The 139039-nt window shown below is 57.0% G+C and overlaps 5 protein-coding genes and 1 long non-coding RNA gene across 7 annotated transcripts; 2 read left to right on the forward strand and 4 right to left on the reverse strand.

Annotated features, from left to right (window-relative positions):
• Positions 1-5844: 5844 nt before the first annotated feature.
• On the reverse strand, positions 5845-8930 carry FOXJ1 (forkhead box J1; the record flags this gene model as incomplete). The annotated part of the gene is made up of 2 exons (XM_081108907.1): positions 5845-6750; positions 8433-8930. The coding sequence occupies 2 exons, from the start codon at positions 8928-8930 to the stop codon at positions 5983-5985; spliced, it is 1266 nt and encodes a 421-aa protein (XP_080965033.1). The 3' UTR covers positions 5845-5982.
• Positions 8931-10889: 1959 nt separating this feature from the next.
• Positions 10890-74982, reverse strand: RNF157 (ring finger protein 157). 2 transcript variants are annotated; one of them, XM_081110328.1, is made up of 19 exons: positions 74825-74982; positions 59811-59929; positions 36607-36695; positions 35412-35558; positions 34417-34534; positions 33589-33655; positions 33293-33336; positions 32861-32908; positions 29918-29989; positions 29111-29270; positions 28895-29007; positions 26230-26468; positions 25031-25139; positions 22695-22806; positions 21842-22041; positions 21251-21313; positions 20050-20098; positions 18184-18294; positions 10890-13529 (listed from the first exon to the last, which is right to left on the reverse strand). In XM_081110328.1, the coding sequence occupies exons 1-19, from the start codon at positions 74910-74912 to the stop codon at positions 13408-13410; spliced, it is 2070 nt and encodes a 689-aa protein (XP_080966454.1). In that variant the 5' UTR covers positions 74913-74982; the 3' UTR covers positions 10890-13407. The 2 variants fall into 2 exon arrangements, with proteins under 2 accessions (XP_080966454.1, XP_080966453.1); XM_081110327.1 differs by lacking the exons at positions 10890-13529; positions 18184-18294 and having other exon boundaries at positions 18896-20098.
• Positions 74983-80077: 5095 nt separating this feature from the next.
• LOC308532677 lies at positions 80078-81527 on the forward strand. The gene is made up of 3 exons (XR_013996989.1): positions 80078-80546; positions 80684-80779; positions 81291-81527. It is a non-coding gene; the product is annotated as an uncharacterized lncRNA (long non-coding RNA).
• A 7214-nt stretch (positions 81528-88741) lies between these two features.
• On the forward strand, positions 88742-93285 carry UBALD2 (UBA like domain containing 2). Its single transcript, XM_081110511.1, has 3 exons — positions 88742-89095; positions 89384-89446; positions 92714-93285. The coding sequence occupies exons 1-3, from the start codon at positions 88976-88978 to the stop codon at positions 93029-93031; spliced, it is 501 nt and encodes a 166-aa protein (XP_080966637.1). The 5' UTR covers positions 88742-88975; the 3' UTR covers positions 93032-93285.
• Positions 93286-95726: 2441 nt separating this feature from the next.
• On the reverse strand, positions 95727-117647 carry QRICH2 (glutamine rich 2; the record flags this gene model as incomplete). The annotated part of the gene is made up of 25 exons (XM_081108990.1): positions 95727-95926; positions 97247-97375; positions 97654-97741; positions 98360-98504; positions 99129-99332; positions 99917-100018; positions 100218-100283; positions 100763-100884; positions 101002-101166; positions 101340-101414; positions 101522-101644; positions 102566-102820; positions 102984-103098; positions 103552-103649; positions 104968-105053; positions 106065-106421; positions 106592-106764; positions 107137-107300; positions 107391-107510; positions 108033-108229; positions 108357-108483; positions 113479-113586; positions 113919-113978; positions 116006-116098; positions 116220-117647. 25 exons carry the CDS (start codon positions 117645-117647, stop codon positions 95757-95759), a joined length of 4770 nt encoding a protein of 1589 aa, XP_080965116.1. The 3' UTR covers positions 95727-95756.
• Positions 117648-120518: 2871 nt separating this feature from the next.
• On the reverse strand, positions 120519-136438 carry PRPSAP1 (phosphoribosyl pyrophosphate synthetase associated protein 1). The gene is made up of 10 exons (XM_081110329.1): positions 136017-136438; positions 132625-132677; positions 131603-131669; positions 131016-131188; positions 129023-129138; positions 128547-128602; positions 127202-127347; positions 123217-123287; positions 122106-122252; positions 120519-121684 (listed from the first exon to the last, which is right to left on the reverse strand). Exons 1-10 carry the CDS (start codon positions 136184-136186, stop codon positions 121526-121528), a joined length of 1158 nt encoding a protein of 385 aa, XP_080966455.1. The 5' UTR covers positions 136187-136438; the 3' UTR covers positions 120519-121525.
• Between the last annotated feature and the right edge of the window lie 2601 nt (positions 136439-139039).

Here is a 139039-nt window from a genome sequence, read left to right on the forward strand (position 1 = left end):
CCTAGGCCACCCCCTAGGCCACCCCCCCAGGCCACCCCACCAGGCCACCCCACCAGGCCAAGGTTAATCTTCAGCCAATCCCAGACACTGGAGGTTCTGCTCTCAGGCCTCACAGACGTCCTGGCCTCAGCTAGAGGCTGGGCAGCAGGTCCACCAGGGCCCGTCCTGGTGCACAGTGGGGTGGGACCAGGTAGGGACAGCTGAGCTGGACACAGCTCTGTCTTGGTGACCTTGTAGCTGGGGTGCAAATAGGTGAAAGGCCCGCTTGCTGACCCTGTGGTTTTTTGGGGGGAGGGGTCCTTGAATGCCGGTTTCTCCACACCAGCCCTGCCTCTTGGCTCCCCATGATCCTCACTCCCAGGACAGAGGCCCCAGGGCAATGGGGGGCCAGAGGAGCAGATGAGAATGAGGCAGGCCTCTTCCACCTCCCTCCACCCCTTCCTCCTTGCCCATGTCCCTTCTCCCTCCCTCCCAACCTGGCTCCCACCAGCCACAGGTCCACTCAAGGCCCCCGCGGTCCCTTTTATTGCCCCACCCACACCCACAGGGCCAGCAAAAGGGCTGCTGACTTGTCCAGAGCAGGGCAGCGTGGGGCATTCCACCCAGACCCTGCTCACCTGATCGCTCTTTCCCCAACCTCTGCAGCCCGGGGCCCCCAGAAACCCCCAGCCCCAGCCCCAGCCCCACTGGCTGGGAACCCCTTCGTGTTTCCTGTCTGCAGTTGAAACCTGCCAAGGCTCCTTGGCTGTTTCTCTACCTTTTATCCATCCGCCCAGCCAGCACACTCATTCATTCATTCATTCATTCATTCATTCCTTAGGAAATCGGGTCGTGTGCTTGATGCTGCAAATGTAGAAAGCAGCAAGACAGGCAGGTTCTGTGCCCGCGGGAGTCTGCAGACCCCAGAGCTTCTGAGATGGGCAACTCTGAGGCAGGGTCTGTATGTCACTCCTCCTGCCGCTGGGACGACCCACCCACCCTGGCCCAGCACAGCAACTTTAAGCAAGTTGGCGAAACGGGAATATCATGTGGGGATAGGGACCGGGCTTGGTGCCCAGATGAGGCAGGAAGAGGGCAGGGTGGTCTGGGGCGGGGCAGGGCCCCTGACAGAGCCCGTGGGTGGCTCTGCGTACACACAGCAGCCTCTGCTCAGCTTCGCTGCCTGGGCAAACAGCCTGGAGGGCTGTGGGCAGTCGCTGTGGCTTCAAAGGGCCCTGGGGGCCTGGGGGCCATGGGCGGGGGTGCTGTGTGCAGGCGGCCCAGTTGGTCCCCCCAGTTACTGGAGTCTTGCTGTCCCGGGAGCTCAGGGAGCTGCTTCCTTCCAGGGGAAAGAGTGTCTGAGCCCCTCGTGCCCTCCGAGCAAGCGAGCTAGCGTGGGGCAGGGCGAGGGGCTGTGCGGAGCTGGGGGCAGGGCATGGAGACCTTGGTCCTGCCACCCCCGGTGAGTGTGCACCAGCCTCTCCCTGCACCGCACCCCCCAGGCAGGTTGGCTTCTGGGGGACAGTGCCCTCCAGCTGATCCCTGCCCGCTGCTGACCACACAGGAAAGTTCAGGCCCCAGCATGCCCGCTGGGTGACTCTGACCTGTCCCTGTCCCACCTGGAGCCCCTGAGTGGGACAGACACAGGTGCCCCAGGAGGCTGGTGGCCCCCAGGGCCCCCATGTGCCTCCTGGCTCACACAGTCAGTGCAGCCCCAGCCTGGGTGGCCTCACAGAGCCCCCCAGGGTGCCTCCCCTCCCTTGTCACCTGCTTTTCTCCTCATCGTTACACAAGAATGTGTCAGCAGGACCTGGGCCACTCTCCACCCCATTGTTAATGCAGCCCCCCCCCCCCCAACTCCACCCCAGACAGGCTCAGGCCTGCCCGCTGCCCCCTGCTGCGAGGCCAAATACACCTGTTTACCTTTGGGCCTGGCCCAGGGTGGAAGGGCGCCTGGCTCCTGCCCACCTCCTCCCCACCTGCCCTCACACCCCCTCTTCCCGCCCCCCAGCTCTCTCTCTTCCTTCTGAAAGTCTGTGCCTGTGGGTGGGGGGTGGAGAGCGGTCCCATCCTCAGCTCAGCTCTGCAGGCACCTGGCCTTCTGCTGCGGGACAGCCCGGAGCCCGAGGCTGAGGGGATCCCAGGCGGCTGGAGCCTGTGGGGACCTGGCCAGGGGAGCAGGATGTGCTCTGGGCAGGGAGGGCAAGGGCCTCAGCTCCAAGCTCCTGCCCTCTCCCGGCATCACACGGGAGCTGGGGCAAAGGGGGCCACTTAGGAGGCAGAAAAGCAGCTTCTTCTTTGCGAAGGGCTGCCCCAGCACCTAAGAGTGAAATAGTTTAGGGGCTTCTCACCTCAGAGGTGGGGATTAAAGGAGATGAGGAACCTGCTCAAAGCCACACAGCTTAAAGGAGACAGGACTGCCCGGCCGGTGTGGCTCAGTGATTTTGAGCATCAACCCATGAACCAAGAGGTCACCGGTTGGATTCCCGGTCAGATCAGATGCCAGGGTTGCGGCTCGATCCCCAGTAGGGAGCGTGCAGGAGCCGATTGATGTTTCTCTCTCATGGATGTTTCTGTCTCTCTATCCTTATCCCTTCCCCTCTCTCTAAAATCAATAAAACATATATATATTAAAGAGAGAGAAGAAGAAAGAGAGAGAGAAAGAGAGAGAGAGAGAACCCCCCCAGTGCAACTCATGACCCTGGATTGGGGTGCTGGGCCGGAGAGGGGCGTCAGTGGGGCCATCTGCAAACTTTGAATGGGTCGGTGGTGAGATGGGGTTACCAGGTCAATGTCCATGTCCCGATGGTGACGGTGGCAGGAGGGTTTGCAGGACTGTCCTTGCTCTAAGGACATAAACACTCCAGTAGTTTGTGCTAATGGGCGTTGTGTCTGCAGCTCACTGCCACATGCTGCGGTTATTCTGACTGGGGTCACGTCGAATCCATCTGTAACTATGAGGTAAATGAACAGCTTCTTAAAAAGCCACCAGGGCATGCCCGGCCGGCGTGGCTCAGCGGTTGAGCATCGACCTATGAACCAGGACGTCAGTTTGATTCCCGGTCAGGGCACATGCCTGGGTTGCCGGCTCAATTCCCAGCACGGGGCGTGCAGGAGGCAGCTGGTCAATGATTCTCTCTCATTATTGATTTTCTCTCTCTCTCTCCCTCTCTCTCTCCCTTCCTCTCTGAAATCAATACCATATATATATATATATACATATATATATACTTTCTACGTTCAAAGGCTGTTAAATCGCGTTGTTTACCCATATCTTCAGAAAAAAAAATCACTCTGCTGTCTTGGTAAACAGCCTGCTTCCCTATGTATAATGGTCTGGCCCTCTAGCAATTTCAGCGAGGAATTATAGCTAATTTGCCTACAAACGTCAGGTGGTCATAATAATCTGACCACTCAGTGTATAAACAAATAAAAAATAAAACTAAAAGCAGGGGCAGGACAAGCAGGAGGGACGGGCTCTGAAACTCACACTTTCCCTCTGCAGATGCTGCCTGCTCAGCGAGTGGGAAGCCCAGTGCGCCAGCCTCTCGGCTTTGGTAGCGTCTGGGGACCCTGAATCAGTGTTGGTGCCTGGGCCCCAGCACAGGGATTTTCAGGGGCGCCTGGTCATCCCCCTACAGCCAGGGCTGAGCCCCACCTCTGCGCACTCCTCGGCCTTTCCTCACCGCCTTGGGCAGCTCTGCCTGCCCGACCTTGCCCCTCTCCCCCCAGCACAGCGGAGGCAGAGGGTGAGGTGGGGGAGAGGGCGGCACGCCCACCGGTCAATCAGAGATGTAACCCCTTTGGCCAGGGCTGGAGGCTGATCTTGGGGGCCAGTGAAGAAGGCCAGAGGCCCCCCCCCCCCGCACTACTTCCCCACTGCTGGGGGCCAGTAGAGAGTTGGGCTGGTGGGTGGTGGGGGTTGAAAGGAGTCGTGGAGTGAGGCGGCCTCAGTCTGCTGTGGGAAGGGGCTGGGCTGGCTTCTGGGCTCAGCAAGGCCCCAACCCCACTGGCCCTGCAGTGTGCGCCCTTCTGAAATATTTGGAATCATTAGCAAGTGAAAGCAGCAAGTTAGCAAGGGGAATGCAGGCTGGCCTAGCGCCAAGCCCCAGTGAAGGGAAAGAAAGGGCTTGGGTGAGAAAGGGAGAAAGGGGTCCTGGAGGCTGGGCAGGACTGTGCAGGAGATGCCCATTTGTGCCAGGGCGTGTGTGTGTGTGTGTGTGTGTGTGTGTGCCCGCGCGCTGGGGGAGGAGCTGTGCACCCCCAAGGTGTTCTTGTGGGGCTGAGTGGAGAGGTGGGTTCCAGACAAAGCTGGGGGGCGGGGACTGAGAGATGCCACACTGTCACTCAAACACACGTTCTGTGCCTCAGTTTCCCCATCAGAACCCTGGTAGGCTGGGTTCCTCACAGAGCAGACCGGCCAGTGTGAGAGAGGGGGGAGGGTCTGGGCATACAAGCTTCCCTGGTGGCCGCCTCCTGCTCCAGCCTGCACTGGGCCTGGGAGGGAAGGCACGGGCTGGGTGGGAGTGGGGCCTTGGGACGGGGCCCTCTGACCTCACACCCTGTCCCCTCCAGGAGGGTACGAGGGAGGGAGGTGCTGGAGACTGGCCCAGGCCAGGGAGGGTACATTCAGGCAGGCAAGCCCAGGCAGGCCCTCACGGCGGGACGCTCAGCGGAGCCCTGGGCAGGCGTGGCCTTTGTGAGTCCCCAGGGCGGGAGGGGGCGGTGCCTCCTTTTCACACACTCCTGGGGGCTGTGGGTGTGCTTATCCCCATTGTGCAGATGGGGGCACTGAGGCCCGGGCTGCAGGGGAGCCCTCAGGCTGCCTCTCCCCTTTCTCCCTGGGACAGTCATCAGGGGGCATGTTTCAGTGACCCCCAAACTCCCTCCCAGCCCTTCCCCTGCAGCACTGACGAGAAACCCCCCTCCACACGGTGCCCTTGCCTTTTCCCAAAGAAAGTTGCAAAAAGGTCCATTTGCAGATTTAAAAAATTTTTATTTTCAAAAAAAAAAATTTATTGTAAATAACTTTCCATGAAAAAGGTTAAATTGCCCCGTGGGGCAGGAGGATGGATTTGGGATGCAGCCTGGGGCGCTGGCAGGGGTGGGGGGTGGGGGTGGGGCGGCGAGACACTCCCTCCCACAAGTGCAGGGGGGGCACGGGCGACCCCCACCCCTTCCTGGCCCCAGTGGTTCTAGCAAGCTGGGCATCCCTCCCGGTTAAACCTCAGCTATAGTGACACTCACTACATTAGTCTGTCTTCCCCTCCCCCCTGAAGCTTGGCTACCCCTGCCCCCAACTCCCCAGAACCCCAACTCCTCACTACTGTCAGCCTCCAGTCGGGCTCAAAAATTAGGGGTTTCCCACCTCACCCCTGCCCCCTGTGGAGATGGGCCAGGAGAAGACTCCCTGCCCCTTGGGCGCCCAGACCTCACCTCTCCTCTCTGCCCTTCCCAGCTCCGCTGCCTACTGCCCGCTGGCCCTGGGAGGCTTTGCCTGGAGAGGCCTCTGGGGGTTAATTTGCAGTCACCTAATTAGCATTTGCTGTACCTGGGAATTTTTTCTGGATAGAGACCTGGGAGGGGGGGGGGGGTGGAGAGGGGGAGGATGGAGGAAGGAGAACCTTTTGAAGCCAAAGTGCCCAGGTGGGCCCTGTCCTCTGGCTCCCCGGCCCCAGCCCGCCAGGGCCCCTCAGGCCGCAGCGCTCACGGCGCAGGGCTATTGCTGGTCCCTGGGGCAGGGCAGCTGAGGGTCAATGAAACACTGTGTGTATGGGGGCCGGGAGGGGAGGCAGCGAGTCACTGGTCCTGAGCCCCAGTTCTCAGCCTCCGGGGCTGGAATCCGAGGGCAGCCCAGGCTGGGGGATGTGTGGCCCCGTGGTGCCAGCTCGGGAGGCGTGGCCCAGCCCCTGTCTGGGCAGTGGGGTTCCATGGGCCTGTGTTGGGGGGCAGTCTGGGCCCTGACTTGGGTGCTGTCCGCAGGTGGGGGCGGGGCCCGGCCTCTTACAAGAAGGCGCCCACACTGGCCCAGTCTTGCAGGTCGGCAGCGAGGGTGGCGTCCCCGGCCTCGAAGAGGGGCTCGGGGGGCAGGCAGCCGCTGCCGCTCTCGTCCCACGGGTGCTGCAGGAAGGACGTGGCCAGGAAGGTCTCGTCGAAGTCCAGGCTGTCGGCAGCCTGCTCCACCGAGGGCCCCCACGTCGTGGGGCAGTCGATGTGGTGGCCGTGGACAGTGAGGTCCACGTCCCCGTGCGAGGCGGGGCTCAGCGGGGGGCTCAGCTCCAGGGCCTCCAGCGCGCCCAGCTCCCCCCCCAGGGCGCCGGAGTGGAAGACCGCCTCCCAGTCAAAGTTGCCTTTGAGGGGCTCCAGCTCGCCCTGCTCCTCCGGGGTCAGCAGCAGGGTGCTGGGGGGCCGGGGCGCCTTGGCCACCCGCTTGGGCAGCGGCTGTTTGCGCTTGTGCCCGAGCCTGCCCTCGCCCGCACCCCAGCCCACCTCCCCGGTGGCCTCCTCGAACTCCCGCAGCAGCTGCTGGGCGTCGGTGTTGACGGCCAGGGGCCCGGCCCAGGGCGCGGCGCTGGGCTTCTGCTCGGCCTGGCGGGCGAAGGCCGGGTGGATGTGGACCGGGGGCAGCCGCCGCTTCTTGAAGGCCCCGCTCAGCAGGCGCTCGGCGTACTGGGGGTCGATGCGCCAGAAGCCGCCCTTGCCCGGCTCGTCCTTCTCCCGCGGCACTTTGATGAAGCACTTGTTCAGGGACAGGTTGTGGCGGATGGAATTCTGGGCACAGGACAGAGGAGGGAGGAGGACGCTGAGCGGGGAGGAAGGGTGCGTGGCTGTCGGCGCTCCCTCCCGCCTGTCTCCTCCCCTCTTCTCTCGGCGGGGGAGGGGGAGGCGGCTCTGGGACACCAGCCACAGGGCCCCCGGAGCCAGGAGGGCTGTCGGGGGCTTTTATTCCCTGTTGCCGGGATATCTGCCGGCTCAGTCATCCGAGCCCCAAGCTACAGGGTGGTTTCAGTGCCACCCTGTCCTGCCCGCCCCCCCCTCACCCCACCACTTGCAGCCTCTGGCCAAACGCCTCAGCTCCCCCAGGGCCTGGCCTGGCTGGCCCTCTCTGTTTGTGGAGTGAGAGGGTTGGGGTGGGCGGCACGGGGTGACCTGAGGTGTGAGGGGGTGTGTCCACACGCCTGCGTGCACACGAGTGTGTATAGGGATGAGGTGTGGTAGGAGCCGATAGCTTTCCTTTGTTGAGCCAGCGGCTGGCCAGGGCCTTGCCCCCCACGCCCCTCCTCCCACCAGGCTGTTTGGCCTCAGTTGATTATTACCCAGCAAAGAGCATAGCGCTCATTCCTGGGCCCACTTCCCGAAGTCGGGGCTTCGCAGGCTTGGGGGGGTGGTGGAGCGGGGGTCTCTGCCTTCTCGCCACGGCTGCCGAGGGCCTCGCCCCAGCCAGGGCCCAAGCAAGTGAAGAGTAGCAGGGACTGTGATGTGTGGCCTGCTGCTGCGGGTGCCCCAGGGGAGAGTCTGGGTGTCCTCGGGGCCTCTATCCCCAACCAGGCCCTGATCCCGGACTCTCAGGGCAATGCCTGCCCGCCGCAAATCACCATCCTGCCGCATTCGTTCCTAGTTGCGTCGTCTTATCCAAACCAGGATGGGGTCAGGGGTCGGGGCCTGGACAGCGGGGCGGACGGGTGGGTAGTGCCCCTTGGCAAGGCTGGGTGTTTACATGGCGGCCTGGCCCTGGGCTGCTCTGCGCCAGGTTCCGGAGACTTGGAGCCTGAAGCCCGAGCTGGAGGCAGAGCCCCTGTGGGAAGCACCTGGCTCAGGTAATTGTCTCCCCAGGGAGCTTGACTGAGAGGAGCGGGAGGAGCGGAGACAGGAAACTGGGGAGCGGCTGGAGTGGGGGCTGGGGCAGCAGCTGTAGGAAGGCCCCATACCCGCTCTCAGACACAGCTGCCTTCACACCCCACAGCACTCGACCCCCTGCCCCCCAAGCCAACTGCAGCCAGGCAGAAGGCAGAGCGTGGGCCGATGCTCCAGCTTCCACTTCTGAGCCAGGTCCTGCAAACTGTCCCTGGGCAGGGCAGTGTCTAGGAATTCTAGGACTTGGGACAAAAATGTGTCCCTCGTCCATCACCACCTTCCCCCAGGGGGCTGTGTCCATGGCAAAGTCTGGCCCTGGTCTTTGGGCTGAGCCTCTTGGATGGGTGACAAGTGTTTGCCCTTTGAACTCAGCATCCTCACCCCTAAAGCCCTCTGAACAGCCTCCTTCTCTTCAGTCAAATGAGAGGCATTTCCAAGCACTGGGCTCCCCCAGGGCCTCCCTCCAGGGCCTTCCTCCCGTGGGGCCCTGGCTACTTGACCCGGATCTGAGTGAAGAGAGTGAGTCCCTGCAAGAATGGAGGAGGAGGGGGCACGGGAGGAGGCTGGGAAGGAGCCGCCGCAACCCACACCTCCCCTACCTGCCAGGTGGGATCAGCGTGGCGGAAGTAGCAGAAGTTGTCTGTGATCCACTTGTAGATGGCCGACAGGGTGATCTTGGTGGCCTTGCTGGCCTGCATGGCCATGCAGATGAGCGTGGCGTACGAGTAGGGCGGCTTCACGCTCGGGTTGGTGGTGTAGTCCACGTCGTCGGGGGGCGGAGCCTGTAGCCCCGAGGGCGAGCTCCCGGACGTGCACGAGGATGTGGGCTTGCCCGGCGTGTGCGGCTGCCCCAGGCAGGCGGGGTCCGCCGCCAGGGGAGACCCCGGCGCCGCCGAGCCCGGCACCTGATGGTAGCCGTGGGGGTCGGTGCCCCCCGGGGGCAGGGTGGGCGCCTTGGCGTTGAGAATGGAGAACTCCTGCAGCCACTGCAGGCTGGTCAGGCTGTCATCCAGGGCGTCCGGCTCCTCCAGGCCGCCCTCCGGCCCCGCCTCCTCCGCCGCCCCTGCGCCCGAGAGGCGCAGCCAGCTCTCCGCCATGTCTGCGGGGACTCTCCGAAGGGGCGGTCAGCACCCACGGCTGAGCCCCGGTGGCCCGCCGCGCTCTCCGGCCCGCTGACTCCCGCGGCTCCAGTTACACCGCCTCCCGGACGCGCGCTTCCATCCCGCGACCTGGGGGCCGCCTCCTCCGAATGCGAACGTGGGGCCTGCGGGGACCGCGGCGGGAGCTGAGCCTTTTCCCACCCCCGGGGGCGGGGGCGTGGGGGGGGGGATTCCTCTCAAGTCGTCCCGCAGCTGCGAGGGTGTTAGGGCTGAGGTCTGGGAAACAGGACCGACCCCCGCAGGGACCGCCTCGCTTCATTTCCTCTTCGAGGTGGAAGAGGTTATTAGCCAAGTGAAGGGAGAGGGTAGGAGCATTCCAGTCGGTCCCGTTCTCCGCAAGAGCGGGAAGTCAGACACCCCCACCCCAACACAGGGGAAGGGGCGAGGGAGCCCGCGAGGGCAGGACGACAGGGCGGGGGCCCGGGAAGGTGGTCTGATCTTTGAAAAGGGATATTCGGATGGGAGATCAGGGGAAGGAAGGGATCGGGGCGGAAAGCCAGGTACCCCAACGCCGCAGAGGCCAGTTTCCAGGCCCACCACTTGCTGCGGGACGCACGGAAGAGCGCGCTGCCGCCCACCTTCCGCGGCCCGCAGACCTCTCAGTCCCTTACCTGGCTCAGAGCGCAGCCCGGGCTAAAGGAAGGTTCTGGAAGAAGTTACCACCACCCCCGCGGCTCTCTGCCCTCAGCTTGAGGGCCCCGCCAGCACCCCTCGTCGTCCCCCCAGCCTGAAGGCGCCTCTCTGAGCGCCCGCGGCCCGGGACCCGCATTAAGTAGCCGCTCCAAAGGCTTCTCCTGCTGCCATGGCGACGCCCCGCCCCCATAAACAGCTTTCGCTGCTGCCATTGGTCAGCACGTCTCCAAGGTGACCGCGGGCTCTTGCCACTCTCTCCGGCGGTAACTCTCTTGGAACTCCCTCCTTTTGCCTCCCTCTCCCGCGCCACCCAGGCCCCTACCCGCCCGCGGCCCGCGCCTCGCATTCCCGCCCGAGGGGCGCGCGCAAGTTTCGGAGAAGCGCGCGGCTCGGCGCTCCTGCCGACTCGGGCACCCAGGGGAGCCGTTCCCCCCAGGACCCGCACTCCCGCCCTGCCCCCTCCTGTCCCGGCCGCACCGAGGCGTCTACGGCTCCGGGGACGCAGCCCGGGGCGCGGGGCAATGCCCAGAGCGGGCTCCGACTCGGGAACCGTGGGCTGGGGTCCCAGGGCCTCTCCTCCGGGCTGCGAGTGGCACTTCCTCGCGTTCCGCGGCCTGTCCCTCTCTGCCGATCCCGTGTCGGCTCTGGTGCCCGCGGCAGGTGTGACTCTCCGATGCCACCTGCCGCCCAGGTCCGCAGCCATGGCCCGCCCGGATCGCAGACGCACCAAGGCGGGTAGGGTCATCCCTCCCGTTCCCGGTAAGCGGCTGCCTCCCCACCCCTGACATTCCAGAGGCTTCTGCGGAAGTCCTCCCTCCTTCCCAGACACCTGAGGAAGCAGACCCAGCGGGTACAACTCAGAGAAGCCGCGGACTTCCCAACTTCTCCCAGCCAGACCATTTAACCCAACAATTCCACCCCCTTTAAGTGACAGGGCCTGTGGCCCTCCCGCCCCGCCCCCCGCCTCCCTCGTGTCACCAGCTTCCCTGCTCTTCAATTATGGAGGAGCTGCAGTGTTGGGAGTTCTCGGGTTTAAGGACAAGGGTGGGGCTGAGGGCTCCTGGCTCGGGCCTCTGCCCAGGCGCTGGAGGGCTGCGGAGGGAAGCCAGTGCCCAGGGGATGGCACATCTACTCCCTCCCAGGGGCATGGCCTCCCCTGCCCCTTGCCCTCGCCTCCCCCCCACACTCTCCCGTGTTAGAGGTAAAGGGGGCGGGAGAGTCGGACAGGAACTCTCACCAATAACCAACGGCGGCAGCAGCGCTCTCCTTCCTTGTAAACAGTTTTATTCCGTTTTAAGAATCATGCAGCAGCCCATGAACACCGCATCCCGACGTCCCCACTGTCGCGTACCCATGAGCGTAACTCCAGGGATGAGGGGTACACGGATGGCACAACCGTACAGACACCCCTGCACACAGCCGGGGTGCCGATCCTAAAGCAAGGTGAGCAGCGAGGGGGCCAGGGTCAGGTGGACAGGACCCTAGCTCTCTCCGGGTGAGATGGCTTCAAGTGTGTGGGTCTGTGCCCAAGAGGTGCCCGGCGTGGGTGTGAACTCCAGTGGGATAGAAAAAGGCTCTGCCAGGAGGCCTGGATCACACCACCTGGAGGCTGTGGGGAGCTCAGCCCCCTGTGGTAGGAAGGAGCGACCGGCCTCCAGTTAGCCTATGCCCGTCCATTCTCTCGGGGGCAGCGGCCTTGTCCCCTCTCAGGCTGAGGACTAGCCTCTGGGGGCGATATCTCTGCTTGCCAACATCTGAATGAGAACAAGGGGGGGGGCAGAGGACAGGAAGTGATGGAAAAACAAGGACTGAGGGGCCATCCTGTAGCCCAGAGGTCTTGGGTAGGGAACCAGGGCTTAGAAGAACCTTTCTGAGCCTCTCTCCCCCTGGGAGAGGACACAGACCCCCAGAAAGGGTGACGGTGATGGCTTCCTCTTAGCGTTCCTGGCCCCTGTGGCTGCTGTTGACCTGCGGCTCCTACATCTCAGGTAACACTACACCGTGAAGGCAGTGCCGGGAGCACAGGTGGGTCTGTGCGCCTCTACCCGAGGCTGAGGGAAGCCCCCTTCCCTGGCGTTTCTGGGGCTCAAACTTGGAGGAACTCAGGGAGTGGGGTTATTGCTCAGATCTCAATAGGAAAGGGGCTGGGACTGGAAGAATGCCGGGGGCGGGGAAGGACATGGAGTGGGGCCTGAACCAGTGGAGTCCACGGCAGGATTCCAGAGACGGCGGACGTGGGAACTCAATCCAGAAGCTTCCATTCCGGCTTGGCTCACGTGGCACCTGTCAGAACAGCAGGCTCCCCGACCAGGCAGAGCGTGAGCCACAGCCACTGGACGGCGGGGGGGGGGGGGGGTCCTGCTCACCCGGCCGTGCAAAAGGCCGCCGGAAGGGTGCCGAGCGAGGGCTTGGGGCTCCCTGGGAGGCTTGGCAAGGGCCCCGAGAAGCTCTTCCGGGTGACAGTTCCAAATCCTAAGACAAGCCATCGGACGGGCATAGCCTGGGCTCCACGCCTCAGCCTCACACATTGCTGTTTACAGCTCTGCCTCCCAAGCCCGCGCTCGACCACCTTTTCCAAAGGCCAACAGACAAAGCGTCTGTCCAAGAGCCGAGGACTCAGCAGAGCCAGCGCCGAGAGGGGGGACCCAGCACTCACGGTCCCGGGCAGCCTTGCTCTCGCCAGCTTTTGGGCTGAGGGGGGGTGGGCACGTGACTGGAACACTCTCTCTAAGTCTCTAATGAGCCTGTGGAAGGCAGTCCCTCCCCTTGCCCCTCTCAGGCTCAGGAGGACTAGAAGGCAGGGGGGCGGAGGGGGGGAGGACATGGGGGGAGAGACTCCCAGGGGTGAAGGCCCTGCCTCCTGCCACCAGCGCCCAGCCCACTGCCGGCCCCCAGCTCAGCGCTCTGCACAGCTTCTTTGGGGAGTCCTGGGTACCAGCTGGAGGGTCCCTGGTCCACCCCCCTCTCAGCCTGTCTCTTCAACTACGAACAAACAGGGGTGGAGACGGGGAAACGGGTAAGAATACCACTGGACAGGGCCAGAGTGATGACAGCTCCACGCACAGGACAGAGGTGGTCACAAATGTGTTTTGAAATGTCACCTTAGGGTGGTGTCCCAGGCCTTCCCGGATGCACCTGATCTAAGACCCTCCCGAGGGCGGTCCTGTAACTGGGAGGGGAGGGGGCGCGTGTCTCAGGTCCAAGGCCTCCTCTCTAAGCAAGACACTCACATGAGGCTTAGACTAGCTCGCCTGCTGGAAGCAAGAACTGTCTTTTCAACCAACCGTCTGGTGGGCTGGTACCATTTCTCTTGTCCTTGAAGGAAACTCCGCATACAGTGCAACATGGCTTTGCCTTCTCACGTGTCTCCCTCAAATCCACCCTGAACTGGAGGTTTCAAATTGGAGTTGCTGTCCCTGACACACGAAAACACCTGCAATGCAGCCGCTAAGACTCCGAGCCTTCTGGTCTACCCGCCACGGAGAAGAGAGATGCTCGAGACGCCAGCCTGTGGGCTGTGGCTCCCCTGAAGATCAAGATACAGTGGGAACGTTCCAGAGGGTCTCTGAGGAGGAAGGAGGCCTCCAGCCCCTTCGGAGAGGGCCGGGGTCCTGGTGATGGAAGGCTGGGGGCTGGGAGGAGCAGGCTGGCCTCCACGCCCAGCTCCCACATGGGTGTAAAAGTCTCCACGTGTCCCGCTGAGGATGCCCAGGAGGCCATGGTCCAGTGAGTCCAGGATGGGATGCGGGGACCGGAGGAGGCTCTGGCCTGGGGCGGGCTCTCAGACGGCCAGAGGCCCCCACACGCAGCGCCCGCTCTCGGCATCCTCCAGGCTGCTGGACGACCGGCGCCGACGCCGCGGGTGCCGACGACTGAGCGCGTTGTCATCGGCCTGCCAGGTGCCTGAGGAGAGAGAGGAAGGTCACAGGTCCCTGGGTCTCCAGCAGGGCAGCCGGGAGCTTGGCATGGAGGCTGGCAGGATGCGTGTCACCTGAAACTCTGCGTGTGCGGCCACAGCGCGGGAGAGGGAACGGGAAGTGGGCGGCCCTGCCCCACGGGGCCTCTGAGCCCCATGACAGAGGGACACGCAGGCTGTTTCGCGCTTCGTGGACTTGCCCTGGGACCCCCTTTAGTGCCTTTTTTTGAAGTCAGCCCACGTGCTATGCTGGACGAGAAAGAAACTGGGCCCAGCTGAGCTTTCCTCCGATGGGAAGAAGTGTTTGCACCCTGAGTGTCTGCTGGGGGGGGCAGGGCGGGGCAGGAAGTGACTGGCTGCCCAGCAGGGTGCTAGAGGCATGGGGGGGGCAGTGCCATGGCTTCAGCACCCCGTCCCCACACCTGCCGCTCTTCATCTTTTTGATCTGAGCAGCCGCCGAGGCTTGCTATCCGCCGGTGCCATCCACCTCAGGAGGCACTAGCCGAGAAACTGAGGGTCCCATAGGTGTCACCCCTAAACTCCTCACCCTCCCCTCAGGTCCCTGCGGCTCTTCTCTCTCCAGCTCTTCTCTCTCCTTCCTCCAGCTCTTCTCTCTCCTTCGCACTCTGCATCCCACCCACCACTGCCCCTCCCTTCACTCCCCAGGCTGCCTAGCCTGCCGCCAGGATGGCTGGGCTCCACTCCCGGCTCCTGCCTTCCGGCCCGCACGAGCTTGCGGACTGGGTGAGGTCATGGGGAGAGCGCTGAGCGGGCGCCCACTAGCAGAAGGTGCACAACAGCTAGCACCCAGGCTCTGTCCCCGCACGCTCACCTCCGCGCATCTCCCCCTGCCCGCCCTCCCTGTCCACGGCCCGGCTCCACCCGTGCAGGGAGACGCTCGTGGACAGGCAGGGCCAGGCTGCCCACAGCGCAGGAGGAAGACCTAACTCGGGACTCCGAGCAGCGGAGCCCCCACCCGCTCCACAGGCCCGGCCAGATGAGGCCCAGGGGGTCGGAGGGCTCCCCTGCAGCCCGCATGGACGCCCCACTTCTCACGCTGTGCCTGGACCACCTCCTGAGCAGGGCCGACCAACTCTGCAGGGCGGGGCCGAGGTTGGCTGTGCTCATGTTTGAGGGGGGACACTCACAAATGTGGGGGGCCGGCCGCAGGCTAGGCCAGCCAACCACACCCTCTGGCGGCAGAGGCTCTGGGATTAAGCGGCATCAACTGCTTATTTCCAAGAAACGTGCTGGGCGATAATGCTTTCAGGGCTCTGATAGTCGGGGAGGTGGGCCCCGGGGAAGAGGGGTGAGCAGAAGGGAAACCCTCAGGTGTCTCACACCCAGCCGGAATTGGGGGGCCGCCGGTCCCTGGGGTACCGGCGTCGGGGATGGGGGTCAGCAGCTCCTTCCCTGCGAGGGCGGCACTCTGCGTGCGCAGGGCCAAGAAGGGAAGGCGAGGCCGCCCGTGAGGTGGAGCCCCGAGGCGGCACGAGCTGTGTCTTGTACACAGTGGGGTGGGTCGCATACCTAGTCCTCAGGGTCTAGGGGGCAGGACTCCGGAGCTGCGCTGTGCGGTGGGAAAGACCAGAAGCAGATGGTGAACAGGAGCGAAGACACACACGCATGCACAGAACAAAACGGCGCCGCCCGCCCGAGACCGCGGGCCCGGCTCCTGCTGAGCTCACACGAGCCCTCGCCACAGACACGGCCATTCCAGAACCCTCCCGGGCCGACACCGCTGCCTTGGGGCGGCCTCCAGACTCTCCGGCTGGCGGCGCTCTCCTGGGGCTACCCATGCGCCTGGGCTGCCCTTTCCCTACAGGGGACGCTGCCTCCGCTGACCCGGGCCAGGGGCCGAGCCCGGCCACAGAAAGGAACCGGGATGCTGGGGAGACTCCGGCCAGAAAACGGGGCTCAGAGGTTTAAACTCTCAGGGGGAGACAGGTAAAGGCGCTTCCCTTCAATTCCTGTTTGGGGGACCCAGAAATGGGTGAGTGGAGAGACCTCTAGAGGCGGATTTGGGGAGCACGTTCAGGGCACCCCTTTCCTGAGGCATCTGGGGTGTGCGTGTGTGAACTGGCTGTTTCCTCAGTATCTACCGAGTGCCGCCTTCCCCAGGAGCCTCCTGGTCTGGGTCACCCACTCGCCTCCACAGGCATTTTCAGTTTCGTTAGCTACGCCCACGCTGCCCGATGCGGCCGTTCAAAACTGCAGTGATTCCAGGACTGAACCCGTCATCTTCGCTCGTTCCATCATCAACCTCCCAGAGGCTTTCGCTGAACGACCGCTGGTCGCCGACCGCTGCCACCCGTGTGACAGCCTGTCCGGTCCCCTGGACCCGCCACTCCTTCGCTGGCCTGAGAGTTCCCAGCTGCTCACCCCGCCCCGTCTGCTTCGCTGCCCGCCCTTGGTGAGCAGAGCCTCTCCAACAACCTGGGGGCACCCTCCGCCCCTGGGCGTCCGGCCCGAGAACCCCGGAGGCTGCTTAGGGGACGAGAGGCTCAGAGACACAGGTGCCCTGTTGGCGTCACTCTGACGGGGACCTGTGTGGGCCTCGCCACCAGCTGGCTGCGCCTCCGGCTGAGCACCGTGAGCATGGAGGGTGATGGGGACAAGAAGAGTGGGGTGCCCCCAGCTCTGCTTCTCATGGGCCCTTCTCGAGGGGAGCACCCTCTGCTTGGAGAGGGAAACAGACCAAGGGAAGCCTCCTGGAGCCCACAGGCCCGAGGAGCCCGGCCAGCCGGTGGGGAGGGACCTGGGGATCTCCATCGTGGGATGAAGTTTGACCTTAAGGCCGAGGCCCCTCCATCCCAGGGGACCTACCAAAGCGGGTACGCCTGCCACGAACCCCGCGGACGCTTCCGGGGGATTCCCCAGCACTGCTCCCCGCATGGTGCTCCCGGCCGGACCAGACTCCTGAGAGCCCCGGACCTCTGGCGAGGGGACAACGGACAGACATCTCAAGCGCTCACACCGAGTCCCTCTCCCGACAGACATCACAGCGCTTGGTTTGGTTCGTGTGTCTGGTCTCAGCCGTGACCCCACTTTAATCTCAGGTCCCCACAAGGAACCCCAGGGGTCCTTCCTTCCTTCCTTGTCTCACTTCCCTCCCTGACCCCGAGAGCGGACTGAATGTTAACCAGCAGGCTGGCCGCAGGGTGAGGAAGAGGCGGAAGCAGAGGGAATACGCTCGCATTTCCAGCAGCTTGGTTGGCTCCAACAACTCCCAGCAGCTCCCTCTGCCAACAAGTGGGGGAGAGGGGGGCCCTCAAGGGGAGCAGGAACCTAGACTCTCTCGCACGCACGCACACCCAGTGAGCCGACACACAGCGGAGCGAGGGCAGAGATGCCATCTGCGGCCGGACCAACCCGCCCCAGGACCCTTGCACAGAAGCACCCCCTTTTTCTGGAACAGGAATGGTTATATCCTCCCAAATAGTTATTTTTTCTTGGAAAAATCCTAGTCTATGGAACACGGGCCCTTGCCGGTTAGGGATGGAACCGAAGCGGGAGGCACTGGGATGTGCGCAGGCCCAGCAAGCGCAGGGGCGGGCGGCGTAGCCGGAGGACAGTGTTGGCACAGAGCGGACGTGAGCCTCCACACACAGCCTACAGGACACCAGAGAACCGAAAAAGACGCGGAAAACAAACGGACAGACAGAAGCGAGGTGGGGATGGGAGGCAGGAAGTGACGTCCAGCCCGGCCTGGGTCAGCCCTCGACCCAGGAGCCCGGGAAAGGCCGGAGGGCGCGCCTCCGAGGCCCCGCTGCCTGCGGCCCAAGCGTGCGGACCGTGTCCTTCCCAGGCCGATGGAGCGTGGCAACCACAGGCGGCCGTGTGGCCCCAAAGCCGTGGCCACTTGGCGGAACGCGTAAAGCACTGGACCACGATGCCAGGGGGCTGCTCTGAGGCTGAAATGTCTCCATTTCAGGGGCCGGCGGAGCGATGACGGAGCACACGTGTGAGGGACAGCGTCTGCCGTAAAACCCAGAGGGCAAGTCTGACCGAGTCCACGTGGGCAGGCCCGGGCTTTGGAGAAGCGGCTCGGGGAGCCCCCACGTGGGCACAGCGGGGGGAAGAGGGCAGCGCGCGCCGGTTGGTACCGCGGCTCCTCTGCAGGAAGTCGGCCTGGGTTCCCGGTAGTGTCGTGAGGAAGAGGAAGGGGCCCTGACAGCCCTGATGAAATGGAAGGTTAGGGCTCCAGGGGGCACGGCCACCCTCCAGCCCTGACCTCTCCTCTGGGATCCAGAGCTGACAAGTACAAGGCGCCTGGTCCCCCAAGCTCACGGTCACGGAGCCCCTCGCTCATGGAGAACACGCTGGCTTCACCTTCCTGCAGAGGAGCCACGGATGCCGGCTGCCTTCCACACCGCCTGTGGGGGACACAGGCCAGGCCGCCCACCATGGGATCTGCGAGATCGCGATGGAGGGCCCGTCAGGAAGACGGGGAAGATGGGAAGGAGAGGGAGAGCTGCTCCCTCCTCCCGGCCTGACCTTCGCCCTCGGGGCACACACTTCCTTTCAGCAGCAACTTCTGCAGGAGCGGCAGGGCAGGAGGTGGGCGCCCCGGGGTGAGAGCAGGGGTGTGAGCAGGGGAGCGACTCCCACCAAGTTCACGTTCAGCAGACTGCCACTCACCGGGTAAGCAGACCTCAGAGCACAGCTTATTGTCCAGTGCTTTCACGCTTGCGATGTCAAAGTCATTGTTATTGTCACACTCCATGCCTAGAAACGCGCACGTCCTCTGGCCTGTAAGGGAGTTCACGCAGTTAGACGGGCGCGCTGGATGCGTCTCTGCTCTGCTGTCCTGAACATAAACATCTTAAGGATGGAGACAAACAAACCGAATCATGTGTTTAAAAAAAAAAAAAAAAGACAGTAATTAAGTGGGTAAAGAGTGGACAATAAGGAATGTAACTGTGTGTGCATGTTCGCGTTCTCGACCTAGCCTGCCCTTTCCCTCACTGGCCCCTTTCCAGCCATTGTTCCGCAGGAGCCGGAGCCTGGGGGAGGGGAGCTCTGCCAGGGGCGGGAGGAGCTGGGGACCCGCCGCAGAGCTGCCCTACTCCTGCCTGTGTCTGTGGGTGCTGTCGGGTGTGCTTGTGACCACAGGGCTACCAGAACAATCGCAGGTCTCGCAGGTTCCCTAAGTTTGCATGTCAAGTCAGAACCGCCACATGCACCAAGTTAGGATCCATCTTCTTATGGGACTTTATGAAATTTGTTATCTTGAGGACGTTTTAAGGGGACTGGCCAGAAACCTACGGACATGCGAGCGGGGAGGTTAGAGTTTTAGCAGTTATTTTTTTCAAGCTCCCTCTTTCTTTTTTTTATATTTTATTGATTTTTTACAGAGAGGAGGGGAGAGGGATAGAGAGAAACATCCAGAGAAACATCGATCAGCTGCCTCCTGCACGCCCCCTACTGGGGATGTGCCCGCAACCAAGGTGCATGCCCTTGACGGGAATCAAACCTGGGACTCTTGAGTCCGCAGGCCAATGCTCTATCCACTGACCCACACCGGTCAGGGCTAGCTCCTTCTTTCTATTGTATTTTATTTCCTGCGGAAAGGGAAAGGAAGACACATAGACCCATCATGGGGGCTACACGACGTCAGGGGAGAAGCACCTGCGGCCTGAGCTTGTCGGAAGCAGATACTCGGGGGGTTGGGGACCGTCCCAAAGGGAGCCGTGACCACTGAGGTCGTCGGAGGCCCTGCCTGGCGGCCATCCCCTCCTTCAGGGCGACTTGGCCAGGCAGAGTGGCCAAGTCCGCATGCGCACCCTGAACTCCCCAAGCAACGGCCAGCGCTGAAGCAGAAGCGATGAGGGTGGCGTCTGCACCCCGCGGGTCGGGTCTGCTTTGGAGGTGTCCTTCTGCGGAGGCGCCTCAGAGCAGAGGGGAGAGCTGGGTTCCATCCCCTGGGGGGCCAGGCCCAGCGCCACCCCCTCTCCTCACCCCCTTCTCTGCAGGCCACCCCTCCTCTGGTCCGCACTAGAAACCACAGTGCTCCATGCTCCACCGGAGGGCGTCCTGGAGGCCTGAGAAAACCATTCCGGCGGCTACGACCCGCCCGCCCTGCGCTGCTGGCTCCTGGGATCCCTGTCCCGGCCACCCAGCCGCCTCCTTCGCTGCGGCAAAACCAAACCTGCGGCCTGAGTCCTTTCTCCCACGCGGAGGAGACAGCATCGCCGCTGCTGCCCTCGGGGCACTGAGAGTTCGGGGGACCCGGCTGGGGGCCGGAGCGGGAAGGCAGGCGTGGGAGCCGCCCGAGAAGCTTCGGGCGTGTTCCACGTAAAGGGGGAGCCGTCCTCTGCTGCACCCCCCTCCCGAGCGAGCCGGGCGGGCACTGCGGTCCTCGGACAGCCCATCCCACCAGGAAGGTGACCTTCCCCGGGGCGCACGCTGAGGAGTGCCACCCGCTCACGCCAGGGCCCCCTCTGCGCCCGTGAAAGAACACCCGGGGAAGGACGGCTGAGAGGGAGCCGAGAGCAGGTCGATTACCGTCTTCCTGTGTGGGGGACCCATCGTCTTCCTCCATGACGTCATTGCCCTACAACAGAGGAAGGCGCTTGAGGCTACGGAGCATAGCGGGAGCGCAGTGGGCCTGGAACAGCGCGGGTCGGGGTGCCGGCCAAGTCTCCGCCGGCCTCTGCCCACAGGGCTCCCCAATGCGGACCCGAAAGACAGCCGATTCCAGGACAAGGCAGCCCGAACTGTGCTGAGTAAGGGCCAACTGCACACTCACGGGCTGAAGCCCGAACTAGTGACCCTCACGGGTTTAACTCCAGGGCCGGCGGCGCCAGCGTAGGAGTCGGAGGTGCCCGGGAGGCCGGGCAGGGGCCAGCGGCTTGGGGAGGGACTGGTCTGGGGCGTGTTCGGATGCAGCTGGACAAGCCGGCAATAGCCTTGGTGCTGGTTAGCTTGTCTGCTTTCTAAGGTGGAAAGAGATGTCTGAGGAAACAGCGCTGAGAACCCCAGCCTCACAGAAACCCCTTCCGATCGCAAACCCTATCCAGACTCTCCTCTGAGAATATATGGCTCAAGAAGACGTTCTGGAGCAGTGGTTCTCAACCTTCTGGCCCTTTAAATGCAGTTCCTCATGCTGTGACCCAACCATAAAATTATTTTCATTGCTACTTCATAACTGTAATGTTGCTACTGTAACATGTAAATATCTCATCTGCAGGATGGTCTTAGGCGACCCCTGTGAAAGGGTCGTTCGACCGCCAAAGGGGTCGCGACCCACAGGTTGAGAACCGCTGATCTAGAGGAAAAAAGGGAAGTTCTAGAGCCGCCCTGTGACACCTTGGTCAAGGCACTTTTCACACTGGATTGTCGCCCGTCTCCCTGCCTGGGGGTACAGAAGGTGGGGGGCAGGCAGAAGCCAGGCCACTCAGGCCTTCATGGCCCCCGGGCCGGCCAGCACCCGCGACCCAGTCACCTGTGTAATAGTCACTAAGTGAATGGGGGACAAACAGGTGCTCAAAGCCCACTCCGTGCCTGTAACCCGAGGCCAGTGCCCTCTGCTAACTGGACACCCTCCGCCCCCTAGTGCAGCTGCTGTCCCTCCCCAGCACGCCTGACCCGAACGCCACCTGGGAGGATTGTTCCGGAACAGCGCCCCTCCCGTCTGCGTCCCCAGCCAGCACCAGGGCCCTCTGACCTCTGGCCGGGAGGGGCACCACGTCCCCGTGGGGGTTACCTCTGCGTCCTGCTCGTCAGCGAGGCCCATGAAGTTGCTGTCTGGAGACGCCGCCGGCATCGCCTGCAAGAGTAACAGGAATGGAGGTGCCGACACGCCGGCTCTGGGGGCAGCCAGCTCACCCGCCTCGCAGCAAACCTCAACCACGTCCTCGCGACAGAAGTGGTGCCAAGCAGCCCTGGCTGGTTTGGCTCAGTGGATAGAGCGTCGGCCTGTGGACCAAAGGGTCCCGGGTTCGATTCCGGTCAAGGGCACGTACTTCGGTTGCAGGCTCCTCCCCAGCCCCGGCCCTGGTCAGGGCGTGTGCAGGAGGCAACCAATCGACGTGTTTCTCTCGCATCGATGTTTCTCCCTGTCTTTCCCTCTCTCTCCCACTCTCTAAAAATCAATGGAAAAATATCCTTGGGTGAGGATTAACAGAACAAAAAAAGTGGTGCCGCGCAGAGTCAGGCCTGAGCGGGGAGCCCTGGGTTCTATTCCACCATTTCCCTGGCTCCCCTTCCCAGCACGGATGGGGCTCCCAGATGCCCCGGGCGCACCGCGGGAGCTGCTCGGCTATGTCGCACGGAGAGGCCCGTGCCCTGCCCTTACCTCTCCTTCCTCGGAAGCGGCCCTGCTGGCGGCCAGCGGGGAGGGGAGCGCCTCTCCCTCGTCCTCCGTGCCCGTGCCCGTGCCGGGGGCGATGTAGGAGCCGGACATGGAGGAGACCGTGTCGGTGCTGAGCTGGGAGTGCTGGCTCTGGGAGGACACCATGGACATGACCGACTGGGCCAGGCTGCTGCTGGCAGGGTCTGTGGAGACGGGAGGTGGTGGAGGAGACGGGTCAGCATGGGCTCTGGGGCTGAGAAGGAGCCGAGCTCTGCCCCTGCCCTGCTCAGCGAGGCCACAGTGGCCTGGCCTCCCCCTCACCGAAGGGGTTTTAGATGGAAGGTTTTCTTTTTTATCCTTTTTTAGAAATATGTTTTTATTGGTTTCAGGGAGGAAGGGAGGGAGGGAGACAAAGAGAAAGAGAGAGAGAGAGAGAGAGAGAGAGAGAGAGACATCAATGATGAGAGAGAATCACTGACCAGCTGCTTCCTGCACACCCCCTACTGGGCTTGAGCCCACAACCCGGGCCTGTGCCCTGACGGGGAATGGAGCCATGACCTCCTGGTTCATAGGCCCACGCTCACCACTGAGCCACGCGGCCGGGCCGGACTGAAGGTTTTCCAGGGCTCTGCTCCTTCGCATTCAGAGCTCAGAACTCACTCGGGGACCAGGGACTTGCAGGACTGGGGGTAAGACAGTGCTTGTCCCCCAGCTCGCCCCGGGGACAGCCAGTCCCTTCCCCCTCCAGTGGGGCCTGCTGGTCACCAGCTTAGGTGTTAACTCGCTGCCCAGGGTCTGTCTGCTCCGGAGGAAACACAGGGCTGAGGACTGCCGCCCTCCCCGCTCCCTCGCGTACCTTCTGGGGAGGAAATTGTGGAAGAGAGAGGCGTCCCCGTGCAAGACGACTGGTCAATGGCCCCTGATGACGACAGGGTGAGATTCTCGCTGTCTGGAGTGACGCCACATTCCTGGGCAACAACGGAGGGAGCGCAAGTCAAACACGGCGAGGGCAGGAGGAAGGGCGAGGGGACACGGGGAGGGGCCGAGGTCCCCACGCCACGGCCAGGACATCAGGACTTGCAGGGCCATCTCTCTCTTGTCACCACCGTCTCCAGCCCTGGCCCGGATGCTGCTCCCAGGGGAGGTGCAGGCCTCAGTCAGCTCATCCTCCCGCAGCACAGCATCTGCCGGGCCCACAAAGACGGGGCTCAGGTGACAGAGGCCGCCGGCAGCTGTGACACGGGGACGCCCAGGTTCCCGGGATGAGAAGCAGCTTTCCTTCCGAAGGGAAGGGACGCAGAGCAGCAGAGGCCGCCCGCCCACCCGCCCACCCCCGGGCCCCCCGCTCGGATGTCGGGTTAGTTCCAGCTCAGTCGTCTCACACAGCAGCCCCTTCCCCGGCCCGCCCTGCCCTGACACCCCACCGTCCGCCAGCTGGGCCAGCGCCCCCAGTGCCCCCTGCAGGTGCCAAGTCCTAGGGGTTCTAGCTCCACAGCCCATTCTCTTTTCTCCAGGCCGGCGTGCTTTTTTTTTTTTTTTTTTTCAAATGATAAGAGGAAGCTTATTTAGAAAGTTACAGAGGTAGTTCAGGTGAGCCAGCGGGGCTTCGTAGGCTCAGGACACGGTGACGGAAGCAGAGGAGGGCCCTTGGACGGGAAGGGGAAAGGCCACGGTGAGGTACCAGGGGAAGAAGAGGGGATGGGAAAGGCGCAGGCATGCCCCCCCCAGAGGGAGCAGGAGGGAGAATGTCTCTTTTTTTAAAAAATATATTTTTATTGATTTTAGGGAGGGAGAGATAGAAACATCAATGATGAGGATCACTGATCGGCTGCCTCCTGCACGCCCCCTACTGGGGATCGAGCCCACAACCCAGGCACGTGTCCTGACCAGGAATCAAACTGTGACCTCCTGGTTCGTAGGTCGATGCTCAGCCAGTGAGCCACACCGGCCGGGCCCAGCGTGCTTTTGTGATCCCAGCTCTGGGCTCCCTCCCACCCAGGCTCAGTCTGTCTCCCCCTAATCCATCAACTCTGCCCCAGCAGGTGGGCCTTCAGGACACAAAGCTCTCACGGAACCACTGACCTGCTCAGAGCCTGGACGTCCCCCCATCCCCAGCGTCTCTCTCCCTTTTCTCTCCATTTCTAAGAATCCCCACGTCTAGCTCCACGCCCGCCCTCTCTCACACTCATGGTTTTCTTCACGCGCCATCTCTCCCACCTCTGGCCCAGCGCTGACGGTCCCTGCCTTGGGCACACTTGTCTCCTATCGTTAAATTAATTGATTCATGCATTCATTCAAACCACACTTAACTGAGCAATGACTCTGTGCCAGCCACTGCACATGTCCTGTCCCCACTAGTCCTCAAGCTCCTGAGGGCGGACCCCGCTGTCATCTCCGCCTGCTCCCGGGCCCAGCTCACTGCCTTGCCGAGAGGGGGTGCAATGCGCCTGTGTTACCTAGAGCCTGTGAGGGAGGCACAGGCAGGAAACCCCACCTCCTTCCCTCCACCACACGTCCTCCCAGCATGTCCTGTGCCCGTACCCTTTCCCCGGATGCCTGCATCGCTGGCTCTTGTGCCTCCCTCGGTCTGTGTTCATGGGCCACTCCGTAAAGACAGCAACCCCACCTCTGGCCTCCTCTGCCACAGCGAACACAGCGCCCTCTGACACACGTTTTTCACTTACTGCCTTTCGGGCCACCCCCACCCCACCATCAAGAACATAAGCGCCACCAGGCAGGGCTTGACGGTCTCCTCTCTGCTGCTGTCCTCGGCAGACGGAACAGCGACAGGTAAGTAACAGGCTCATGAATAAATGAATTCAACGAAACCTCTGCCGCTGTCTCAGAGAGGGTTCAAAAGGTGTTTGGAGGCCTGGCCAGTGTGGCTCAGTGGTTGAGGGTCGACCTATGAACCAGGGGGTCACAGTTCGATTCCCGGTCAGGTCACGTGCCTGGGTTGCGGGCTCGATCCCCAGTGTGGAGTGTGCAGGAGGCAGCCGGTCCATGATTCTCTCTCATCACTGATGTTTCCATCTCCTCTCCTCTCCTCCTTTCCTCTCTGACATCAATAAAAACGTATTTATAAAAATTAAAAAAAGGTGTTGACGAATGAATGACAGCAGGTGGACCTGACCGGGAATCCGACACGCACTGGAGTCCGACCCCCACGAAGGGGAGGGCGGTGCAGGCTACCTCTCCCGGCTGCTGCGGGGCCGGCCGCGGAGAGAGGCGCGTCTCCGAGTCGCTGCAGGAACGCTCGTCCTCCTCCTCGGGCAGCACGGAGGAATTCTGGGAGATGGACCTGTCGGAGGGAACGGCAGCTGGGCCGCTGGTCGCATGAAGAACCGCACGTTCCCACCAGACCCCGCAGGAAGGGCGGACCGCGCGGAGCACCCCAAGCCCTAAGGCGCGGGGAGGTGGGCAGAGCACCGGGAGGGACGGAGCCCGCTCGTGGGCATCAGAACACCTGAGTTTTCTCGTCAGCTTCTTCCATAACTTGTGTGTAAACTTGGGGAAAATCACTGACATTCCTGCTGTCTTAATATTTTCATCTATAACAGGGGTGGGGAATGTCCGGCCCGCGGGCCGTGCCCTTGAAGATCTGCGGAATCATTTGGTCTGGCCCCGCCAAGGCAGTAGGAGTGAGTTAATTAAATGTTTGACCAGATACAGCAGCTGATTTTTAATTTTGCATGGCCCAAGAATGATGCTATAAACATCCAATGGCCCCTGGCAGGGAAAAGGTTCCCCACCCCTGGTGTATAAGCCGCCTTCCTCGATGCTACGGCAGGAAGCTTATCAGTCTGGGCCTCGTTGGGTTTAAATGCCTAAAAGATACAAATCCCAAGGTTGCTTTAGTCTTCAGACTAAATCAGTGATGGCGAACCTATGACACGCGTGTCAGAGGTGACACGCGAACTCATTTTTTTGGTTGATTTTTCTTTGTTAAATGGCATTTAAATATATAAAATAAATATCAAAAATATGTCTGTGTTTCACTATGGTTGCAAATATAAAAAAATTTCTCTATGTGACACGGCACCAGAGTTAAGTTAGGGTTTTTCAAAACGCTGACACGCCGAGCTCAAAAGGTTCGCCATCACTGGTCTAAATGATGCCTTAGACCCCATCGCCCCCCCAACAGAACGCCGAGTAGATTTGTCTATCTGGTCCCCCTACGTCTGCGCCTGCCATCTTACCTTCCTCTCCTAAGGGCCGGGGTAAGCTCCCCCAGGGATCAGCCCAGGTCTTCCGGGAGAGGAGACGCTCTGGAAACAGCCCAGCGGGCCCCCCCTGCCCAGGCACCCAGGTGGGGAGCGGCGCTGAGGAGGTGGGGGATGGCTGGGAGCACCCCACCAAGGACCCCGGGCCCACACGGGCGGGCGACTCACTTGGAGAGACTCCTTTTGAGCTTGAGTCCTTGGCTGCTGCCCTCGGGCAGGCGGTCGAGCGGGGAGAGCGTCCTGACAGGGGGCAGGTGGCCGTCGCTGCCGTAGGCGGGCAGCATTCCTGAGAGGTGGCCGTCGCCCAGCACGTGGAGTGGAGGGACCGCGGGGGACGGGGTGAGGGGCCCGTTGAGGGCCTCCAGAAGGGACACCACTTCATAGCCCGGCGGGATGTTCTCGGAGGACTAGGGGGATCAGACGGGTGGGAGAGTTCATTAGCCAGACCGCGTGGCTCAGACCAGAGGTCCCGGTCCGATTCCCGGCCAGGGCACACGCCGGGGCTGCAGGTTCAAGCCCCGGTTGGGGTGTGTTGGTTGGGATGTGTTGCGGGAGGCGACCAATCGATGTTCTCTCTCACAGCGATGTCTGTCCCTTTCTCTCTCTCTAAAATCAATAAACATATCCTCGGGTCAGGATTAAAAAAAAAAAAAGTAGAAAGGAGGGGGGCAAACCATCAATAATCAAGCCACCCAAAGGAATAATTTTATTAGCATTCTGTGTATTTTCTTCCCATTTCCCCTGTCCTGTTGGCACAGCTACAACCTATCTGTGAATAACAACTTCATATCCCGCGTACGCCACCTGACACAGATGTTTTCCGTCACACGCGTCCCCTTCTCACCGACACCGCCAGCTCTGGTCCCGCCGGGGCTGGCTGCTCAGCCGTGTCGACATTTCCGACTGTGAACGGTCTGAGGAATGTCCTAGTGCGTGAATCTTTTTTCAGGTGATTTTCTTGGTATTAAATTCTTAGGCCCTAGATTACCTCGTATGATTGTGTGTAAGGCTCTTGACATACACAGCCTTTAAAAAAAATTTTTTTTCAACGATTTTTCTAGTTTCACTCCTCAAAGCAGAACAGAAAACCTACTTAGTTCTGCCAGCCTGGAGTGTCTTTAAAGAGGTTTTTTTAACTTGAAAGGTGAAAACGGTGTCTCCCATTAATTCGGGTATTGCTGGTTTTTAATGTGGCCGACGCCGAAAGCAATGGCTGCTAACCTGCGGTGCTTCCTCTTCTGAGAACTGTGTTTTGAAACCCTTTGAACATTTTTATCTGTTTTATTCACAGGAGCTACCGCCGAGACACGGGCTTTCCTCCGGTGTAAATGTCGTGAAGACATTTTTTTTTTCTTTAAATGGGTGGTTGTTTGCCTTTCAATTCTGGTCATGTGTTAATCATGTGAAATTCAAAAAAATTTTTTTAAAGCTCCTATGTTCTGTTTTTATTGTTTTTGTTTTTAGAGAAAGAGGCAGGGAGAAGGAGAGAGAAACACTGATGGGCTGCCTCCTGCACGCCCCCCATTGGGGGCTGAGCCCACAACCTAGGCATGAGCCCCGACCAGGAATTGAATTGGTGACCTTTCGGTGTCTGGGTCGAGGCGCAACCACGGAGCCGCATCAGCCGGGCTGAAGTTTAAATTTGTTACGTGGTAAGACGTGCACCGTCTTTGTCTGTCCTGCTCCCCTTTAAGCTGAGCGAGGCCCCTCCCGTCCAAGGGCCACCGGAGAGTCGCCGGTAATACGTTCCAGCCCTTTAACGTTCCGCTTGGGTTGCTGTGTTTGCAGCACAGCTCACTGTGACGCCAGGTGCCGTCTGTGCTCTGCAAGGAGTGAAGCTACACTGGTTTTCCTCCCCGACAGCGAAGCCGTTATCGCCGTGCCGCTCACTGGATGGGACGGCGAGCGTGGGAATCTAAAGGAAGTCGGTACCTGCTGCGAGGCTTCACCCCGACACCGTGCCTCGCACCCCCGAAACGGAGGAGGTTACCTTCATACGCTCGGCTTCCAGCCCCGGACCCCACCAAAAGGGATAAAGGAAACCAGTGACCGCCCGGCCAGTGTGGCTCAGTGGTTGAGCACTGACTTATGAATCAGGAGGTTACGGTTTGATTCCCGGTCAGGGAACTCGATCCCCAGTGTGAGGTGTGCAGGAGGCAACCGATCAATGAGTCTCTCTCATCATTGATGTTTCTATCTCTCTCCCTCTCCCTTCCTCTCTGAAATCAATAAAAAATACATTTTATTTTATATTTTTATTTAAATATATTTTATTGATTTTTTTATAGAGAGGAAGGGAGAGGGATAGAGAGTCAGAAGCATTGATGAGAGAGAAACATCGATCAGCTGCCTCCTGCACACCCCCCACTGGGGATGTGCCTGCAACCAAGGTACATGCCCTTGACCGGAATCGAACCCGGGACCCTTCAGTCCGAAGGCCAACACTCTATCCACTGAGCCAAACCGGTCAGGGCAATAAAAAATATATTTAAAAAAACCCAGAAAAATAAAAAACCAGTTACCTCCTGCGAGGTCTCAGATAATGACAGTAAACTGTATCCCAACCTAAGACGACCACCCCCTTGCTTCTGCTTGGGGGAGTCCCGGAGAAAGGGGGGCTCACAGGGGGGAATGGGGGAGGCTCTAGGTATGGCCACCATCAGGACACCAAATCCCCAACCTTACACTACAGGCTGGTCTCAGGCAACAGGGGCTCACCCAGCTTACTGCCCCCGCCCCCGCAAAGGCATGGAAATGAGGGGCCCAGGGCGAGAGGAGGCAGCGAGGAGACCTCACTGTTGGCTTCACGGGCGCGGTTCTGAGCCCAACTCACCGAGGGCTCCTCCGAGTCGGAGGTCTGGGAGGAGATGATGGGGTTGAAGCTGGTCGGGGACAAGGGGCCCAGCTTCTTCCTCATGGCTCGGATCTGCAGCAGCGCCCGGAAGGCTGCGGAGGAGGAGAGGGGCCGTTAGGCCTCGTGGGTGCGGGGGTGGGACAGACACCGCCACCCCTGCCCCGCGGCCGCCCAGCCCGGACCCGCGGGGCTTACGCAGGCGGCAGATGGGGCAGTTGCTGGCCTGGTAGCGCAGGGTGTCGGCGCAGGTGTTGCACAGGCAGAGGTGGCGGCAGGGCAGGATCAGGGTGTCCCGCACGTCCGAGAGGCACACCACGCACTCGGCGCTGTTGTCACTCACCTCGTCCTCAGCCACCTGCCGGGGAGCGGACACTGAGCCAAGGACAGACGCACAAGGGATGGGAACAGTCCGGCCGGCGCAGCTCAGGGGCTGAGCATCGACCCATGAACCAGGAGGTCAGGGCACAGGCCCGGGTTGCGGGCTCGATCCCCAGTGGGGGGCGTGCAGGAGGCAGCCGGTCCATGATTCTCTCTCAACATTGATGTTCCTCCCTCCCTCTCCCTTCCTCTCTGAAATAAACAAAAATATATATTTTTTAAAAAAGGAACAGGAACAGAAGCTTACACTTACACCGCACTTCACAGTTTACCCAGTGCGTCCACACACTTGGTGTCACTGACTCCGGGAGCTTCTCTCCAGCTCACACTGCGAGGCTGACCTGCCTCTGACCGGCTGGGCCGTGGGGCCGAGCAGACCCCACGGGGAAAAAGATGGGTTTAATGATCAGTGTCCGGAAAGCCCAGCCGGCTAAGGGGGGGTGGGGGTGGGGGTCTCAGAGACTAACCCAGAGCGATTTAAGGACAGGCATCTGAAACGAGGGGCGGGAAACACCCTCTGGGCCCGAACTGGCTGCGAGCGCGGTGCCCGGCCTCCCGGTCCCGGTTGCCCGGGGCTCCTCGCTGCCCCTCGGGAGGACAGGCAGCGCGCCGGGCGGCACTCGCCTTGGCATCCTGCGTGTTGTACTTGTTCTCGATCCCGTAGATCTCCTGGAGCAGGTAGCTGACCCCGTCCACCTGCACAGCAAACAGAGAGTTCCAGGGCAGGCTGACCCTCGCACAGAGAGGCGCGGCCACACACGCCCCGCCTCGGCGACAGGCTGAGGGCCGCGGGTTCACGGCGGGGACGACCGAAGGCCGGGACAAGCAGAGGATGCTTTTCTCCACGGCGGCTCTTGTTGAGAAGCAAAACCAGCTGTTTGATTCCCCCCCCCTACCCCACCCGAACAGGGACACACACGCTCAGACTGGCATGCTCCTGCCCTCCCCGCACCATCGCCCGCGGCGAAGAAAGGGGAGACCAGAACGGGGCGGGAGAAGATGCAGCACAAGTGACCTCAGCTACAAAATAAACGTGAGGTCCACACGTCGCAGGGAGAAAGGAGTGGGAGAGAAAGACAGAGGAGAAGAAGTGGGTAAGGGAAAGGGGGAGGGGAAGACGCAGAAGGGAGGCATTGGAGGGGAGGCCGACTGAGCCCCTCCCTCGCCACGGAGCTGCCGTCTCCAACAAGCAGCAAAATCACCCTCTAGCCAGCGATGGCGAACCTTCTGAGCGCGGCGTGTCAGCATTTTGAAAATCCCTCACTTAACTCTGGTGCCGTGTCACATATAGAAATGTTTTGATCTTTGCTACCATAGTAAAACAAAGATTTGTATTTTTAAAAAATATATATTTTATTAATTTTTTTACAGAGAGGAAGGGAGAGGGATGGAGAGTTAGAAACATCGATGAGAGAGAGACATCGACCAGCTGCCTCCTGCACACTCCCTACTGGGGATGTGCCCGCAACCCAGGTACATGCCCTTGACCAGAATCGAACCTGGGACCTTTCCGTCCTCAGGCTGACGCTCTATCCACTGAGCCAAACCGGTTATGGCAAGATTTGTATTTTTTATGTTTATTTTATATATTTAAATGCCATTTAATAAAGAAAAATCAACCAAAAAAAATGAGTGTCATAGGTTCGCCATCACTGCTCTAGTCCTTGTTTCTTTTCTTTTTTTAAAATGTATTTTTTATTGATTTCAGAGAGGAAGGGAGAGGGAGAGATAGAAACATCAATGATGAGAGAGAATCATGGATCAGCTGCCTCCTGCACGCCCCCTACTGGGGATTGAGCTCACAACCCGGGCATGTGCCCTTGACCAGAATCGAACCTGAGCCCCTTCAGTCTGCAGGCCGACACTCTATCCACTGAGCCAAACCGGCCAGGGCAGCCCCCGTTTCTTAAAACTCCAACTCCAACACCCAGGCTCACTCCCACGAGTCTGGGCCCCAGCAGTGCTGAGGCTGGCCCGTCCCTGGCTTCCCTAATCCAGGCCCCGCCCCTTGGCCTGGACTCTGAATTCATCCCGAGACCTGGCCTGTCACCGATGTCATATCCCACCCGCCAGTCTGACAAAGTCTGTCACTAATGCAACTGTAGCTACAGAAAAGCCGTTTTCGTTGAGCTTCCCCAGCCAGCCAGCCAATCCAGGCAGTACCTCCTCCACCTCTCCTACAGCCTCTCTTAAACCCGGCGTGGCTCAGTGGCTGAGCACTGACCTATGAACCAGGAGGTCACGGTTCGATTCCCGGTCAGGGCACGTGCCCGGGTGGACCAATGATTCTCTCTCATCACTGACCTTTCTCTCTCCCCCTCTCCCTTCCTCTCTGAAATCAATAAAAAAAATATTAAAAACCTGTTCCAACTCAGTGATTATGTTAGAAAGGACGTATCAACTACTTTACACCACGGTATTATGATTAGTGACCTCACTAAGAGGGGAGAGCACTTAACCCCCCAAAATGAATAATGCGGCATTTCAGATACCATCCCCCGTGGGCGGGGCTGCCGGTGTCCCGGGCACCACTCCGCGCTCCTCACCCTCCATGGCTCTCCTCCTACTTCTGCAGGAGGGACCGGGTGGCACTCCGCTGGGGCCAGGACGTCTAGCGGACACGTGCGTAACGGCCGGTCATTCTGGAAGGGGGCAGCTGGCTAGCGAGCTTGGGGTTTTAGAAAAGCACTGGTGGGGCCCCAGCCGGTGTGGCTCAGTGGACAGAGCATCGGCCTGCGGACGGAAGGGTCCCAGGTTCGATTCTGGTCAAGGGCACATGCCCGGGCTGTGGGCTCGATCCCCTTTGGGGGTCAGGAGACACCGGGTCAATGATTCTCTCTCATCATGGATGTGTGTGTCTCTCTCCCTCTCCCTTCCTCTCTGAAACCAATAACAATATATCTAAAAAAGCAAAGCGCTGGTGGGATCCGTGGAGGCGAGCGCTCTGACTGGCCCTGGACGGGACCACAGCACTAAATCCTTCAGCCGACGCGCGTCAGGCCTGGCATTTCGGATGAAAGGACTCCTCCCTGAACCTAATGTCGAGAGACAAATCTCGTCCTTTCACTCCTCACGCCCTTCGCTCAGATCCCGGCTGCGCAGCGCCAACAATTCCGGGGCAGTAACGACAGCAGAGCCCAGGTCCTTTCAGGCCACCCACGTAGCTTCCAACCCACAGGAGCACACCCTCCTTTTCCCCTTTGATTTAAAAAGGGGGGGAGGAAAGAAGAGTGCTTAGCAAAAGAGCAAAAAAGAGGGGAGGGGGGAAGAGCTGGCGTGACTCAGTGGCTGAGCGTCAACCTATGAACCAGGAGGTCATAGTCCAATTCCTTGTTAGGACACCTGCTCGGGCTGTGGGCTTGATCCCCAGTGTGGGGGGGCCTGCAGGAGGCAGCCAGTCAATGATTCCCTCTCATCACTGATGTTTCTATCTCTCTCCCCCTCTCCCTTCCCCTCTGAAATCAATAAAATTATATTTAAGAGAGAGAGAGAGAGAGAGAGAGAGAGAGAGAGAGAGAGGAGAGAAGAGAGGAGAGGGGACGCCAGCAGCCCGCCCTCAGGACTCACCACTTGCTTCTGCTTCAGGGGCTTGACACAGAAGGTCCCGTCCGTGTGCTGCAAGGAGAACAGGGCAGTGGTGACCAGGGCGCAGACCAGGCAGCCCCGTGTTCACTGCGACTTCTCTCCGCTGCACGTGGCCTGGGGGCCCCGCCGCGGGGACTGCAGGCTCCCAGGGCGGGCAGGGCCTTTCCAGGTCTGGTCTGACCCTTCCCTTTGGAGGAGAGGAAAGGAGGCCTCGGGGGGGAAGGTCAGGCACAAGTTGGTGGCAGAGCTGGAGCTCGGCCCTGTGCAGCCCCCAGTGTGGTGATCTCCCCACCTCCCCAGCCCCACCTGCTGGGCCAGCGCCACCTGCTGAGCTCAGGCAGCGGGGACCAGGCTGCCCGTCCTCCCGGGAGAGCTGAACCTGTGAGGTGAGGCCCTGGAAAGCCACTCACTCACCTTCTCGAAAGTGCCCAGCAGCACGTGGCAGTGGCCGAAATACTCTGGAAGGAACGAAGGCACAGGATGGAGAAGGAAACCAAGCGACGCCCCCGCCCCCGCCGCCGGTCGGCCCTCCCCGACTCCCCGCGGCTCGTGCCGTCATGACGGGCGAGTGATGGCACCCGGTGCTCCTGTCAGCCGAGGGCCTCGGGAACAGGAGTGGGGAGGGGGTGCAGACACTGCCTGACACCCACGGAGGCCTTGGGCCACCCACGGGCAGTGTGTCGGCAAAAGAAGACACAGGGCGTCCGTACCGTCTCCTTCGTCCACCACCGCATGGACCACCAGCGGGTAGACCTCTCGGTCCAGATCGAAGCCGAGCTGGCGGGAAAGCAGAGGGAGGAAGAACAAAGGAAGCTCATGTTGCCATGGCGCAGGGCCCGGCGGAAAGGCGGGCGTGGCCAAGGACCGCATCTCTGCGGGCGGCGGGGCTCAGGGTGAGCACCGACCTAGGAACCAGCAGGTCACAGCTCGATTCCAGGTCGGAGCACCCGCCCAGGTTGTGGGCTGGATCCCCAGTGGGGGGCGTACAGGAGGCAGCTGATCAATGATTCTCTCTCATCATTGATGTTTCTATCTCTCTCTCCCTCTCTGAAATCAGTCAATCTATCTATCTATCTATCTATCTATCTATCTATCTATCTATCATCTATCAATCATATAGGCTCCCAGGGTGGGTAGGGCCTTTTTAGATTCTATATGAATCTAAATATAGATTCTATATGAATACACACACACACACACATTTTAAATGAACCTCATCTCTGCTCCTCCACAACCTCGTCACTACCCATGTCCCGCTTTAAAATCTCCTGGAGGCACAGGGTTGTAGCCTCCCGGTTCTTTTCTCTGAGCTCGGATTTCTTGAAATGCCCCGGGCTAACGGGCTAGTTTGGAAGAGGAAAGTTTCGAGGTTGGGCGCATCCTTTCGGGTGTGAAGGCGTTACAAGGCGAAGGTGAGCATGGCCTCTGAGCGCCTGGCAGGCAGTCCCTTTGTGGCTGGCCGTGGTCCTAATGAGCTCCCGGGCCCATCCGGCCCTGTGGGGAACCTGCCACGCGTCCTCTCCCCCCGGGCGGCTCACCTCCTCGTCGGCCCACGCGGAGGGGTCCACGGTGTGGGAGGGCAGGCAGAACTGCTGGCACACCCCGCGCTTGTAGTGCACCGTCTCCGACTGCAGGCTGTTGTCTTTGGGGATGTAGCTATCGACCCAAGTCGGGAGCAAAGCAAGAGTCAGTGTGAGGCCCAGGGGCCCTGCCGTTTCCTCCCTCACGCCTGCGCTCAGCCGCCCACAGGCGCCGGGAATGACACCTACGGGCCAGCCTCCTGTCACCTACGTCCTCGGCTCGGCTGGGGAATGCGATTAAGCTCGTCTATGCAGCCCCCGGCCACCAGGGTCGCTTCACAGGGTTCCAACAGCATCTTAACGACCCGGAGGCCCCACTGCCACCTGCCACGGCAGCCACATGGCACAACTTAAAGGGAAACGGGCAGAAGTGGGGTCTCTGTGCCCGGCCAGCGTGGCCCAGTGGGTGAGCATCAGTCTATGGACCAGGAGGTCACGGTCCGATTCCCAGTCAGGCAGGGCACACGTCCCGGTTGCACTTCGATCCCCAATAGTGGACAAGCAGGAGGCAGCTGACCAATGGTTCTCTCTCATCAGTGATGTTTCTATCTCTCTCTCCCTTTCCTTCCTCTCCAAAAAATATTTTTTTTAAAAAAAGAAGTAGAGCCCAGCCGGTTTGGCTCAGTGGATAAGAGCATCGGCCTACAGACTGAAGGGTCCCAGGTTTGATTCCGACCAAGGGCACATGCCTAGGTTGCGGGCTCGATCCCCAGTAGGGGGTGTGCAGGAGGCAGCTGATCAATGATTCTCTCTCATCATTGAAGTTTCTATCTCTCTATCCCTCTCCCTTCCTCTCTAAAAATCAATTAAAAAAATATATATTTTTTTAAAAAAAGAAGAAGTAGGGTCTGCAGAAGAAAGTCCACGTTCAAGAGCCAGATGGCGCCTGTGAGCGCATGAGGCATGGGCCCTGAGCTGGCCGGGGCAGAGGCGGCTCCCCAGTCCATCCGTACCTGGCGATGCCGTTCTGGAACTCCTCGGTGGCCTGGTAGTAGATGGTGATGGCCACGCGGGCGTCGGTGTCGAAGGTGAACTCCACGTTGTAGTGGACTTGAGCTCTGCCGGCCTCGGCCCCAGGGGTCTTCACCTCCTCGGCGCACCTACAAGCACCCGGCCTCAGCGTTTGGCGGGAAGCAAACCAGCATTTAAACGGTATCCCTTTTTCAAAAGACTAACAAACTGTGGGCTGCTCTCCGGTCCTCAGCCCCGCCCCTGCCCTCCTGGGGGATGACGGCGGAGGACCTCACTGCTGCCGGGTGGGCGGGCGGGCGGTGTGGCTGATACTTCACGGCGCCACAGCCAGCGTCCTTGCGCCTTTGCCCGACTGCATTTACGTTTACTTCTCATTGGAATCGAAGGTTCTAGTCACACAGTTGACACAGTTTCCACTCCCCCTTCTGCCTCTTCAAACCTCTTTCCCCCAGGGAGCCCGAGCCTTAGCAGAGGCAGCATCTGCTTAAAACCGACGCTGAAGCCCTTGCCGGTGTGGCTCAGTGGATAGAGCGCCAGCCTGTGGACTGAAGGGTCGGATTCCGGTCAAGGGCACAGGCCCAGGTTGTGGGCTGGATCCCCAGTGGGGGACGTGCAGGAGGCAGCCGATCCACGATTCTCTCTCATCACTGATGTTTCTCTCTCTCTCTCCCTCTCCCTTCCGCTCTGAAATCAATAAAAATATATTTTAAAAAACCCCACAAAATGACTGACACTGTCTCAGGGACAGTACAGAGAAGGCATTTCAGGGACAATTGATAACGATGGGCCGGAAGCAGCCGACCCCGGGCACTCTGAGTGTCTGGGCGTGTGAGGCTAAGGATAAATTTAGAAGTAAATATAATCCATGAATAAGGACTTCCTATTCCAAGTCCAGATAGCTCCTCTTTTCACAGGCTTGTGGAGGCCTCTGCAAGATCCACGTTCTCTCCCAGCAATTCTCCTTTTAAAAGAAATTCAGCCCCATGGCCGCTGCCAGGGAAGGGGCAGTGCTCGGCCTCCCGGACGACGAGGGGAAGCCCAACAGTCTCCAGGCAGGGCCCGCCCTCAGCCGGCGCGGGTCAGGCTCTGGGGCCGGCACCCCGCTCTGCGCGGCTCTGCGGGGCGGGCTGCCGCGGGGGCCCCGGCCGCATGGGGCGCTGGGACCTGCGGACTTACTTGACCAGCCGCAGTGTGTCCTTGCGGATGTTGACCAGGCTTCTCAGCGTCTTCACTGGCTCCTGGGGAGGCGGGGCGGCGTAAGGAAACTGCCGGGCACAGCGGGAGAAGACAGCGGTGAGTGAAGACCCGCGGCCGCCCTCCCTGGCACGGGCCTCCCCGCCTGGCCAGGTGAGGGGGCAGGCCCAGGCCCGAACTCCGGGAGGACACGGAGAGCCGCCACGGCGCGTGGACTTGCTCCCGGTCACAGCCGGTAGAACCGGGATTCGAATTGGCGCCAAAAGAGTGAGATTCGCCCAGCTGGGGTGGCTCAGTGGTTGAGTATCGACTTAGAACCAGGAGGCTGAGGTTCGATTCCCGGGGAGGGCACAGGCCCGGGTTGCGGGCTCAGTCCCCAGTAGGGGGCGTGCAGGAGGCAGCGGATCCATGATTCTCATCATTTATGTTTCTATCTCTCTCTCCCTCTCCCTTCCTCTCTGAAATCAATAATAAAACAGTATTTTTTTTTAAAAAAGAGAGATTTACCTGCTTTTCCCATTCCATGAAGCTTATCTGAGTCAGCGTTCACAATGCGGATCGCTAACAAGAACGCCTACAAGTACCAAGCGCAGTTGCAACCACCAAAGGACACACACACACACACACACACACGCACACACACGCACACACACGCGCGCGCGTGCACACACACACACAGTGGCTACATTCATCCCAAAGGCTTTTCCCTCTGACCTTGGACAACAGGGCACCAGGCCCGCAGGTGCTCCGCTCAGAGAGGCCACGGGCGCCTGGGGGCCGTGGGAACTGCGAGCAGGGGAGAAGCCGGCCGCCTGCGCAGGGCTCGGTCCCCCGTTCCCGGCCCATCAGAGGCAGCACAGGCCTCTGGAACGAGCGCCAGGGGCTCTCCGGGGGCCATCACGGCCCCTGGCTGCCCGGCGTTTACCTCACACTCTCCCTCCAGGGGCAGATGAGAGGAGACACAGTAACACACTGAACTGGGGAGCTGCCTTCAGAAGATGGATTCTCCAAGGCACCCCGTACTGTGCCGATGCTTTGCGGACAATGAACGATTTTTGCATCTGATTCACAGGAAACCTACTAGGCCAGCGGTTCTCAACCTGTGGGTCACGGCCCCCATGGCGGTCGAAAGACCCTTTCACAGGGGTCGCCTAAGACCATCCTGCATATCAGATATTTACATGATGATTCGTAACAGTAGCAACATGACAGCTATGAAGTAGCAACGAAAATCATTTTATGGTTGGGTCACAACACGAGGAACTGTATTGAAAGGGCCAGAAGGTGGAGAACCACTGTCATAGACAGTGTAGCCCTGCCCCAGCGTGGCGCTCCTGAGACAGCCTCGCTCCGTCCACTCCGCCGGGGCCTCCACGGGGTTCTGCCGACGATGGTTCTGTCACTCAGAAAACACAGCCGACAGCACCTAGTTTTATGGATTCGATCTGATTGCTAATAATTCACATGCGTGCCCATGGCCCTTGAGAAAACACATTCCATCTGAGCTGTCACATGTGTCTCCAATTACCCTCTGTGGGAACCGAGTAGCAACATTTTACTTTCTTCGTTGATATGATAAACACGCATCCTTTAAAAATACATGACAGTGGGTTTTTCTACTTACAAAGCAACACATGTAGGGTGCCCCCCAAAACGTATATGCGCTTTGAATAATTATTCATTCCAATGGGCTAAATCTGAAAAGAAACATCAACTGAGCTATCAGAAGTAAAAAGGGTGTCTACATTTTTGGGGGGTCACCCCGTATTCAAGCAGAAAAGTTGAAAAACACACAAAAAAGTACAAAACTAGCCGTCATTTCACCACTCCGCGATTTAGACCGAAGCTAACACGGCGGGGTCTTCCCCGTGAGGCGTCCATTCACACCCGGCCCGCCTACCTGCCTCGGTTTCTCCGCGCTGTCTCAAGCCAAACACATGGCTTTATCGCCTCTTCTCCACGTAGAACACGTGGTGGGCACTGGTAAAGCCGTGATCGGACGTGACCTCGCACGGCAGCGATAGAGGCACCGAATATGCTGGAATCAACCCCATATTCCCGCCTGGTTTCACCTCGTGTGTGTTTGTGTTTTATTTTTCTGATATAAACGTGGTGAGTGCCTGGGTCCTGCACGTCTGCGTGTTCGTTTGATTCCTTCCTGAGGACAAATTCCTAGGCCTGGAATTTCTGGATCAAAGAGTAAGCATGTTTTTTAAGAGTTTTAAGAATATGTTTGCCAAACTGTTCTCCAGAAAGCGGGTTCTGGTTTTCTCTCCAGAGACTTTTATTCGGGGAAGCTGGAAACCCCGTCAGCCCCGGCGATGGCCCATTTCTCTCCACCGCCTCCCGCTTCCACCAAAGGAATTTAAAACAATTTCCAAATACGCTTAAGCAAAAAGGGATTAGGGCAGCAAAATCCGACACAAATGCTAGTCTATAGTAAAGCCAAAATAAATGACTTTGGGATTAAAATAGTTTTCTGGAGCAGCACGTTAGTCATATACATTTGCACAGGCACGGGGAGTGAGCCATAACTCTTCTCGAGTTTAAAAAAAATAAAGACCAGTCCTTCCTGCACTCTTTGCCCTTTCTCCTCCACACCCTCCAAAAAAATAAAAACAATAGAAAAGGGGGGAAAATCCAACAAAGGCCTCGTGATCTTTGTCGTCCATTTAGAATGTTACCTGAGCCTTAATTCTCTGTCACAAGGTGCAGATGCATGTCATTCTGTGTCCGCCAGTCTTTACCTGGAGCCTGCCTTCTTTATAAAATGAGGTGGCCCCGGCTGGCGTGGCTCAGGGGTTGAGCACTGACCTACGAACCAGGAGGTCATGGTTAGATTCCCGGTCAGGGCACACGCCCGGCTTTTCGTCTCGGTCCCCAGTAGGGGGCGTGCAGGAGGCAGTCGATTGATGATTCTCTTTCATTTTGATGTTTCTCTCCTCCTCTCCCTTCCTCTCTCTGTAATCAATACAAAAATTGTTTTTAAAAAAGAAGGAAGTGAGACTCCAAAGATTGGTGTAGTTATGGAAGGCCCCAGGGCTAATGAGCAGCAGAACCAGGATTTAGGCCCAGAAGCCACACTCGTTCTGCTGCAGCTGCCCCGGCTGCCGCAGGGCCGCCCACAGGTGGTTCTGATGCCGGGATGTTCTAGGAACCTGAGCGGAGTGTGGAGAGTCTGACCGTTCAACAGTCACCAGCTCAGGTGCTGGGAGCGAGTCCGAACCCCCCGGAGGTCACCCTATGCGTCAGCAGCAGCGCATAAAAAAGGTACCTAAGGCTACCCTCCTTCTACATTTAAAAAAAAAATATTTTTTGATTTCAGAGAAGAAGGGAGAGGGAGAGATAGAAACGTCAATGATGAGAGAGAATCATGGATAGGCTGCCTCCTGCGCGCCCCCCACTGGGGATCGAGCCTGCAACCCGGGCATGTGCCCTTGACCGGAATCAGACCTGGGACACTTCAGTCTGCAGACCAATGCCCTATCCACTGAGCCACACCGGCCAGGGCTCCTCCTACATTTTAACAGGAGTGTCTACAGCAGTGGTTCCCAATGTGGGGCACACACCTCTCAGGGGGGCAATTTGATGTTTAAGGGGGGCAATTCGAGAATGAGTTATTAACAGTGAATTTTTTGCATTTCTTATGGTTCTAGAGGCCTCATATACTGTATATAAATACATATTGTGACGTATTTATGCATTTCAGGTCTCCATTATGTGTTTTGTTTTGTTTTTTAGGCTTATGATTTTATTTTTTATTTATTTTTATTTTTTTCCCCCTTTATTGAATAAGATATTACAAATGTGTCCTTATCCCCCAATGTCCCCTCACCCCCCCAATCCTGCCCTCACCCTCACCCCGTTGTCCACATCTGTCACTTATGCCGATATGCATGCATACAAGTCCTTTGGTTGCTCTTTCCCCCTCACCCTCTATTATGTTTTGAAACTTTATTTGCTATTTTTCCCTGTCACTTCATATTATTATTATTAACAATTTCTCAGTGACTTCCTCCTCAAGACTTCAACTGTCCTTCCGTTCTTTTGTTTTCCTCTTTCGTGGATGCCATGTTCTTGGGAAGCTTGTTTAGACCGAGTGAATGGCCTTTCGGGCTTCCTCCCCGTGACGAGGAGTCACTGTTTGAATAATAAGAATTCTATGGGGGGGGGGGCATCAGGATGTTAGAGATGCTCGGGTGGGCGTGGCCAAGAAAGGGGGGCCGCTGGTCTAAGGTCTTCTCAGAGCCCAGCTTTCTCGGAGCACACACAGCGTGACAGTCCTTGTCGGTGACGCTCACGGCACCTGCAGAGGACACACACGTGGCCCTGCAGGGGGCGCCGATGGCAGGGAGCTCTGCGCAGCCGCGGCCGCTGCTCACCTTGCGCCCAGGAGGCTGGACCGCGCGTTACTGACGGGCGCGGCGGCTGCTCCTCTGAATTAATTTCCAAGGATCAAGACATCTGCCCATTCACTCCACACTCCCCTCTGCCTGCGCGCTGAGCCTGGGGCTCAGGGGTGGGCCCGGCGCCCTCTGAGTGCCGTCTGGAAGGCTTACACCTGCTGCCCTGCGTGGGAGGACAGCACCCTCCCGACGGGCCTGCAGCGTCTGCTGAAATGAGGCCAAATCTGAGGAATTTGAATCCCACAGGCCTCAGGCCCAGGAGGGGAGTATATACAGCGTGGGTTCAGCCAGGTGAGCGCATTCAAAGGGGCCCCCCCGGGGTTGCCAATCAAGACTCAGTCATTCTGAACCGGCTTCCCTTTGACCTTTAACCCTGGTGTTCATCAGTTTCCTTTCTTTCCCGTTGGCCTCACGTCGGCAAAGTGCCCCCTGGTGACCAAATGTGGAACTGCTACTGTGTGTGTGTGTGTGTGTGTGTGTGTGTGTACACATTCAATATGGATGTGCACTAGCATATCAACCATATCTCCCAGATATTTTTTAAGCCGTTTTAATTTCAACTACCCCTACAAATGCATTCACATTTTTGCTGTAGAAAATGTGGGTAAAATGCATGTGAAATGGAAGGATACCTGGTTTCAGTGGTAAATTACTGGGCAATTCCCAAGAGCCTCTAAAAAGGACAAAGCCCATTCATAAAAATAAATGGCTTCGGTAAAAAGCCTTTTAGAAAGTACATGATTTGCTAGCACTGCTCTTCGTCTCAGGCCCGATCGCGTGCAGCGCACGCCCGATGTGGCTCTGGGAGCCCTTCGAGCCGGTGCCCATCCTGTGGCCTCCCCCATCTTCTTATTTTTCTTTTTTGTTGTTGTTAATCCTCATTGAGGATATTTTCCCACTGATTTTAGAGAAGGTGGAAGGGAGGGAGGGAGGGAGAGGGAGAGACAGAGAGAGGAACTTCGATGTGAGAGAGACACAAGTACTGGCTGCTTCCCGCATGTGTCCTGGCCGGAGCCAGGGATCGAGCCTGCAACCCAGGTGTCTGCCCTTGATGCGGGAGCAAACCCTAGGCCAGCGGTTCTCAACCTGTGGGTCGTGACCCTTTTGGGGGTGGGACAACCCTTTCACAGGGGTCGCCTAAAACCATTGGAAAACACATATATAATTACGTATTGTTTTTTTTTTAATATATTTTATTGATTTTTTTACAGAGAGGAAGGGAGAGAGATAGAGAGTTAGAAACATCGATCAGCCGCCTCCTGCACATCTCCCACTGGGGATGTGCCCGCAACCCAGGTACATGCCCTTGACCGGAATCGAACCTGGGACCTTTCAGTCCGCAAGCTGACGCTCTATCCACTGAGCCAAACCGGTTTCGGCACGTATTGTTTTTGTGATTAATCACTATGCTTTAATTATGTTCAATTTGTAACAATGAAAATACATCCTGCCGAAACCGGTTTGGCTCAGTGGATAGAGTGTCGGCCTGCGGACTGAAGGGTCCCAGGTTCGATTCCGGTCAAGGGCATGTACCTGGGTTGCGGGCACATCCCCAGTGGGAGATGTGCAGGAGGCGGCTGATCGATGTTTCTCTCTCATCGATGTTTCTAACTCTCTATCTCTCTCCCTTCCTCTCTGTAAAAAATCAATAAAATATATTTTAAAAAAAAGAAAATACATCCTGCATATCAGATATTTACACAACAATTCATAACACTAGCAAAATTACAGTTATGAAGTAGCAACGAAAATAATTTTATGGTTGGGGGTCACCACAACATGAGGAACTGTATTAAAGGGTCACGGCATTAGGAAGGTTGAGAACCACTGCCCTAGACCCTTCGGTGTGCAGGCCGGTGCTCCAACCACTGAGCCACACCAGCCAGGGCTGCACAAATACAGTCTTTACTTAGAAAACAGGAAGCCCCACATGCCAAAAATCTGATTCCAAAGAAAAAACAATTATTGTAGGCAATTTATAATTAAAGCAGAAAAGTGCTCATTTGGTAGGTTAGCAGGCGTGTACTATTTGTGGCAAAGAATCAAATGATAGTTACTATGGCGACCAACATCTGGAGTCATGTGAACAACTCATTGACAGCCCTACATACACCCTTTCGTTGGCAGGTTCTAGGGCTTTTATATTTAAATTTCAGTTCCTTCTATTTGATGCCTGGCTGTTTTCTCCGCTTTCTCTACTTCCTCTCTTCTCAGAAGTGCAGTGTGTCCAAGACTCAGCAGTGGGTATTTTTAGACTCGCGCTGCCGTAGAGCGTTTTCTTAGATCAGCGTCAGGGGAGAGCAGTGTTGTCTCTGCTTGGATGCCGCAAAATGAATGCAAATTTGCCTGTTTCACCAGCTGCTGCCGGAGGCGGCAGCGTTGCGCCCGCGGCGGACCAGCACGTCAAAGGGCTCTATTTACAGCAGAAAAACCCCCTTTTCGCTAAGTTTCCATCCAGTCCTCCCGGGAGCTCACCGCCAGGGCAGGAAGGTGATCACAAAGCTGACAAGACACCCCATTCCCCAACCAGAGGCGGGAGGGGGACCCCAAGAGGGTGTTACAGGGTGGCCTCAACACGGAGATGCTCTGGGCCCGGGTCTGGTTACCAGAGATCCGAGACGGCGGCCCCTTTGGAGCCCGTGACGCCTCCGCTGGGTGTCCTGGCAGGACACAGGGCCCCTGTCATGGCTGTGACCTCACAGCGAAGGCTGACCTTCACAAAACATCTCTCCATCTATGTATTTATTTACTTATTGAAAGACTTTTCTGTTTCTTATTCTTTTTTTAAAAAATTGATTTCAGAGAAGAATGGAGAAGGAGAGAGAGAAACATCAACGATGCGAGAGAATCATCAATCGGCTGCCTCCTGGACACCTCACCCTAGGGATCGAGCCCCCAACTGGGCATGTGCCCTGACGGGAATCGAACTGTGACCTCCTGGTTCCTAGGTCGATGCTCAAACACCGAGCCAGGCTCCAAAATACTTAACCCCCAGCACGAGCAGGCCCCATGCCTCAATTCTCTCTGCTCACCTTCACGAGGGATAAGGGAAGAGTGAACACCCATCGGAGGGCCACGCGCCGTCATAAAACCGCCCCGATCCCTGGCAACGGCCGTAGAAGACCCTCGGTCTCCCCGTTCTTATGGGTCGGGTCTTGGCTCCCACTGGGGCACCGTGACCTGCAGGCAGCCCGTGCGGCGCCACTCTGACGTCAAATGCACCCACTAGGCCAGCGGTTCTCAACCTGTGGGTCGCGACCCCTTTGGCGGTGGAACGACCCTTCACAGGGGTCGCCTAAGATCATCCTGCATATCAGATGTTTACATGACGATTCATAAATTCATCACAGTAGCAACATGACAGTGATGAAGTAGCAACGAAAATAATGTTATGGTTGGGCCACAACATGAGGAACTGTATTTAAAGGGCCAGAAGGTGGAGAACCGCTGCCCTAGACTCTGGGTACTGTTTTGATGACAAATGAAACGTAGGCGACTTCCGGTTTCCTCACGGACAGGAAGCCCTCGCCAAGATGGGGACCCCTCCCAGCGGGACAACAACACCCCCCCCCCCCCCCCCCGTACAACAAAGGCCCTCCCCCGAGCGCTGTGTTCAGATACAAAGGATGTTGCCCAACACCCGCTCACTTCGAGCAGCGCCCAGAGGGACAGCGCGCTCTCCGCGCGGCAGACCAGTCATCCTTTCCGCCCGGCGAGTTGGTAAATAATGACTAACGGCCAGAGGCGCCACCCCTTTCAGACAAGCACCCCATTCTAGACGCCCGGCTTCTGGGCTGCATCTGGCCAGGAGACGCATCACCCAGCTCCCACACAGGAGTCCGCTTGTGAGAGATTGTCAGACGCCTGACGCTGTGTGTAAAGAAATATGAGAAATATGCCCAGAGAGGCAAGCCCCGTATCAGTCAAAATATGCATTTAAAAATAGACTGTGTACATTTTCCCCCCAAAGAAGCATAGTAGGGCTACTGTATTCTAGACGGTGAATCTCAGGGACAGAACACAAATACCCACAGTCTGTCATGGTCAGCGTCCGGCTCCAAGGCTGAGTTATGTCACTGGGGTGCTCTCGTCCCGTGTCCCACCCCTGTCCCTTCCCTGCCTCCCACCTGAGCTCTCCGCCCCCCTCCACGCCTGTCGCCGACCGCCTCTCGGCCCATCCCTGAGCCTCGTCCTCCAGTCCCCTCCCCACCTCCCCACCCCCGTTCCCTGCAGCGGCCTCGGAACGGCTCTTCCTCCCGTTACTAATCGCCTGCCAGCTACCGAGAACCTGGGCTTCAGGTCATCTTGTTTTATTGATTTTTTTTTTTTTGAGAAAGAGAGAGAGAAGAAGGGAAAGGGAAAGAGAAAGAGAGAAGGAGAGAGAAACACTGATGAGAGAGAAACATCGATCGGCTGCCTCCTACACACCCCTTACTAGGGATCAAGCCCACAATCTAGGCATGTGCCCTGACCGGGAATCACACCGGGAATCACTCTTGGTGCATGGGGTAATGCTCAACCCACTGAGCTACCCTGGCCAAGCTCAGGCCATCTTCCAGGGCTTGTCAGAGGTGACCCCAGCTCATCCAGAACGAACAGGGTGTCTGAGCGTTAACCATCTGCTTTCCGAGACTCAAAATCGCCAAGTGCCAAGTCTGAACACAGCAGGAGGCAAAGACGGTGCAGTGGGTAGGGATCCCAAAGATCCTAGTTAATCATCTGCCGAGAAGGCACAGCCCCGCAAGTCAGGCGCGAGGCCCAAGTTCCGCAAGAGGATTGATTCAGTGCCTGGCTCAGTCTAACGAATAAATTATGGGAAAGGAGAGGCCTGCAGGGGCAAGCCTGACCGACACCGCCGCCCACGTGCCCAAGGTCGCCATCGCCATCCCCAGGAAGACGTCACGAGCGATGCCGTACCTTAGCCAGGTCGTTTGCCTCTGGTTTCTTCCCCCAAATCCATCACCTGCTCTGACGACAAGGGAACGCCCGAAACCCCAACGGCGGGCGGGTTCCACAGACGAGCTCACGGCAAGCGCAGCCCAGGTGGTCAAGGTCGTGAAGAGTCACAAAAACCTGGGAAACGGTCACAGACTGGAGGAGCCATGACAAGCGAAGGCCCTGCGGGGTCCTGGGGGGGGGGGGAGCCTGGACCTCGAGGGGTGCAGCCCTAAGAACACCGCACCTGTGCGAGCGTTCAGGGCAGACCCAGGACCGTGCCATGCAAGGTGCCCGGGTGAGCGAGCGGTCCACGGGCAGTCTCTACTCCGCAGCCTCCGGAAGCAGACAATGACGTTTGAAAAAATAAGCTCTGCCCAGCTCCGTGGCTGAGCATCGACCTATGCACCAGGAGGTCACGGTTCGATTCCGGGGCAGGGCACAGGCCCAGGTTGTGGGCTCCATCCCCAGTGTGGGGCGTGCAGGAGGCAGCTGATCCATGATTCTCTCTCATCATTGATGTTTCTCTCTCTCTCCCTCTCCCTTCCTCTCTGGGGGAAAAGAAAAAAGTCCGGCAAGAGCCACGCGGAGAGGAACCGGAACGCAGAGGAGCAGAGGAGCTGGAGGCGGAGGTGTGGGTCTCCGCTCTGGGTGCCTTCAGGCTAAATCACTGCACGCGGGCAAGTCTCCATTCCTCACCCGTCCAACAGGCCTAGTACCAGCGACCTCACCGCTTGTGAGAGGAAAGGCTGCCCGAATCGGGGTCCGGCCGGGAACGCGGAAACCACACCAGTGGTTTTCAGGGAGAGGATTTCATAGAAGGAGCCCGTTAAACAGGCGTCGAAGGACAAAAACACCGACGGGGGCACGGAGCTGACAGAGCGACCAGGGGAAACAGCCAGCCCCCCTCGTTCTCGGATCCTACAGGCCCGACGCTGGCACTCGCCTCCCGCCGCAGCCCTTTCGCGCCCCCTGTGGGCAGAGCCTGGGGAGCCCCAGGGTCCAGGGTGCCTTGTGGGGCTGGGAGGCAGCGTAAATGTCAGCTGTGAAGGGCTCTGCAGGCTGTAAATGCCACCCACGGGTGCTGGCTTTTATCATGGCATCTAGTAAGATCCCAGGCTAACCGCACGCTCTCCCACCCCTTCCTTTAAAAGACACGGTACACAGGGTGGATTAGTCGAAGAGATTCACCTCTGGGGCCTACAGCGTTTAAAGCTGTTGTTTTTTAAATATATATTTTTATTGATTTCAGAGAGGAAGGGAGAGGGAGAGAGAGATGGAAACATCAATGAGAGAGAATCACTGATTGGCTGCCTCCTGCACGCCCCCCACTGGGGATGGAGCCTGCAACCCGGACATGTGCCCTGACCGGGAATCGAACCCTGACCTCCTGGTTCCTAGGTCGACGCTCAACCACTGAGCCGCGCTGGCCGAAAACGTTTGAAGTCGTAATAAATGGAAACCGTGGCTGGGGACCGCATTCTGTTCTGTAACTGCAGCGCGTTTCCTGCGAAGCGCACCTCTCAGGGCTCCTTCTGACGCCGGGGCCTCCGTCTGATTAAGTTCTGTAACAATCGGGGGTACGCTCTGAGTCAACGGGCCGGGCAGGACGGTTTTAGAGAACGAAGCCTGCGCTGCCTGCGGATGTCACTCGCATGTGCCCAGCTGTCAGCCACCGGGCCCGGGACTCTGCTTGTAGGGACGTGTGCGGGACAGTTTCACAGCGTGGAGGCCGCTCTGCCTTATCTCTTTAAAAGCTCAACCCGCGAACCAGGCTTTTCTCTGAAACGCGGCACCAGGAAGTACAGTTTCCCGTAAGCCGGGCGAACCACAGGAAACAGAGGTGAGAGTGTGTACCCAGGTCTCAGGGCGTTTCAGAGAAATTTCTAGGAAATTCCTGCAACATGTGCTTCAGTCTCACTGCCGAGCGCCAGAGCTGCCTGTGCTCCGGGGCGTGAAGACACAGGGCGCCCAACAGGCCGGAAGGTCCCGCGTGGAGCGGCCTTCTCCGAGTCAGCGGCACCGAGGCCACGAAGGCCCTCTCCTCTCTCCTCCCTGCGTGGGGGGGTCTGGTCTTCCCTCGAGACCGAGTATGAGGGCGAATCCACACGAGAGCGTGTTCGTATGCCCCAGAGCGATGAGACGGGCACCGCAGGGGACAGAGCGGGCCTGTGCTGCAGGAACGGGTGGGCACGGCCCTCGGAGGAGGACAGCAGGTGCCTGTGGCGACTCCTCGAATTATGAACATTTGTCCCTCAGGCTAAATGACCGGCTGCCACAATCCATGCTCACAAAATAACTGAAAAACAAAACAGATTGCCCTGAGCTTTTTTTTTTTTTTTAAGGATAGAGCAATCTTTTCTTTTTTCAAATATGTTTTTATTAATTTCAGAGAGGAAGGAAGAGGGAGACAGAGATAGTAACATCAATGATGAGAGAGAATCATTGATTGGCTGCCTCCTGCACGCCCCCCACTGGGGATCGAGCCCACAACCTGGGCATGTGCCCTTGACCGGAATCGAACCTGGGACCCTTGAGTCCACAGGTCGACGCTCTATCCACTGAGCCAGACCAGCTAGGGTACCCTGAGCTTTTTAAAAAATATATATTTTTTTACTGATTTCAGAGAAAAGGGAGGGGAAGACAGACATCAAGGATGATTGGCTGCCTCCTGCACGTCCCACACTGCGGATGGAGCCCACAACCCGGGCTTGTGCCCTGACCGGGAATCGAACCGTGACCTCCTGGTTCATAGGTCGACACTCACCCACTGAGCCACACCAGCCGGGCTGCCGTGGGCTGTTTAATGAAGGGGTTTATGGAGCAATCTTGATGACGTTTAGGAGCTAAGACCCGCTGGTCCTGCCAGAGAACCGTGTGCAAGACGGGAGAATGAAAATGACGCGACTTAGCAAAACGAGCCGAGGCCACGGGCGCGGGGAGACCCGAGTCTCACCTGAGACCTCACACTTGCTGACACGAGACCCGGGCGTCAGTCTCCTTATCTGTGCAACGGAACTGGCCGCCCTGTCTACCTCATGATTCAGATCAAATAAAAAGTATTTTCACCATCACACAGGGCTATACAAATACAGGCTATCGGCTGTGATATGATCATCATCCGTGACGACAGTATCTTCTTTAAAGAATTCTACCCACCACGCAGCTCCTAACGCGTGGGAGAAAGAATGTGCCGTGAAACACCAGCAGGTCGATGGTCTCATCCAGGAACCTGAGCGCTTGCAGGACACGCCGTGGACGTGCCTCTTTGCTGTGGCCCTGGTTTCCCTCGAGCCCCGCATGCACTCTAGTGGAATGCACCCTCTGCAGCCCCGCAGGCCCCACGGAGACACAAGTGCCCTCACTGGGACAGGAAGGCTCTTCGGGGTCTCAGTTCAGGGAAGACACTGGCGGAGTGAAATGGGAGCAGAGCAGGCCGCCTCCGTCTGTCCCGACCGCCTGGTCCAACACGCACACGTGACCTTCAGCGGAGAAAACGCGCAGGCCCGAGAGAGACCGCGTCCGCCCCGGGGGCAAGGGGGGTGGGGAGCACTCCTGGGAGCTGTGGTCACTGCTCTCCTCTCCCACGGCCGCGCGCACGGCTCACACCGGCTGAAGTGCTCCAACAACAAGGCGGCGCTGTGCTCATCGGGGGGACGAGCTGGTGTGTTCCTCCGGGGAGCACCTCCCAGATGAGAATGAGCACACGGTCGCGGCCGCAACGAGGTGCCTCACAGACACCGGGAGCCGCGGGGCCAGATGGACGGGCACAGGCTCACGGTCCCACTCACAGCAAGTTCAAGCCAGAAGACAAGCCAGGCTCGTGGCTACCTGGCGTCCAGGACCTGGATGCTGGACCCCGAGGCGTGCTCACCTGTCAGCATCACCTGCGCAGGCACGAGGGGCGGCCCTTCGGTGCGTGTCACACTCCAATCGGCATGTTTAAAGGGACAGCCAGCCCTACACAAGTGGATCTAGAATGATCCCCGCGATACACTGTTCGGTTAACAAGCAGGGGCAGGAGTGTGAACGGGGTGTGCGGTGATGTGTGGGCGCCCCACCCCCTCCCCGCCCGGTCGGTGCTCCCATCCCCCGGCCGCAGACAGGGTTGGCCACACGCGGCCCGGCCGTCCTGCTCCTTCCCGGGAATGAGGAACCAGAGCCACCTGTTCCTCCACCGCCCGCCGCAGGCCGCGACGGCCGGTGACTCCCTGAGGGGCGCACCGCAGGCCGCCTGGACTCGGGTACACGCTGTACCCCGAGGCTTCCCGAGGACCAGGCTGAAGCCACTGCGCCCAAATCAGGTGCTCATTCTCACTGGGCATGTGCCCCACGCGGAAATATAGCACAGCATGTCCCCCCACAGCGCTCTCCACCCAAGGGCTTCGCAAAGACCCCGGCTCAGGTTTGCTTCCGACCTCACCCAGCTGGTCCCAGAGGTGCCCAAGGAGGCGGACTCGGCGGGGGTGGGGGGATTCTAGGGCATCTCCTCCTCCTCCTCCTCCTCCTCCTCCCCCGTCCTCCTCCTCTTCCTTCTCTCCCAGGGCAGTTTTACAGTCCGAATTGGTGTGGAAATTCTCATACAGGGAAGGAACCCACTAGGTTAGCAGCTGCTGAGAACTGCTCATTCGTCTCCAGCCAGGCTTCCTCCAGAGACTTCTTCCTTTCTCATAATTTCAGGTTACGTTGCACCCCCTTTCTATCACTTTCATCCATAAAATTACACCCTGAAGTCTACACGCCAGACAGATACCGCCACACTCCCTGTCTCCCATCTCAGAGCAAAGCGGAGGATCCGACACCCACACCCCACTCGCAGATCTCAGCCCACGCGCATCTGCAGCGGAAGAAAAGGAGCGAACTCAGTTGATGCTTTTTTTACATTAAAAAGAGAGAGAGAGAGAGAGAGAGAGAGAGAGAGAGAGAGAGCCCGGCTGGTGTGGCTCAGTGGTTGAGCATCCAACTATGAACCAGGAGGTCACGGTTCGATTCCCGGTCAAGGGCACATGCCCTGGTTTAAAGCACGATCCCCAGTGCAGGAGGCAACCGATCAATGATTCTCTCATCATTGATATTTCTAACTCTCCCTCCCTCTCCGAAATCAGTAACAATATATAAAAAAGAGAGAGAAACATTGATCGGTTGCCTCCTGCACGTGCCTCAACTAGGAATCGAACCACAGCCTGGGTACGTGTGCCAACCAGGAATCGAACCTGACACCTTGTGTTGTACGGGAGAACGCTCCAACCAAGCGAGCCACACCAGCCAGGGCTTTCCTTCTCTTCATTTTTATATTTACTCATTGATCTCAGGGGGGGGGGGTGGGGGTGGGGAGAGATCCATTTTTGTTGTTCCACTCATTTATGCATTCGTTGGTTGACTCTTATGTGTGCCCTGACCAGGGATCAAACCTACAACGTTGGCGTATCAGGATGACACTCTAACCCAGCCGTGGGCAAACTATAGCCCATTTGAAATGAATAAAACTAAAAAAAAAAAAGACCGTACCCTTTTATGTAATGATGTTTACTTTGAATTTATATTAGTTCACACAAACACTCCATCCATGCTTTTGTTCCGGCCCTCCAGTCCAGTTTAAGAACCCCTTGTGGCCCTCGAGTCAAAAAGTTTGCCCACCCCTGCAGTCTAACCAAACGAGCCACCCGGCCAGGGCCCAACTAGCTTTTCAAAGTTGTCTTTTTATGCTATAACTTGTAATTAACTTTACAGTTACTGTGAGGTCTCACGTTTTATGATCTTAGCTACTGAACAGAAAACCCTGTCCTACTCTCCATACGCAAATGACCAGCTTGTCCGCGTTATCTCAGGAATCAAGAAACAGCTGAAACTAACTCTTGAGCAAAACCTACAGTTTGGTGATTTGGAAATGTGACTATGATGCTATCTCTAAACCGCACAGCCGCCTGTTTACATAGTCAGTATTTATTCACTCAGTGGCCCAAAGCAACTTTCTCTAGAGAAGGCCTCTGAGATGATTTCTTCATCTTTATTAATGGAAAGTTTCAACGTTGAAGAACTAAAATAATTTCATTCATATAATTTTCTAAAACCGAATAATCCTTCCTCCTTAGCCCAATACTGGTGTGCCCGTGCGCCTTAAAAACCGAACGGAACACCCATGTTCATAGCAGCGCTAGTCCCAACAGCCAAGAGGGGGACGCCACCCAAGGGCTTGTCGGGGGACGAACGGGTAAACGAGATGTGTTGCCTACACACAACAGAATATCACCCAGCCTTAAAAGGGGAGGAAATTCACCCTGGCCGGGTGGCTCAGTGGGTTAGAGCGTTGTCCTGACAGGGCAAGGTTTTGGGTGTGATCCCTGGTCAGGGCACATACAACCAACCAATGAATGCATACATAAGTGGAACAACAAACTGATGTTTCTCTCTCTCTCTCTCTCTCTCTCTCTCTCTCTCTCTCTCTCTCCCTCCCTCCCTCTCTAAAAATCAACAAAGTAATTAAAAAAAAAAAAAAAAAAAGGAAGGAAATTCTGACTCACGCTACAACATCAATGAGCCTTGATGGCATTTTGCTCAGTGAAACAGCCACACACAGAAGGACAAAGACGGCAGGATTCCACTCACGCGAGAGGCCTGGAACTCTGACATTCAGAGAGACGGGAAGCAGAAGGGCAGCTGCCGGGTTGGGGGGGGGAGGGGGGAATTCACGGGGAATTAGCCTTCGATGGGGGCAGAGTTTCAGTTTTACAAGATGAAGAGTTCTAGAAGTTGCTTGCACTACCCTGTGAATGTCCTTAACACTACTGAACCGTACACTTAAAATGGTGAAGATGTTACACTTCCTGTGACGTGTATTTTGTCATAAATTAAAAAAAACAACAAAAAAACCTGAAGGTCAAAACAAAGGTTGAGGAGACTCCTTATTGCGCTGAGCAGGGGGTCACCTCTGGGAGCGCCTAGAGGCGGGGAGCCGTGTATAATAAAAAGGCCACTTTAAAAATCCGTAATCGGCCCGGGTGGCGAGGCTCAGTGGGTGAGCGTCGACCTATGAACCAGGAGGTCACGGTTCGATTCCCGGTCAGGGCACAGGCCCGGGTTGTGGGCTCGATCCCCCGTGTGGGGCGTGCAGGAGGCAGCGGATCAATGATTCTCTCTCATCACGGATGTTTTTCTCTCTTCTTCTCCCTTCCTCTCTGAAATCAGTAAAAATATATATTTTTTAAAAATCCTTAAGCAGAACTGTCTGTAAAGCCTGACACCACACAGCAGTTCTCAACCTGTGGGTCGCGACCATCGGAAAACAAATACAACATATCAGATATTTACATGACGATTCGTAACAGGAGCAACATTACAGTGATGAAGTAGCAACGAAAATAATGTTATGGTTGGGGGTCCCCACAACATGAGGAGCTGTATGAAAGGGCCGCGGCGTGAGGAAGGTTGAGAACTACTGAAAAGCGTGACTTCCTTTCCTGTTCAGCTCTCACAGCGTCCGCGAGGCTGGGGCCACCTTGCCCGTCCTTAGGGCTTATTCCGACTCCTCGTCCTTCTCTACAAGCCTCCCCGCCCCCCCCCCCCCCCCCGCTGCCCCGTTCACCCCCCCAGCGGGCCCCACCCTTCCTGCAGCTAAGAAAACCCACACTCACTATTTTATGAACTTCCTTCGTGTTCCTGCTTCTTTCTATTCCCCTGACCTCCTTCCTTCCTCTGCTCAGCGGCAGTCCCTTCTCTGTGTGTTAAGACATTTAAAATGCTTCAATTTAATAAAACAAAACAAAACACGTTCAATGGGGAAAAGTCAAACATTAGGAGGCTGTGATGATGCGCCCAAGAGTGACCATGTACCAGGGTCAAGTGCACTGTCCTCTGGTAGCTGCTCTGCACCCACAAGCATAAATGCTCGCACACACAGGCCGTCACATGCTGCTGCCTCTATCAGGCGTGAAGTCGGACCCACGTTCTATCTGGCAACTTGCTTTCTTCGGTAAACAGGGCGGTGGGGCACATCTGCCTCTCGGAGGAGACAGAGCTGGCTTCCCTCCGGCTGCTGACAGTTCACAGTACAGACACGCTCTCCCGTGTGTAACAATCCCCGCCGAGGTGTGGACACCCCACAGCACCCCACGGTCACCAGGCCTCCGAACAACTTGGATTCTAGCAGCAATCTGCCTTCAGAACAAGAGCAACCACCCTATCACGAAGCAAAAAACCAGCCCAGCTCTCCCACCAGCCAGGCAGGGGAGGGCCGGCCCCTATTTAACTGGAATGACCGGGATGGAGGAGCAGTGACCTTTGCCCCCCACGGAGCACGGAGCCCTGCAGACCCTGCTCACAGTCGCTCATGCCCAGGGAGTCTCTCCCCCCAGAGCCGGCCGTCGCTGCAGAAGGGACCCGCCCGGGAGGGAGGGAGGCAGGCACAGCCAACAGGCTCCAGGGCCCTCCCGCCTGGCGTTTCTCCAGCAGGACAGGCCTCCGAGGTCAGAACCGCCCTCGCTTCACAGCTGGGTCACCTGAGAGCCCAGCGACAGACGTGCCAGGGCTGCAGAGAGGGGAGCGAGCGGTGAGACGCACCCATCCCCCTGAAATCTGGATCCCAGCCTCCCTCCGATCCCAGCCTCCCTCCGCCCGTCATGCTGAGCTAGTGCCTTACACCCGCCCCTGGAGACCTGATGGTAGATTTGACCTTCAGGGTTGCTCCTAAGGCAGTGATGGCGAACCTATGACACGCATGTCAGAGGTGACATACGAACTCATTTTTTTGGTTGATTTTTCTTTGTTAAATGGCATGTAAATATATAAAATAAATATCAAAAATATACATCTTTGTTTTACTATGGTTGCAAATATCAAAACATTTCTATATGTGACACGGCACCAGAGTTCAGTTAGGGTTTTTCAAAATGCTGACACGCCGAGCTCAGAAGGTTCGCCATCACTGTCCTAAGGGGTCGACGGTAAATTTGACCTTCAGGGTGGCTCCAAGGGGTCACTCAGCTCAGTACTGCTCCACAGTACCACTACGGGCGGAGCGATGGTCCACAGAATGCTACTCCTTTTATCTTTTTAATAATTATAATTTTATTTTTTTAGAAAGAGCCTGGAAGAAACAGAGAGAGAAACATCCATGTGAGAAAGACACATCGATTGGTTGCCTCCCGCACAGGATCGAGCCTGCAGCCGAGGCATGGGCCCTTGACCAGAATCGAACCCGGGACCATTTAGTGCAGGGGCCGGCACTCTATCCACGGAGCCAAACCAGCGAGGGCGAATGAGACTGCTTTCCGCGCGATCGTTGGGAAAGGCCGGGGAAGACCACAGGTCCCCGAGGCCAGGGAGCCTGCGGCTTTTCCGTTGGATCAAACAATTCATTGCAGCCCGGCTTCGTTCCCTCGGGAAAGGGGAGCTGCTCTCGCCTCGAGCTGCCGGGCGGCTTTAAATGCTGTGCTCCTTCTGCTCCTTCCTCGGCAACCCCACGCCCCTGGCCGACACGGAGATATGTCACTAGAGAGTGGAAGTCAGGCCTTGGGAGCTGAGCTCCTCGCCCTTCAATCACTGGGCCTCCCTCCTCCCCTAAACCAGCTGAGATGCAGGGCGGCGACCTGGGGCTCGGGGCTCCGGGCGGATGGAATTACACACCCGGAGAACTCGCTCAAGAAGTCCCCCGGGAGAACTACTTTTAGACGCCGCGCCACAGCCCACGGGCACTCAATGGCCTGCTCGGCTCCCACACAGCATGTGGCGGGGGCCGGGTCCACCGATCTGACCGCAACATGGCTCTGGGGCCGGACGGCGGGTTCCAGGCCCCAGGCAGGTGCTCACGGCCTTTGGAACCTTCGTCCAGATCAGTGGTTCTCAACCTTCCTAGTGCCGCCACCCTTTAATACCGTTCCTCATGTTGTGGGGACCCCCAATTTCATTGCTATAAATTGAACATCATTAAAGCATAGTGATTCATCACAAAAACAATGTGTCATTATATATGTGTTTTCCGATGGTCTTAGGCGACCCCAGTGAAAGGGTCGTTCGACCCCCAAAGGGGCCGCGACCCACAGGTTGAGAACCGCTGGTCTAGATTCCTGGTGCCTCGAGCTCCTCAGCGGTCAGGCGGTCAGGCGAGAACCTTCCTCTCTAGGGTGTGGGGAGGGCAGGTCGGAAGCGCTCAGCACGCCGGCCTGGCAGACAGCGAGGGTGCCATGAGCGTTAGCTGTGGCGAGTGTTACCTGGCACAGGGGAGGGGAGGTGTGCCGCATTCATTCTTAAACTCCGTTTCTAGCCACCTACACGGAGTTCTCGGATTTGTTTTCTTTCTTTTTTGTAATTTTTTCGATGACAGTTGACATTCAATATTATTTTGTATCGGTTTCAGGTGTCCGGCACAGTGGCTAGACCAGCGGTTCTCAGCCTGGGCTGCCCATGAGAATCACCTGGGGATCTTTTTAAAATCCTGATTTCCGGGCCTCATCCTCCGGAAATTCTGTTTCTTTGTGATGGGGTGGGGCCACAACATAAGTAACAAAGAAACAGAACTTCCGGAGGATGAGGCCCGGAAATCAGGATTTTAAAAAGATCCCCAGGTGATTCTAACATGCAGTCAAGGCTGAGAGCCACTGGGCTAGACAATCGGATACTTTACAAAGTGTCCCCCCTCTCCCCCCTCCCCTGCCCCGATATTTCCCCGCCTGGCATAGTTATTACATTTTTCAAAACTGATTTCAGAGAGGAAGGGGGAGATAGAAAGATCAATGGCGAGAGCGAATCCCTGATCGGCTGCCTCCTGCACGCCCCCTACTGGGGATGGAGCCCGCAACCAGGGCATGTGCCCTGACGGGGAATCGAACCGTGACCTTCTGGCTCACAGGTCGATGCTCAGCCACTGAGCCCCGCTGCCAGGAGGTTATTGTAACATTATTGACTCTATTCCCTGAGCTGCACTTTACATCCTGCTGACTATTTGGCAACGACGAGTTCCTGACTTGCTTTCCTCACATAAAACTTTGATGTCTTTTGAGAAAAAACACTTGCTCCGCACACCGTGAGGCACATGTAACGATTGCTACATGAGAACAACCGCGGAGAGGCCCACGCGGGGGCTCCGTGGGGAAGAAGACTCGGACTTGAGGTCAAGGCCCCTCGCCAGCCACCCGCAGGCTCACGCAGAGGCGGACGCTCGGCCGGGAACTCGGGGGAAGCTGTCAGCCAGCGCGAGCCCCAACCCGAACCCAACCGAGCACTGACTTGCTGCGAAATCATCTTGATGCCCCAAAAGGTCAAAAATGTAAAAAAAACAACCAACCAACAAAAACTGTTGTGACACCAGAGGGACGCAAGAAGCAAGGGAGACGGGTGCACGGGGCACGCCCGGAGGAAACGCGTCCCTGCGCGGCCACAACAGAGCGCGCTCTCCTCGACAGCTGAGCAGCCGCAGCAAACGCAGAGCGGACGTCCCACTAGGCTTCGCCGGCAGGACTTCACTTGAAGCCAGAAGGAGTTGGTTGTTTTTTTTTAAATGTTTTTATTGATTTTTTAGAGTGAGAGGAAGGGGGAGGGAGAGAGAGAGAGAGAAACATCAGTGAGAGAGAGGCACGCACCCAACAGGGGATCGAGCCCGAAACCCAGGGAAGGTGCCCTGACCGGGAATCGAACCGGTGACCTCTTGGTTCCTGGTTTGACGCTCAACCACCGAGCCGCACTGGCCAAGCAGGACTTGGTATTTTGAAAATACCGCTGCGCCACTGCTGGCCAAAGGACTGTAAGCAGGGTCAACTCCAGATAAAAAGGAAGGAAATAGAGCCGCCACCAATAAAAATGTTTTTTAGTTACAGCTCAAGGTGGAGGACCATCACCAGATTAATCTTCGTGAAAAATAAAGCTTCGCCCTGGCTGGTGTGGCTCAGTGGACAGAGCGTCGGCCTGCAGGCTGAAGGGTCCCAGGCTTGATCCCGGCCAAGGGCACAGGCCCGGGCTGTGGGCTCGATCCCCAGTAGGGGGCGTGCAGGAGGCCGCGATCCATGATTCTCTCTCATCATTGATGCTTCTCTCTCTCCCTCCCTCTCCCTTCCTCTCTGAAATCAATAAAGAAATATATTTTTTTTAAAAGAAGAAAAATAAAACTTCTCCAGGGATGCACCTGCCTGTGAATCATCGGTCCCCCCCGGGGCCGACAGGAGGGAGACAGAAACCGCAGGCGAGCGGAGCCCCACCGACCTGGCCCACTGTATGTCGCCACCAGGAGATGCCCACTCGGCCGCCGGGTGTCGTTTGTCCCAGGGGGGAGCAAGCCAGGCGCATGTCAGCCTTGCCCCCCGCGCCCACCACAGCACCTGGCACACAGCAGTCGCTGGGTAAACGTGTGCTCAGTTCTGCTCGCGCGCCTCGCTCCTGGCAAGCCCTTCCTCACCCTCGAGGACAACCCAGCCGTTCTCGAAGGCTCGCTGGCCGCCCGCCCGCCCGCCCGCCCACCAGCCCCCTCCTCTCAGCACCAGCCCCGAGGCAACGCCCGCGCCTGCTCCGCTCCCAGAGGCCCTCCCTTCGGGCCTTCGCTGCTGTTTAAACATCTCCTGCTCCTGGGTTTTGCCTGCCCCGCTGCACGGGGGTCCTGGAGGGAGGCGGGGATGGGAGCGATGGAAGGCGCGGCGAGAAAGGCTGCTGCTCGGTGGCCTGGCACCTGGTCATGTGACTTCGGGAGAATTTTAAGGGAAACACTTAGAACAGCCCTTGGTCGACGCCGCTTTTATCCTTCACCTCCCGGAACCTCAGTTCGCTCGCTCACAGAATGGGACTGACGCTAGCTCCGCTGACGGGTGGGCCTTTATGAAGATAGAAATAATGTCCGGAGCCCAGGACCTTCCCCAGCCCGTCCACAGCCACGGCAGCTGCTATTCCAAAGCCTCCTGCTGGGTGCAGGGAACCCTCCAGACAATGACGGATGAGCCGAAGGGACTGAGAGAGACGGGGACTGAGAGAGACGGAGCCTCACGTCAACTCGGACCCCGAGGGCACCGTCTCCGTCATTCATTCAGGAAACGTGTGTTAGGGGCTATCGCTGCGCAGGCTTCATTCTGGTGCCGCGAATCGACCATGAGGGAAAGTCCTGGCCCCACAGACTCCCCTCCTACAGCAGCGGTTCTCAACCTGCGGGTCGTGATCCCTTTGGGGGTCGAACGACCCTTTCACAGGGGTCGCCTAAGACCATCGGAAAACACATATATAATTACATATTGTTTTTGTGATTAATCACTGTGCTTTAATGATATTCAATTTGTAACAATGACATTGGGGGACACCACAACATGAGGAACTGTGTTAAAGGGTCGCGGCGTGAGGAAGGTTGAGAACCCCTGTAAGGGCAGGCAGGTGATACACAGGGCGAGACGGGGCAGTAAACGTTTCTACGGCGATAAGCGCACTGAAGAGGGAAGGAAAGGCAGGAGCGCGAGCTGGCGCTGGGCCAGAGCTGTCGGCGGAGCGGCACCGAGGCTGAGTCTGAACCCCGCGGAGACCTGGCTTCTGGGAGCCGGCCTCACCCTCGGGCAGACGCCCGTGGCCTTGGGACGGCTCAGCTCCTAGTGCCAGCGACCCAGCTCCGCCAGTGGAGGCGCCCTCTGCCTCCTAGGGTCCCGCCTGCCTCCCGGGACCCCTGCCTGCCTCCCAGGGCCCCATCTGCCTCCCAGGATCCCCACCTGCCTCCCAGGACCCCACCTGCCTCCCAGGACCCCCACCTGCCTCCCAGGACCTCCCACCTGCCTCCCGGGACCCCCATCTGCCTCCCGGGACCCCCTTAACTCAGACCAAGCCACAGACACGGGACCAGCCCCGCAAGGAGCGGCCTCACCCCCACGCGCAGCACACAGTGAGCCATACCGCCACGGGCCTGTTCCCCAGGAAGTTCAGGTCGCTGTTCTCTCCAAACAGGTAGCCTTCGGGGTGGGCCGAGTCGAACTTCTCTCCTCCCATGATGAAGTGGCTGGCAAAGTAGCTTCCTGGAGAGGGAGACACGAGAGCCAATGACACCCGGCCGACCAGGCCGGGGCAGGTGCCGATTCGGGGAGACGCGGGCCCCCCACCCATCACCCGAGCCACTGCCACGCCCAGGACAGCGTCCTCCTCTCGACTCGAGGCCACGGCACCAAGTAGAGAAGCAAAACCGTAGCAGCGAGAAGCCACGCCACCAAACACAGCACAGATCACCGCTCTCCTTCCAGCATCCTGACCGGATCGTCCCGGGACCCGTCTCCACTGCCCTCAGCCCAACACCAGGAGGCCCCGCGACGCCCATCAGTGAACACGTATGTGCATTTTGTTCCTGATTTTCCCCCCTTAAACTCGAGGTGGTTATTCTCTGTCATCCATGCATTTTGGAATCTTTTTTAAAAAATATGTTTTTATTGATTTCAGAGAAGAAGGGAGAGGGAGAGAGAGATAGAAACATCAATGATGAGAGAGAATCATCCACCGGCTGCCTCCTGCATGCCCCCTACTGGGGATCGAGCCAGCAACCCTGGCCTGTGCCCTGAATGGGACTCAAGCAGTGACCTCCTGGTTTGCAGGCTGACACTCAACCACTGAGCAACACCGGCCAGGCCAGGTGATTCTTTAATTAAACAACCAACAAGGAAAGATTCTTCGAGAGCCATCGCAGCCCGAATCAAAGCAAACGCTAGACAGTTCCCCATCCAAACGTAAAGCCACAGTGAGCAGCCATCTGCTGGGATGCCACTGGGCAAGCCATCATTTAGGAAAGCTTGATGATCAATTATTGATGGCCAGCACTTACAGGCCCTATTTTCCAAGTGCATAATTTATAGAGAGGGGAGGTGCCTTGAGTAGAAGCAGCCATTTCAAGTCATCAAGCCATTTAAAGCTGACCCTTAGTGAAATATATTTTCTATACGTTATGTATTTATGGAGAAATTATATATTTATTATACATGAGGTGAACTTAGAAAAGTGAAGAGTTTATGTTGATGGGTGGCTTGCCCAAATCATGAATAAGGAATGGTGGGAAGCAGGGTTGGTGCCTGGCGTGGAGCAGGCCGAGTTCAGCGCGGGACACGCCGAGCTGCCAGGACCTGGGAGCAGTCAGGTGAGGGATGGGGACGGTGACACGCACAGATCACCAGCTTACAGGCTCCTAGCTAGAGAAAAGCACCAATGGCCTGGGGGCGGGGCAAGGGCTTAGAGAAGGTGCCAGGCTTCTATTGGAAATGCCTCCCCTTTGGGGATAATATTAAAAGAAAATAAATGATCAAGAGCATAGCGTAGAGCTAACTGTAGTTTTGCTTTGCATCTAAAATCAAGAGCCCAAATAGACAAAGACCACAATGAGGGTCGATAATTCACAGATGAAAAGAGAATTTTTCATTTCAGTAGAAGAGTCCCACACCGCGTCCCTTTACAAAGCTGATCTCCCCTGGTATTCAAAGAATACCTCACCAGCCAAAAGGAAAAAAGAAATTCATCAACATTCAGCTTTCTCCTTTCTTGGGAATGGACCCCTCTAGAAACTTGCCCCAGTGCCCGGCGGGAGTGCTCAGGTGTTGGGCGTCCTCCTATATGGCGAAAGGCGGCAGGTTCGATTCCTGCTCCGGGCACATACTCAGGTTACGGGTGCCATCCCTGGTCGGGGCACATTGCGGGAGGCAATGGATCAGTTTCTCTCTCTCTCTCTCTCTCTCTCTCCCTCTCTCTCTCTCTCTCAAAACTGATACAAAAATAAAAAAGAAATAAATGTTTTTAAAAGTATTAAAGCAAAAAAGGCATCCAGGTAAACAAATTCCTTATCAGGGAATAAAATGACACCAGTACTTTCCTCAGACCCGTGCTAGCCAACAAAAACATAAATGCAAGACACGCATGTGGTTTTAAATGATCTAATAGCCAGTTTTCAAAAGTAAAAATAAACAAGCAAAATTAATGTCTTATTTATCACAATACTTTGGATATCTAACATATCTAATATATCCAAAATGTTGTTGAACATACAATCAGTATAAAAAATCATTAAGAAGCTATTTACATTCTTAAAAAAATTTTTTGTATGGAGTCTTCAAAATCTGTCGTGAAATGAGCCAGCCAGAGAACGTTAAACATCATGTGATCTCACTTATAGGTGGAATTTAATGAACAAAATATACTAACAGACAAAATGGAAACAGACTCAGACACAGAGCACAGGCTGACAGCTGTCAGAGGGAGGAGGGTTTGGGGCTGGGTGAAGGGATTAAGCAAACCCCCTTCAGAATAAAAAAATTCATAGACACAGACAACAGGATGGTGATGACCAGAGGGGAAGGGGTGGGGGGAGGTAGAAGTGGGTAAGGGGGATACATGGTGATGGAAGGAGACTTGACTTGGGGTGGTGACCACACAACGCAATATACAGGTGATGTGTTACGGAACTGTACCCCTCAAACCTATGTGATTTTATTAACCAATGAAACCCCAATAAATTCATTTCTTTTAAGTGATAATTCAGCTCCATGAGAGGTAATTCCGAGGCCCACAATTGGTCTGGGCTGCCCGCTGTCCTGTGCTCATAACCCCTGCGCACGGAGCTCTCTGCTCGCCTCTGTTTATGTTCTATCCCAACTGGGGTGTTACATACACTGGCCTGCCCGCTGCTCTCCTCCGCCTAATGTCCCCAGGCCCGTTCCCACGCGCGCTCACGGCCTGGCCGCGCTGTTCTGACGGAGCACGTGCCGATACTCGGACTGCGGGCGCGCCGGCCGGCACTGAGCGGGCAAGTACCGCACCGTTTGCGCCTCGCAGCAGCCCTCTAAGGCAGGGGTGACTGATGTTTTCATTTTACAGAAAAGGAAACAAATGCACAGAGAGTCTAAGCCATTTGTCCAGGGTCACACAGCCGGTAAGAGGCAGCGCAGGCCCCGAAGCCAGAGGGTTTTATTCCAGAGCCTGTGTGTGCTCTGAGCCATCACACTGTATCTCCACTGAATGACAAAATTATTTGATTGTTTTTACATGTGGAATATATCCTTGTGGGATAAGGATTTAGTCTTTTTTTTTTCCAGATAGGAAACTTTATTAACACCATTTATTGAATATTATTTGAAATGCCCTTTTTATCATGCAATATATACCTAGATCTAGGCTCTATTCTATTCTGAACCCGTACAATATAATTTAACAACTGCTACCTTAATAGTTTCCAGAGCAAGGCACGCATCCGGGATCCAAACCCTTCCCACAGGCCCACCCCCGACCCTGGTCCCTATGCTGTCTTCCTCCTCGTGGCGCTCCCTCGGAACCCGCCTCCAGCAGCCCCTCACAAGTACTGTGTTTCCATCCATCCTCTCGGCCTCAAGGTGTCCCTCCCCATTTGAGGTTAACTTCCCCTGAGCTCTCATTCTAACTACCTTGACCTCCTTGAGACCTTAACAACCATCCTTTCTCCACGTTTCCATTCCTCTCGCTCCACGGGCTTTTCACTTGCCTCATTATATAAACACTAGAGGCCCAGTGCATGAATTCGTGCACGGATGGGGCCCCTCTAGGTGGCCTGCAGGGATTGGGCTAAAACCCACAGTCCTGCACCACCTGCAGCTCCTACCTGTCGCTCCCGCTCATCCCAGTCCTGCTGTGCCTGCCGCGGGCTCGTGCCCAATCAGTCCCCATCGGGAGAGGCTCACGCTGCTGCAGCAGCATTCACCAGCCATGAGCCCTGCATCTGGTGCCCTGCAGGATGGGGCTGAAACTGGCTCTCCAACATCCCCCGAGGGATCCCGGATTGCGAGAGGGCGCAGGCCAGGCCGAGGGACCCCACCTGTGCACGATCGGGCCAGGGAGAGACCGCGGGAGGGCTCCAGGGTGTGTCGGGCCCATCTTGCTCAGTCCCTGATCGGCCGGACCCCAGCAGCAAGCTAACCTACTGGTTGGAGCATTTTCCCCCTAGTGGTCAGTGCACATCATAGCGACTGGTCGACCAGTTGACTCTGCCCCCTAGTGATCAGTGCACGTCATAGTGAGAGGTTGAGTGGCCTTAGCACATCATTAGCATATTACACTTTGATTGGTTGAACAGTTGACCAGTCACCTGACAACCGGACACTTAGCATATTGGGCTTTTATTATATAGGATGCTCTCTCCCCAACTTAAAAACAAATACAAAAAACAATTCCAACCCAGCTGGCGTGGCTCAGTGGTTGAACATCGACCTATGAACCAGGAGGTCACAGCTTGATTCCCGGACAAAGGCACATGCCGGGTTGTGAGCTTGATCCCTAGTGTGGGGCATTCAGGAGGCAGCCGATCACGGATGTTTCCGTCTCTCTCTCCCTCTCCCTTCCTCTCTGAAATCAATAAAAATCTATTTTAAAAAAAATTCCAGGGAGCATTTGAGATCCTGCTCCCTCGCATATTTTGTTAGTTTGGCTTAAATAAACTCATAAAAATTCTCAAAAATAAAAACTCCATCTCCCATGCCTTAATGTCCACCCTCTTGCCCATCCATCCATCCGTTCGTCTGTCCATCCATCCATCCGTCCATCCTCCTCTGTCTGCTTCCATCCCACGTCCTGTAACTCCTCAAATCTTTACAATGGTCCCCACCACTCCACCGAAACTGTTCCGGGGACCGACAGCCTTTCCCCACACCTCACGCACCTCAGGAGCTCCCGGGAGACGTCCACTCCGTTCCGGAGGCTCCCTGTTCCTCGCTTCTGAAACCCCGTTCAGTTCTGCCTCTTCCTGCCTCTCCCTGGCTCCACTTCTTGCCCAGGCCACAAACAGGGTCACGGCTGTAAGAGCTCAATCCTCCCTCCACCCTCCATTCTCCCTCCTGCTGTCCCTCCCGCTCCCTCTCGGTCCTTCCCTCACAGAACCGCAGCAAAGGCCCTGACTTGGGCCGGAGCCGGGTCTGACGCTGGTATTTCGGTCTTCCAGCCGCGTGACCTAGAACCAAGTATTTAACACTGCTGAGCTTCGGTGTCTTTATTGGGGAAACAGAGATAATAAAACCTCTTTCAAAAAAGGATTGTTGCCGGGATGGACGCCTATGCAGCTGGCCAGACCCTGTGGGCCGTTCGTACCCGTTGCCTTCTCCTTCCTTACACGCGACTCCCAAACCGTCGTCTCTCATCTTTAGCGTTTCAGGCCGGATCTGTAACCACCTGCCCTCCCTCTCCATCTGGCCATCCCGTCTTCGCCTGAAACTCAATGAATACCCTTTTCTTCCGGAAGGAGATGGAATTAAAGAGCATTTTATCTTAAGAGCTGGCACCAGAACTCCTCTTAGAAGGCAGGATCTGTTTTTGGAATTTACCTTATTAAGCTATTACAGAGGGGGCGGGGGGCAGAGAGACATTGATATGAGTGCAACCTTGTGGTGCATGGGATGACGCCAACCCACAGAGCCACCCCGGCCAGCGCCCTCTGTACGATGTCTTTACTCAGCTTTACTGAGGAATAACACACACAGCATAAAATCTATCTATTGTACAATTCAGTGACACTGGGCACTCTCCCCACGACCCAGTTGCAAACATTTCGCATCACTACGGAGACGTTCCCTCACTGCAACCAACTCCCGCTGCCATCCGGCCTCAGGCCGATGCTCTCTCTCTGCAAACCTGCCTTTGCTAGGCATTCGCTGTGATGGCCTCACACCACCCACAGGCCTGCACGTGGCTTCTGTCACGTCGCTACTGGTCTTGAGGTGACTCCATGTTGCGCAGCAGGCGTAGTCCATCCTTTTAAAGCGCTCACTGGTATTTCGCTGTACAAATGCACCTGGTTTTGTTAACGCCTTCACAGCCCGCGGGCACCTGGGTGGTTTCCAGTTTTCTGACCAGCAGGAGCAATGCTGCTGTGAACATCTGTCTGCACACGTGTCTTTGCATGAATGCGCGTCTTCATTTCTTTTGATGGGTTCATAGGAGTGGAATTGCTGGACCATAAGATACACTGATGTTTAGCGTCTTAAGAAACTGCCAGACTCTTTTTCCGAAGTGGCTGTACCATTTCACATTCCCGTCGGCAATACGCCAGAGTCACAATTTCTCTGCATTCTCACCAACACTTGATCTTGCCTTTTTTATTTTAGTGGTTGTGGCTTTAACTGTTCCCCTCTAGTAACTACTGATGCGCGCATCTTTCCAGGTGTTTATTAGCCATTCTTATATCTTCTTTGATGATAGGTCTATTCAACTCATTTGTCCATTTTTAAACTGCGGTGTCTTCTTAATATTGAGTTGTAAAAGTTCTTGATATTCTGGATACAAAATTCTTTTTTAAAAAAAATATATTTTATTGATTTTTCACAGAGAGGAAGGGAGAGGGATAGAGAGTTAGAAACATCGATGAGAGAGAAACATCGATCAGCTGCCTCCTGCACATCTCCCACTGGGGATGTGCCCGCAACTCAGGTACATGCCCTTGACCGGAATCGAACCTGGGACCTTTCCGTCCGCAGGCCGACGCTCTATCCACTGAGCCAAACCGGTTTCGGCCTTTTCATCTTCTTAACATCTCTCAAAGCAGAAACGTTTTCAATTTTGAAGAAATCCAATTTATCAGTTTTTTTCTTTTATGGATTATACTTCTTATCTCTCACATCCATATTTCTCTCTGTCTTTCCCTCTCTCTTCCATTCTCTGTAAAAATCAATGGAGCCCGGCCAGCATGGTTCAGTAGTTGAGCATCGACCTGTGAACCAGGAGGTCACAGTTCGATTCCCACTCGGGGCATATGCCCGAATTGTGGGCTCGATCCCCTTGGGCGGCATGCAGGAGGCAGCCAATCAATGATTCTCTCTCATCATTGGTGTTTCCATCGCTTTCTCCCTCTCCCTTCCTCTCTGAAATCAATAAAAATATTTTTTTAAAAAAATCAATGGAAAATATCCTCAGGTGAGGATTAAAATAATAATAATAAGAAGAAATATTTTCTCTCATATCTTCTTGTAGGGTTTTATAGTTTTTAGCTCTTGTATTTAGGCATATCGTCCATTTAAAAAAATTTTATTGTGATATAATTCACATACTATACAAGCAGCTACTTAAAGGGAACAATCCCGTGGTTTTTTAGAATGTTCACAGAGTTATGTAACCATTCACCACTATCTAATTTGGGGACATTTTCATTACCCTAAAAAGATCCCATTAGCAATCACTCCTCATTTCCCCCTCCCCCAGCCACTGGCAGTCAGTAATCTACTTTCTGTTTCTCTGGATTTGCCTCTTCTGGACATTTCATATAAAAGGGATTACACAATAATACGCATCTGGCGTCTTTGACTTAGCATCAGTGTTTTCAAGGTTCATCCATGTTGTAGCAAATATCAGCAGTTCATTCCTTTTTATTACCAAATACTCCTCATTGTGTGGGTTTACTACATTTTATTTCTCAGTTGTTTCATTCATCAGTTGACGGGCTTTTGGGTTATTTCCACCTTTTAGCTATTGTGAATAATGCTGCTATGAATAAACGCTTTTGGGTGTGGGTATTTTTTCATTTTTATCACTGATGGGTGTTGGATTTTGTCAAATGTCTTGTCTACATCTATTAAGATGATCATGTGGAGTTTTTTTTTCTTTATTCCACTAATATAGTATATTAACATGGATTGAGTTTTCAGATATTAAGCCAACCTTGCATTCCTGGGGTAAATCCCGTTTGGTCGTGGCACATTCTGGATTCTTATTTATCTCTGTATACATGCATTCTGCCTCTGACACTAGATGATAAGCTCTGAAATTTTGGAAGGAGCATAATTTTCTTTTTTTAATCCTCACCTGAGGATATTTTTTCCACTGATTTTTTTTTTTTTTTTTTAGAGAGAGAGTGGAAGAGAGGGAGGAGGGGGAGTGAGAGAGAGAAACATCCATGTGAGAGAGACACATCAATTGGCTGCCTCCCAAATATTCCCCGACCAGGTCCAGGGATTGAGCCTGCAACTGAGGTACGTGCCCTTGACGGAGAATAGAACCTGCAAGCCTTCGTCTGCAGGCTAACGCTCTAACCACTGAGCAACCATCCAGGACAGGAGCATACTTTTTAAATAATGATTTTTAAAGACTGTAAATTTTGGTTTAAAAAAATTTTTTTTCAAAGTACACTTTTTCAGCAACTAAAAATTCAAGCTTAGCATTTATGTAGTAAGAATCATTAAAGTGGAAGCCACGACGTTAAATTTTAGGTATCAACTTGGCTAGGCTATGGTGCTAGCCTCGGGTACACACTAGTCTAGATGTTGCTGTGAGGGTAATTGCAGATGTGACCAGTATCTAGAATCAACTGACTTTATTTTCTTTAAATATGTTTTTTTTAATATTTTCTTTTTTTAAAATATATATTTTATTGATTTTTTACAGAAAGGAAGGGAGAAGGACAGAGAGCCAGAAACATCTATGAGAGAGAAACATCGATCAGCTGCCTCCTGCAAACCCCTCACTGGGGATGTGCCCGCAACCAAGGTACATGCCCCTGACCAGAATCGAACCTGGGACCCTTCAGTCCGCAGACCGATGCTCTATCCTTTGAGCCAAATTGGTTAGGGCTTTAAACATGTTTTTACTGATTTGAGAGAGAGAGAGAAGAAGGGAGAGGGAGAGAGAGAGAAACATCGATGTGGAGAGCAACATCGATCGGTTGACTCCCATACACACTCCAACCTGCAGCCTGGGCATGTGCCCTGACTGGGAATCGAACTGGCAACCTTTTGGTGCCTGAGACAACACTCAACTGAGTCACACTGGCCAGGGCTCTATAATCAACCGACTTTAAGAAAAAGAGATAAACCCTTGATCATGTGGGGGCTTCATCCAACCAGCTGAAGACCTTAAGAGCAACAACCGAGGCTGCCTGCAGAAGGAACTCTGCCTCAGACTGCACCCCAGACATGCCGCCGGCCGCCAGCCTGCCCTACGGAGTGTGGACTTGCCCACCCACACGATCCCATGAGCCACTACAGGATATATATTCTGTTTCTCTGGAGAGCCCTGACTCACAGCCACCAAAGAGCGTGTGCTGTCCACGCTCCCTCTGTGCCGCGCCCCGCAGCGTGAGTGACAAGCTCATTTTAGGGCGTCTGTCCTGCCGCTCGCCGGAGGCACCACAGTCCCGGGGCACAGGGCCGGAATCCATACCCTGGCACAGAGTGCCCTGCACGGCATACAGCAGGTGCTCGGTAATGCCACAACGGTAACAGAGAGAGAAAAGAGACGCTATGGGACAAAGAACACAGCCGCCGTCACACAGGGAAATCAGAGGGCCTACATCTTAAGACAAAATCAAGAAGTGAAAGCAATCCGTCTGCTCTCAATGAAGTAGAAAAAAAGAAAGAAAAAAAAAAAACCACGGGAATTTTCCCAAGTAACAGCTTCCCGCCTTTAAGTGTTTAGAAAAGTACTGGTAGCATTTGGCTTCTCGGTCTGATGATGTCACCATTGAACAGAGCAACTTTGTGGGGGGCTTTTTTTCCTGGGACTAAATGTATTTACTACAAATTTCAGGAACCTACTTATTTTTAGCTAAAGGATCAAACTGTGGCAGAACCAAATTCTTTTTTTTTTAAATATGTTTTTATTGATCTTTAGAGAGAGAGGAAGGGAGAGGGATAGAGAGACATAAGCATCGGTGAGAGAGGAACATCATTGGTCAGCTGCCTCCTGCACGAACCCTGGGGACCGAGCCCATAGCCTGGGCAGGTGCTCCAACCAGGAATGGAACCAGCGACTTCTTGGTTCCTGGGTCGATGCTCAACCACTGAGCCACACCGGCCGGGCCAAATAATTCTTTAATAGGCAGTAAGTTCCATATTCTTAAGTCCCAACTGATGCGCCTAAATGCTAAGGGAAACTTTTATAACTACGTGACAGGCAAGGGCTCACTGCCCGTGTTTTAAAAACTGCTCTTGCCACCAGACCAACCCATGTGACGAGCAAATGTACGCTTAATATAACAAAAATTTGGAGAAGGATGATGTTAGCTGCTCAGGACTCTGATGACCATTCTGAATTTTTATTTATTTTTAAAATGTTTTTATTGATGTCAGAAAGGAAGGGAGAGGGAGAGAGAGATGGAAACATCAATGGTGAGAGAGAATCACTGATCGGCTGCCTCCTGCACGGCCCCACACTGGGGATCGAACCCACAACCCAGGCATGTGCCCTGATAGGGAATTGAACTGTGACCTCCTTGTTCATAGGTCGATGCTCAACCACTGAGCCACGCCAGCCGGGCCATTCGGAATTTTTGTGTGTTTACGTCTTAACATCTGAGCAAAATGAATGACTCCTATTTTTCAATTTGCTCAAATACGTAGCAGGAAATGAACTAGATGCGCCAGGTGCTAAGCTGAAGTGAATTAGATGGTCTTTATAGCATGTCCGTTTCTTCCTGGAGAGAGGAAACAGGCCTAACGACTCGTATCAATTGGCTGTCCCTTTCGAAAGATGGGCACGCGTGCGCTAAAAACCACCACCTCAGCACGGTCACACCTTTGCTGAACAAACGATTGTGGGCTTTTAAAGAAGCAAAGATCTGAGAGAAGGATTCAGTAGCATGTTGAGCTTCTAACTAAAAAATGACAAAGACCTACCCTGGCCGGAGTGACTCAGTTGGAGCATCATCCTGGACACTGAGAGGTTACGGGTTCAATTCCCGGTCAGGGCACATGCCCAGCTTACAGGTTCCATCCCTGCCTGGGGTGTATAGAGGAGGCAACCGATTCACATCCATGTTTCTTTCTCTCTGCCTCTCCCTTCTCACTCCAATAAAACATATCCTAGAGTAGGGATTAAAAACAAAGACCTGGCCCTGGCCCTGGTCCTGACTAGGTAGCTCAGTGGGTGAGGGTCCTGATGCGCCAAGGTTACAGGCTCAATCCCTCCCTGCTCAGGCAGGGCGCACACAAGAATCAGGCAACGAATGCACAAGTAAGCGGAACAACAAATCAATGTTTCTCTCTCACTAAAATCAATAAAAATCAAAAAGAAAATACGACAAAGACCTAACCAGATGCAGAATAGTGCTATTTAAACAGCTTCCTATGCGAATGCAGATGTGCTACAGAGGAATGAACTCCCACCACACCTTCTGTTACTTAAATGATTAGTATTCATAGCTTAACAAATCCATCACCTAAGAACAATGCGTACATTAATCGTTGCTGCATTGTTTGCAATAGTAAAAGACTGAAAATCTCCCAAATATTCATCAATAGGAGATTATGTTTAAAAAAAGGGGGGGGGACCCCTAACGGGTTTGGCTCAGTGGATAGAGCGTCGGCCTGCGGACTGAAGGGTCCCAATGTTTCCCGCTCATGCACATACAAAGCTAAGGGTTTCCTTATTTATTTATTTATACTGTGAATCCTCACCAGAAGATATTTTTCCATTGATTTTTAGAGAGAGTGGAAGGGAGGGGGAGAGACAGAGAGAAACATTGATGTGAGAGAGACACATTGACTGGTTGCTTCTCGTACACACCCCGACTGGGGCCAGGGACTGAGCCTGCAACCCACGTACGTGCCCTTGACTGGAATCGAACCCGAGACCCTTCTGTCCGAGGGCTGGTGCTCTAACCACTGAGCAAAGAGGCCGGGCGGGTTGCCTTAAAAAAAATACAAAAACCAAAAAGCAACTTGTGCTGGGCGCTGAGCCCATCACCCTGGGACAGAGGACGGTGCTGTCCTGGGACAGCTGCTCCACAGGCAGGGGAGTCTCAGGCCTCCCACTGCGCCCCTGGGGGAGCCGGCTCTGTGCTGCTCTGTCGGAACCAGAACTCAGGATAAGACTCGACACCAACCCAGTCAGGCCCCTCAGCAGGGACAGGACTCTGAGTTCTGTTCCAGTTTTGAGGCAGAGTAGCCTTCATTCCACAAGTCATCAAGGACAAGTTCAAAATCGAATTCCTTGTGAAAGGCAGAGGCTGATGGGTTATAAGAGCACTGCCCTGGCTGGGTGGCTCAGTTGATTAGAGCGCGTCCCCATGCGCCAAGGTTGCGGGTTTGGTCCTTGGTGAGGCAGGGCACAGACAAGAAGCAACCAATGGCCCTGACCGGTTTGGCTCAGTGGACAGAGCGTCGGCCTGCAGACTCAAGGGTCCCAGGTTCGGTTCCGGTCGGGGGCATGTACCTTGGTTGCGGGCACAATACCCAGTGGGGAGTGTGCAGGAGGCAGCTGATCGATGTTTCTCTCTCACCGATGTTTCTAACTCTCTGTCCCTCTCCCTTCCTCTCTGTAAAGAATCAATAAAATATATTTTTAAAAAAATGGGCAAGTACTGTGATGGCAAGGTCAAAGAACCACAAATGTCAAGCAATTAAAACAATTATCATTAAAAAAAGAAGAAGCAACCAATGAATGCATAAATGGAACAAACCGATGTTTCTCTCTCTCAAATCAATCAATTAAAAAAACCTTTTTTTAAAAAGAGCCCTAGCCCGTCCGACATGGCTCATTGGTTGAGCATCGACCTATGAACCAGAGGTCACGGTTCAATTCCCCATCAGGGCACATGCCCAGGTTGCAGGTTCGATCCCCAGTGGGAGGCGTGCAGGAGGCAGCTGATGGATGATTCTCTCTCATCATTGATGTTTCTTTCTTTCTCTCTCTCTCTCTCTCTCTCTCTCTCTCTCTCTCTCCCCCTTCCTCTCTGAAATCAATAAAAATATATTTAAAAAATAAAAAGGCCTACCTCTAGGGTCATCCTGGCCAAACCAATTCATTTCTCTGGGCCTCCATTTTCCTGCTGGTGAAATGAGTGGGTCTTGGCCACCTTCTCTCAAAGGTCCCTTTCAGCTCTAAACACTGTAATCCCACGAAGAGCCAGGTCAATGTGAAGATCAGATGAAGGGTGGGAGACGCCACTCGACGGGGGCACACGTGCAAGTTCACTCAGATTTCCAAGTACACAAAGGTTCCGGTTCCTGTTTTCTGTGTTTCGCCTTCAACATAAATAACTTGGTCCACCTGATGCACAGATTTCTCGCATACAATATTTCCGACTAAAAATGAGTAACAATTAGGTAAAACTTTAAAAAATTGGTAGCGTGGAGAGGATTGTGTAAGACTACAGACACTGAGTGTGTTGGCTAAGAAAACTTTTTGGTGCTGCTTTTTTTATATACTTTTATTCATTTCAGAGAGGAAGGGGGGGGAGAGAGAGAGAGAGAGAGAAACATCAATGATCAGAGAGAATCATTGATCAGCTGCCTCCTGCACGCCCCCTACTGGGGATTGAGCCCGCAACCCGGGCATGTGCCCTGACCGGAACTGAACCGTGACCTCATGGTCCATAGGTCAACGCAGACTGGGCAGAAAAGTTTTAGTGTGGTCCATTACCCTTTCATTACCATCACCCAAGATCCATACTTCTATCAGGATCCTTCGGGAGCAGCGTTCCAGTGAACTGCCCACCTAATTCCCACAGGTGAAGGAGGCGGCAGCCAACCACCGAAAACTCCACACTCAGCAAAGCACGCTCCATTTCCTGATCGATAAAAGCTAAGTGATTTCAGAAGAAAAAAAAATTTTCACAAGTACGGACTTGTGCTTATTTTCATCTATTAACAAGCAAAACGTGTGCTTCCTTTAGCACCGGTTTCACAGTCACGATTAGCTAGAAGCAGTGGTTCCCAATTTCATTGGTACAAATTGAACATAATTAAAGCATAGTGATGAATCACAAAAACAATATGTAATTTTATGTGTGTTTTCCGATGGTCTTAGGCGACCCCTGTGAAAGGGTCGTTCGACCCACAGGTTGAGAACCAATGACTAGAGCGTGATTAAATCTCGAATGAGCCACAGCTTCGCCCCAGCCGGTGCCCAAACAGCTCCAAGCACAGGCATGACCGCAGGGCTCAGGCTCTGGCACAGAAGCAGCGAGGAGCGCGACTCCGGCAGACGCTCTGCGCCCCGCAGGTTCGCTGTCTGGTCCCCGCTTTCACCTGGCACGACCAGGGCGGACGCACTGCGGGAACCGGCGCCTCTCATTAGCAAGCCTTTATCCGACTGCCCAACCCTGACACCTCGCCAAAGTCGCCGCCGGCCTCATCAGGGCCTGAGCCACGGAGAAGGGGGCGGCCAGGGGTCCCCTAAAGTCCTGGAGGAAGCAAGGAACGGAGCAGTTGGACGCGCACCAGCAGCTCAGGACTGGCGGGCGCTCCAGCTACTGGCGAGTCTCTCTCCTCTGCTGTCAAAATCCCCTGCAACTCGGATGCCTCGGCCACACTGGTGTTTGAGTCCATGGCTCCTGACAGCAAGCAGGTACCTCTATCCGTCCTCAACACCTGCGCCCGCCCCAGAGGCGCCCCCATCCCAACCCGGGCTCGCTGCGGCTCGGGCAAAGGGGCCGTCCAGCGGGGTGACTGTGACCCTTCCAATCCCAACCCTTCCTGCTGAACACCCCCCCCCATACCCCCCTCCCACCCCCGCCTCCAGCCTCTGGAAACGCAGCAGCACCGCACGCGCATTGTCGGCCTCAGCAGCCCCAGCAGCCATGAGAAACCCAATGCAAACCCGCGCCTGTGCCCCTCGGGGCCTGGCTTCGGCCAGGGCCGGCACCCAGCACAGGTGCCTGTCTCCCATGCCAGGCGCGCCTCCCCCAGCCTGCAGCTCCCCAGGGAAAAGGGGGTCTGGGCAGGGAAGGAAGGGAACCCGCCCGCGCCCTGGGCACCCCGCCCCTCGGGAGCCGCAGGCCCCGGGCACGCGTCGCTGTCACAGCACAACGTGAGCGCAGGCCGCCCACCGCCGCGACCCCCCAGCCCCTCCACACCCCTGCGCGTCCGCAGCGACCGGCCGCTCCAGGGTCGCTCTGCAGCGACGGGGGCCGCTCGGTCCCCAGGGCGCCCAGGGCCCCCGCCCCGCAGCGCCGCGACCCCCTCCCCAGCCCGGGGGGCCCCGCCCGCCCTCACCGGACTTGGGCGGGTAGCGGTACACGGAGTTGGCCGGGATGTCCACCTCCTCCACGCCCGCGTGCTGTCGGCTGGTCAGGGCGCCCATGGCCGCGGCGCCCGCGCCGCCCGAGGCGTCTCAGCGCGGCCGCTCGCCCCGCGCCCGGAGCGGGGGTCGCCTGCCCGGGGCGGCCGGCTCGGCCTCGGCCTCGGCCTCGGCGCTGCGGCGCTGGCGGCGGGGAGCCCGGGGCGCGCCGCGCACCATCCTCCGCCCCGCACGCCGGGCGCCGCTGCGAGGGGGGCTGCGGGGGGCCGGGGGCGCCGCCGCCTCGGGACGCGTGATGTCAGCGGCAGCTCCGCGCCGGGACCGCGGCGGACACGGCCAATGGCGCGGCGGGGCGGGAGCGGCCGCGCGGCGCCAGCCAATGGGCGGCGGGATGCGGCGGAGCGGCCGCCGGGCGGGGGCGGGGGCGGGGCGGGGGGCGCGGGGTCGGCCGGAGACTGCTCGCCCGGCTCAGGTTACCGGGGGCGCGAGGCCGGCCCGGTTCGCCCCGCATTGTCCCCCAAACGCGAGGCAGCCCAGCGCAGCATCTGCAGAGCCGGCGGTGATGGTCAGGACCCCGCAGAGGGGCGCTCGCAGAGGGGTATCGGGGACCATCTCACCCCCCAGTGGGCGCCTCAACCCCAAAGTGCTCCGCCGACCCCATCACCCAGGGGTGACCAGTGCCGGTGACCCGTGGGGACCACGTCGCCATCTCGGGCAGCACCTGCAAACGGCTGACCCTGCAATGCTGTTCACGGGTCCCGGGCCAGCGCGGCTGCCCTGAGCTGAGGATGGTGTCGGCCCGAGGTGCGATGTGGACAGCCAGGCCTGGACCGCCTGGCTCAGTGGTTGTGCGTCCCCCTATGAACCAAGAGGTCAAGGTTCGATTCCCGGTCAGGGCATATCCCGTGTGTTGGGCTACAGGAAGCGGCCAAACAATGATTCTCTCTCATCATTGATTTCCTGGCTCTCTCTCCCTCTCCCTTCCACTCTGCAATCAATAAAAATATATTTAAAAAAATAAAAAATAAAGACACCCAAGCCCCGGCTGTCTCTTTTGGAAACTTGGGGAAGGCCTGGTTCCAAAACCCCACCCCCACCGGTGGGGAGCGTGGACAGACAGAAGACGTCACCCCAAAGCTTAATTACAGACACCGCCTGTGTTTCAGACCTTTTCTTTTTACCTGTGGGTCTGGTGTATTTTGTGTGTGTTTTCCTGAGAGGGCGGACTGATCAGCAAAAACTCCAGCTGCAAGATCCCGCGTTCCCAATTCTTCAACAAGGTGGGTCGCCCAGCTCGGAGCGTAGGCCCCCTTGGTTGGGTCTGGAACGCCATTTTATAGACTCACCTCTTCCTGAGGACAGCTTGCATTTCCCATCACCTTCTTTTCAACGGCAGCCAGCAAACCTGGAGCTAAAGGCACCCTCACCCACTTGCCTTGGTCTTCTCCAAGGTCCCGGGATGGAGGAACGTATCTGGGGCGGGGGGCCGAGCTGCAGGCAAGTCCCTGGCTGGGACCCGCTGACGGCAGCCGCCTGCAGGCCCAGAGCCCTCCCTCCAGCCCTGGCCTAACCACCAAGGCTTCCAGACGTGCCTTTGGGTGGGAACTGGTGTCCTCCCGACACACCTCTCACCACGCACAGGTCCCACCTGTAATTACCAGTAAAGGTGAACTGCGAGTCATGAAGAGTCCAGAACCCACGAGGCCTCCAGCACATCCCAGGGCAAACTGTTGCTGGAAACCCTGGGCTCTGCTCAGAACCCTTTGTTCCTCCTGCTCCCAGCGCGTTCAGCGCATTGTAAAGGGGGCACCGTGCCCGCGGGGGTTACCCGGGTCTGAGGGTTTCTTGTTCCCAGGCAGAGCCAGGCCCGGGTGTGGCTCAATCAGGCCTCAGCCTCTTCTTTTTTTATTTATTAATTTTGAGAGAGAGAGAGAGAGAGAGAGAGAGAGAGAGGAAGGGAAAGGGGGGGGAGGGAGAGAGAGAGACATTGATTTGTTCCACTTATTTACGCATTCACTAGTTGAGTATGGGCCCTGACTGGGGATTGAACTCAGAACCTTGGGGTATAGGGATGATGCTCTAACCACCTGAGCTACCCGGCCAGGGCTGGCAGCTCACTCTTGTGGCTCCCAAGGATCTGCTCTGGCCCCACCTCAGCCTGCACTGAGCCTGGGAAACTGCTTCGTTCCCCATCTTGGCTAACAGCCCCCCAAGCCTGTAACTAGGTGTCTCTTCCCATGAATGCGCCATGAATCAATGCCTGGGGCAGTAAAGGAAACAAGCTCAGTAACACAGAGGCGTTTACCGCGCACTCTCTGCGAGCCAGGCCCTCTTTCCCAAGCTTCACACACCGCAGCATCCCTCCCAGCAACCCTATGATGTGCGTGCTATTAACACCCCCGTTTTATGGTGGGAGGAACGCAGGCAGAGGAAAAGCGCTGGGTTCTGAGTTGGACAAATCGGCACCCTAACGCTGTGTACCTTCAGACTCAGGTCTGAGCATGAAGTGTCGGCCTGCGGGGTAGCCAAGCAATAACTGAACCAGGGCTCGTGCAGAAAAAGAGGCCATAGCCAGGCCGGCGTGGCTCAGTGGTTGAGCGTCAAGCTATGAACCAGGAGGTCACGGTTCGATTCCCAGTCGGGGCACAGGCCTGAGTTGCAGGCTGGATCCCGAGTGTGGGGTGTGCAGGAGGCAGCTGATCAATGATTCCCTCTCATCATTGATGTTTCTATCTCTCTCTTTCTCTTCCTTCCTCTTTGAAATCAATAAAAATACTTTTTAAAAGTGGGGTCATGAGGCAGAAGAACAAGGCACTGGGGAAAGCTCAGAGAAAATTCTAGATCACAGAGGCTTCCTGTGAACTAATTCAGTCCGAGCCCCACTTCCGACGACGATGTCATCACGCAGTATTACAGTGAGAAGAGGACCTCAGCCTGTGTCCAGGGCAAAGAGCAGACAGCAGCCACGCCCCGGGAGCAGGCCCTCTGGCTGCTAGTCCCGCATGCCTCTCCGGCCCCGCACCGCCCCCCCCCCCCCCCCACACACACACACTTGGCTCCCTCGCTGGAGATCTGGGCCAGGGAGAAGGCCTGGGGGAGGAGATGGCACAGGCAAGAGGGAAAAAAACCAGAAGCGACCTCCGTGGAGAGAGCCATACAAATGCTTTTAACTTGAATGCAGGTCCGGGGAGGGTGGCACAGCGCGCAGAGGGAAATGACATGCAAATTGCAGGCAGCCTTTGTGTAAAGAGCCTCCAGCATCCTGTGCGCTCCTGGCTGTCAACGCAGCCCTTGGGAGAATCCCAGCAGAGCAGCCAGCGTTTCGGGGTCTCGGGGGTTTTCTCAAAGCATCGGTGGACCGGCAGGGAGGCAATAAGCCCCTCTCCACCTTGGGCCTCAGGGAGGAAGGAGAAGCAGGTGGGGGAGGCACATGGAGAGTCATTTCCAGGTCAGCTCGTCCCCCTGGGCTCTAAGTCCTGTTCAGCTGGGCTGTCCTAGTTTCAGCTCCTCTCTGCGGCACAGCCACTCATTTCAAGGGTTTCGCGCAGGTTCCTATAAGAGGAAGGAGAGCCTGCAGGTGAAAGGCTGGCAAGGCAGCCGGGTTTGGGGGGGGGGGTGTGCCTGGGGACTGGGGAGCGGGCCAGGCCCCTTCTTGGCTGTTTGCTTGGCCATTCTGGCCCTGCTAGGGGGTAGGAAGATGGCAGCCCTGGCTGTTCCGAGTAAGCTCAGGGTCTCTCCAAAAGACAGGGCCCCGTCAGCAACCCCGGGCCCTGATCCCTCTCACAGGCTCCTGGCGTCCGGGGGTTAAAGCCAACACCACCAGCTGAGGATGTCCCCTCCTGCTCGGGGCTGTGGGCCAGGCTGACGCCCACAGAGAAGCCCGCTCCCACATGCCAACACGGACACGCCCTGGGACCCTGCAAAGGGCTCCTCTGGCAGCCTGCGGTCCTGTGAGGACACTGAGCTCGTCCTGCAGGAAACGGCACGCGGGCTTCCATATTGTGCTTCTCACCATTCACATCCTCCTCAGCTGTGTGCCGCGAACAAAGGACAACTGTTCCAACAGCTACAGACTTCAGCTGGGTTTGTAGCCTCTTCATCTACTTTTCAGGTGAAGACCCCCAAGAAAACAATGTTTACAACTGCCCCATGTAGCCGGGGCCCAGGGCGAGGAGGCGAGGTGCCTGGCGGGTAACCTTCCCGGATCTCAGTGTCAGACAGGTGCCTCACGTGAATCCTACTCAAGGGCCAGTTTAAAGAATTAGAGGCCGGCCGGTGTTGCTCAGTGGCTGAGCGTTAACCCAGGAACCAAGAGGTCTCAGGTTCGATTCCTGGTCAGGGCACATGCCTGCGTTGTGCAGGAAGCAGCCAATCAATAATAACATATTTAAAAAATAATTAGGCCATTTTTAAAATATTTTTTTAAAAAAGAGAGGAAGAGAGAGGGAGAGATAGAAACATCGATGAGGGAGAAACATCTATCGGCTGCCTCCTGCACGCCCCCTACTGAGGATCAAGCCCATGACCCGGGCATGTGCCCTGATCAGGAATCGAACCCGAGACCTCTTGGTTCCTGAGTCGATGCTCAACAGCAGAGCCACACAGGCCAAGCCAGGCCGTTCTTTTTGCCTTAGTTTAGTCCCAGGTCGTTCCTAGCAAGTACCAGACCCTGCCCATCCTCTCTGGACCAACAGTGGCTTCTGCCTTCATTGACTCTGCCCTGCCCTTGGTTTTGAGCTCAGCCCCGCACTCCGCGTGATAAAGTTGGTCTGAACGTGCACCACTAACATGGCAGCCCAGTAGGTACAGATCGGCGGCCTGGCGGCCCTTCTCGGGTCAACGCCCGGCCGGCAAATAGCCCAGCTCTTCCTCCTGCTGCCCAGAGAAGCCAGGACGCGGAAGAGGCCGCGTGGTGACGGCCCTCACTCGGCTCTCACATGCTCGGCTGCGGTTACTTAGACCATCAAAGTGCGAAAAGGAGAATGAATTCCCTCTGCCAGGGGACCCACTACGGGTGTCCTGGCTGGCGCTTCGGGGCCGGAAGAAGCCTGAAGGTCAGCCCAGCCCCCTCCCCAGGAGGAGGAGAACGCTGTGGCTGGAGAGGGGACGGGACTCGCCCCAGCCGGGGGAGTGGCAGCCAGGGTCAGAGCCCGGGAACCCCAGGCTCCTCGCCCTGGGCCTGGCTTTGGGAAACCCCGTTCTGCTGCTTTGCTTTCCTTCCTTTGCAGAGTAAGCTGTTTTCTAAAGCCAGTGGAAGAGGAGAAACCAGCTCCAGGACACACAGCTCAGAACCCTAACACAAACGCAGGCCCGACACGCAGCCTTCGGCCCTTGCATGGAAGTATCATAACATCGCTCTGGCTGGCAGGAGAAAGCCACAGGGCCCGGCCGGCGTGGCTCAGTGGTTGAGCATCGACCTATGAACCAGGAGGTCACGGTTTGGTTCCTGGTCAGGGCACATGCCCGGGGTTGTGGGCTCCATCCCCAGTAGGGGGCGTGCAGGGGGCAGCCTATCCATGATTCCCTCTCATCATTGATGTTTCTCTCTCTCTCTCTCTCTCTCTCTCTCTCTCTCTCTCTCTCTCTCTCTCCCCCTCTGATACTGGAGCTGAGGCCAGTCAGTCACCAGCTCCTCCCGGCACAGGATCCAAAGGGCGATGAGAAAGGAGGATGGCGGCCACCGGGGTTGGTCAGCAGGTGGGTGACAAGTGTCCCCCCCACACTAATGGTGGCCCTGCTACAGCCCACCAGCGCTTCCGGGATTTTATCTGCCGTGACATTTATCCCTGAGCTAATTGCTTGTCTGGTTAAGTGGTGGCTGCTCTCCTCGTTAGGGCACTTCAAAGGCTGCGCAGGGAGCCCGCAGAGCAATAAACAGACGCTCCTGACGGTGGACGGAGGGACCTTAGATCTTTCTAACACGCCCCGAGGTGTGTGTATTATATTGCTTGCTTGTGTACTGTTATCTTTCATATCCAGCGACAAAATCTGTGTATGAGAGGAGGTCTGGCCGTTCCATTCGCTTCCTCTCTGGGTTTTCTGCCTCCTTTCCCTTTCCTCTCTCCTCTCCTCGTTCTAGACGTCACTCTCGGGCTGACTCCTAATATGCAGAGTCTGCACGGTCCTCCCTTGCCCACATACCTCCCATGGCTCCCCATTACCTTACACAAAACAGACGCTTCATTCCCACACCCTTTCCTCCCTCTGCTTCCCCACAACCCGCTTGCGCCCCAAAGGCAGGCATCAGTCCTGCTCACGTGTTTGCTCGTGAAAACCCCTCCCCGTGTCCCCCTCCCACTCCTGTGTGCCCGGGTGACTCCCGCTCAGCGAAACCCCACCTGGTCCAGGAAGCCACCTCTGCGAGCGGGCCCTCCATCGCGCTCAGCGAATGAGTCCTTTCCTGCAGGACTCAGTTGATTCTGACGTGCAGGCTCTCCCCAGCCTCCACAGGCAGACGGCGTACAAGGTTCTGGAGCCACAGACAAGAGGGTTCAAACCAGCTCTTTCCTATGGCCTGTGCCTCTTGGGAAAAGCACCTCATCTCTCTAAGCTCAGTCCTCTCACCTATAAATGGACCTGAGACCGGCAAAGAGTGTTTGAACACTCAGTTAGACACAGACAGAGCCCTAGCACAAGTCCTGGCACACAGCAGGTGCTCAATAAATGCTCACTTTTATTTATTTATCTATTTATTTATTTATTTATTTTGGAGAGGGAGAGAGAGAAACATCAATGATGAGAGAGGATCGTTGAACGGCTGCCTCCTGCACGCCCCACACTGCAACCCGGGCCTGTGCCCTGACTGGAATCCATCCCGGGACCCTTCAGTCCGCAGGCCCTTGCTCTATCCACTGAGCCAAACCAGCTAGGGCAAGAATAATTATTTTTGAGCAATGACTCCATCCAAGCACTTTTAAATGCTTCATCTCATTTAATCTTGAAAATAACCCTAAGAGGGAAGTAGTATAGTTGTCCCCATTTCCCAGATGGGAAACTCAAGGAGGCTCCGGGGGCGGGAACTTGCCTGAGGTTCATCTGAGTTCACAGTCCCAGGTCTGTCCTACCAGATTGCCTGTCCTGCCAGCCGTCTCTGTCACCAGGAAAGCCTGCCCCTGCACCAGGCCAGTCACAGAGGCTCCAGAGACAAAGGACCTGCCTGGGGCTCCCCCCACCCCCCACCTTCTCTCCTCTCTCCCCCATTGTAATCTGCCTTCCTTCTCCTACCCACTTCCTCTCCCGCGGCTCCTTGTCTGAATTAGGACCATTTTCAACAAGCCCTTGACCCTCCATCTCCTGTCTCTGGATCCTTTTTGGGTGTCAACCTTCACGCCGAGAGCAGGCAGATGAACAGCTGCCTTCCCGTCGGCACTTGGGTGGGCCCTGCGCCGGTGCCCCTTCGGCCTGGCAGACACCCTGCCTCCAGCAGTCCCTTTTGATGACGGGGCTCCGTCCACAAGTGGGGCAGCGGGGCAGCTCCGGGCTGGAGCAACCCAAGGGCAGGACCCCGATGTGCTCTGAGGGCTCTGGGGCCCGGAGCACAGGCGCTGCTGGTGACGAGGCACATTCTGGTGGTTTCCGACTCCGCTGTGTACAGGCCAGCGCTCCCCTTCCCGGTGGCTCCTTCCTTCCTCTCTCTGGGGAACACTGCCCCGGGCGTGTGCGCTGCCAGCACCACGGCTCGGTCCCACCCTGGTGACTTCTGAAACCTCGAGAAGCACCTTGGACACATCCGCCCCCTGCAGCAGCCTCTCCGTGTCCATTCCCTCCAGGAGCGGAGGTGCAGGGACAAGCCAGGCAGAGATGAGCGAGTGACAACAGGCTCACGCATCGCCCTGGGGAGGGAGCGCCCCAGGTTTAGACGCTGCTGCTGTTCTCGGACCCGGGACCCTGCGTGCGGAGGGTGGACAGGAGCCCCCACGTGGCTCCTCCGGACGAGGAGCAGCGGGCCAGCGCCGTGCACGGCTCCGGCCTGGAGCCTGGCCTGCAGGCACGTTCCCCGGGGTTCCCCGGGCGCCGGGGCTTTGTGGTCCACGTCGCAGCCCCAGGCCCGGCTGGAGCATGACAGCAGCCGCGGACACGGGCCAACACATCGGCACAGCCGTGTCCCGGTAAAGCTTCCTTGACAAGGCAGGCGGCAGCCCCGGGGCTGCATTTTGCCAGCTCAGAGCCGCCAGACCCGGGGAGCTCCCGGTCTGGGTGACTACGGCACCGCCCAGGGGCCAGTGTTTCCTGAGAGCCACCGGACTGCAGCGAACTCTGCCTGGCTGAGACGCAAGGCTTTGGGATTGCGTGTTGCCTCAGCCTCGCCGGGCTGTCCTGGTTCATTTGAGGGGTCGCTGGACCTAGAGAAAGCCTAGCCGTTGTGTGTGTGGCTGAAGGGAGTGATGCTAACCGCCCTCCTCCCCACCGCCCAGAGCAGGGCGACGCTAGCCGTGGCCCCTCTAAGCTCAGCAGCTCCCTCACCGCGCTGTCTCCCAACAGATGCCCTGAACGAGCCTGGCTATGAACTTGCTTTCAGGGTAACGCTGTGCTTTGGTTTCCACGGTTCTTTCTCCCCCCAAATTCCCTTCCTTCTCCTTTTTCTATCTACCCCATTCCTTCCCAGCTTCAGGTCTCCCTCCTCCAGGGAGCCTTCCAGGACTACCTGCTCCTGATCTATGATTGCTAGCTTGGCTTAGAGTTTTCTGAGGTCATGGAAGAGAGCCAGCCTTCGCTTGCAGCGATCCATATTGGTAAGAGGGCTCCCCTGAGCTCACCCGCAGGGTGAGTGGAGAGGAAAGCGACTGAGCCCTGCAGAACGGTGAGTCACCTACTCAATGGACTCCATCGAATATGCCCGCAACGCATTGTTGGGAGGTACCCACACACAATGGATTATATAACAAAGAAAAACCAAGGAAATGATTAATGCAAATTGAAGGATCATGAGTTTTGCGGGGAGGAAAGTATGTGTTGGAGGAGAGTCATGTGAGGGTTTTAAAGGTACTAGTCTAGGACTTCTTAAATTCTACTAGTATGTTGGGATTTTTCCTATTCTTCAAACTGTGCACAGGTTATACACAAACTCTTGGTGTATTATATATTTGTTTTCTTTCCTTTTTTTTTTTTTTTTATAGAGAGTGGAATGGAAGGAGAGAGAGAGAGAAACATCTGTGTGAGAGAGACGCATCAATTGGTTGCCTCCTGCACACGCCCCGACCAGAGCCTGCAACCGGCGGGTATGCCCTGGACTGGAACTGAACCTGGGACGCTTCAGTCCTCTCGCCGATGCTCTATCCACGGAGCCAAACCAGCTAGGGAGGCGTATGATATATTTATTTAAAAAAAGGGGTGCGGCAGTCAGGTTAGCAGCTGCTCCAGCAACAAGACTCCTGTGTTTTGGATGACAGGGTGGGGCCAGGGAGGCCCAGCTCCAGGCTGGTCGTTCCTGCCATTGAGAGAAAGTGGCTGGGAACCTGGGCCCCCGCCAACAACCAGTGTCTCCTGCAGCAGGCTGAGGGGGGTGGGAGGGGTTGGGGGGGGGGGCTGGCTGCTTTGGAAGCTGTCTCCTGCCCTGCCTGTCTCTGCCCCTCGGCAAAGCCCCAACCTCCCTCCGGGGTCTCTTCGAAAGGACTTCCAGGGACACACCTACCGCACGACACACCTGGCAGCTGGAGGTGAGGCCACCTTATCGCTGGGCTGGCAGGTACAGGACAGAGAGTACAGGCCACCAGAGTGTTTTTGGGAAATGCCATTAACTCTGCTGGGAGTGGTCTGGCCTTTGTCCCTTGTGAGACCTGTGACAGTTGATGAAAATGTAATCTGGTGTAAACCGGCTTGAGCTCATCCGCCAGGGAACCAGCTTTGACCTTCTAGCTACTTCTAACAGCACAGACAAGCTTCCCTGTCTGTTCAGTGTCACTGAGGGAGGAGCGAGGTGGACGCAGGGGGTGGGCCAGGCTAGAAAGTAGACTGGGATCTTTGGGAGCACCAGGGGTTCAGATCTCAGCTCCAGCCTGAGCTCGCTGAGTGACTTTGGGCAAGTCACTTACCCTCTCTGATCCTATTTCTCTCATTTGTTCATTGAGGATAGACACAGTCCCAATATCGCTGGGTTGTTGTATTAACTAAGGTAATGAAAAAGAAAGAAAGAAAGAAAGAAAGAAAGAAAGAAAGAAAGAAAGAAAGAAAGAAAGAAAGAAAAGAAATGAGCAGAGCTGCGTTCATGGCACATTCTCAGTCGACACAAATCTCAGCCATCACAGGGGAGGACCGGAATTGGCCCGCAGTGGAGGGACCGCTCCGGCACTAAGCCCCCTCTGCTTTAAGGAAAAAGTCTAGGAGAAGACGGATGTTTCCCAAGTGGCAAGGTCTGCCTAACCCACCATAGGGTAGACATGGCTCACACTCGCAGCGCAACGTCGTAACAGACTTAGGTCGCATTAAACAGGCAGAGCTAGCAATAGCGTTAGGAGTCCCCGCGAGCAGGCTGCCCTGCCGGTTAGCACCCGAGCTGCCGCCTCCCGGGCTGACCTGCAGGGAGGGCTGCCCCGCGGGCCTGAGGGCTGCTTCTCTTCGTTGTATCTTCTTCTCCTTTAATAGATTTTTATTGATTTCAGAGAGGAAGGGAGAGAGAGAGAGAAACATCAATGATGAGAGAGAATCATTGATCGGCTGCCTCCTGCACACCCCCTACTGGGGATTGAGCCCACAACCCAGGCATATGCCCTTGATTGGAATCGAACCTGGGACCCTTCAGTCCATAGACCAGCACTCTATCCACTGAGCTACACCAGCCAGGGCCGTTGTGTCTTCTTATCTTGGCATTTGCATCCTTTCCCATCTTCCTCTCTTCTCTCAATATCTCTCTGCTTCTCCTAACCACATCGCCACATTGTCTTGGCATCTTGATGCAACAATAGAGAAAATAAAATAATAATAATGATAATAATAATAATAATAATAATAATAATTCAAGGAAGGAGAGAGGAAAGGAAAGGAAGGAGGGGAGAAAGGAGATGAGGTCCTGGGTCAATCAAACCTGATCTAACCCATCTGATCTTGTTGCTAGCATAAATCAGGCAGGGGCTGTGTGACCCTGAGTAGGTTCCTTGCCCTCTCTGAGCTTCAGGCCAATTGGGACTTTCAAGTCAGAGATGCTGTGCAGCGCTATGCAGTGTCACAAGGAACCTGCACAAGGAGGGCCTTCGGTACCTGAGAGCCCTCAAGTTCCCCTCAGCTTGGTTGGACCCATTTGGGTCAGGGGAGTAAGAGAGAAAGGAGGAGGGGAGGGACAGGAACCCAGTGCACTGCAGAGATGGAGGTAGGGATCATCAATCCTCCACCCCTCCCATGATTGCGCAAGACAGCTGGCGCCCCCCCCTTCCCCATGAGGCTCACTCATTTTCAAGCATCCCCAGTAGAAATCATCTGGAAAAAATTAATTAGCCCTGGCTGGTTTGGCTCAGTGGATAGAGTGTCGGCCTGTGGACCAAAGGGTCCCGGGTTCGATTCCAGTCAAGGGCAAATGCCTGGGTTGTGGGCTCTGTCCCCATTGGGGGGGCGGGGGGGGGAGGCAACCGGTCAATGATTCTCTCTCATCATTGATGTTTCTCCCTCTCCCTTCCTTGCTGAAATCGATTATATATATATATATATATATATAAATAAAATAAAACATACTTGTTATCCAAACCCCAAGGAAATCCTGGCCAAGACTGTTTCTCATCTCAGCTGCTGCAGCGGCTCGCTCTGCAGCCGAGGCCACGCATGGAAGGAGGGTTTTGTTCCTTCCAAGGCCACTACTGTGTTTTATTTGTTGTCAATGGGCATGTTTTTATGGCTCTGCGTTACCTGCCGCACATTGTCCTCTCAGATTAAAATAATAACACCTTTAGTTAATAACACCTTGCACTTGGGAGTTGCTTTCATCCCAACAGCTCAAAGCCCTCTACAAACATGACCTCATTCATTCTCCCTGCACTGTGCTCCCGGGGCGGGCGCTCCCAGGCTATCCAGCCCAGGAGGATGAAGCCCGACCAGGTTCCCAGAAGCCAAGTGATCGATTAGCATTTCCCCCTCGCAGCCGCAAGCCACTCAGCCCAGAGCGGCCTCAGGCCCACCGGAGAGAACCCTAACCGGTAACCGAGTCTCTCTCTGGCTTCGGGGTCTTGCCTTCCACGCCTCTCCCAAGTGCCTATAGCTACGCCCTGCAGATGGTAAACATTAAACAACCCTTCAGGATAGATGGCCTCAGATCCAGGAGGCAAGAGGTTTGGCAGTTTGGGCACTTTCAGGCCCCTGGTCTCCCTTGAGAACTCCTTACTTAAGACCTAAGGGCTCCCGCGGGCTGGATGCCTCTGCCCAGGTACCTGCTGCCACTCACGGCCCTGGCATGTTTGGCATCTGTACGGACCTGTGAAAACGAGCCCCACAATGACAGTACTTCCTTGTTCTAGGGCTGCTTGTGGCCTGAGCGCCCTGGCGACGGAAGCTGCTGGCTGCCCACTTTTGTTTTCACCTTGCAATTACTGGAGGGAAGAGCTGCGCGCTGGACTTGACTCTCCGGCCGGCGGGCTGCACTCCCGTCTCAGCCCAGGTACCCTGTGGGAGGCCAAGTGTAATTACTGCAAGAGAAACAGGGCTCAGCAGGCAAAAAGCTGACTCCTGTCCCTTCAACACAAACAAAAACAAAAGACTAACTGGGGAAAATTCATTATAGTGCCCGAGGCTGTTTTTCATCAGTAATAAACATTGGGTGTCACTATTTCCCACTTTATATTCTATGTTTATATGGTCCTATTTTCTTCGATGGCGCGTTAAACCCACTTTAGGCAAACTCAGAAAAGGCTTGCTTTCTTCTTAGCCTCAAAAGATACCCTCGGATTGGCATTTCAGATCCAAAACTTAATACGTTTTTAAAGAAGCAGACATTCTAACAGTGAATCTCTAGTACTATTATCTTCCTACATCTCTGCCCCTTCCGCAGTCTGCTGCAACTCCTAGCTCTTTATCCACCCCCTCAATTCCCAAACACAGCCCTGAAGGTCAAATCCTAATCCAGGAGGTGGGGCACTCTAAACAAACTTTGTTTTTAAATGGCTGGGATTGAGAGCCAGAACCTGTATCGCACCCATGAAAAAGAGGGTAGAAATTAAATATCTGGTTAGGTCAATCAATTTCACAACAACAACAAAAATCTGAGTGTAGGATATTAGTGACTGAGAAAGTCTTATTTATTCCCTTGCAATTATATTTCGTGTACATTAGCATTGGTTTACATTTTCAGAGAGCTACGTTTTGGTCTACACACACACACACACACACACACAACTTGGCCTTTGGGGTGGGTAGTGACTGGAAGGAGGCATGAAAAAAAGTACGTTATATATTTTTTTAAAGGCTAAAAAAAAGTAGAGCTGCTTGAAAGATTTTAAAAAAAATAAACAATCTCTGAGGCTGGAGCAGCTGCGAGGGCTCTCTCTGCTTTCTATTTTGATCGTTCTGTTTCTCGAGATGACCACATCTTTCAGAGGAAATGAGTCAAAGCCACTCTGTCTTGCTTTTCCAGCTGAGCATGTTCCGTTTCAATGAAGTAATGAATGAACTTGGCCGCACCACCCCCAAGCCTACAACACCAAACAGAGGGGCCTGGGCCAATCAGCAGGCACTCCAGGTTTTCAAGTTGAGTTCAAACGGGCCCACGGGGCACCAATCAGCGCGCGCGGCTCCGCCCCAAACGCCGGGCCGTGGCCAATCACGACCCAGGACGAGCCAAAACACAGCGGCCGGCCAATGTCCGGGCGCCCCACGGCGCCGACCTCCGCCAATGGGCGCGGCCGGGCAAAAAAGGGAAACAGTGCGGGGTCCGCAGGCCGCAGGATTCGAACCGAACGTCCGCTCGGAACCGGGAGCTGGCCAGGCGGCGCGGGCCAATCAGCGGCGGCGGCTCGCGGCCCCCGAACGTTGGGACCCGGCCCCGCCCCGCGCTGTTGTTTGTGTGTCGGCGGCCGCGGGAGCCGGACCACGACACTCGCCCGGCGGGCAGCGGGGTCGGCGAGGGTCCGGAGGCCGCGGGCGGCGGGAGCGCGAGCCGAGGGCGGCCGGCCTCCCGCGGCCGCCGAGCCCGACCGCGCGCCGGCGGAGCCATGTCGGTGAACATGGATGAGCTGCGGCACCAGGTCATGATCAACCAGTTCGTCCTGGCCGCGGGCTGCGCGGCCGACCAGGCGAAGCAGCTCCTGCAGGCGGCCCACTGGCAGTTCGAGGTGCGTGCGGGCCGGAGCGGGCGCGCACGACCGGACCCGGGACCCGGGGCGGGCGGGGGGTGGGGGGCGCGGGCCGGACGCCCAGCAGCGAGCCGCCACGGCGGGGGAGCGCTATTTATATCGCCCGTAAGGCGATCCGCGGCCGCGAGGTGGGGCGCGGGCCGGGGCCGGCCGAGGGGTCGGGGCCGGCGGCCTGAGCGCGGCGCCGCGGACCCCGTGGAGGCCGTCCGTCCGGGGGGCTGCCTGCCCCGGCCCGGTTAACCGCCTCCCGCCGCTGTTTGTCCGCAGACCGCCCTGAGCACGTTTTTCCAAGAAACCAACATTCCCAACAGCCACCATCACCACCAGATGGTAAGTGCGGCCGCCCCGGCGCGAGGGCCGGCGGGCGGCAGGGGGTCGCCTGGGCCCGGCCCCGCGCCCAGGGCGCCGCCGGGCCGCTGTCAGCCGCCCGCGGTGACAGCCATGTTGCCGGGAGCGCCGCGCCGCGATGTAAACAAAGAGCCAAAATGTCTTCCAGGAAAGCGGCCCGGTCGGGCTCGCCCAGCCCCGGTCCGGCCTCCTGGGCGCCGGCGTCTCGGCCTGAAGCCACGCGCCCGGGGCCCTCCCCGAGGCCAGGGGGTCGGAGGGCGGCGAGGGCGGCAGGGAGCGGAGAAGGGGGCTCGGATGAGAACTGGCCGGCTGGGCCCCGGGCGGGGAGGGCCCGGAGGGGCTGGGGCTGGGCTGTCTGTTCCCCGGGAGCCCCCTCTTGCTGTTGCGCTGGCAGCCCCCCATCCCAACAGCCCAGCTCCACAGGGACAGGAAGGAGATAAATCCACCCTGGCCGGGCTCGACCCAGGGGGGTACGTTCTCTTTCCTGTTTATGGAAAAAAGGACAGACAGACTTTGACCAGAAAATGCCAGGAATTTGCTTCTCGTCTCAGCATGTGAACATACGGAAGCGCAGGGAACAGGAGTGGTCGGGCCTGGCTTTGCTTTCTTTTCCCCTCCGGCCCCCAGGCGTGGGGACTCCTGCTTTCCAGCAGGGGACATCCCTTCCCGGAGAGACTTGAAGGCCTGTCCCCCCACCCGCTCCCCCTGGTTACCTATTACCCTGCTGGGAGGGGGGAGGGACTGCCCCAGCCCCAGCCCCAGGGACTGTAAAACATCGCTCCCCGGAGGTCTGTTGTGGGGCTGGGAGTGCATTTTCGGCGTTTTGACTCTTGGTGTCCTTGCCCATGGCTGTCTTTTCAGAGGATCTGCAAGTGGTTCCCCTGTGTCGGGTCCGTGGGGCCCTCACCCTATGAGGACACACGGACAAGGGTCTGCCTGGCCCTTTAACCAGCCTTTCCCCCGGGTGGCTCATGCTGTACAGAAATAAACCAAACGCCTTGGCTATGACGGGAGAACTGCTGGTTGGGGCTGTGGGTGCTAAGGCCGACCCCCCCCCCCTGCATCTGACACCGCTAACCGGGGGCACCCTGCCCCATCTCCTCTCAAAGGGGCCTTCGCTTGCCCCTCAGACCCACGGCGTCCAGAACAGCCATTCTGTGGTGCTGGGGCAGGGAGGCTCCTCGGCGAGAACTGGGGCTGGAGGTCCCTCTAGGTCCTGGGGCCCCGATCTGCCAGTCCCAGGGTACTGCAGTCCTTTGAAGCTTCCTCGCCTGAGGCTGGTGTTGGGTTGTGTAACAGGCCTGTGATCAGCGTACCCATCGGGGCACCAGGGACTGGGGACCTGGCAGCCCAGTGCACACCCTGCCTGCAAGGAGCGAGGCGTTTCTCAGGGACAGTCAATCAAAGGGAAAAGTTAAATACAAGCAATAGCAACACGAGAAGTGACCCAGGGTGTGAGCCGTTGAGAAGTGGTTGTCCTGTCGGGGACGGTACAGTCACACAGTTGGAGGTGTCTCTCAGAGAAGGGGGCCTGGGTGGGGTGGGGAGGGGAGAAGCCCATGGACTGGAAGCCGTGGGACACTGGCAGGTGCCGTGGGCCGGCCTGTGTGCTTAAGAGCTGAAAGCTCGTCTCTAGTTGTCAGAAAAGCACAGAGCTGGAGGGGCCTCTAGCGCATCTGGAACAAGCTCCTGGTTTTACGGGACCAGAGTGGTTAAGGAACTTGCCCAAGCTCACACAGCAGGCAGACACAGGGTGGCTGTTTCAGGAGACGGTCTACTCTACTCGCTGGCTTGGTGAGCTGGGGAAGTTGGTCACAATGCTGTGATGCAATTGGCTTCTCTCCCCCCCCCCCCCATTCATTGTTTCCTGCTGCGGAGAAGTCAGCCCTGGGGTGGGGTGTGGGAGGGGTGGGGAATAGTGAAGGGAGGAGGGAAACAGGCTGGTCTGGGCGAGGCCAGGCCCGCATGCATCGAGTCCAGTGGCTGCCCTGAGGCAGACAATGGTCAGGGCTCCCTAGCAGCCGGGAACAGGTCTGGGTCTGGCTGGGGCTTAGCTGCAGAGCCCTGAAAGCTCCCTCCCTGCCAGGTGAAGAGACCTAGTATCTTGCTCCCCATCCTGGGCCTGGGGGAGGGGCCAGTGTTGCTAAAATTAGGAGAAATTCAAAGATAGACTCCCGTGGCTTCCTGGGAAAGGGAGAAGCTTGGCGAGGTCAGAGCCGACCGCTTTGTGCGGGCCTTCTCTGCTTCCCGCGCCCCTGGCGGGGTGCGCCTAGGGAGGGTGGATGGCGCCTCCATCCCCCCCATACTGTCCCTGGTTCACAGGGAGAGTGCCAGTTCCAGCCCCCACCCCAGCTCCTGCCCTTCCTGGCTGCGGCTCCCTCATCAGGAGTGGCAAGGGATAGTGAGTTTGGGGAGCCCCCTCCCAGGGTAGAAGACAGCAGATGGGGTGTTTGTGGTGACCCCCAGGAAGAGGGCTGAGAGGGGCTGGACAGTCAGATGCCCTGCCAGCCTCGGCCAAGAGCAGCCTGGGCGGGAGATGCTGGGGCTCAGGAAACCGAAAGCCCGGTTTTTGTCCTGGGGGAGCCCACCCACAAAGTGGCACCTGACTGTGCGGCTGGCGAAGGGCTGAGGAGGCTCAGAGCTTGGGCCTGCGGGCCTCTTCCGGCGCGGCCCCCATGGGCGTCTGTCAGCGACAGGCCCGGGCCCCAGTGTCCTCATCTGCAGTCTGGGAGGGTAACGGGAAAGCCTGACGAGGCTGGAGACGGGAGACACTCGGGCTGGTGTTCCCGTGGCCTGAAGCCAACACGGGCTCCAGGGTTGGCCCGGGAGGCAGACCCTGGGTCTGGCCGCCCTCCCTGGACCCGCAGCCTCGGAACGTCAGGCGGACTATTGACGGGCCAGTGGGCTTCTACCCGGGCTGAGGCCACAGTGGCGTCCTGGCCGCTCCCTGGCCTCGCTTTAACCTGACCCCGGCTGCTGGTGGGAATGACCCTTTACTCTGACGGGCCTCGGCGGCCCTCCTCAGCACAGGAAGCACCCCTGGTTTGGGTGAAAACGGCCGGTGTGTCCTTATTTTCTGTTCTTGTTGGCCTGGGCGAGGCATGCGTTGTGCTGTTGAAGCTGCTTGCGGGCTGCGACTGGGCGTGAAGGGGCCGCTGGGTGAGCCCCACCGAGGGCCGGGGGCCAGGCAGTGAGGCTGGGACTCGGGCTGGTGGACAGCCCTCCCGACACCCGTGTCTCTCTGCGCAGATGTGCACCCCCAGCAACACGCCGGCCACGCCGCCCAACTTCCCCGACGCCCTGGCCATGTTCTCCAAGCTGCGCACGTCCGACGGCCTGCAGAGCAACAACAGCCCCATGACGGCCGTGGCCTGCTCGCCCCCTGCAAACTTCAGCCCCTTCTGGGCCTCGTCCCCGCCCAGCCACCAGGCCACCTGGATGCCGCCCTCCTCCCCGACGGCCCACAGCTTCCACCACCTCCACCACCCACAGCCCACGTGGCCCCCCGGAGCCCAGCAGGGGGGCGCCCCGCAGAAAGCCATGGCTGCTGTGGACGGCCAGAGATGAGACTGGACTAGCCGCGCGCTGGGCTGGAGCTGGGCAGTCTGGGTCGTGGGGACACAGGAGGGCCGGGTCGGGGGCTGGGGCGGGCGGGGGTTTCCTGAAGATCGCACTGGAAGATTTTATAAAGGAATTTGGGGGGTGGGGGGAATAGCAAACTTCCTGAGCCACTTGGGTCCTTCAGGAGTTTCTCTTCAGGCAAGTTTTTTCTGTTTTTAATATATAACTGTAATATATAAATATATAAATATGACTAACTATGTGAATGGTGCTGGCTGGTCTGGGGTACTGGGGTCAGAGGGGGGGGCCAGCACCCCCTCCTCCAGTCCAGGGCAGGTGCTGCACGGCCAGGTGTGTGATGTGTGGGCACACGGTGTCTGCCTGCTCTCAAAGTCACGGTCATGCTTCTGGATTTGGGCGGAAGGGGCCACCGGAGGCGCCTGGCAACCCAAGGTGTGGGGGCCTCCTGCCATGACGGGACATCGCCACCCCCACTTGGAGGCTGGCACTGAAGAGCCATCAGGGGCAGGGCCTGCCTCTCGCACCCTGTCCAGGCCAAGTGGATGCCGGGAGGAGCACCTGCCTTTGGGTTCAGTTCCCAAGTCCATCATTTCACCAGGTGAAGTTCACATGTAAAACTTGAAGGCTTTTCTGACTTCCCAGGATCGGGCCTTGTCTGTCCTGGAGCAAAGGCGCTCCTTGGGGGAGCGGGGGCTGCGCCCTGGGCAGGGGCTGGGGGTCCAGACCAGGGCCTGATGGACAGGCTGGTCCAGTTGAATGGGGGGGTGGGAGGGAGGACGGGTCATGACTTGGTTTCTGCGATCTCGCTCCTTGACCTTCCTTCGTTGCCCATCACAGGCCAGGCTCAGCCCACACGGTCTCCGCTACAGTGCGGGGCTGCTCCTCCCCCTGGTGGCCGCCCAGCCCCTTCCTCCTGGGCCCACCTCTGCTTGGCCATCGCTGCCCTGGGCCTCCTCCCTCGGGGGTGGCGGGTCCTTGTGAGCCAGGGCTGCTGGGCAGCCCAGCGCCGGGCGGGCTCAGAAGGGACCATGCCAGGCAGGACCAGCAGGGCAGCGGCCGGTGGGTGAGGAGCTGTTCCCGGTGCCGGGGCTGGCCCAGGGCCGGATCCCTCCTCAGCCCCTGGCCCCACCGTGGGCCTCCCTGCTCGGGCCGCTGTGGGGCTGCACCTGTGGGAGGGGAGCCGGTGCAGCCGCCCCTGTGCCCCCATGTGATCCTGCCCTTTGAGGCTGGGTTTGTCCTTTCAGTTTTGTTTCCTGGTTGGAAACCCCTGAGGCTCCTCCCACGGGCACCCCTGCAGCTGCCCACCTGTGCTTTCCAGGCAGGGGGGACAGCCCCTGCGCCTGGGGTGGTCCTGCTGGGACTTCTGCCCCCACGTGGCCCTGCCTGGCCGCCTGGGGAGTGTCACCCTTGTCCTGTGGGGGGCGGGGGGAGGCCTGTCCCTGTGGCTGCCCCTCCCTCCCAGGCTGGCGAGTGGATTCTAGGCCAGGGACCTGCTTTTCTTAGCGAGGGCGAGAGAAACAGGATCCCAGCAGGAGCGGGGGCTGGCCTGCTCACCTGCCTACGGGGCAAGGGTGCTGGCGTGGGGGTGCCCACCAGACTGCCCCTCCCACCATCAAGCCTGAGTGTCCCTCATTCCTTAGAGATGAATGGCGTCCCCGCAGACGGGATTGAGGGGGAGCCCCTGCGGGGGGGGGGGGGGGGGGAGGAGCACCTGCCTTTCCCGTGACACCTCGCAGCCCCGCCCTCCCTGCCCACAGGGGTGGGGACTGGGGAGAAACCCTTTTCTGGGCTGTTTCCTGCCACACTTTCCTGTGAGGCTGTCAACCCTCCCCTCACACCCTAAAGCAGGCCTCTGGCCCCCAGGTTGCTTTCCCATGGGGGGTGGGAGAGGGACTGGGGGTGGGGGATCCCCACCTTTGAGGAGGGAGCCAATGAGAACAGACTGAGGCACAGACCTGCTGCAGTGACTTGAGAGTCCTTGGGGGGGGGGGGGGCAGCTCTGCCTTGTCCCTGGGGTGAGGGGGCGGGGCCTGGTCCTGTGTAGTTGCTGCACCAAGTGCACGCCTGCTCCTGTCCCCCCACCTGCCCAGATCTTTAGCTCAGGGACCCAGCACTGAGCCCTCTTGCCTGTTGGGGCAAGGGGACAAGAGCAAGGGAGCTTCAAGGGCGGGGGCAGGAGGGGGGGCCTCCGGGACCCCCTTTTCTCTCTCTCGGGGTTGGGAGGAGAAGGGAGGAGAACGGCCCAGCCCGAGCAGCCCCTGCTCTGAGCCTCCTGCCCCCGTGGGGTAAGCTGAGCGCCTCAAACAGAAACCTTGCCAGGTGGCTGGTGGCAGTGCTCCCGGGCTCTGCGCCAGTAGCTGGGCACTGCCCTGAGCCCGCTGCAGGAGAGCAGGGGCAGCTGCCACCCTCACCTTTGCTCCGAGGTACAACTTGCTCCCCGACACCGTGCGTCCGACAGGAAGGCAGGGCCGTGGCAGGGACGGCAGCGGCCCGTCCAGCCCTGGTCAGGGGAGAGCTGTTCCGCCCGCTCCCTCGGAGGACGGCTCCGTCTGGGGGGCACTGGCCTGATTCTCACGCTACAAGCCAGACGCCCTCTCCCGGAGGTCTGCCGCCTGGGCCGGGGAGCCGTCTGGAGGCACCTGGCCCCCGGCACCTTCCGAGCCAGGACAGGGAAGCCAGCTTCTCCCGAAACATTTATTTATAGCTCTGCTCAGTGAGCAGAGGGGGTCCTGGGCCCCCGGGTGGGCTCCTCCATGCCCTCCCCGGGGGGCATGTCCATGTGCATCGCCATCCCGCTGGGGCTAGGCGAGTGGCCCGCATTCGGCTGGGAGAGGCGCCCCTGCGAGGAGACCGGTCGGTCTGTGTGTTGCCGAGAAGTAGCTGCAAGACAGGAGGGGCTGAGGGCTCTGCCTCGCTCCCCGCGGCCCCGCGGCCCCGCAGCCCCTGCTGCACAGGGGACAAGTGCTGGAGGGCCCTGCCCTGGGCCGGGGCAGTCCGAACGGGAGCCCCGAAGCAAAGCTCCTTTATCATCGCCGAGTGGAAACCACACCCGCCCCACCAGGCCGAGAGCCCCACTTCGGTCACGTTTCCTGGTGAACGGGCTGTTTAGGCCATAATCACACCTGAGCAGGGATGTCTGAGGACGCCCCTCCCTCCCTCCTGCTCCCGTGACATTTCGAGTGCCCTTGCTGTAGACAGTGGGGTGCCAGGGAGAAGGGAGTGCAGTACCCCCAAGAAAACTGCCACAGACCGCGCTCTGTCCACCTCTGAGCCCCCTCTCGCAGCCTCGTACCTGGGCCGGAGCCTGGGCCGGGCCCCCCGCGCTGCTGCTTCCCAGCGGGGCCTCGGGCCTGGGTCCTCAGTGTAGGTGAGGCTAGCAGGGCCCTCCCCTAACGCGGCCCGAGGACTCAATTGTTCCCACGTGTAAAGCTCCACCGGGCGGCCCGTGAGCTGAGCAGCCCTCAGTGCAGGCCGGTGCCCTGACCGCCGGCAGCTGCCTCGCTTCCTCCGGCCGCTCCCGGGGCTGGGCCTGCAGAGGCGTCGCAGCGCACAGGCCTGGGGCCCTGACCTCCAGCTTCTGCAAGTGCCGTGGGTCCGAAACCTCGGGGGCGGGGGGCACGCCTCTCCTTGGGTTCCCTGGGGCCCCACCCAGCGGCACGAGCGCAGTGCCCGTCAGTGACGGGGAAACAGGCCGAGAGGTGCTGGAAAGCGACCGGCTCCGGGCTCCGGGCCGGCGCCCTTCCTGGCCCCGAGTCTGGCCTCACTCGGGAGGCCCTGAGCCCCCCGCTTTCCGGGCAGGACTGAGCCCCACACGCGGACAGCGGAGATTTCCAGCAAACCTTCCGAGCTGGGGGCCAGGAGGCCTCGCAGGCTGGAGCAGACGGAAGGGTCCTTGGGGCCGTGTCATGCCCTGGGCGCAAGGGCCGCCACACAGCCTGTGAGCGCGCGTGGGCAGGGGCGGACTGGGGCCTGGAGCCAGAGTCTTGGGCTGCGACCCTGTCCGTTTCCTCTGAAATGGGGCCTTTCATAGCCTCTGCCCCGCAGACGAGTCCACCCCGCACTCAGTGGCCATGCGTTTTTCTCTTCTCCTCCAGGCCCCGCCCTCAGCTCCCGGCCCTGCCTCTCCCGGGGAAACCGGGCATCTCCCAGCCATTCGCAGGAGAGGGCCTGGCGGGAGGGCTCCGCCCAGAGGGCAGCTACCTGAAGTGCCGCCAACCATCATGTTGGCGCTCTGAGGCCGCAAGGGCAGCGGGCTGCTGTCGCCGAGGGCCGGCGGCCGGTGCGCGTGGGACCGGGATGGCTTCATCTTGTGCTTGTTGTTCCCGGCGCCTGGTGGGGACAGTGGAGAGAAAGGTCCCTTCTCAGACACGACAGAGCTCCGTGGGCACTCGGGGATGGGGAGGGCTGCGGGCCGCTGGGCACAGCCAGCCCGAGAGACAGGGCCCGCGTGCTGGCTCAGAGCTGGGGCTTTGGGGGACGGAGTGTTTGGAGACGGAGGTAGAGGAGGCAGCCAGGGGCCAGGCCTCGAGTGCCTGGCCTTCCAGGAGCGGCGCCATCCTGGGGGCTGAGGCGTAGCCTACAGGCGGCTGGGCCTCCTGGACACTCACTGTCTTTGTTCGGGATGCCTGGCAGCCTCATGTCCATCCGTCCCTTGTAAATATGTCCATCCAGGCCCAAGATGTCCACTTCGTGGTGCTGGGGAGGTGAGCGGGGGCGTCACCACGTGGCGCACAGAGGTTTCCCTCTGGCCCTGTCTCCTCGCGGCCTGGGCGCGGCCCGCGGTCCTCCCGACTCCAGTGCCCACCGAGCTCAGCGCCCTCGCGGGGCTCCGGGGAGCACCAGGCAGATGGACAGGGAAAGGAGGTGGAGGTGCCACTGTTCTCAGGGCCCCTCTGGAGGCCTTGTGCCAGGTGGTGGGTGGCCAGGATGGCATTCTTTTCCCCGCCAAGGTTAAGAACCTGAGGCTTTAACTGGGTCTAAGAAACTGCCTCGCCCTAGCTGGTGTGGCTCAGTGGATAGATGGGCCTGCGGACTGAAGGGTCCCAGGTTCGATTCCGGTCAGGGCACACACTCGGGTTGTGGGCTCGATCCCCAGTAGGGGGCGTGTAGGAGGCAGCCGATCGATGATTCTCATCATTAACGTTTCTCCCTCTCCCTTCCTCTCTGAAATCAATAAAAATATATTTTAAAAAAAGAAAAAGAAGCTGCCTCCAGGCCGAGGGCAGGATGAAGTGCCCTCGGTGGGTCTCCAGAGGACTGGGGGCCCGGGGCCATGCGCCCCCCCCCCCCCCCGCCGCTCGGGCAGCGCCCCACCTTCCCGGCGACCTGGCTGTCCTCGGGGAGCAGTCCCTGCGGCAGGTGCTGCAGGCGGGTGCGGCGGTAGGGGTAGGTGAGGGTGTGGCTGCCCCCGCAGTGCCGCGACACTGTGGCGAAGCTGTAGTCCGTCATCTCCGACACCCTGTGAGGAGGACAGCAAGGGACGGAGCGGGTGACCTCGGGGGGCCTGCCAGAGGGAGGGGGCAGCTGTCCTCAGGGGTCTCTGGGGCCAGGGCAGCGCAAGGGGCAGACAGGCGGGTGCGTGAGCAGAGCCACCTCCTGGCCAGCCATCGTGAGGACCACACTCTCTCTCACACTCACTCTCACTCACACTCACACTCTCATATGCACACTCACACTCACACATACACTCACACTCACACACAGACTCTCACACAGACACACACACACGCACACACACACACTCTCACACACACTATTTTCTGTTAATCCTCACCCAAGGATATTTTTCCATTGATTTTTAGAGAGAGTGGAAGGGAGGGGGAGAGACACACCAATGTGAGTGAGACACATCGACTGGCTGCCTCCCGCACACACCATGACCAGGGAAGGGGATCGAGCCTGCCACCGAGTACCTGCCCTTGACTGGAGTGGAACCTGAGACCCTGCAGTCTGTGGGCTGACACTAACCACTGAGCACACCCGCCAGGGCCACCCCCACACACACACACCCTCCCCCCACAGGGCCTTCCCAGCGGCGGGCTGAGGCGTTCCCACGCAGGGCTCGGCCTGCACCCCGTCCTACCGCTTGCAGCAGGGGGAGCCCAGGCACTGGGCCTGCAGCAGTTCGTGGATCATCTGGCTGCTGGCCTTGACCGAGCCCCCGTAGAGGAACTGCACCTTCTCAATGTCCATCAGCATCTTGGAGTGCATGGTGCGCAGGCGCCCCACGCTCCGCTCCATCGGCGCCAGGTCGGCCCGCGGGAAGGCGAGGTTGCCCAGCTTGAGGCTGCAGGTGTGAGCAGAAAGGGGGGTGAGGCGGCCGCACAGGCCGGACCCCGTGCCCAGGCCGGAGTCCACGCCCGGCTCCGCAGGACTCGGGTGGGCAGGAGCCCTTTCCGCCGTCCCCAAGGGACCACGCCCAGGCTTGCCAGGGAAGGCTTGCTGAGGGGGGCCGGGCAGGAGAGCCCCCCGGAGAGAAGCCAGCTCCTCCAGCCAGCCCGGGGGCCTAGGCCCCTCAGCACAGTTTGAAACCCCCCTTTCCCCTGAGCCCCATCCCCAGGAGGTGGAAAGGCCGCAGGGAGGGGCACGAGGTCCAGAGGCGCCCTGAGCGGCCTCTCGCCGAGTGATGCCAAGCCCCGGCTGAGGCACTGGAGGGTCTGGGAACGGGGGTGAGGAGGGAAGGTGCCGGCAGCCTTGGCGAGGTCCCCCCGGACTCCGAAGGCAGGTGTGACTGGTCCTGCCTCTTCTGCCTGCCCCATTCTTGTCCTGGGAGAGCTGGTGCCAGCTCAGAGGCGACCCTGGTGAGGGGGAGCCCGCATGGCTGTCTGTCCTGCCTCCCCGCACAGCCCTGCCCACGACTCCCCCGCGTACTTGCGGCTCTGCTGCCGGACCTGCTCCAGCTCAAAGACGGTGTAGGGGCGGGTGGAGCGGTGCCCGGGCAGGCTGGGCCCCACGGGCGTGGTGGGGAGGACCCTGGCGGGGCAGAGGGAAGGGAGGGTCGAGTGTGAGAAATCCCATCCTCCCGTCCCCCACCCCCTCCCCACGGGCCTCCTGCCCCCGGAGCCCTGCTGGGGGTGGGGCGAGGACCAGGCGGGCAGCAGGCCAGGCAGACAGGAGTGGGCCCACGAGGGAGGGGGGCAGGGAGTGGGGCCGACCAGGCGTGGGCACTCACTGTCCGGTCACGGCTGTCTCCAGGGGACGGTCACAGGACAGGCAGTGGAAATGTGCCAGGAGCTGCCTGTGGGAGGGGACCCGTGAGGGTGGGAGCGGAGGTGGAGAGCCCCTCCAGGCAGGCGGGAAGCTCGGCCCACCCACAGGCCCCGGCCTGGAGGCCCGTCCTGTCCCTGCTCCCCAGACTCACCCCCTCCCAGACATGCCCCCTCTTGGTGCGGCCCGCACCCACCTGTCCTCACCCACGCGGCCCTAAGGGGCGCTGTGTGAGCCTCGGGCGCCCCCTGGCGGTCAGTCATGGAAACGCTGTGGGCCAGGCGGCCATGGGCCAGGTTCCCCGCCCCCCTTGCGTGCTCTCACCTCTGGGGGCTGGGGACTCCCTCCCATGGCCCCAGAGTCTCAGCCTCACTCCCCTCCTTCTTCACTGTCCTATGGGGTGGCCTCAGCCCTAAAACACCGTCACTCCTGCTGGGGGGCGGTCGCTGCGCGGTGGGAGCCGATCGTCCAGGGAACCCCAGCCGCCATCTCCAGCCCCGTGGAGCTCACCGCCGCATGCCGGCCGCCTCGTCCGCCTGGTAGAGCGGGGAGCGCTCCTTGAGCTGCTGCCGCAAGGACTTCCACCGATCCTCCAGCAGCTGCTTCACGGGGTCCAGCTCCAGGCGGTCCAGCTGCAGGCGGGGGGGGGGGGGGGACCCGGTGAGCCCTCAGGCGGCAGGTGGGGGCTCTGCGGGCCGGAGAGGTGGCCTTGCCCTAGTCCAGGGGCCCTGGAGCCTCGCTGCCCTCACCTTGCTGTCCATCTCGGTCAGGAGCCGGTCCAGCATCTTCTGCCAGTCCCGCTCCTGCCCGCTCATCTTGGCCACCAGCTCCTGCATCATGTGGTTCAGCTGCTCCGTGGTGGCATCAAACTGCATGCGGCTCACTTTGGCCTCCAGAGCACTCTTGTCGGCCTTCTGCCCGGAGAGAGGAGGAGGCCGCCCGATGGGAGAGGGCCGTGGAGGGCCCCCTGAGCTGTCACCCTGATGCTGAGCCTAAATCCTCCCCCTCCCTCCCCCCCCCCCCCCCCGCCGGGCTCCCCTCCACCTCTGACCTCCCAGGCAGGAGGGCCCGGCAGCCTGGCCCTTACCACGTCAATCTCCATCTCCAGGTGCCCCCTGTTGACCTTTTCCTTCTCCAGCTTCTCCAGACCCTGGTACAACACCTGGGGGGCCGCGGGAGGGAGAATGAGGAGCGAGGAGCTGACGGGCAGGGGTGGCTGGAGTCACGCCGCACACACGCGGCCCCCCCCCCGCCCCCCGCAGCGCTCACGTCGATGTCCTTCTGCTTCTGCCGGTGGTCCTCGATGAGGTTGCCGGTGATGAGGTTGAGCTTCTCGCAGTCGCCCTGCACCTGCAGGATGGCGCTCTGCACGTGGCCCAGCAGCTCCTCGTCCTGCGGCGGGAGGGACCAGGGCCGCTCACTGAGGCGGCTGGGGCTCCCCAGGGCCGTCCTGCTGCCCCCGAGAAGTTGACCCTTAAAACATCACCCAGCAGGCAGGTGTGGCTCAGTGGTTGATCATCGACCTATGAACTGGGAGGTCACGGTTCGGTGGCCAGTCAGGCACATGCCAGGTTGCGGGCCTGACCCCCAGTGGGGGGCGTGCAGGAGGCAGCCGATCCATGATTCTCTCTCATCATTGATGTTTCTATTTCTCTCTCCCTTTCCTTTCCCCTCTGAAATCAGTACAAATATATTAAAAACAAAACAACATCACCCAGCGGATTGGCCAACCTCCAACCCGCTGGTTGTCTCCACAATGTCCCCCCGACAGCGGGCGGCTCCCACGCTTTCTCTGTGACACCACCCACCCCCCCGACAGAGACTCAGCCCTGCCTCCTTGGGGGGCCTAGTCGGCCAGTGGGGTGATCAGTAGAGCTGACCGAGGCTCAGAGGGGTGAGCTGCCCTGCGGCCCCGAGCGTCAGCATGTGGGCTACAGCCTCCCCGCCTGCCCGGGGCTGACCAGAAGCCCAGGATCCAGGAGGCAGGAGGCAGGGCCTCATGCCTGTCCCCACCCGCCAGCAAGCCTGCCCTTTGGAGGGAAGTGGGAAGGGGCCTGGGGGGGAGAGTGGGTGCTTCCTGAAGCTGAGCCGGTGCCCCCACAGCTTGTGGGGGGCCCTGCTCCACCCACATCCAGCTGTGCCCTCCCAGCCCACGGCCCCGCCTCCCCAGCACTACTCGCTGGCACCCTGTGGGAGGACCGGGACTTTTGTGGGGTCCATCATGGAAAACTAGGCCGAGGGACTCTATCCGCCACTCCCCGCGCGGAGCATCTGCCCGGGCCCTGTGCGGCTGCCCAGGGAGCCGCGGCTCACCTGTCTCTGGAGCTTGGCTTTCTTGGACGGCCGCGAGGCAGCCAGGCTGGTGACCATGTGCTGGAGCTGCTCGTAGCGCTGCACCAGCGTGCTGACCTGGTGGCTCAGGTCCAGGCTGCAGGCCGGGCAGGTGGCCTTGGGGTCAATCTGGCCAGGGATCAAGGTGACTGGGGGCTTCCGCGGGGCCATGCTCATGGTCAGCAGCGTGGACGACGAGGCCAGCATGTTCTCGATGATCGTCCTGAGCTTGTCCAACTGGGTGCGGGCGAGAAGGCAGGCGCAAGGCAGTGAGCGAGGCACGGCCACACACACACACACACACACACACACACACACACACACACGGAGTGGGAATGGAGGGGGACAGCCGATTCTGAGAAGGGCCTTGGTCCCTGTGCTGAGAGCGTGGCCTCCTCACCTGGTTCTGCAGGTAAAGGGAGGCCTCAGAGACCGAGTGCTCCATGTTGACCTTGCCCTGCTCCTGGCTCTCCCTCAGGTCGGACAGCTCCTTCTCGATGTCGTTCACGCTGACTCTGTGGCACAAGGGACGGCCTGGCTCACCACCAGCCCCAGTGCTGGGCCCGGCCCCCAGGGATGGAGGGGGATGGACCAGGGCCTGGTCCCAGCTTGGCTGGGAGCCCGCAGCCCTGCTGTGCCAGCCGTGGTGCCCAGTGCGCTGTGGCAGGCGGGGCCTGGCCCTGCAGAGAGGGCCCTAGTGAGCACTCCCTTCCAGCTCCCCCTGGGACAGTCGAAGGAGCTCTTTTTTGGGAGGCGGAGGGTGGGGGGGGGGGGGGCGTGGAGGTAACACTTCCAAGTCCTGATGCTACGCTGTTTCAGGAACTTGGGAAACTCCCACCAGCAGCTTGCACTAGATGTGGGCAACCGGAAGAACAGACACGACCCAGGCCAGAGACAGGGTGTGGGCCAACCAGGCTGGCTCCCAGCTGCTCGGCTGAGAGCAGGGTCTGCCGGGGCAGGGCATTTACCTGAGGAGACCCAGCTGAAAGCTCAGCTGGCCAGCTGCCACCTCCTTCCCCACTTCTGGCAGCCCTCCGCCCTCCAGGAACCTCTGTATCTTGTCCAGCTACAAATCCAATGGAAGAGGCGGGTCAGGCAGGCCGGGCTCTAGCTCCTGCAGGTGCCTGCAGCCTTCACGAGCCCCTCCCCCCGTCCCTGACCCTAATCCAACTTGCTGACAAAAGCCAAGGTTCCTTCCTGACACCCCTCCCTCCCTCCCTCGTTCTCCCCTCCCTCCTTCCCTCCCTCCCTCGTTCTCCCCCTCCCTCCCTCCCTCCTTGGCCTCCCTCCCTCTCTTCCTTCCTCCCACCCTCTCTCCATCCCATGATGCAGACCAGTGGTCGACAAACTCATTAGTCAACAGAGCCAAATATCAACAGGACAACGATTGAAATTTCTTTTGAGAGCCAAATTTTTTAAACTTAAACTATATAGGTAGGTACATTGTTATTAACTTAATTAGGGTACTCCTAAGGCTTAGGAAGAGCCACACTCAAGGGGCCAAAGAGCCGCAGTTTGCTGACCACTGAGTAGACAGTCTTCAGTAAGAAGACAATTAAAGCCCTGGCTGGTGTTGCTCAGTGGATAGAGCGTTGACCTGCAAACTGAAGGGTCCTGGGTTTGATTCCAGTCAAGGGCACGTACCTCGGTTGCGGGCTCGATCCCTGGCCCTGGTCAGGGCGCATGCAGGAGGCAACCAATCAATGTGTGTCTATCACATCGATGCTACTCTCTCTCTCTCTCTCTGTCCCTCTCCCTTCTATTCTCTCTAAAAATCAATGGAAAAATATCCTCTAATGACGACTATATATATGTTAAAAAAAGACAGCTAAAGCCCTAGTTGGTTTGTCTCAGTGGATAGAGCGTCAGGCCATGTACTGAAGGGTGCAGGTTCAATTCCCATCAAGGGCACGTACCTCAGCTCCTGGGCCCTGCTTGGGGCGAGTGTGGGAGGCAACCAATTGATGTCTCTCCCACATGGATGTCTCCCCTCTGTCTCTCCCCTCTGTCTCTCCCTTCCACTCTCTTTGGAAATCAATGCAAAAATATCCTTGGGTGAGGATAAAAAAAAAGATGACAACTGAAGACCCGGTAGCCCTCGCCATGACCACTGCCCCCGGCAGTCCCACACACACTGGGTCCCAGCGCTGCGCCCGCGGGCTGGCCTGGCCTTCACTGGCAATGGCCGCGCGAGAGAACGGGCTCAGCTAAACCCCAGCTTCGAGCACCAGGTTTTCCCCCAGGAAGGGACCGCGGCAATGTCTGAGCCGCATTCCCCGCCTGATGGGCTGGTAGCGATGGGTCACAGGACTGCCGGCCATCCACGCGCAACGGGCAGGGGGCGCGCTGGTGCCAAGGCCGGGCAGCAGCCCTCCCTCACTCACTTTTGCTTTTTCCTGCCGAACCTCTTTGGTCAGGGTCTTGATGGCCTTCAGCTGCTCCTGCAGGTCTGGTGGGATGGTCTTTTGGACTATGGGAAATGGGCGCTCAGAGTCCGAAGGCTTAGATCCCCACTTCCAGCACCCCTGCCCCGGAGTGAAGTTACCCCAGAGAACGCAGGACTGGGGGGCGGGGGGGGGGAGGGAAGAAAGGAGACAGGAGTGTCCGCAGCCCAGAAAAAATCCACCGAAGGCTTAACATCCTATGGGGCTTTGGGACCACTGCCCATAGTTTGCACCCAACTCCAAAATCTCCATTATTCTCTGGACCCAGAGCTGCGAATAGACAAAGGTTACGTTTGCTTCTTCAACATTCTCCCCTCTGACCCCCACCCGATGCTGTTGGCTTCCTTTGCCCCAACATTTCCCCAGCTGCTCTCCAGAGAGCCTGGCAGAGGCACAGCCCGCCTCATTCCTGCCCGGAGGCTCCTTCACATCTTTCAGACCCTAGAGCAGGGAAGCAGGGGTGGGCAAACTTTTTGACTCGAGGGCCACAATGGGTTCTTAAACTGGACCGGAGGGCCGGAACAAAAGCATGGATGGAGTGTTTGTGTGAACTAATATAAATTCAAAGTAAACATCATTACATAAAAGGGTACGGTCTCTTTTTTTTTTTTTTTTTAGTTTTATTCATTTCAAACGGGGCGGATCCGGCCCGCGGGCCGTAGTTTGCCCACAGCTGCCCTAAAGGCTCCAGGAGGGGCGGGGATTGTCCGGCCTGCGGGCTGCACAAGGCCTGAGAAATCATTTGGTCTGGCCCTGCCAAGGCCTTAGAGGTGAGCTAATTAAATGTTTGCAGGCTAGTGTTTAAGTTGATAATTCTGTATGGCCCACAAATGATATTATAAATAGCCAAATGGCCCTTGGCAGAAAAGAAAGGTTCCCCACCCCCTGCTCTAGGGGAACCCAGAATGGCTAAAAGCAGACATTCTATTTTCGGGGATTCGGGCAGAAGAGCAGCCGCCGGGGGGAAAAGGTGGGGAAAAGGATGAAATCAACTTAGAATGAAGACGTGGTCTCTCCTCCACGCAGGTGTTACCCACCCATCATCGCAAGCAGGTACTGGATCTTCTCCAAGTCGGTTTCGCCAGCTTTCTGCGCATCCAGGGTCCTCAGGTTCTCCTTGAGCTCTGTGTAGAGGCCGATGAGCTCTCCCATCAGGCGGAATGTCTCCACTGCGCTGGGGAAGCTAGAAGCCACTTTCTCCAGGGAATCGAGTTTCTTAGACTCCATAGAACTCGGTTCTTGTGAGACTTGCCTGGATTCGCCAAGGGAGTCCGTACTCTGAACCGAGGGGACATTTGGACTTGCGGGAGGCTGAGTATACCCACTACGTTGGCCTGGGTCGACACCCGAGTACCTTGGGCTGTAAGGGCCAGGATACGTGAGGCCACTTGGGTCTAGGACAGAGGATGGACGGTCACGCTGATCTTGGTGAGGCGATGCCCAATGCTGCTGCTCGCCCACGCCGGGGGTGAATGGCATCGCACCACCCCGGTCTGTGCCTCGCTGAGAAGGGTCTGTTGGTACCAAACCCTCCTGGTCCATACTAGGCGACACCCAACCTTGCCTGGAGAGGCGTGGTGACACCTGACCATGTTGATCTCTGCCAGGAGGTGCCAGGCCGTGCTGATCTGGGCGTGGAGAGCCATGAGGCTCCGCGCCTGATGGTACCAAGCCTTCGCGATCAGCACCAAGCTGATCTGTTCCTGGTTCCACTGAACCCTGCTGATCGATATCAGGCTGCGTGGAACCAGGTGGATACGCACCCGGCTGTACAAAACCAGGTGGATACGCACCCGGCTGTGCCAAATCATGCTGATCAACTCCAGGTGGGACCAAACCAGGCTGACCTGCACCAGGTGGGACCAAACCAGGCTGACCTGCACCAGGTGGGACCAAACCAGGCTGACCTACACCAGGTGGGACCAAACCAGGCTGACCTGCCACACCAGGTGGGACCAAACCAGGCTGACCTGCCACACCAGGCTGCATGAAACCATGTGGATATGTACCGGGCTGGACCAAACCATGTGGATAGACGCCAGGTTGAGCCAAACTATATGGATATGCACCTGGCTGTACAAAACCAGGTGGATATTGACCAGCCTGTACCAAACCACGTTGATCAACTCCAGGTGGGACAAAACCAGGCTGGCCTGCACCAGGTGGGATAAAACCAGGCTGACCTGCACCAGGTGGGACCAAACCAGGCTGGCCTGCACCAGGTGGGACCAAACCAGGCTGGCCTGCACCAGGTGGGACCAAACCAGGCTGACCTGCACCAGGTGGGACAAAACCAGGCTGACCTGCACCAGGTGGGACCAAACCAGGCTGGCCTGCACCAGGTGGGACCAAACCAGGCTGACCTGCACCAGGTGGGACAAAACCAGGCTGGCCTGCACCAGGTGGGACAAAACCAGGCTGGCCTGCACCAGGTGGGACAAAACCACGCTGGTCCATTCCAGGTGAGACCAAGCCAGGCTGACCTGCACCAGGTTGAAGCACACCGTACTGCAGTGCGCCTGGTTGTATGAAGCCAGGCGTTTCCAAACCGGGCTGTACAAAACCTTGCTGATCTCTTAAAGGTGGAACCAATCCTTGTTGATCCATGCCAAATATTGGCAATCCGTGCTCATCTGTGCCAATGGGTCCCACACCACTCCCGTCCATCGCAGGCCGCTCCATGGCACGTTGGTCCGGGCCAGGAAATCTCACCCCGTACTGCTGTGCGCCAGGCGGAACCATACCAGGCTGTGCGGGACCAGGGAGTCCCCATCCTTGCTGATCTCTGGCAGGTACCCACGGTGGCATCACATTCTGCTGAACCAAGCCAGGTGGCACCGGTCCCTGTTCCTCCGTTCCAGGTGGCATCAGGCCCGGCCTGAAGGGGAGGCCATATGGGTAAGCGCTAGGAGGTTGAACCTCAAGCTGATCCAGGCCAGGTGGCCCTGGCCCTAGTTGGTCTGGCCTGGCGTCCATGACTTGGCCCGGGCTGGGGGTCATCCCGCCATGAGCATCAGGGTGCGTGAGAGGATGCTGGTCTGGGGGTAAGTCCTGCGGGACGGGGCCAGGGTGTGCATCTCGTTCATCTCTTCTCGGACCTGCTGTGCTGGGCCACGCTCCAGGCCTGTGCTGATCGGCGTCAGTTCTGAACTGGGGCCCAGGGAGGGGATGGGGCTTTGCCAGCCCGGCTTCATCACGGCCCCTATCAGGAAACCCAGGAGCAGAGGGCAGTTTTTGTTCCCCTTCGGAGGGGTGTCCGGATCCGCCTGGTCCCGGCAAGGTCCGATCTGGGCCCAAACCACCAGCGGAATCCAGAGCCCGGTCAGCACCTGGGTACACGGTGGAGGGTGCACTTGGACCCACGTTGCGCGGGGCGGCAGGCGGTTTCCCTTTGTGCTTAAGACTTGCTGGCGTAGACTCTATGCCCTGGTTGAGGAGGAAGGAAGGAAGCAGAGACTACAAGTAAGAACGCGTCAGGCTTGGCGGTGGGGAGTCTGGGGTATCTGAGTGGGACAGCCTAAGGCCCTTGGCGGGGGAAGACCCTCTGGGCCCCAAAACTAAGCTGGACACAGAGAATTTGACACTTTTTTAAAATCCTCACCCGAGGTGATGTGGATACGTTCATTGATTTGAGAGAGAGAGAGAGAGAGAGGAAAAGAGAAACAGCGATTGGTTGCCTCCCCTCCTGTGGGCGCCCTGACCAGGATCGAACCCAAACCGGCAACCTAGGCCTGTGCCCTGATCAGGACTCGAACCCATGGCATTTCGGGGTACAGGACGACACGCCAACAAACGGAGCCACACCGGCCAGGGCAGAATTGGACGCTCTTGAAGGATAAGGTCTCCAGGTGGTTGAGAATCTGTACATTTGCAGATGGCATCATAATATGTAACTTCCCTCATAAAAGACAGGGGAGCTCTGGCCAGCGTGGCTCAGTTGGTTGGAGCGCCGTCCAGTGCACCGAAAGGTCTCCGGTTTGATTCCTGGTCCGGACACATACCCAGGATTAATAAAGAGAGGGGTTCACAGAAAAGTACAAGCGATCCATGCCAACTCTCGCAGAGGCTACAGGGAAAGAGCATGAGGACGCCCTGGCCGGTCTGGCTCAGTGGATAGAGCGTTGGCCTGCAGACTGAAGGGTCCCAGGTTCAATTCTGGCTAAGGGCACATGCCCAGGTTTCAGGCTTGATCCCCAGGAGGGGGCGTGCAGGAGGCAGCCAATCAATGATTCCCTCTCATCATTGATCTCTCTCTCTCTCCCCCTCTCCCTCCCTCTCTAAAATCAATAAAATAGATATTTTTTAAAAATTAAAATATGAAGTCTGCCCCGTGATTGGCCCATTGCTGATGGTAGAAGGATACACTGTGGGGCAACTAAACCGCCTAAAGAAGGAGACGCAAGGAGATGGCTCAGGAGGTCCGCGGGGGGTCCTCCTCGGGTGTCCACAGCGAAACGACCAGCACGCACACGTGAGGAGACTCCCCGAGGCTGCGGGGACGGTCCCCAGACTCCGGTCGGGGTGGGAGCAGTGCCTGCTTCTACCCGTCAGTTTGGGAGAAACTCCAAATTCAGGGGCAGAGTCCCCGGGAAGGTGGGGCCTTGGAAGTGGGGAACAGTCAGCTCTACACTGACCACTGCTGGGGAAAGAACTTGAAAACATACAGAGAGAGAGAGAGAGAGAGAGAGAGAGAGAGAGAGAGAGAGAGAGAGAGAGAGGGAGGGACGGGGGAGGGAGGGAGGGAGGAAGGAGTAAAAGAATAAATAAAAAAAAATACAGGGAAAGGAACAGCAAGGGAATTCAAGTGGCACAGAGGGGAGGAATGGAGGAGCAGAAAAGACAAGATATAGAAAACAAATGGCGTTCCCAGGCAGGGCCCATGCCCAGGTCATGGGCTGATCAACGTTTCTCATCACTGATGTTTTCCTCTCTCTCTCTCCCTCTCCCTCCCCTCTCTGAAATCAATAAAAATATATTTTAAAAAAAGAAGAGTCGTCACCACCCGCCTGCTGAAACCCGTAATTGACCTTAAAAACGCCTCCTTTGGAAACCCCCATTTCATAGGCATGCGAAGGGCCCCGCCGGCCACGCAAGAGAAGATGGTGTCCGGCGAGCGGTACTGGCTCACCCGCACGCGGTGAGGCGGCCCGGCTGCGGCCGGCCTGTCACCTGAGCTCATCCTCTTGCTGCTCAAAATCAGGCAGCGTTGCTATCGATTCTCATTTGCTCCTGGAGTCACTCAGGACCAGGAGCAACTGTCAAAACACCGACACCCTGAGCTCTGGGAGGCGTGACGCTGCCACAGGACTCACGTGGGTGCTTCCTCGTAGGTCTGGCACCCCTTCTGCTGGCACCCCGAGAAAACGCGTGCTCACTCACAGCACACGGCAGTGGTAAAACAGCTTGCGCCTTTTTTTTTTTTTTTTTGTGGTTTTTAGAGAGAGTGGGAGAGAGAGGGAGAGACAGAGAGAAGTATCGACGTGAGAGAAACACACAGATTGGTTGCCTCCTGCAGGAGCCCCGGCCAGGGCCTGGGCCGGGAGGAGTCTGCAACCGAGGCACATGCGCTTGACGGGAATCGAACCCAGGACCCTCTGGTCCACAGGCCGATGTTCTATCCGCTGAGCCAAACCGGCGAGGGCAAACAGCTTGCACTTTAAACAGGGCTATATAAATGTCTAGTCACTGTTGTGCACCTGAAATGCATGCTGTGTGGCAACTATAATTGAAAAATCTAAAAAATGTATATTTTAAACAGCGAACGCAGAAGCCGCCTCTCCTAGCCACGCCCCTCCAGTGCTTTCTGATGGTGCCTTCCTCTAAAGATGGGCCCAGAATCCAGAAAACAGTCTTGGGGACTAGCGGGGTGTCTTCTGGACCCAGTCAATATTTGTCGCACCCCAGGTGGCCACTTGGTGGCGCCCAAGGGTCCCCTCTCTTCCCGTTGGGCGGGTCGGCCTATCTGCAGAACCCTTTCTGAGGAACCCAGATGCACAAAGCCAGGAGAAGGGAAATGTCAAGACCAAAAGGACAGCAGAGCCCTGCCTGGTGCCGCTCAGGGGCCAGAGTCTTGGGTTCAATTCCCGGTCGGAGCACATGCCCAGGTTGCCGGTTCGGTCCCCAGTCGGGGCCCGTGCATAGCAACGGGCTGTTTCTCTCACATCCATGTTTCTCTCTCTCTCTCTCCCTCTCCATCCCTCTCTTTCTAGAATCAATGGAAACCATCGAGTGAGGATTAAAAATAAAAATCGGGGGTGGGGGTGTGGGTGTGGGGCGCCATTTGCAAATGCCCATTCTGTTCAGGGAAGCGAGGCTGGGGATTCGAACGGCTCCCTGTGAGCGTTTCCCCGAGTGTAAGAGTCACCATGAGCAAGGGGTCCCTCAAGAGGTTTCATTTCCAGGGGTGGCTGCCACCTTCGCCCACTAAGAGTGAAGGGACCCGGGCATTTCAGGGCAGACTGAAGATGAGCCCAAGAACGCTGCAGGAGGAAACCAGGTGCCACCGTCCATCCAGCCAGCTGGCCACGCGCCAAGACCCGGGCCACCCACAGGCAGTGCTGGTGGGGCCCGTGAGAACCGACCTCCCCCCTGCGTCGCTGACAGGGCTCTAACCTGGAGCCACACCCACGCGAGGCGACTGGCCCAAAGCCAGCCAAGTCACACATGCACTGCCACCTCCGGGAATGTGCCCTGGGGTGTATGCACGCGTGTGAATGTCACACGGAGCACCTGGTCATAAAATTGGGGGGAAAGTTAGAATACCCGTAACAGGAGACTGTGAAATAAATTATGAACATCCACATACTGGAACCCTGTGCGATGGTAAAAAGGGAGAGCCGGGCCGGTGTGGCACAGTTGGTTGAGCATCAAACCAGGAGCCAAGAGGTCGCAGGATCGATTCCCAGTCAGGGCATATGCCTGGGTTTCAGGCTCAATCCCCAGTGAGGGGCGTGCAGGAGGTAGTTATTGATGCTTCTATCTCTCCCTTCCTCATTCTCCAAAAATCAATTCATATATATATATTAGAGGCCTGGTGATCAAAATTTTGTACACTCGGGAGGGTCCCTCAGCCCGGCCTGTGCCTTCTCACAGTCTGGGATCTCTCAGGGGATGACCACCTGCTGGCTTAGGCCTGCTCCCCGGGGGATTGGGCCTAAGCTGACAGTCGGACATTCCTCTGGCAGCCCGGGAGCCCTCGGGGGATGTCCACTTGCCAGCGGGGAGCAGGCCTAAACTGCAGTTGGACATCCTTAGTGCTGCTGAGGAGGCTGGAGAGGCTCCCACCACCACCGCTGTACTGGCAGCCATCAGCCTGGCTTGTGACTGAGCAGAGCTCCCCCTGTGGGAGCGCACTGACCACCAGGGGGCAACTCCTGCATTGAGCATCTGCCCCCTGGTGGTCAGTGTGTGTCATAGTGACCAGTGATTCCCAGTCACTCTGCTGTTAGGGTCAATTTGCATATTACCCTTTTATTACATAGGATAGAGGCCTGGTGCATGGGTGGGGGCCGGCTGGTTTGCCCTGAAGGGTGTCCTGGATCAGGGTGGGGGTCCCGCTGGGGTGCCTGGCCAGCCTGGGTAAGGGGCTGAGGGCCGTTTTCAGACTGGACACACCCCCTTAGGGGGGGTCCCCACTGGGGTGCCTAGCCAGCCTGGGTGAGGGGTTGAGGATCGTTTTCAGGCTGGCCAAACCCCCTTCAGGGAGGGGGGTTCTGCTGGGGTGCCTGGCCAGCCTGGGTGAGTGGCTGATGGCTGTTTGCAGGCTGGCCACAGCCCCTTCAGGGTGGGGGTCCCCACTGGGGTGTCTGGCCAGCCTGGGTGACGGGCTGATGGCTGTTTGCAGGCTGGCCACTGCTCCCAGCCACCCAAGCTCCCAGTGGAGGCTGGCTGGAAGCAGGTATTTGGGATTTATTTAGCTTCTATAATTGAAACTTTGTTGCCTTTTGCGGAGGCCACAGCCAGTCGGGAAGCTTGGCTTCCTCCATCACCAGGGCAACCAAGCCTCCAGCTTGCTCCAGCTCTGAGGCTGCTGGCCGCCATCTTGGTTGGGTTCATCTGCATATAGTCGCTCTGATTGGCTGGTGGGTGTGGCTTGGGTGTATCGAAGGTATGGTTAATTAGCATCTTTGTCTTTTATTAGTGTAGATATAAATTTTTTTAAGGGAGAGGTTGCCTAGCTGGTGTGGCTCAGCGATTGAGCATCGACCCAGGAACCAAGAGGTCTCTGGTTCGATTCCCAGTCAGGGCACATGCCTGGGTTTCAGGCTCAATACCCAATAGGGGGCATGTAGGAGGCAGCCAGATCGATGCTTCTCTCTCATTAATGTTTCTCTCTACCCCTCTCCCTTTCCCTCTAAAAATACATACATACATACATACATACATAAAAAGGGAGAGATGTGGGAGAACCCACTGAGCCCGTTGCCCAGCCCCTGCCCATGTGGGCACCACCTGTGAGGCCTTCCAGCCATCAGTAATCGCCTGCTCCAGCTCCTCCCAGGTGACCATGGTGAGTTCTTCTCCAGGAGTCATCATAGTCATCTTCCGACAGAGGGGTTCCTGAGGGCACAGATAACATGGGTGCGCCTGTGCACACACACCCAGCTGAATCCGGCGGTCTCAGGGACAGAGCCGAGCTCACAGGACCAGCGGCTCCTTCCACCGCCCTGGCTCCAGGAGAAGTTCCTGGGCCCTGGGCTGCTGGCTTCCTGTCCCCTCTGGGCCCTGATGGAGACTGGGCAGCCATGGAAAGGATCCCTTCAGAGGCAGAGGGCGTACACATCATCCCCGCTCAGAGGGACACAGACATCCAGGGCGGGGGTCTGGGGGAGCCCAAGAGATGGGGCCAGGCTGTGGGCACCCCTCCTCCCCCACCCCCTCACGGACATTACCAGGAGTTCCTCCCAGTTTTTGACTGTCTTCTCTACTTCCTCAACCCGTTGCAGGAATTCCTGGAAGAAGAGTGCAGAGGTGGCAGGTCAAAGCAGGCGCTCCTGTGGGCCCCCCCGACCCCCAATCCTCGCAGGGAAGAGGAGCAGAGGGAAGACAGAGGTGGGTAAGCCAACAAGAACGGGACACGGGGTGGGGCGGGGCGGGTGGGAGTAGGGACAGATGTACCAGGAGCAAAGGCTACTGCTGGGATGGGAGCCTGTGGTCCAGGATCCACCTCAGACAAACCACTGAGGAGACACTGCCTCCAAGGGCGAGGGTAGCGAGGACTTCGCTGCTTAAAAGCAAACTGCCGCCCGCCCTGCCTTGCTTGGCTCAGTGGAAAGAGCAGTGGCCGGTGGCCTGAAGGGTCCCAGGTTGGGTTCCCATCAAGGGCACACGCCCGGGTGATGGGCCCGATCCCCAGTGGGGTGCGGAGAGCGGCTACAGCGTTTGGACAGGTCCAAGCCTTGGACTAACGAGAAGGCACGGTCCTCTCGTGGCAAAGCCACGTGCGAGTCCCAGGTTGGAGGGCAAAGCCCTCCCAGCACAATGACAGCCAGAGGCCGTGGCTGTGAGCTTGACCTTATGGGCCGAACCTGTGGGCCCACGTGGCTGAGTGATGTGGGCTGCGGGAGGTGCAGCAAGGAAACAAAGCTTGACCAGGTGCCTGTCATTGAGTAGGTTTGAAACCGCCGAGAACGTTGTAAACATCCTGACGTCGCCTTTACTTTGCCTCCTGGAGTCTGGCTATAAAATAGACTCGGCTTGCAGGCTGTGGCGAGTGCCTGAGAGAGTGCAATGTCGCACGGAGCCCCGGCTTTATTCTCTTGTCTGTCTTCTCCATCCTTCACTGCCCCCTCTCAGGTTCACCCCTGGCTGTGCAGGCAAGGCACGTAGGGGGTGTGCAGGAGGCAGCCAATCAATGATTCTCTCTCATCACTGATGTTTCTTTCTCTCCCTTCCTCTCTGAAATCAATAAAAATATATTTTTAAAAATAAATAAATGCAAACTGCCGAAGCTTGTAACTTCGGCAAACATCCATCATCTAAGATTCTAAGAGTAAATAAAAAGCCTTTTCTCTAAACACCAAAACCATAAAACCATATAAACACCACACTTTCAAAAGCAAAGCTTTTGTCCTAGCCGGTTTGGCTCAGTGGATAGAGTGCTGGCCTGTGGAGCAAAGGGTCCTGGTTCAATTCTGGTCAAGGGCACATGTCTGGATTACTGGCCGACCCCTGGTGTGGGGTGTGCAGGAGGCAGCCGATCTATGATTCTTTCTCATCATTGATGTTTCTCTCCATTCCTCTCTGAAATCAATAAAAATATATCTTTTAAAAGATTATTAAATATTATTTTTAAAAAGCAAAGCTTCCCACAACAAAAATGAGCACCGCTGGGGTCTCAAGGCTTAGAATGACCCAGGCGGGCAAAAAGGCTTCTGGGCGGAGTCCCCCGCGGGGCCTGCCCCCCTGCCCCCCCCCCCCCCCCCCCCCCCCCCGGCTTCCGCCTCTGAGCCCTCCCTCGCCACCGCCTGTCTTGGCCGGGTCCCTGGTCAGCTCTGGTCCCCTCTGGAGGCCTCGAGGGCAGAGGCAGGAGCCGGGACAGGTCAGCACCTGGGGAGGGCCTGCGCGTCTTGCTCCAATGAAAGCGTTGCTGCGCCTGCGGTTGGGCGTTGGGGGCTGAAGGGGTGACCCCAGAACGCTCTCCATCCCTGCCCCCCTCTTCCGGAACTGAGCTTTGTCTCTCAGTACCGACCACCTTATCTATTTGTGAATCCTCACCCGAGGATTTTTTTTCTTCATTGATTTTTAGAGAGAGTGGAAGGGAGAGGGAGAGACACACACCGAGGTACCTGCCGGTGACTGGGATTGAACCTGGAACCCTTCAGTCCGAGGGCCGACACTCTATCCACTGAGCCAAACCGGCTTCCCTCTGGGTGGCTTCGGGATCCTTGGGTGTCTGATGAGCGGTGGGTGAGCGTCCCTGAAAAGGGGCGGGGAAGGGGGCTGCGAGAGACGGGGTGGGGGTCCCCGCCGCCCTCACCATCGGGTTGAACTCTGGCAACTCCTGCGCCCTTGCATGGTCTTTCTTCAAGATTTTCACCTCCTCCACGATCTGCTGGAGCAGCTCCATGACCTGCAAGGCGAGTGGGGGCCACATGGGTGGGGCTGCACGAGGCTTGGCACCGCCCCCACGTGATGGCGGTCAGCTCGGCCTGAGCCCGAGAGCGGATTGGAGGAGGCCGGTATGCTCTCACCTGGGGACCTTCCTTCCACAATTTCATTAACCCTCGCGTCTTCTCGGGCATCTGCTTGGCCATCCCAGGCACGGTCGTGGCCATCTCCGGAGTGGGCGGGGCCACCCCCGGCGCAGGCGCGACCAACCCCGGCGTGGGCACGGCCACCCCCAGCGGAGGCTTTGTTGTCTCGGGCTTCGCCTTGCCCATCCCGGGCACCGCCTTGCCCGTCCCCGGCACAAGCTTGGTCTTCGGGAGCGCGCCCTTCTCGGTGATGGGCGCGCCCTTCTCGGTGATGGGCGCGCCCTTCTCCATGGTGGGCGCGCCCTGCTCGGCCATGGACGCGCCTCTCTCGGTGATGGACGCGCCCCTCTCGGTGATGGACGCGCCCCTCTCGGCCATGAGCGCGCCCCTCTCGGCAATGGACGCGCCCCTGTCGGTCATGGACGCGCCCCTCTCGGCAATGGACGCGCCCCTCTCGGCAATGGACGCGCCCCTCTCGGCGATGGACGTGCCCCTCTCGGCCATGAGCGCGCCCTGCTCGGTGATGGACGCGCCCCTCTCGGCCATGAGCGCGCCCTGCTCGGTGATGGACGCGCCCCTCTCGGCCATGAGCGCGCCCTGCTCGGTCATGGGCGCGCCCCTCCCGGCCATGAGCGCGCCCTGCTCGGTCATGGGCGCGCCCCTCCCGGCCATGAGCGCGCCCTGCTCGGTCATGGGCGCGCCCCTCTCGGCCATGAGCGCGCCCTGCTCGGTCATGGGCGCGCCCCTCTCGGCCATGAGCGCGCCCTGCTCGGTCATGGGCGCGCCCCTCTCGGCCATGAGCGCGCCCTGCTCGGTCATGAGCGCGCCCTTCTCGGTGATGGACGCTCCCGGCTCAATGATGAGCGGGGTCCTCACAGCACCGAACCCCTCGGCCAAGCTAAAGGCTTTCGCCTGCTCTTCTAGCCACTCCGAGGTCTCGGAGTCCATCCCACCGACCAGAGTGGTGAAGTACTGGATGTGAGACAGCACGCCCTGCATCTGGCTGTCCATGGTCTTTAACTGCCGGTCGAGGTCCTGGACCTGCCCGCCCAGGTTCTGGACCTGCCCGCCCAGGTTCTGGACCTGCCCGCCCAGGTTCTGGACCTGCCCGTCCAGGTTCTGGACCTGCCCGCCCAGGCCCTTCATCTGGCTCTCCAGCACCACGGACGGAACCCTGGTCACGCTGCTCCTTCGCCTCTCCTTGGACACAGCGACCTGCGGGGTGCTGAGCGAGAGCCGCGTGGTCGCCGAGAGCCTCCGCTCAGACAGGGGCTGGTAGTCCACCCGGGTGTCCTGCATGTTGAGGTTCTTGAGCAGGGCCACGAGGAGCGTGTGGAGAGCATTGAAGTTGACGGCACCCACCTCCGGAGTGCCGATGGCCAGGTCGGCCAGCTCCCGGAGGGAGACCACGCCTGCGGGCGGCATCGCGCGCAGCCTCAGGTGCGCTCAGCCTCGGCAGCCAGACGGTTGGCCCTGCCCCGCTCACTGCTCGCAGCGCCCCTGAGGGGTCCCGGGGCGCCCTGCCCCTGGGCCCAGCCGCACTGGGCACCAGCCATCGTCCGGAGCCTGCCTGGAGGACGCAGAGGAGCGCCGCTCCCGGGCGGGGTGGGGGCGCCGCCAACCGTCCGCCGACCGGTCCGCCTCTGCCGGAGCCCAGGGCCGCCCTCCCCGCGGGAGGGAGTCGGTGGACGTTTGGAACGGCGGTGGGTCCGCCCCGTTGTGTGGTTCCGCGCGCGGAAGAACGCACGCGCCGCGCGGGGTGAGGGGGACGCGGCGCCGGTCGGGACCAGCCCGCGCGCTGCGGGAGCCTTTCCCGTGGGAATGTGGGGGAGCCTTGGCTGCCACACTCCGAGGCGCCGTTTTTATTCTCCGCGAACGCTCCCAAGGGAAGGTGGCGAGGGACTGTCGCGGGCATTTTTCCAGGGAGCACACTGGTGTGGGGAGGGGAGGCCTCCCAAGGCTCAGCCCGATGCCAGCCTCCCTCACGCAGAAAGGCCCAGGACTCACTCCCTGCCGGCCACGAAGGCATCTTCCTGGCCTTACGCCGAGTGTCCTTCGGGATCCATTACGCAGAGCAGCGGCACAAGCCCGGGGCGCGGTCCTGGGGGCTTGGGCCCTTGGGGGCAGCTCCCCCCTCATTTTGCACAAACGGAAGGGAGGGGACCAGAAAAGACCGCCCACCACCCATGTGTCCCAATCACTCGCCAGGTGACAGGCCTTTTCTGCTGCCGAATTAGACCTTGTTGGTGCTACCTGACCTCGCAACACACGCAGCGGGCAGGTGCCAGCATTGCAGCTCGTTGCCAGGCAGGATGGCACCGCCATGGACCAAGGTGGTGCCTGGACAAGTGAGGCTCCCCGCCCGGTGCCAGGTTCCTGCAGACGGCCCTGCGACGTCAGGAAAGCGAAAGCAAGCCTGCGGGTGCATCTGCACGTACTATTTTAACTGCTTTCACATTCAAGGTTTTAGTTTAGTCTGAGCTGGTACAACGTAATTGAAACCCTTTATGGACACCCCCCTTTCCCCACCCCCCACAAAAGGAGTATTCCCTGGAAATGGAGTTAAAGACAAGTCTAGCCCTGGCAGTTTTGCTCAGTGGTTAGTGCGTCAACCCGCAGACTGAAGGGTCTGGGATTTGATCCCTGATCAAGGGCGTGAGCCTTAGCTGCAGGTTTGATCTTTGGCCCCGGTTGGGGCATGTGCACCAGTCCATGCGTCTCTCTCAGATCTTATTTCTCTCTCTCTCTCTCTCTCTCTCTCTCTCTCTCTCTCTCTCTCTCCCCCTTTCACTCTCTTTAAAAATCAATGGAAAAAATATCCTAAGGTGGGGATTAAAAAAAAAATCAATGAAACAAACACGAGTCTGTAACTCCACCACGGACTGTTCGCCGTTCTATTCGCAGAGCCTGGCACACAGGCCTGCAGGTGGTTATTTTCCAGAGAACAAACTCTTTGCACGCTCATGCGCTCACCTTAGGGAATGTAAGGCCAGATCACAAAGCCACAGCCTTGGGAGCGGGCCTGGCCGCACTGGAAGCTGCGGTGCGTGCGCCCTCTCCATCCCTAGCTCAGTGACTTTCCGCAAGACTGTTACTGCTACTGCACTAGCCACGGCTGGAATGTCAGCTCCCCGACTCCTGTTTTCATCTTAAAATATATTTTTAATGATTTCAGAGAGGGAGGTAGAAACATCAATGAGGAGAATCACTCATCAGCTGCATCGCTTGGCTGTCTCCTGCACGCCCCCTACTGGGGACCAAGCGATGTACCCTGACCGGGAATGGACTGTGACCTCCTAGTTCATAGACCCATGCTCAAACCACTGAGCCGCACCAGCTGGGCCCGTTTCCATGTTCATCAGAGACTTGGTATCACGCCAGGCACAGGAGGACTCTCTGCCAGTGGAAAGGGCATATTCTAACATGTACTCATTCTAATCCCAGGAAATACATTCTACTGAATGCTTTCACCAAGTACATGCACTTGGGGAAATATTAAATGGAGATATAAATGGAACTTGGTTGAAAGGACCTTTGCTTTCAATTCCAAACCTCTTTATACTGCGGACAGAGGCCCAGGAAGGACGAGCCGCCTGGCTGAGCTGGGAGCCAGGTCTCCAGAGGAAGCCTGTGGCTCTTCCCTCCCCGCGCTCATTTCATAGTTCAGTTCTTTGCTCAAAATGACCCAACTTGGCCTCCTAACAGCAGCAACCTATTTGTACGCTTGAAAAGCTAATGGGCTCAAAGTCTTGCCTGCAGGCTAGGAACTTTTCTAGTCCTTAGGGAAGGGATAAAAATGTCAATGAGCCCAGCTGGTGTGGCTCAGTGGTTGAGCATTGACCTATGAACCAGGAGGTCATGGTTCGATTCCCAGTCAGGGCACATGCCTGGGTTATGGGCTCGATCCCCAGTGGGGGATGTCCAGGAGGCAGCCGAGCAATGATTTTCTTTCATCATTGATGTTTCTCTCTCTCCCTCTCCCTTCCTCTCTGAAATAATAAAAATGTACATATATATATATTTTAAATATATTTTATTGATTTTTTACAGAGAGGAAGGGAGAGGGATAGAGCCAGAAACACCAATGAGAGAGAAACATCGATCAGCTGCCTCCTGCACGCTCCTTACTGGGGATGTGCCCGCAACCAAGGTACATGCCCTTGACCGGAATCGAACCTGGGACCCTTGAGTCCGCAGGCCGACGCTCTATCCACTGAGCCAAACCGGTCAGGGCAAAAATGTACATATATTTTTAAAAGTCAACAAAACTTCCCTGCAGAGAAACACAACTGTACAAAATGTGCAAAGTGGCCTTTATTGTCTCCGAGGAACTACCAGACCCAATAAGCAATTCCGGGTCCCAGCCGGGCAGACACCCTCCTTCCCATCACTGCACTCGGCCTGACCGGACTAGACCAGACGGCAGCAAGGTCCCCTCGACAAACGGGAGGAGGTCAGGGTTCTGACTGTGTAAGTTTACATGCTGGGTAGAAAGGCAAGTGCAGTCCTAAGTGATCCAATAAGTGATTCACCTCCAACTGGGAAACGTACAATTAGTTGTTTTACAAATTTAGATCTTAACCCTATTACTCAACGAGGATCTCACCCCAACGGGTAGGAAGGACAGGACCTTCGAAGGCTGCGGCCTGGGACTGGGACCCCACGGACCCCACCCCTTTACTGTATCCCTCGTCTCCTGCGGAGTCTGGACCAAGTTAGTCACCAGGGGGCACGACAGTGCGTGGCTGTGCCATGGCGTGAAGAGCCTTTCATTTGCAACTGAGGCGCAAGGCGCACACCCAGAGAGGGCGCTGCTCTCTGACCTGCGTCCTTGCTGGGGAGCAACACAACGCCGCCCGATTGCCCACTGGCTGCAGACACAGCCGTTTCTCCGAGGAAAACGCAATTCTCTCCAGAAGGTTCACCTGCGGTTGCCGAAGGCGAGGACAATTGGAGGAGAATTGGCTTCCCTCCCCAGGCTGGACATGCACACGCACTTCCCTGCGGCTGAAACAACTGGACGAATGTTCTAGAGTTAACACTGCCTGCGGCAGGTCCTGTCAGCACCATAAGGCTTTCTGGTTCTCAGGAAAGTGCCGTGCTTTCCTTTAGGGACAGGGTGTGAGGGCACACAGTGAAGGCCATTTATCCAGGAGCTTTGTCTCCCTCTCGACGATTTTAATGCTTCCCACCGACCAGCCTGACGGGAGGCGAACTGGCTCCCTTGAAAGGAAACACCGGGTACATAATGAGGGCACTGCTTTGCTCAGGAGCCCCAGGCCCAGGCCAAGGCCACCGGAGAGCTAGTCGTCCACAGTGATGTTCCGGAAGAGGTAGGCCATGGACTCCCCGTTGTGGATCCTGCGGATGGCTTCGGAGAGAATGAGGCTGATGTCCACCGTCTTGATCTTGGGGCACTGCAGCTTCTGCACCTCGTGAGGGACGGTGTTGGTCACCACCACCTGTCACGGCAACGCGGAAAACAAGCATTGTAACTGCCGTGCCCCCCGTGGTCACTCGGAAAAGTTTATCCATTGAGTAGCCCCAGCCCGTCCCAACCCACAGAACCTTACTCTGCCGAGTCTGGTTTCTACAAACTGGACTAAGCAACTTCCCAGGGAGAGGTTTTGTGGTCAGAACGTGAGATTCTGAGCGCCACGGGCTGGTGTGCAGAAGTGACAGGGTGAGGCCCTGCGCTGGGCCAAGAGAAATGCTCGTCGGGCATCAACCATGTGGAAGCACGAATTACACTGACGTACACAGACGCTGCCAGGACAGGCTCCTGGGGAGGGTTGGCAACACCGAGCGAGTCCCTCCATTACGCACAGAAAAGGCAGCAGGCCTGGCCTGAGCTAAGTGTTCGAGCCGCGCAGACAGACAGACCTCGTCGATGGAGGACTCCTCGATCAGGCGGGGGGCCTCCGCGGACAGGATGCCGTGCGTGGCCATGACGTAGATCTTGTAGGCGCCTCTCTCCTTCAGGATCTCTGCAGCAGCCACGAAACTTTCCACGTCATCAATGATGTCGTCCTGAGAAGAGATGGGGGGAGGAGGTCCCGGGGCCGCCTGGGAGCGCACTCTGCCGTTCCCTGCCCCCGCTGCAGATGACGCGAGTCACAGCAGAGCCACCCGCCCGGTCAGAGCCGCACACCCAGCAACGGCAGCAGGGCTTCGCGGACTGCACTCTGCGTGGCTGTCGGTGCAGAGAGCAACGCCTTCCAGGCACATGTGGCATATACAGCCGGAGTTTATGACCCCTCGGGCTCACTTCCAGTGTCAAATGTCAGATCAACCTACACAGCCAGTGCCCCATGCACTTTCCTGAGAAAGTTAAACGGGGGGCAGGGGGCCCCCACAACAGAAAGTGAGCCACTGCGAAGGACCATCCTCTGGCCCAGCAAAGGCATTTAGAGCTGGGAGCACATAGAACACTTGCTCTCTAGTAAAAATGGAACAGCTCTGCCCGGCTGGCATGGCTCAGTGGCTGAGCATCAACCTATGTACGAACCAGGAGGTCACAATTCAATTCCCAGTCAGGGCATGTGCCCAGGTCGCAGGCTCGATCCCATTGGTCGCAGGGGGCGGCCAATCAATGATTCTCTCATTGATGTTTCTATCTCCCTCTCCCTTCCTCTCTGAAATCAATACAAATATATATTTTTAAAAAATGGAACGGCTCCTCCTAGTTCACCTCTCCGCCCTAAAGCTTAAGGTGGAGGGTGTTAGCTGCTTGGATGGGACCTACAGTTTAAGACAAACGTCACTTATGGGGGTGAACTTTCTTATGGGAGTTACCAAGCTCTCCTTACAGCTGTTGGTTATAATAATCCCTGTTCATCTACATAAAAATCTCTACTTATCCTAAGGGGTTTGGGTGAGAAAGGAAAGACGGATCCATTTAAGTCCATCATCGTTACTGGAAATACAACCCAAAGTGAAACAAGCTACTGAAAGCCGGAGGTGCCCGCTCCGCCCAGGAGACGCACGGACATACCACTATGATGGCGATCCTCCCGCCAACGTCTCCGACCACGGTGATCGGTGGCTTCTCTTTGGCCATCATCACTAGCAAAACGACACAAATCACAAGACCCAGTTAGTCATGCATCACTAAGTAACTGTGATCACAGCCAATCTCACCCTCTGGAAGTGGTGGCAAAACCACTGTAGACCAAAAAAAAAGAAAGCAGATTCCTCTTCAAGGAGCCAGGGGTCTCTCAGAAACAGCCTGTCTAGAGCACGCTGTCCGATAGAAACAGACGATGAGCCCCCTGGCGTGGCTCAGTGGTTGAGCATCAACCTATGAACCAGGAGGTCATGGTTTGATTCTCAGTCAGGGCACAGGCCCGGGTTGCGGGCTCGCTTCCCAGTGAGGGGCACGCAGGAGGGAGCCAATCAATGATTCTCTCTCATCACTGATGTTTCCATCTCTCTTGTCCTCTCCCTTCCTCTCTGAAATCAATAAAAAAAATTTAAAAAGAAAAGAAACAGTGAGACATATAATTTTACATTTCCTAGTAGCCACATTAAAAAGTAAAATCAGCCGAAACTGGTTTGGCTCAGTGGATAGAGCGTCAGCCTGCGGACTGAAGGGTCCCAGGTTCAATTCTGGTCAAGGGAATGTACCTGGGTTGCGGGCACATCCCCAGTAGGGGGTGGGCAGGAGGCAGCTGATCGATGTTTCTCTCTCATCGATGTTTCTAACTATCTCTCTCCCTTCCACTCTGTAAAAAAAATCAATAAAATATATTAAAAAAAAAAAGTACAATCACATAGGTGAAATGAATAGATTTTACCCAATACAGCCAAAATATTATTTCAGTATGTAAGCAATATGCAAATTTATTAGAAATGTTTTACATACATGGTTTTCATACTGTCTTCGGAATCTGGTGTGCATATTACACAGCACTTCCCAGCTGAGACTAGCCACGTGAGCCCGGCAGCCACCGTCCGGCTGGCACAGGTGTGGCTGGCACAGGTGTGGCCGGAGCCGCAGGCGAGAAGAGCCAGCAGCGCCCGCCGCTCCCGGGAAACGCCCCGAGACGGCGAGGAATGAGAAACGAACGCCCCTCCCAGAGACCCCGGGAAAGGCCGCCGGCAAGAGCTGGCGCTCGTTTCTTCCAAGGGGACTTCCACTGGACAGTGTGACCTTATTAACACGATGACACACTTTCCTGAAAGTCCGGAACCTGAGGACAATGCGTCCGAGTCCCCCGTTTCCGGGTGTCATCAGTCCTCAGAGAGGCTTCGTATCGCGCTGCGAAACGCCCCCTGGAAAGGCCGTCGGTGCACAGAGCAAACGGCGGACGGAGCGAGTCCCCGGGAGGAGAAATGTGTGTTGCAAGGACAGGCCGGGACCCTCCGCTTTAGAAAGCGCTTTACGATTCTGAGACATTTCTTAAGCTCGTAGTGGGAGGGGGAGAAGGAGATTCAGGGCGATTATGCCGTTTAGTAGTCACCAGCCATTTGGTAGTTACCAGCCCCGCTTAGCTGATCCCTCCTATGGGCACCGCAAACCTCAACGAACAGGGGTGTGCCTTTCTCCAGCAAACTAGCCGAGCTGCATTCAGCACTATTTTACTGGCCAATTTCAGGCGCTTCCGGCTTCCCCCTCCCAGACACAGGGCAGCGCCTTGCATTTGGACAGAGAAAGGCTCTGTATATACACCCCACCCAAGGGAAGAAAACAGGTCACCCTTAGGAAAGGCTTCCTCAAACCCTGTCCTTAATGAATCCTAGCGCCCCTTCAAGAGAGGTGGGCCCTTTTCTTGACTGAAAAAAGGAAAAGGTTGCGAGCCAGGATCCCTCATCAAATATCAACGGAGAACCAGCTCCAGCCGGAGGCAGAAAGCCGGCCGCGGCGCTCTGTTCGTGGCTGACCCGCCTCTCCCCCAGCACCGGTCCGTCTGCAACGAGGAAGAGCTCAGCGAGGACGGCTGAGCTTCCCGGGGCTTTGAAAAGCAGCCTGGCTCCCCAGATGCCCACTCCTTGCTCATAACGAGCTAAGCTGGCACATAACTGAGGTCTCCTATAAACGGAGACAAGCTTTTCTGCAGGGTCCGCAGAAAAACCAGCGCCCGCAGGCTTAGAAAACAGCCCCATTTCCCCACAGCTTGCCCCGAAAATAAACACCAAGCATTTAAAATCCCAGCCCGGCCGCGCGGCTCAGTGGGTGAGCGTCGACCTATGAACCAGAAGGTCACGGTTCGATTTCCAGTCAGAGCACATGCCTGGCTGCAGGCTCGATCCCCAGTGTGGGGCGTGCAGGAGGCAGCCGATCAATGATTCTCTCTCATCACTGGTGTTTCTATGTCTCTCTCTGTCTCTCCCTTCCTCTCTGAAATCAAAAAATTAAAAACAAATTTTTTTTTTTAAATTAAAATTTCAGTAAAAGTAATGCACTGTGAAGACAGGGGATAGAGGGTGCTTCCATTACCCTATGATTAAGGTTCTGCTCTCCGCCCTGGCCGGTTTGGCTTGCAGCGGTTCTCAACCTGTGGGTCGAGACCCCTTTGGTGGTCAAACGACCCTTTCACAGGGGTCGCCTAAGAACTTCCTGCATATCAGATATTTACATGACAATTCATAACAGTAGCAACATCACAGTTATGAAGTAGCCACGAAAATAATTTTGGTTGGGTCACAACATGAGGAACTGTATTTAAAGGGCCAGAAGGTGGAGAGCCACTGGTAGTGGATAGAGCGTTGACCCACAGACTGAAGGGTGCTGGGTTCAATTCCAGTCAAAGGCACATACCTTGGTTGCAGGCTCCATATCGGCCCTGGTTGGAGCGCGTGCAGGAGGCAACCAATCAATGTGCCTCTCTCACAAAGATGTTTATCTTTCTCTCTCTCCCCCTCCCTTCCACTCTCTCTAAAAATCAGTGGAAAAATATCCTTGGGTGAGGATTAACAAAAAATAAAATGAAAACATTCTTAAAAAAAAATAGTAGCAATGAATTAGACTGTAACACACTGAATAAAGTAGGACTCTATGAATCCATACGATACAAAGGAATGAACCAGGAGGGAGAAGGGGAACTGGGAAGATCACCATTTGTCAACAACCACAGGAACAACTAGTCACGGGGCAACAACACACCCAATTAAGGAATATCTACCGAGCACCTGGCCTGTGCTCTTCAGAGAATCAAGGTCACGAGAGACCAGAACAGAGGTGCGTTCTAGACGAACGGAGACTGAGTGCAGCATGTCACCTTCTACTGGGCTCTAGTCCAGAAAACGACGTTCTCTTTTGTCCTAAAGGACATTGGTTGGACGACTGACAAAATCTGAGGAAGGTCTGAAGATTGGACAATAGAATGAAAACGAGGTTAGTGTCCTGAGTCTGGTCATTGTAAACATTAGAATGCTGACGCCTCAGACAGGAGCCTGTCTGAAATAACCTGGGTGTGAGGCTCTACTACACCCACCTGCTAATGTCTGTCTGTTTCGGAGGCATGGCGAATGGATACACATTTTTAAAAGAAATAAACTCCTTCCTCAGATATAAGAAGCATAATACACCTTCCAGTTGAGAATGCTGGTTATTGCCACTCGAAAGTTCCATGGAAACACACACCTCCACTCTGCTTGGTCAGTTACAGTCTGTCAGTCACCAGGTCATCAGCTCTATTACTAACTCGGGGCGAACGCGCCCGATCACCAAAGCCTGGTATCTGACCAGCGTGGCCATCGCCCATTGCCCAAGATAGAAAGCTTAGGCTTCAGAGCGTCACACATACAACTTTTCTACTAAAGCTAAAATGATCTCACCCTCTCGCAATTGTCTTACACAGCCGCAAATGTGTACAACAATCTCCTTTCACAAAAGGCGCAATCAATGCAAAACCATTACCATAGGTGTTTAAGAATACCAAGACGGCAAGTCCACATCAGTATTAATTCCTAGCCATTCATGTCATCCAAGACTCTCTTCAGTTTCCAAACAAAGTAAGAAACAGAGCTAGTCTTACACGGCAGCTCCAGGCCGGGGTGCACCGTGGCGTTTTTGACCATCGGGGGAGAGTGGCGGCCGTCGTCCATGTCCAGCTCGGTGCACTGAGCCTCGCCGTGGATCACAGCCAAGCCCAGGCGGAGCCTCTCAGCATACGACTGGGCCCTGAGAGAGAGACAAGGGAGGTGGGGACTTCTGGGAAGAAAACCCACGCATCACTATTCCATCGTTCTATTAATCACAAAATGAAAGGAACATTCCATCTCTTAGGGACACACAGGAATTATTTATACAAACCAGAATGTGGGCCCAGGCCAAAGAGTAAAAGCCTCCAGAGGCCTGTGAGCCGAGATGTGGACGAATATCTGCTTCTAGATCATTTTGGTTCTAGCCTTTGTCCAATAACCTAACTCTTCTTCAGAAGGAAACACTTTGTTGAAAAAGGTCTCTTAAAAATCACTGCTGCCCTGACGGGTTTGGCTCAGTGGATAGAGCGTTGGCCTGCGGACTGAAGGGTCCCAGGTTTGATTCCGGTCAAGGGCATGTACCTTGATTGCAGGCACATCCCCAGTGAGGGTTGTGCAGGAGGCAGCTGATCGATGTTTCTCTCTTATTGATGTTTCTAGCTCTCTATCCCTCTCTTCCTCTCTGTAAAAAAATAAAAAATATATTAAAAAAAAATCACTGCTGCCCCGCCAGCATGGCTCAGTGGTTAAGTGTTGACCTACGAACCAGAAGGTCACGGTTCGATTCCCAGTCAGAGCACATGCCTGGGCTGCGGGCTCCATCCCCAGTCAGGGGCGTGCAGGAGGCAGCTGATCAATGATTCTCATCATTGATGTTTCTCTCTCCCTCTCCCTTCCTCTCTAAATCAATCCTATCTAATAATAGGCAAAGATTGAAATTGACCGTACCTTCGCTACACCTCCCATCGGCTAATCAGCAAGATATGCAAATTAACCGCCAACAAAGATGGCAGTTAATTTGCATATGTAGCCGCGAAGCGGTGGAGCGAAGACTGAAGGCGTCTCTGGCCGGAGCAGCGAGGGCTGTGAAGGCAGCTCCGGCCAGAGTGGCACCGGTTTTCCTCCGGCACCCGGGACCCAGGCCTATTGCATGAATCTTTTCGTGCAACAGGCCTCTAGTAAAAACATATTTAAAAAACAATAACCCCTGCCTGCTCACAGCCCTTCTGCCTTCCTTTCCCTAAGAGTGTGAAGGAAGCACTTCATTATCAGAGATGTGGCGCGAGTCCAGGCCAATGAGCTTCCACGGCTGCGACAGGACAGCCCCTGATCCCCAAGCAGCTCACTCTGACTTCAGAGAGCACCCCCAGGGCTTGTGTCAGTATCTGGAGGAGTTACCTTTTTGCAGCATCAGGAGACTTAGCTACAATGACTGCATTTCTGTAATTCGGAATCTAGATTTGGAGGAAAAATGAGAAAATACTGAAAAGTTATACCTGGAGGCTGGTATTACATCCTTTCCTCTTATAACAACAATCCACACTAGCAATCACATATGCTAGAATCTCATTCACACATTTTAGAATTTTAACACTTATTAACGTCATTGCAAAAGTACTGTTACATCAAGAAGGAAAAAAAGTAATTAATTCTTAAAACCTTCGTTTAAGAACACATAAGCCAATTGCTAAAGATACTTAGAAGGAAATCCAGATTTAGTCTCTGAACTCTATGACCCTCCATGCCTAAGTGCTGACCCTGTCTGGCTGCTCAGGATCGAGACTAAGGGAGAGGGCGCGCGCGCCTCTCGGTGGGGAAAGGGGACACCAGAGAGCAACTACAGGGAGGACAGGGTGTCTGCGGCGGCTCCTCACTTCTTCCTGGATATACTGAAGCAGGAAAGGTGAGGCTCTAAGGTTGTCCACGGGAAAGCTGAAAAAGCCTTGAATTTCCTTTTGGTGAAGATCCATAGTGATAATGTGAGTTAAACCTGAAATTTTAAAACAAAGAATTACAAGTTCACCCCTGCAAGTTAATGACTACAGGGGACACACACTAGACGCCCAACTCCTGTTTCCTAACAAAAGATTGGAGGCCGGGGGTACTGTTAACAAGTACATGACTTATAGACTTTATCTGCAACCTTAACAAAACCTAACGAACTAAAGAATGTGCCCAGCCTGGCCAGTGTGGCTCAGTGGTTGAGCACTGACCTGGGCACTAAGAGGTCCCCAGTTCGATTCCTGGTCAGGGCACATGCTTGGGTTGCAAAATCCCCAGTAGGGGGCGTGCAGGAGGCAGCCAATCAATGATTCTCTCTCATCATTAATGTTTCTATCTCTCTCTCCCTCTCCCTTCCTTTCTTTCTAAAAAATGTGCGCAACCGCCTGTGAAGGCGTCTCTAACCTTCCACAAAGACAAAGCCTTGAAGCTGGGAGAAGTGCTCTCCTCTGCTGCCATTACTATTAGCTTGGTCCTCAAAAACAAGAAAAGAAAACTCAGGTAGAAGTAAAAATATGAAGATGAAATTAATAAATACTGAAGCAAGATTTGATGTAAAAATAGTAAGGCCTTGATTAAAAAGTTTAGGAAGAAATGCGAAAAGACTGTGGCTAAGGCAAAAGGAATAAGAAAGCAAAAATAAAGTAATGTACATATTTAAAAAAAAAAGAAATCATGTAATATAAAGATAAGATACTGAAGGATGTAGAACAATTTCTATCTGTCATAAAAGAACGGGCCATGAAATATTCTTATAGAAAAATAATGAAGACAGACTGATATATCAACAGGGCTAAAAAAGAGATGTATGCTTCAGAGGACTCAAATCTGTTCAATTTTTTTTCTTTTGTTAGAGTTTTAAATAAACATCACGCAAATAAAATTCCCATCATTGTAAAGTGCTATTACATTTGATTCAAAGGCCAGCTAGTATGTCACTGCTACAAAAACACATTAGAATACAAGCAAAGAAAAGGAGCTGCTATACAGAAAGACACTGGAAGGGAACAGAGGAGTACATAAGCTGAAGAAGTAGCAAAAGAAAAGCCCTGTTTAATATTATGTACATAAATAAAACTCAGCAAAAAGGCAAATACAGAAATCTAGACCTGAAACTCAGAAGGTCAGGAGTGCCAGATTCCAGTTAAAATGTGATGAAGGTAAGATGAAACGTGAAGGAAGACGACAGAACGATGTCAAAGGCCAAGATCAGAGAAGAGTGGGAAACAGTGAAACAGACAATGTCACTCCAAGCCTTAGAGCAGTGATGGCGAACCTATGGCACGCGTGTCATTTTTTTGGTTGATTTTTCTTTGTTAAATGGCATTTAAATATATAAAATAAATATCAAAAATATAAGTCTTGCCCTAACTGGTTTGGCTCAGTGGATAGAGCCTCAGCCTGCGGACTGCAAGGTCCCAGGTTCGATCCCGGTCAAGGGCATGTACCTTGGTTGCGGGCACATCCCCAGTGCGGGGTGTGCAGGAGGCAGCTGATCTAAGTTTCTCTCTCATCAATGTTTCTAATTCTCTATCCCTCTTCCTTCCTCTCTGTGAAAAATCAATAAAAAGCATTTAAAATATATATATATATATGTCTTTGTTTTACTATGGTTGCAAATATCAAAAATTTCTATATGTGACACGGCACCAGAGTTAAGTTAGGGTTTTTCAAAATGCTGACACGCCGAGCTCAAAAGGTTCGCCATCCCTGCCTCAGAGTGACATTGGAAAAGGTGGGAATTCCTGCCTCAGCTCACCTGCCCCTCACCAGCACTGAGCACAGGAAACAAGGGGAGAAAATGGGTCCCCCCTCTCCAGGAGGGCGGCACGGGCTAGTCTCAGGTCGGGAGGAACCCCAACTCACCCGCTTTCGCCAGCATGGACGCCAGGAGCTTGCACACGATGGAGCCTCTCTTCCTCATCTTGCTCTGCTTGCTGTAGGGGAAGTAGGGGATGACCCCGATAATGTTCCTGGCGCAGGCGGTCTTCAGCGCGTAAGCCATGATCAGCAGCTCCATCACAGCGGTGTTCACATCTCTGAAACAGCGCAGGTTTGTGTTTGGGGATTAATTTCATCGATTCGCCCCTGGCAAGGATCTCGACCACAGCGATTTCACATAAGCTGCCCAGACGGGGGTTACAGGCATCTACCAGCGGACAACAGCTGGGAGTCCTGAAAGGCTTCTATTTCTGACACTATCTGCCGGGAGGACAGCACCAGCTCCCACAGGCTAGCGGCTCAGACCAACGAGACTGCCCCCATCACCCACCCCCACCTGCTATCAATCAGAGGCTCCCATGACCCTCTCCTCAGGTTATGAATTTGCTAGAATGGCTCAGAAAACTCAGGAAAACTGTTTAACATGCAAACACATTTATCATTTCAAGAACACGAAATTGTTGTTCATAGGCAACGACAATGAATTGTGTGGAAGCAGTGCTAACTCTTACCTGGGTATTGTCTGTATAATGAAAACGTCTTGGCCTCGAACAGATTCTTTTATTTCAACTCTTGTTTCTGAAAAATAAAAATGCCCTGTAGCTTTAAGAAAAGCACTCCTCATACCACAGATAATTAGAGCTCAGGAAGAGAAAAGGAAGCGTGGAACCATGAAGCCAGGCCTTCACTTTAAAAAAGAATCCGAAATCACTGGATACGAAGTTGCCTTTGCAAGGACCAAGGGCACCTTAACCAGAAGTCCACGCCCGCCAGAAGATTTACGAGGCAGCATTCCTAGGACACTGGCCACCGGCAACGTGACCTCTACACGATCACGTCATGTAAGGGTCCCCAGGGAAACCCAGAGGGCAGGAAACAAGTAGCGGGCCTAAGTGAAAGTCTGCAAGACACCTGAGAGAAAAACTGAGCGGTGAAAAGAATAGAGTTTTTAATGTCACCATCACCTAGAACCAGATTGCTGTGGTTTTTTTAACCCTCACCCAAGAGTATTTTTCCAATGATTTTTTTTAAGAGAGAGAGAGAGTGGAAGAGAGAGGGAGGGACAGAGAGAAATATCGATGCGAGAGAAACACAGCATGTGGCTGCCTCCTGCAGGAGCCCGACCAGGGCCCAAGCCCGGGAGGAGCCTGCAACCGAGGTACGTGCCCTTGACCGGCATCTACAGGCTGCCGCCCAGGTGGCTCATGCTGCTGCCGATGGCCCCATGGGCAGATAAACGCGGGGAGCATCACCCGCACAGCCCACCGTAGCAGAGAAAACCGTCTACAGCTCCCCTTTTTCATCCCACGTGACAGGACACTTGCATTATCTTGGAAAAAGAGGAAAGGACGCTTTAAGGAGAACAAAGGAGTCGAGATTTAAAGGGAAGTACAGAATGATGACTTATCCCTCTAACGTTAGAGGAAAATGTTTCTGTGTTAAACATGAGTAATGTCTGCCTTCAAATACACGCCGGCCAATGAAAGCATGGTTCAGAGGACAGAGGACGCTTCAGAAATAAGAGTAACTTTACCTCCATTGGTCTCTTGATATACCACCGACTTCCCCAGTTCAGCACCAAGACGCCTATGGGGAAAGGGAAAGGCAATTAAAGAGTGCTCCACCCAAAACACTCCAGCTCGCGTGCACGTGTCACAGACAGGCTGAAACGAGTCCGGTTTTCTCTGCCAGGAACCATGAGAAAGTGTAATGCGTGGAGCACTAAAAGCGGGCAGTCTCTACTGGAGCCAGCCCACAGCTCACAGTTTTATGAGCAGTAATTGTCCCGGAAAATCACTCCCAAACAAGGACTTGGCTACTAGCAGTAACTCCCAAACCACAAGCCAAAGGTTAATGTCTCCACGGTCAAAGGCACGCAGACCTCAGAGCCATTAACCAAAGGCAGAGCGAATCCTGCCTGGACCCTGATGAGAACAAATCAAGTACGAAAAGCCCTTTTTGAGACAATCGGGAACAGGAACAAGGGTGCCGCGGGGCGATAGTAGGAGCTAATGGTGGATTTTTGTGTCGCTGTTGTGGTCAGCGGTTAGCGTCACCATTCCATGAGCGCACTGACCTGATGTAAGCTTGGAATCTGCTTAACCACACGCCAGGCAGATTGTTAGCCTGAATAAGGAGTGAAATTCCGTTACATTGTTACAGGCTACAGCACGGATGAAGCTTGAAGAATTAAAAGACAAGTCAGACACGGAAAGACAGATCCTGCATGATTCTGTTTACAGGTGTACCAGAAGAGGCAATTCCCAGGCACAGAAGTAGAACAGAGGTTGCAGGGGCTGGGAGAGGGGGGATGAGGAGCGAGTGCTTCTAGGGGTCAGAGTTTCAGCCTGGGAAGATGAGTTCCGGAGATGGCCGGTGGGGATGGTTGCACAACAGAGTGAATGTCCTAATGCCACTGAGCAGTACACTTCAAAATGGCTGAGATGGCCCTGGCTGGTCTGGCTCAGTGGACAGAGCCTTGGACCACCGACTGGAAGGTCCTGGGTTCAGTTTCAGCCAAGGGCACATGATTGGGTTGCGGGCTTGATCCCCAGTAAGGGGTGGGCAGGAGGCAGCCGATCAATGATACTCTCTCATCACTGATGTTTCTCTCTCCCTCTCCCTTCCTCTCTGTAATCAATAAAAATACATTTTAAAAAATAAATAATTAAATAAAATGGCTAAGATGGTAAATTTTGATACGTATTGTACTTTACCATTAAGTACTCTAGTCAAAAAAGGTGAGGGATAGGTGGAGCAGATGAAACAAGATTACCCAAGTGTGGGAGCTGGATGAAGGATAGGGGTTCATTACAACACACACGTCATCTGCACAAACCCTGGGAAGGCAGTGCACCTGTTTTCTTAATAAACGTCATCATCAAAAATGTTTTAAAATCCCTGCTTGACATTTAGATCCGAAAGGAATCCTGGAAATAAAATATCATAACCTCAGAGGTCAATCCAATTTAATGATCCTCAAGCTTTGCTCAGCAGTAAAACTCTTTGTTCAAATAAAGTCTTACTGAGAAACTCAACATATGAAACAGATAAGAGAAGTAGTTACAATATTTATTATGCACAGTAACTTAAAACCTTTTTGGACCAAGGCAGGGAAGAACCTAATATCAAAACAAAAAAAGCAAAACACAGTGACATTTTAAATGTGCCCTCCAGCCCTGGCCGGGTGGCTCAGTCGGTTGGAGCATCCTCCCATACACCCAAAGGTCCCCCATCAGGGCATGTGCAGGAGGCAGCTGATCAACGATTCCCTCTCACCATGGATGTTTCTATCTCTCCCTCTCCCTTCCTCTCTCTGAAATCCAGAAAAACATTTCTTAAGTATAAAATCAATAGAAACCTATCCTCGGGGGACGATTAACAATAATTTCAAAAAGTGCCCTCCAACTTTCCGTTCTCTCTCAGCAAGGTGCATGGGGTGAACCTGGCCCCGAGTGAACGCACACAAGCTTGCTATTCAGAGTCAGCGTTTTAGTTGGTCTCAAAAAGCAAAAACAAACAGTCAGGGGTTAGAAACAGACACACGGCAGTCGATTGCACAAGGATTGTTTTTTACCCTCTTTTCACTTAACATTCCGACTGGAAAGCAGATAAGCATTCTGCATTTCCATCGGGAATTTAAAAATGTAACCGGGCCTTTGTCCAACCCAGGAGACGTCCCAGGAGCGTGCGAGTAAACTACTTAAAATGTGAAAATGGCTTCAAATGTCAGCTGACAAGCGATTCCTTCCGTCTGTGCGTTTATCTGGAGGGCTCAGAAAGCTCTTCCTGCCCTGACCGGTGTGGCTCAGTGGACAGAGCACAGGCCTGCGGACTGAGGAGTCCAGGTTCGATTCCAGTCCAGGGCATGTACCTGGGTTGCGGGCACATCTCCAGTGGGGGGTGTGCAGGAGGCAGCTGATCGATGTTTCTCTCTCATCGATGTTTCTAACTCTCTATCCTTCTCCCTTCCTCTCTGTAAAAAAACCAATATAAAAAAGAAAGCTCTTCCTTTACATTGGGGCTCAGAAAGCTCTCCCTTTACATTGGGGATCCAGGGTTCCCCCCCCCACCCCACCCCCCAGCCAACTAGAAAAAAGGCCCCTTAGCAAGCAGGTGCTGGTCAGGGGGCCACCCTGAGCCTCTGCTCCCTGCACGCTTGGTATGTGCACAGCCTGTTGCTCACGCCCACAACATTCTTGCCGGCAGGCAGAATCTTCCCTATTTTCCACACCAGGTTGGGGGAAATCAAGTCTCCGCCCAGTGTGAGAGCGAGGAAGCGGCCGCTGGAGGTGCAAAGGCCACGACTGTCCTTCCGATGGCCGACCCACCTAAAGCCGCCGTGCAAACTCCGGGGAGACCCATCGATTCTGTCGGCGCCCCCACAAATCTGCTCGCCCGGAGCTGCCTCGTACCCACGCCCCCACCCGCTCCTCTCCACCGGGGCTTCCGCGGCGGCACCGAGCGCCCGGGGAACCCTCCAACCTGCCGCCGGGTCCTCGGGGCGTAACCACATCCTGGCTGCCGGCCCCTGGAGGAAGCTTGGGACGGCGGTGGGCAGATTCCCCGGTCACCCCCAACCCGGGGAACCGACCCGAGCCCCCTCTCCAGGGCGCTCGCTCCGGGGGTTGCGGAATCCTCCCCACCGGCCTGGGCAGTGGCGCTGAGGTGACGAAAGGAGGAAGAGCGGCCCAAGCAACGGGGGTGGGGACGCATTAAGTCATCGAAAGTCTGCAGAATTGGGGGGACGGGCGGGGCGGGGGGAGGGGACGCCTTGGGTCACCTCCAAGCGTTTGTCCAGCCCCCAGACGGCAGGAGTCGGCTACCTGTGACCCCCTCCCCAGCGGCAGGGCGGGGGGCCTGGAGGGACAGGGGAGCAGGGAGGGCTGCCCGGCGGCCCCCGGCCCGGCCCCGCCCCACCCTTACTCGGTGATGCGCTTGGCCAGCTCGGTGCACGCGGCCGTGGAGTTGGCCGAGAAGACGCGGTAGCCGGTGCGGGCGGCGTTCATGGCCAGGCGTGCGGCGGGGCTGACTCGCGGGGCGCGGAAGGCCGAGGACACGGAGAGCGGGGGCAGCAGCAACAGCTTCTTGGGCATCGTCCGGCCCGAGGCGCGGTTACAGCCGGCCCGCGACGGGCTGCGGCCCGGAGGGCTTCCGACCGAGGCGGCGGCGACGCCCGGGGGCCCGGCTGCGGAAGGCGCCGAGCAGCCCGGCACCGGGGAGGGGAGTCCGAGACCCTCACGCTCCTCGTACCCAAACCCACACAAGCTCCGGCGGAACCCGCGTTCGCTGCGACCGACGCCGCCGCCGCAGCCTCCAGAGACCCAGAGGGAAGGCCGCCGCCCCCTCCGGGCATCCGGGAAACCGAGAGGCGCCGGCTAGAGCGCCCGCAGAACCGCCATCTCGGTTGAGGGCAAGGCGGTGGGCAACTCCAACGGCCTGTTCTCCCTAGAGGAGCATCATGAATTCGCTGCGCCGCTAGGCTTTGCCGCCCCACAGGAGGTCTTTTTCTCTCGCGTCCTTGGGCTGTGCAGCCTGACTTGGTAGTGGTCCCAGCACTCTCCAACTTTTCTGCCAGGATCCAAAATGTCTGCCTCCGAGGAGGCCGACGATCTAGCTCTGCGCCTCTATGGTCACCGCGCTAGCCCCGCCAGGCGCATGCGCTCAGGGGGAGCGCTTGAACAGGCGGAGGGCGGGCTACTCCCCGCTGGGGGCCTGCAGTACCGAAGTTCCCCCCATAGGTGGTGTATTCGGAGCCTGATCTTTATTCCCGGAATCCAACCTTGTACCTGCAAGTAAGGCAAGGTTTCCTGAAGGAGTCCAAGGCTCTCCGACAGCCTTTGCCTTGTTTTTTGTTTGTTTTTGCTTTGCTTTGAATAATGTCCTCCTTCCTCAAAGACCCACTCATGAAGTATCTGCTCCACGAAGTTTCTCTTGATCACCTCAATCACAGTAAGACCTTCTGCGCTCCCCACCACCACGTCACCACATGGTCCAGCCACACCATGTATACTTGCTTGTATTTAAATATATCCTCTATAATAAAGAGCTAATATGCAAATGGTCATCTCGCCCTCACGTGGTCACGCCCTAATAACTCAGACACTCAACACTGGAGAGAGGAATGGGGACCAGCCAGGCTGCAGCCAGGGAGAGGGACAAGCTGCCTGCCCCGTGGTCCCAGGTGCCTGAAGCCCAGGCAAGCTGCCCACCCACCGTCCCCTGCAGCTGCTGGGTGCCTGCAACTGACTGGAGGAGGGAATCCTGGGTTCTGGGTGCTGGGCGAGGCAGAGGCAGTTAGGGGCGATCGGGCCAGCAGGGGAGGAGTTAGGGGCAATCAGCAGGCAGGCAAGCAGTTAGGAGCTAGCAGTCCTGGATTGCAAGAGGCAGTCAGAGATCCCCTGAGGGGTCCCGGATTGGAGAGGGTGCAGGCCAGGCTGAGGGGACCCCCCACCCCCATGCATGAATTTCATGCACCAGACCTTTAATATATATCTATTTGGCCCAGCTGGTGTAGCTCAGTGGTTGAGCATCGACCTATGAACCAGGAGAAAACAGTTTGATTCCCGGTCAGGCCACATGCCCGAGTTATGGGCTTGATCTCCGGTAGGGGCTGTGCAGCAGGCAGCCAATCAGTGATTCTCTCTCATCATCGATGTTTCTGTCTCTCTCTTCCCCTCTCCTTTCCTCTCTGAAATCAATAAGAATATATTTTTTAAAAATTAATATATGACCCAGTAGATCACAGTTTGATTCCCGGACAGGGCACATGCCTGGGTTGCTGTCTCATCCCCAGTAGGGGACGTGCAGGAGGCAGCCCATCCAAGAGCCATTCTCACACTGATGTTTCTCTCCCTTTCTCTCTCTTCCTCTCTAAAAAATTATTCCCAAGCATGTACCCTGACCGGGAACCAAACCAGCAACTGAGCTGGAGTGAGCCACTCCGGCCAAAGGCATATCTTAGTATTTTTAATCCGCTTGTGATTGTCGAGTGTCTTTTTTTCCCTTCGTTCTCCAACTTCTGCCATGTGTCGACATCGCGTTGGTTCTGTTTCTCTGGAGAACCCTGCCTCGGACGGGGTCTGAGGTAAGGAGAAAGGGCCTTGCTCATTTGCAAAGTCTGTCCTTTTCGAAGTGTGAAGGGAGACTTCACTGGACCAGATGCGGTGTTTTTTGTTTTAAATGTTTCTCTATAGACCAGGCTGGCCTCTGAGGCTCCAGACCTGCCGGGCATTTCCTACAAAGACAAGAACAGCTCTGCCGGCACACCGCGGCATTTCCATATTCCACCCAACTTCAGTCCTCAAGTTCTCAGAGAATGATCCTGTTGTGAGCCGGGCTGCAGGGTCAGCGGGGTTTGTGGAAATGTGGTCTGCACGGTTTTCAAGACAAGGGGTGGCACCGGTTCAGGCCTGGGTGAGGGAGCGCCCGGGGGAGGCAGGGCGAGACAAAGAGGCCTGTGTCCGGGGCGCTCGGCCCTGTCCCGAGAGCTGAATTATGTGGAAGGCAAGGTCGGTCTTTGCAACAAAGAAGAACGCTCCAGGCCATGCGTCAGGAGTTTGGCCTCCACTTTGCACGACTCCAGCTTGAACTTGGGGGAAAATATTGGGCTTCCTCTGTTTTTTTCCTCCTCTGAACAGGCCTCCGCCAGCTGAGACGGAATGTCTTTATTTCTAAAAATAATACCAACTTGGATCTCTAAGCGGATTCTCTCTATAGGACACCAGGAGCCACGCTGGGGCGAGAGCAAAATACTGGGCAGGCGGAGCCAAGCCCGCTGGGAGTGACCCTTCCCAACCTGAGCAAGGACAGTGGTAGCCGGCAGCTGCTGCGGTGGCCGCTGGAAAAATCCGAAATGGAATCGCGCCGCACAGTCCTCCGTAGGACAGACCCTCCCGGGTCCTGGGGCCGTCAGTGACGCCCGGGACAGGTGTTTCAGGGAATCACAG

The sequence above is a fragment of the Myotis nattereri genome (genome assembly GCF_964212035.1).
Source record: "Myotis nattereri genome assembly, chromosome: 16".
Classification (NCBI taxonomy): domain Eukaryota; kingdom Metazoa; phylum Chordata; class Mammalia; order Chiroptera; family Vespertilionidae; genus Myotis; species Myotis nattereri.

Bases quoted from the DNA above. Each gene is read 5' to 3' on its own strand.
- PRPSAP1 (XM_081110329.1), bottom strand. From the start codon at position 136,186: ATGCCCAAGAAGCTGTTGCTGCTGCCCCCGCTCTCCGTGTCCTCGGCC. The intron at 132,678-136,016 runs GTAAGGGTGGGG...CTTTCCCCATAG, and splicing joins CTGGCCAAGCGCATCACCGA to GCGTCTTGGTGCTGAACTGG. The intron at 121,685-122,105 runs GTCTGTCTGTCT...TTGCCGTGACAG, and splicing joins AGGAGTCCTCCATCGACGAG to GTGGTGGTGACCAACACCGT.
- RNF157 (XM_081110327.1), bottom strand. From the start codon at position 74,912: ATGGGCGCCCTGACCAGCCGACAGCACGCGGGCGTGGAGGAGGTGGAC. The intron at 32,909-33,292 runs GTGAGTGAGTGG...TTCTCCTTGCAG, and splicing joins TGCTGGGCACTTTCGAGAAG to CACACGGACGGGACCTTCTG. The intron at 22,042-22,694 runs GTACGCGAGGGA...CCGTCTCCACAG, and splicing joins CACAATTTCCTCCCCAGAAG to ACCCTGCCAGCAGCAGCCTG.
- UBALD2 (XM_081110511.1), top strand. From the start codon at position 88,976: ATGTCGGTGAACATGGATGAGCTGCGGCACCAGGTCATGATCAACCAG. The intron at 89,096-89,383 runs GTGCGTGCGGGC...GTTTGTCCGCAG, and splicing joins CGGCCCACTGGCAGTTCGAG to ACCGCCCTGAGCACGTTTTT. The intron at 89,447-92,713 runs GTAAGTGCGGCC...CTCTCTGCGCAG, and splicing joins GCCACCATCACCACCAGATG to ATGTGCACCCCCAGCAACAC.